General features: G+C 36.1%; 1 protein-coding gene across 2 annotated transcripts; it reads right to left on the minus strand.

The window, feature by feature from the left end:
* Positions 1 to 43,932: 43,932 nt before the first annotated feature.
* On the minus strand, positions 43,933 to 111,339 carry GABRG2 (gamma-aminobutyric acid type A receptor subunit gamma2). Of its 2 annotated transcripts, XM_065734502.1 has the most exons (10): positions 110,848 to 111,339; positions 86,888 to 87,036; positions 84,982 to 85,049; positions 83,813 to 84,033; positions 79,442 to 79,524; positions 78,604 to 78,741; positions 50,719 to 50,871; positions 48,616 to 48,821; positions 46,692 to 46,715; positions 43,933 to 45,284 (listed from the first exon to the last, which is right to left on the minus strand). In XM_065734502.1, exons 1-10 carry the CDS (start codon positions 110,886 to 110,888, stop codon positions 45,009 to 45,011), a joined length of 1,359 nt encoding a protein of 452 aa, XP_065590574.1. In that variant the 5' UTR covers positions 110,889 to 111,339; the 3' UTR covers positions 43,933 to 45,008. The 2 variants fall into 2 exon arrangements, with proteins under 2 accessions (XP_065590574.1, XP_065590575.1); XM_065734503.1 differs by lacking the exon at positions 46,692 to 46,715.
* Positions 111,340 to 144,179: the final 32,840 nt, after the last annotated feature.

The following is a 144,179-nucleotide window of genomic DNA, read 5'->3' on the forward strand; positions in this document are numbered from 1 at the left end:
ACAGCAGTTAAAATTTTAAGAAATGCTGACTTGGCAGATCACTCGTGGTTCATTTAGAAGTGACCTGGTTTTAAAAGACTTAATTTTGAAAATAACACTATCTGTTCTTTTGTCTCAAATTGCTTTGGTATCTTTCTCTTTAGAGAGAAATTATAGCTGTGTTGTATTATGATCTAGGTTTCATAGTCCTCAGGCACCAAAAAGGACAATTCCTCATTTATAAATAAACAAAAGCAGGCATACTCAAGTATGTTAAGTCTATATTATGCTGCTCTGTATTATGGCTTGATGATGAATTGAATTGAAGGAACTTAATTTGGACTGGTATTAGGCAACTTTGTGAAAAGTACGTGTTTGTTCCAAACAAAGTGTTGCATCTGTTCTCCTGATAGGAAACTTTTTGGTGATATAGAACCAAATATACTCTGGCCCTCACTTCTAGGACACTTGCTCCTTTTCCTATTGTGATGTGTTATTTATTTGCAACTTTTTTTATTTCCAAAGTCAAGACAGTAAGAATTAGGAGAGCAAATACAAGTAGTAAAATGCACCTCTAATCAATAAAGTTCTTGTATAAAAATGAAAGTACTCTGAATTGCACTGTGTAGCCTTGAGTCACACAACAGATATTGCTTGTATTTTGTCACTGAACAAATAGCATCAAGTACCTTTAAAAATAAGCAGCCTGTACTTCTGTATTAAAGTTAGAAATGTGGAGGTGAGATGAATGGGAAAACTGTGCAGTAGGAGTGAAGAAAACAAATCTACTTGATGAATTGTTTCTTGTTAGTTCACAGTTTGTTTTTTTTCCCCTTGCTAATTGGTAACTACGTGTAGGCTGATGGAGAGAAAGCGTGACCCTTCATCTTCTGAAGAAGTTTGGAGCTAAGAGATGAAAGCGTATTATGTGATGGGGGGGGGGGTGGGGGGAGGGGAAAGGAGAAGAGAGGAGAGGGATTCAAAAACCAAGCATCCAAAATCCAGCAATTTAAGCCTACAACAAAAATAAACATTTGGCCCAGATTTCCCCAGAAAACTGTGAACTCAAAGACTGTATTATGTAAAACCTGGCAGCAAAAAGGACTTCAGTAAGATATTGCTGCTTCTAGGTGCTGTATTTTTGGGTTTTGAAGACAGAATCATAGATTGTAGACATTCCTCCCTAATAATACTATTTCTAACCTAAACTTCAGTTAGAAATTGTAGGAAATCAAGTTAGAATACTCAAAAACTTATTTGTTACAAATTCTGTGTACTTGCATTCCATTATGATTTGATCCTCACTGCAACCAGTGAAACATGAGTCTGAAACTTATAAGATAAACACATGGACCTGTAGATATTGAGCTGCATGGTGTTTTTATTGAGAAATCTGTGGATTTTTTTTATTTTATGCAACAGTTTTGCAATCAGAATTGTCATTAATGAAATCTAAATTCAGTCAATGGCAAGCCTTCCAGTTGTCAGTGTCACTGCTGCTTAAAGTGAAATTGAAATTAGAAACTATTTTAATTATGGCATAAAAAACTGGTCTTGATCTATATTTTGTAAATAACACTTGAATGTCATTATTAATTTCAAATAATGACACACCCCCTTCTCCACAAAAAGTGTCAGTAGTTCTGCCACAATCTCAAAGGACTGTATTTCATGAAGTTTTCACTGCTGGGCAGCCTATCTAACCATATATTTGATTTGCTCTTCACGGTCAGTGGAGTACAGCTCTGGATCACCCACTAATCTACAGTAAAATGAATATTTCTCAGAAGTAAAATGTCTTCTTACTGATTAGGCTTGAAACCTGCTTCTCTAATGTTTAAGTGCCTAAAAATAAATGTTTAATTTCATCCCCAGTGTTTTGTCTTTGATTGAAAAGTTAAACCTAGTTATCTTATTCTTTGTAGGAAATGAAGAAGCCATTGACTGGCAAGAACTCTTAATCACATATGATTTAAAGCATCTCAGAATTCGTCATACCACTATGGCCAGGTACCATGGGAATGAGTGAGCTATTCATTGTAAGAGGTGTAAGGTGAGCATTGATTTCAGAGTGCTGAAAAGGAGATGATTGTAAGAGAACACGTGGAATGAATTTGAAAACAGAAGGTTGATCAGTATTCCTCAGTAATGCAGTTGTTCTAGAAATTCAGAAAGGTTGTTGAATGAATGCTTTGTAATTTGTTACTTAATTGGGTGAAAACATAAGCACATACCCAGCCACCTAATAATCTTTGCTAGCATTTATAAAATTATTTGGCTAGAATATAATTCAGGCCTGTTTTCTCCTTACTGTGTTTATCACCAATACTACAGTGTTGCCAGGTGCATGCCATACTGTAAGAGTAGCACTTTTGCCCAGGAGTAGCAAGGATTTGGGAATTGAACATTTTTGTGGAGTGTCGAATGATGGAGCTGGAAAACTGGAGCAAATGTTAGCTTTCAAAATCTAATAGATGATTTTCATTTAAGTGTTGACTGTCATGAAGTCTTAGAAAGCAGACAGTGAGACTGAGGCTTCATACAGTGCTTGAACTGGCATAAATAAGAATAATTCTGATATAAAATGAGCAATTAGCAGATTATGAAAAGGTGAGCGTAAATGTTACAGTCCAAGATCAAACTACTCAGGATATCTGTGTCAAATTTTGTAGATCAGTGAGGTCTCTGGATCACACTGAAAGGGTTTTGCATTGAACTGTATGACCCTGATGCTACTTTGGAAAAAAACCTAACACACTGCTACACGTTATTTTTCCCAAACTTTCTCTTTAAATTTTAAATGTTACTTGATTTTTACATAATAATCTGCTTCACTACCATAGTTGTCATTACTTCATTGACTGATGTTTCTTTCTATTTAAATTCCCTGATCTATTGTCCTGTTTCAGAAACCGTTGGACTCAAAGTAAAGGCAATCTTTTGAAAAGACCATGCTCAGGTCCCTACAGTCTAATCAGCATCTCTCTTCAATTTTAAGCCCATTCTGATGGTGATGATACTTTCTGTCACATTTCTTTTTTGAGTATTCTGTTACTTATCTGCCAAAGGATTTACATCATTTAAAGGAAAACTACAAATCTGAAAGTCCCCTTGAGAATGCTGGGGCTTCCTAATTATATTCTGTAACTGTATTCCAAAAGTAAAGGCAGTTTTACTAGATAAGTCACAGCTTTTCATTAAATAATAGTTTTAGCTATCTTATTATCCCTAATAAAACAATTTAATTATAAAATATTCATGATTATAAACCTGATGCTACAACTGAAGTCATGTTAATGCTTCTATTAATAAAACCTTCAATGGCAAGACAGTGAAGCTTGTATTTCACTAAATGTATCATGAGATATAGACACAAAGACTTATGCACAGTGAAAAATAATTTATATTAAAAAGTGCTAAGGTTTGTTGTAATATAACTTCATGCTGTAGCAACTTCAGTGAGGCATTAAGGGACACAGACAGTTGAATGCTTTTTCTACAGAATTTTATTTCCCTGGGGAAAATTTTCCCTGTATTTTGGAGGCTTAATCATGGAATTTGTTCATTCTCGTTTTTTAGAAAGTCTGTTTTCACCTCACACTGGCAAGTTCTGTGTAGTTCTGGGCCCTGAATTCTGTGGATAATTACTTCCTTTTGACAGCCTGCTTGTGTCAGCAACTGTAGATGTTAGTTTTTTATTGTTGGATTACACCAATACATGGTTTTACAATTCTGGAATATGGCAGTACTCTGGTTGTGTCCTAATATTCATTGCTCTTCAGGTCTGAGATACCACACTTGCTATGGTGATGTAGTACAGGGAATATTTCTTCTAGGTTACTTTTTCCTCACTAAAATTCTGTTTTTCTTTTGAAGTACTTCTGGAAGAGTTCTTCTATACCAAGTTGTGGTGTTAGATGTAGTAATGGCTTGATAGGCTTCAGTACCATACTTCTTGGCATATTTTTATTATATAATAAATATTTATTATTTTATCAATTTTCTTTTCTATTCTTCACTTCCTACTTTGCAGACATTTCAGACAATCCACAGATAGGTAGAATAATTCTGTACTGTCTGTGTGAATAAGTATTTCTATACTTTGCAGATAGAGCTGCAAAATGTTATATGCAAAGTCAAATTAAATATTGATGAAGCTGAAGGTTTGCTTAATGTCTGATGCTGAAACAAAGCCTGAACGTAATCGGATAGCTGGCAGTATTCAGACTCCTGAGCTTACATCAAGACCTCTGTCAAGGGTACTGGTACAGGTGTGTTGTCATTTATAATGTCAATTTAGAAGCAATGGAATTGACCTCAAGTGCCATGGATACCAAAATGCACAAACTGGTTATGTGTGAGGTGCTCTCCAGAAAAGGCACAAAGAAACAGCACTTTCACTTTTGATTCCTATGAGTGGCATCCACAACTACTTCTTCCCTTCGCTGTTGTTCCAGGTTAATATACCTATGACTTGATTTGAAAAATCAATCTGGAATGTAGAAAGACAAATGTGCTTCTGCTGGCCACTAGTCTCTCATTTGATTGGAGTATGATGTTTGTGCTCTGTCATTTGCATTCTCAGCTATGTGAATGTTAGTAAGCAACTTGAACTGCTTCTCAGTGGGATGAACATGTTAGAAGGTTCCTGACACAAAGGAATTTTACATGGTCATCACCAAACTGACTTCACATTTTCACATTAAGAATTGCAAGAGCCAACTGATGTTGTACAACAACTATGAGTTTATTCAGAAGTAACTTTTATATCCAATGATGGATAAAATATGGACATTTCAGAAGAAAAAACTAGCCCAGGCATGAAGCCATGCCTTTAAAAAAAAAAGTGTGAATCATTATTGGATGTGGTTTGACCTGGTATTGTCCATGCTTTTTCTTTCATCAGAGGAACCAAGTTATTGAACGACTACTGCTTTTCCATTTGCAGGTATTGATTAGTACACACTTATTCTGATGCTTTCCTGTTACATAACGTTGAACCTGCAATATTGAAACAACAGACTCCTAATTTTAAATGATGAGGTGCCTATTGCATTTCTATCATGGAAAATGGTTTTCTCAATGTACAGTGGTTATTGCAGTGAATCTGTGAAATCGTTACTGTGAAACATTCTAGAGGGTACTCACATTTGATGTGAGCAGTAGGAGCCTGGCTGATAACTGGCAGTTAATTAGCAAAACACCGTATGTTAGCAGCCACACAGCAGATGTGTATGTGCATGATAGAACAGGATAGAAAATTTTACAGTTGCAATTCAAGACTAATCTAAGCTGGGATCTAAAAATATCAACTTTGATTTGCTTTCAAGTAGCTTTCTGAATGCTTCAAAACGTTTTAATTTGTATTGTGCTTCATGATTGGTTAATTCTATTTACGTAACTTCCAGTATTCTCTTGTATCATGACTAATGTATGCTTTTTAATTTCCATAAATGGCAAGCTCACATGCCAAAGCCTTCTGTGTAATACAACAGTTTACCCAGATGTGGCTACCACTTACATCAACAGTGAAAGAAAACTATTACTGTTGCATATCAGTTTAAACACCACCATATTCAACTGGATATTATATTGAACAGTCACTCCTCATGGTTTTCTGAGACTGATTAAGTATCAGTAGGTAGTATTGCTATCATCCATTTTTAGAAACAATTGAATTGTGAGGATTTCCTGTGCTTTCAAATATCAGTTGAGATGATGCTAAAAGTACTACAGTATGTGTGTTTCTGGTCATATCCTGTTATCCTACTTTTCTTCCTTGTTCCTACCTTAGCTTTTCCTCTTAATTCTGTATGTTCCATCTCTCCCTGTACACGCTCAGTTTATTTCTTTGTCACTTAGGCTGAAAAATTGACTCTGAAAAATGGTAATATTTAAGACTAAGTGATTAATCTGCTATTTACACAATTTAAAAGGATATTAACCAGTCGTTGCCTTCTTGAAAACAGGAAACACACAACTAACAGGTGTTTTTTCATTATTTCAAGTTACTTTCTGGCAAGGTCATGAAACAATATCTGATTTTATTTTTTATTTATTTTTGTCTTTTCTTCAAGGTCATGCAGTGTTTGTGTCTTTTCTGTTCTCTCTCTTTTATGAAAAAACTTTTTTAGTCTGTTCCTTTTGCCAGTGGTAGGCTTACCAGCAGCATCATGGATTGCATACTACCTGGTGAAGCAATGCTGTACTTTGACTGGATGGAAAGCATTACTGAGTGTCTAACAAGTCTCTGAGCAGTACCAAGTGAGAGTTCACAATGTAATCATTAGTTCCTCAACCTGATAGAAATCAAAATATATCATTGCACCAGTGAAAAAGTGAGGATACATATGAAAGGATTAATTTTATTAATATGTACTGCTTCAGTAGCAAAGTTAGAAATGAGGGACAGGTAATGTAGAACAATCAGAGAATTAAGTATGGGAAAGATGTCTTCAGCTTTGCCACATCATGAATGCAAATACCAGTTTAAAAGGGATGTGTGATGTAGGAAGCCTATCTCACAAAGAATCTCAATAACAGAAGGTAAATATGTGAAATTTCTTGCCTTGTCATTTTCAATGGTGATTGATTCAGCAAGGAAAATATGTAGTGCCATGCAAGTTAAGTACTAGTAGAGGCCATGGAAACAGGGATAAAAGCATGGAAAACATCAGCAGACTTCCTGAGAACTTCTCTATGAGGGGTAAAATAAGTGATGAAAAGCAAATGGAACAGTCAGATCATGTAGAAGTCCAAATAAACTTCATTGTCTCATAAGCCCATATGAAGTACTGCAGCAATTAAAGACTTAATGAAAGTGTGAGCATCTTGGAAACAATCAAGATAATAAATACATGTTAGAGTTTTAAGTTGCATGAAACTGCAAAACAAAATTAGCTGCTAGTAAGATTTAATTGATATACAAGATTAAAAAAATGTTCCATAAGGTATTGTGAAAATTAGAATTAAAACCAGTGTCACTCATCCCAGTGATAAATGACAGCTTTCTAATAAAAATAAAATTTATAGTCAAGGAAAAAATAATTAGTGCATGTAAGCAATATTATAATTTCTTATTCAGGCTTATCTTTCTAAAATCTGAATACTTACTTACAAAACTTTTCTTATAGAACGCATGAACTTTTTGTTTGCATATTTAAATCATAAAAATTCTGTTGGAGACTGGGAAGGTTAAATTCAATTTTTAGCACTGTTCAAGAAGCGTTTAGATGAGGTGCTAAGGGATTTGATTTAGTATTTCAGTGGGTAGGGATAGTGATAGGAGGATGGTTGGACTAGATGATCTTGTAGGTCCTTTCCAACCTAATGAACCTATGAACCAAATGGGAAACTATTACATTGTCCAAGTGTTGGTCTGCAGGCAATGCCTCCTATTTTAAGCTGGCCCACAGTGTCAAAGGCAGAAATCTGTGGGATAGCAGCAGAGGTTAAACCTTCCCACCAATATCCATTACATTTTGTTGCTGTATGACAGATGGCAGCAGAGGGTCAGTCTGACTCAGTGCTCTCTGTCATGGGAGTGCACGTGGAGCAAATGCGTGTCACTGAATTCCTCCATGCAGAAAAACTTGCACCCAGTGTGTTAATCAATGCTTGCTGAACATTTATAGGGACCAAGCGGTGCATGTGGGACAGTGAGGTTGTAGGTGGTGTATTTCAGCTTTGACAACAGTAGGTCACCAATAGTGCAGTTTTTTATAGGCACAGCATGTAGGCTATATGCTGCTGGTGAAAATCACAGCTAATGGTGGTGAAAAATAGTGTTTTTTAGCTGAGAAAGTGCACTTCCAAATACTGTTCACATGCTCTTTGTATCTGTTATTATTTCCATGGACATAAACTAGGAGGCTATCTGAAATGTTATTTTTGGAGCAACCTACATATCTAGTAATCAGCAGATACTTTTAATAATCTGTATTGAAATTCTTGTTAAAAAAAAGTATCAGTTTGTATGCATATTGCACTCTTTCTTTAGTGCATATATGAATTAACAAGAAAAAATGAAGTCCATTTGTTCAGGTAAATATCTTAATGTTTTCATGATTTTTTTCTAAAGGAATTAAACTCTCTAACCTGGAAATAGCAGTCAAAGAGGAAGAAGGAAAAGCTTACTAGTATCTAGATTTCTGGCCTCTATTCCTCTGCATTAATAAAAGCTATAAATCACTAGAATGTCAAAGTGGAACCGTCTTAAATACCAAAGACAATATGCAGCAATTCCCCTAAGAGGCTTTTATGCATTAAATGGTACTGCAGTGATTTCTTTAGAATGAAGTCTAGCTCCATTAGACACAAGTCTTTAGTTTTTAATGAATCTGCTATTGATTAACCAGAAAGGATTGAGCCAAACATTTAAGCAATGGTCTGTATGTTTGCAGGTCTTTTTGCATGTTTCTAATAAAGGTGCAGTAAAAAAATATGTTTTGCTTAGGTGATAATAACATTTTCAAATACCTTTTTTTATGTGTTCTTTACTGATGTAAAACCTTATTGTTTTAGAAAGCTTTATCCTGCAAAGGTTAGAAATTCAAGGGTTTGGCAAATTGTAATGAGTGCCTAAGGAAAGCAGCTCACTGTTTAAGAAAGGTGAATTATAATCTTCTTTGGAAAAAAAAAAAAACCAACAAAAAAACCAACCTTCTATTCATATAGGTACATTCAAAGTTGTAAGAACAAGATTCAGGCCTTAATGACCAGCTTTAACTGACTAAACGTAGTGAATTAGACCTGCTCAATTGCTTTGACACTGGAGAGGAACTAGTATGTCTTTTCATTAGTTTTTTTTTTTCTGTTCAACTGGTCAGACATAATGGAGTATACTTGGACTGTAAACTGAGCAAAAAAACTATCACCTTGTGATACCTATTAAAAATTCTTGCTCTGGAGTCTACCATGTTGTGATAAACATGGCAGGAGCAGAATCAGTTATAAAACCTGTCAAAAATGACAGATGGAGGAGATGAATACAAATTTTTGAGGGTGAATTTACTTTAACTTAAAAACTAATTTCTGATGGATTCCCTTTTGTATCACTACATGCAGAACTTGAGTAATGGTAGTTGTGACTAAATTTTCAAACTAGAAAGAAGAACACGATCTAATGTAAGTATTTTGAATAACTTTTATGACCTCTGCTTTAAAAGTCTTTGGTCTTAAACTCTTAAGGCAAGTAATTATAGATCTATGAATTTGTAATTATTGCTTTTTTGAATAAAATTATTCTGGCTTGTATAATAAAAAAAGTAATATGAATCACAATTAATATAAAAAAAATTCCAGGAAAAATCAACTGCATGATTCATATAGCCCAGAAGATATATACAGATAAGATCTAAACTGAAACTTTAGGTGTTATCCTGATTGAAAATTAAGCTTGTCAGCTATTTAGAGGCAAGTGAGATGCCCATTAAAAGCATGATAAATTTAGCAGCACTTCAAAGGAGTAAATCACTTAGAGTGAGGGCAGCACTGAGAGTCTTTAGGAGCTGTTATCAGCTGTTCAAGGTCTTCTAAGATACTTTTCACTCTCAGTTCTGAAGCAACAAGCAGTGCATAGACACTTCTTATTATGTATACCCACACAAGAGACCTTGTGGAGAAACCAGCTAATTACAGCTGAGTGTGAGAGATCAATTTTTCCGTAAATACTTCTGTAAAAGTAAAAGAGAGAATCTTAATAAACACTGACTGATAAACCTTGCCAATGATTGGCAATTGTGGCTGGGCTATCACAAAGGGTGCTCTGTGTGATCGAAACTGCAGTCCCACCACAGCGTTAAAGCAATTCAGTTTTGAAAAGTCACTTTGTCACAAGATATAAATTACTGAAAGATAGAATTTTTTTCATGCCAGTGCTCACAGAATTGCGTGCTTAAAAATCTTAGCAGTTAATGCTGTTTGATATCAGTGACGCATTCCAGTCTTAGCATGTGATTCTCACTGCACTATTAGCATATGCCTTCTAGCTTTACCTATTTCAAGACCATGTAATAAGCAGCTCGGGCCACTGTAACTTTGTCTTTGACATTTGTCTCTTCTTTTTTTTTTTTTTTTTGCAGTGCATATTTCTTTGCATTTACAAGCAACCATACATTCTCTGTATTTGTGTTCATGTCCTCAAGGTAGCTGCCCTTTTCACAAGGCTCCAGCAGTATCTTATTACCTTGCTCTTAGTTCCCTATTATTTCTACTGCCTGAATATTTAGGGTAATTGCCCCTCTGATGCCTGTATGTCTTTACTGGAATAATGTGTGTTCCTTGTGTAGAAGTGATTAAACTATATATTTGTAAGAAGGAAAGTGTTAAGTTTTGAACTCAAACAAATCCCGCAGAGGCAAAGTCAGTCATAAAGCAGGAGGCTAAACATCACCAGTGGGAAGCCTCTATTTTTGGACACCTCTCTTCCTCCTAGGCCTACTTGCAGGAAACCTCAGAGGTCACACAGAAATGCTAAGCTAGTTTATCTGAAATGAGCTGGTAGGTTGATGTTTTTTGAGATGCCTCGTGATAAAGCTGCTGTTCAACAAATATCTTCTGAAAGTTTTGGCCCAAAATACATTTCTTAAAATGAAAAACGTGGATAAAAAAAAAAAAAGTTATTTGCAGAGCAATGCTGCAGTACTTACAGAAATTAATAGGAGACTTTCTGAAGACATGAGGAGATTTACGAAATGTTATACAAAACTGTATGGATTAAAATTCATCTGACAAACAATTTGGAATACAACTCTCCCACTCAGAATAGCTAGAGTTAAATAAGGAGATGCCCCTGGGGCAGTAGGGGCATTTGTCAGTCCCAGGTGGACTTGTGTGCAGGAGCTGATAGCAACTTCTGGACAGAATCTTATACTCTTACAAAATGGAGAGTAAATTCTACAAAGTATTGATTTTAATTTTCTCTGAAGAGTTTTTGAGAACCAGATTTTGTATGAACTCTAGTCAATTTTTGCCTTGCAGGACAATAAGAAGGATATTTTCTCCAGTTTTTTGTTTGTTTGTTTTGCTTTTTTTTTTGGGGGGGGGCAGTGTGGGGCAACGAGGAGAAGGAATAGGAATGAGCGTTGGAGGGAGAGATGGTAGGAACTTCCTGTTCAGTTGGTAAATTCAGCTTACCATTTGTAATGAAGTGAGGGAAAATACATTTCTTTTGCAGGAAGAACAGTACTTAGCTGCGAATTCTCCTTCTATTTCCAGTACAACCTTTTTACAATGATATTTTCATGCTGATTTTCCACTGATGTATAAAAATGTAGCTGAACTGTCTTCCGTGGATCTAGACTGCTTTCTGACACCTGTCTAGTAAATGGTGTGCATACCCTAATTTTATAGATATTATGTTCTTCTTTAGATAGCTTCTTAGTTTAATTTCTTTTGAAGTGGTCACTACTTCCATGTTAAACAAAAATTTTACTTCATATATATGAGGGATACTAAGGGTTTTCCAATTCCTCTTCCAAATTAAAAGCAAAACCCAAAAATTCACAAACAAAGCTACAGAAGATCTTCACTGCTAAGTTCTTTATGGAAAGCTACCAACAGTGTGAGGAGTTTTGTATTCAAGCTGGCATGCATGTTACAGAATTGTATCCCTTTCACTATACCGAGTAAACTCATCTCCCTCTCTTGAACTCTTCTCTTCTTGTTTCCCTAAGCGTTGATATAAACTTTACACTGCATTGGATGATATCTTGTCACCCTTCTTTTTTGATTTCCATTTGGTTTCCCTTTATCAAATTATATATACACACACATATACACATATATATAAATATAAAACTTCTTCTTATTTATTCTTATTTCTTCAAAATTGATTTCCGCCCCCTTAAATTTTTACCATTTATCTGTATAAATACTGGTTTACAATAAATCTATATTACTGAAATAGGTTTTTTATTATCAGTGCCCAGAGTTGCAAGTTGAATGATGCTAACATGGTTGCTTGAGATTCCAGAAGCTAAACAAAAGGAGAATGTATAACCTTGCACCAGCTGTAGAAGTCATTCATACTGCAAGATAACACAGCTGATTAAAAGTATTTAGATTAACTAGCTACCGACTGGGTAACAAATTAAATAAACTCATGCTGGACACACTTTGTTGCTTAATTTAGTACTCATAGGGCAATTCATACTTGTGTTGCAAATCACTTTAAAATAGAGAAAATTATTCCAATAAGGGAAAGCTGATTACAAACAACAGAAAAAAATACTGCCGTTACTATAAATGATTCATATGCCAGGGAATATGTTCACACAGCAGAGGATAAGGTGCTGAAGTTGCTTGCTAGGAAAGCTGAGAGGCACTGGACCAAATTTTGTTTTCACAAGGCAAAAGCTTTGTTGTGTTAGAGACCACTGCACTTGAAAAGTTAGACAAAGCTCTAGAACTGAGGGAAAACCTTGAGCTGCTGTGGTTTAAGCATAACCCATGAAAGCAATTATTACAAATGGAAGCAAATGTAAAAATAGCCCACGTTAGAAACGTGACATATACCTTCATAAGGATGTTCTTGGAATTGAAAGCCTCCACTTAAACAATATTCACATTCAGTTAACATTTTCAAGGAGGGAGAAAAAAAAAATGTAGGAACCAGGAAAGTACAAATTGAGTCGTTGCTAGCCAATGGGAAAAGTGGCTGAGCCATCCTAAAGGAGAATGAAATTGGCCATGTGTAGTGCAAATTGTATGTCACAGCTTGAAGCAGTGATTGAGCACCTGGTGGGAAGGCAGGGCCAACCAGGGGAGCTCAGGTGCATGCAATGACCTCATTTAAGGGTTGGCAGTGGAGGCAGGGGTATCTTGCTGGAGATTGCTGTGTACTTGAGGCCTTCTGAAGGTAAGTAGTTTCTTTGTTTTAATAATGTCCCTATGGCTGTTGTGTTTGAGTAAATCCTCATTTGCTGCAGTTTGGGACCTTATTGCTCTGCCATCATTGCTGTGCTTTCCATTTTCCGTCATGTTACACCATGGTTCAAGCGTCTGAAAAACTGAACTTCTATGTGAGCTCTGGTTTTAGTAGGGAAAATGGTGGCATGATGTCGAGCCTTTAGGCTGCAGTCTGAAATCTGCTGAACTTGAAAAAATTATGCCTATTTGAATGAGTGCTGATTTAGCTTTGCAGTAAATAAAGATCTATAAAAAGTAAATATGAAATGTAGCCTGTTAGCCTAGTGATATGCACGTTATCATGGCAACCTAGTTTATTAACTCACTATACCTTTTCCTCACCTATAGATCGCTTAGATCCTTAGTTAACAGATATAATGAAGTAAATAGGGCACCATGATTGACAAATGAATATTGATGAGGAAATGACTCACGGTTCTTAACAATTTATAACAAGGAGCATAGAGGAGGGTGCCTGAATTCATAAAGATGTTACACAGATCTGTGTGGCATGGAGTGCTTCCTGATGGTAATGCTGCTAGACAGAGAGGAACACCAGCACCTGCTGAGTACTGCCTACTGCTTTTTCCAGGGCTATTGGGTTTTTTTTTGGCTACAGTCTAAATTCTCCACCTTTGAAAAACTTTTGCTTAGGAAAATAAGATAAAGGAATTAAATGTGATATTTGAATTAAAAAAGAGAGAACCTTTTTTCCTCATTGTTTCAGTTGTAAGTTATGTGGGACTTTTTTTAGTGGAGGATAAGCTCTCCATGTCAAAACTTACCCTGCTTAAATGGTGACACCTGACTTCCTCTCAGATGAAAATGTTATGCCCAATGTAAGGCAGTTAATTTTCTTCTATTGATTTATCATAAAGGATGTCTATTCACCGTCAGGGAACAAGAACCAATGGGAAACTTGTGAAATAAAACTGGCAGCTATGGTTGTTTTTTTTTTTTCCTTCCTAATTATATTCTGAAGGGAAATGAAGATTGGATGCACTTGAGAAATTATATCATAGATTTTCTGATTTGTTAGAGGCACGTTAATCTAGAAGTCAAGAGTCTTTTTAAAATATATATATACTTCAGTGGGAACTTCTAAGTAGGGAGGCAAAACTGTCTTTATTTCTGGACTTATTTTAGTACATGGGAAGAAGGGGAATGTCTCAAGGCTATGACAAATTTTATAGTCGAGCTGGAAAACAAATCCAGGTTAGCACCTTAAACACATCTAAATACACTGTAATTCCATGTTCTTCTGGTAATCTCTTGTCCCAGCTTTACTTATTACCATCATCATTCAGTTACTTACATTGGAAAGCACATTAAAATGTTTTCAACTACATTTCTTATATTATTTCCCCCTATTTTTGCTTTTCCTGTTGGCAGATCTCTTGCCTCACAGATTTCTCTCTATTTTGTCTGATGTTTGGCAAGGCTGAAGTCAATGGGAATTTTTTCTTCTATTTTCTCTCTTCCATCTGAACCATCTTTCTGCATGCACCGTTCATAGCAGATGCTGAGCAACACTGGCGTGTGAGTGATCGTATCAGTTATGCTCATTTGGGGATTTTTGGTTCCTCTTAGAAATCTAAGCTCTGCTGTTTAATGCAGATGGTAGTCTGTTCAGAAGGAGCTCTGCGTCTCCTGTCTATTTGAAATTGTATATAAGACTTGTTATTAACAAATTAACAGAATTAAAATTAATGCTAATATCACTGTGTTACTGTTGTTTGCAGTAACCTGACAGACCTACTTTTTTTTTCCCTCATCTGCTTTTAAACTGATACTGCTAATGAACCTACAGTTACAAAAGTTAAACAATTTTAATTTTAAAATAGTGGAAAATGAAAGGGAAATGCCACAATTTGTTCCCAAATCAGGAAACACTATAATTTCTATATACCTTAATCCATGTCTGTGAACCACTTATTTCTGTTCTTGACTGCTAACAGTTGGGAAAACTCCTATAGGGAACAAGCTGTTCCCTACCTGGCTCTTAGTCTGACAGAAATGGAAGAAAGGCTGCCCCAACTCGGCCATCTATCAAACCTCTTATTTTATTGACCACAGTAAGATAAATGTCTAATGCACATTTAGTTTGCAAGTGAAACAGGTATTGCGTCTCTCTTTGGGCATTTTAAGCCCATTGTTTTGTTCTATGTGATGATGTTTTCTATTGCTTATGACAGTCATTAATGTTTTATGAAGTGCTGCATTTATTTGCTTAATGTTATTCCAAATCTGTTCTAAACAGCCCTGAATCAGGCATGCCTGACTGCCTGGAACACTGACAAATATCAGTGTTCATGGATGGTTAACTAGGCAGTGAACTGTTCACCACACCAGAGTGAATCATACTGCATTTTCAAAAAGGAGTTTGAACAAACGTATTTCTTTCTCATGCAATACAGAATGTAAATTAGATTTATAACTGGCAATAACAGAAATTGATTAATTGGTATGGCCAATGCACACTAAATCTTGCTAAACTTCAGCTGGAGAGAGAGCACTTATACAACGACTGACTCTTACACTGCCTGGGCATACAGGTAGTTGTGCTGTATGTATCAGACCTGCACTACTACACGTGCAGCTTATACTGGAATTGGGTAAACTGCTTCTTCACCAGTTATATAGGAACCTGTTTTACTTGTATGAAAGGATTTCTTTGCTGCTTGGTTGGTAGGTTGGTATGTTCAACTCTTTCTCCATTGCAGCCCTAATTTGAGTCTTTCTATGAGTGATGGTGATTAATAGATATTTCAGGAATACCTTTATTTCTTGAATTGAGTGAAGTACCTGAGATTAAAAATGAGTTCTGGACAGTATTGTTTAAACTGAGTTGTATGCCCTATGAGATGGATAAAGTCATGAGCTCATGTGGTTATTTTGGTGATCTTACTTCTTTAAAGATGGAATTTTAGAACAACTTACATCTGCAAATGTCAGTAAGGGAAAAACAGTAACGAGGGGTAGGGGGGAAGGAAATAACAAAACAAACTCAGATTCCTTGGTATGGCTGTTGTGTATAGAAGCTTTTGGTTCCAAAACAAATAGTAGAGATCAGGTACCTAGAGCAGTCTTGTCCATGAGTCGGTCTTCCCACAGTATCCAGAGTATGGGGCAAAAAGCAATGGCACAGTACAGAAAGTACTTTACAGAAAGTGCTAATGCAGCAAAGCCAGGGGTTTCTCAGCACTACATACCACTAATTTGCATTGTGTTATCAGCTCAGGTTCCATACCTTGCAAAACAGAAGTACATGAGTGTGAATGCTAAAAGTGTGTGGTTTGGATCCCAAATTCTCCAACTATTCAACACGTACAACTTCAAATTAGCTTGCAGCATATAATTTTTTAAAATAAGAAATTAATATTAATGTTATTTTTAGAAGCACTGTATTGACTTTGCTGTAGGCAGTAGGTGGAAGTATAATGACACCGTCTCAAGAAGGGATTGTTAGCATTCAGTTGGAGTCAATGATTGCTGTTAGCATTCAGCTGGAGTAAATTATTACTGTCAAGAGACAGCTATGCTGCAAGCTCTTCAGCTGCTCTGTTTCAGTGTGACTGCATATTGTTGAAGAGCCTTCCAAAATCTTACATTCAGTCTCCTAGAATAGTTTATCAGAGTATTAGACTTTTCATTTCACTTCCATAGGAAAAAAAAAGTATATATACAAGTGTGTGTATATATAAATATCAGGAATCAAGACAAATAGTAATTTCTACAGTAATTTCAGCAGTTTGAGAAACAGTTAGTGGTCTGGATAGTGCCTTATAATCAAGCAATTGCTTATATGTTGATTGGAGAAGTACAATGAGATGTTAAAGACGAGAGGTGGTTACTTTCTTTAATGCTTCACATTAAAGAACACACGTGCACTTGGCCGCCTACAGGTAGATTTCATAAATCCCAGATTTTATTTAATGTTTTAACAGCAGGATTTTACTGAAAATAACTGAAATAAAAATGAACCATTTAACTCTTTCACAGAAAGTATTTCTTCCAAGAGATGCCATAAATTTAGAAAAACTTCATGTCTCCAAGTTGTTCAAAGGTAATGGCACAATTGTGGTCAAATTTTAGAAAAAAATGCAAAACAAGATGATGATAAATTAAGTTGTACTAACATGAGGCCAGTGTCACTTTGTGTTGTCTAATTTACAGAGAATGATGGCTTTGAAAGATTTCAGAGAACACCAAAATATAATCACATGACCTTTTCAGCTTTAATCATTCAGGTAGAATGCACAGTCCTTCACAAACCAAATTCTCTGACCTCTCAAAATGTGCACCTTTGGGGTAGCTTCTAGCATAAGATTTAAAAATAAATAAATAAAAAAGAGTTAGACAAAGGCAGTGGCTATTGAAAGTGGCAGTGTGCTGGAGGGTTTGATGGCTTTCCACCTGACTTGGTCTGTGCAGAAGGAGCCTGACTTCTCAGCAGCATAACCTGCTGTGCAGTCAGTGCCCAGCTCCTGCCCTCAGCCTGCTGCTACTGCAGACCAGAACCATCTCCAGCGCTGCAGGGCAGCAGCAGGCACTGCTTGCATCAGTGTGGGAAACAAGGCACTGCAGCTGCAGAGAGCTCCTGATCCAGGGCTGCCAGCAGGGTTTGAATTGTGAAGTCCCCAGTACCACTTACATGTGTTTTTGTAGTGATACTGCTGCTGGCTTTTAACCGTTCTGAACCTTGTTCCCGGTTTATTCAGCTCTCTGCAGGCTGTGATCAAAAGACTTCAGCTGTGTGGAGCCCTGGGAATAAATGAAAGCGGATTTTTGAGGACATCAATGTGTCTGAAAGAGCATTTTACACTTGCAGGAGGGAAGATAGGAGAGAATAATGCAGGAAGTCTTTAAAAATACAATTACAAAATCATACATTAATTTCCTTTTTATGACAAGAATTCCTCAAATTTGATGATTTACCATTACTTTTAAGTGTGATGATTATTCTTTTGAGCTCTGCTAGAAAAATAACTCTTAATAGTTTATAAATAATAATAACAAAAAAGCATCTATCTACAGAGCTCCTTCAGCATGATTGTTCATGCTCATTTAAACCTTTTTTTCCCCAAAATACCAAATATTACCTGCTACAACTGTTGGGCATAAGTATCTATTTGTCTTATTAACTTTCTCTATTCTGTCATGAGTGTTTCTCTTGTAAAATAGCTTAAAATTCTTTCCCAGTTCAACTTTCTAAAGCCAAAAACTACACTTATAAAGCAGATGTTAATGTATCTGATTAAGTCCACGCAAGCGTTCTTACATTGGCAACCAATGTAGGTGGATCTGGCAGCGTTCCTTTCTGATGGAATGTGAAGAAATTTTTGAAGTATATACATTTGGAAGGAATTTATATGAAGTATAGGAGGCATATGTTTTTGTTATCTCGTGCCTGCTCAAACCAAGATGCAATATCTACCAGGAAAGAAAAAGCAAACATGCAAAATGTACTACCCATTGATTGACTTTATCAAGAAAGATAATTGCCAGTTACTCAGTGTAAATTTTAGGCCACCAGAGAGGAACAAAAAGCAAACCACACCTAGAGACCAGCATCTGTGTTCTCCTCAGCCAGCAGTTACGAAGAACCCTAACTTGACTGATGTTGGTGCACTCCACAGTAGGCATTGGGTCCAGTAGTTGATACGATAAATATGTCTGAAGTTTACATCATCTGAAGGAAATTAGTTATAGTGTAGAAATAACTAAGGATTATATGTGAGCAACGCTTTGCTGAAACAATGCCTTGTAAAATCAACCAGAGGTAGAAATTCCTTTGTGTTCTGAAGCAACAACATACTGCTTTCTTCATAGATGCTGAAACTATACATAAAGGCAAGGTCATACAGTGAGAACTACAATGACTGTCAGAAAGTGCATTTTGTTAGTACCTGTGTTGCCTTTGAAAAGCAGTTTACAAGTTCACACTGAAATTCATTTTTTTGGAGGGTAGTAACACAGTCCTTACTCTGCTCTGACAGAATGTGTGGTACTTTTTCCAATACTTACTTTGTTAGCATGGCAGTAATTGGTTCCTGCCTCTTAAAGCTGGCCAGCACAGCTCAGTGTTTATAAATAACTCTTATTCATTGCGGAAAAAATCCAACATCTTAAAGCACCTGCTAATCTGAGATTCATTCTACTTTGAAATTTGCTGTTTTAGTTAATATTTCAAACAATCCATTCTTGAAAACATCATAGAAATAAAGAGAAAATTTAATGTCATGAAAATTCCTTTAAGTAGATAAGTTTAAAAATTGGTGACGTTACTCATTGCACAAAGCACACTAAGATTATTTAGTACCTAATAATATATTCTTGGTTTTGGAACGAAGGATAACAGTATTTCATAGCTGTCCAAAGTTACTTATTTGCTATACCATTCCAACATATTTTAGCAAATGTCAGTGCTCTGCATTTTCTACTTTGGAAATAAAGAATCTTGGATTACGAAGCTAAATCACAGGTGACTCTTTGTAATGTGTAGATGAGCTGAAGCAGTGATGAATTTGTGTTGACTTTACCATTTCTCCACTGTCTTTGAAAAATATGTATTTTGATGTTCTGGAGAGTTGTAAGAGTGCACAGTAGATGGACGGCTGTTATTTCTAAGCTGTAACTTCTTTCCTATAGAGCAAACTTTCAGTATGTATTTGTTGCTTGCCTTTCACTCTAACCTTGACCACTGCAGCTGGCAGTGTAATTCAGGAGATTAACAATTAAGTTCATCGCTTATAGCCCTTTTTTTCAGAATTTCTCACACAACTGCAAGAAAATTGAGTTAAGACCTTCTGAGCACGTTCTTCTATGTAAGAGCCTACAGTTTGTTTTTCAAGGAAACACCCTGATAGTCTGTGACAGTTTCTCTCAAGTAAACAAATTTAAATTCAGACCTTTCACCTCTCCTATGTATTTGCTCCCAAACAAATGCAGATTTGGATGCAGATGGAGTGCCTCCTGGCTTAACTCCACAGCTGCAGCTTGTTATCACTGGAGGTCCTTTGAAAAGCCAACAACACGCTTTAAGTTTCAGTGGCTTCTTCTGGAGTGTGGCTTTTCTCTTTTGAAGATGTCCAAAAGTTGCATTTTCACTTTTGTTCCTGTGTTGTTTCTTTTGGTTTTGTTTTGTTTACAAATATTTCTCACTCAGTGATGCAGTGACTGCCAAATGAACATTCAGAAACACTGCTTCAGGTGCACCCACACTAAATCTACTTGTCAATACTGAACAAGCTAGCAAAGTACAATAAAATCATCAAAGTAAATTTTACAACATAAACTGCTGTTTTACGTTGGCAGTATGTCCACAGGATTACTTTTCAATTTAGGTAACCCTTTGAGATGTGAAATCAACTTTTTTTCCTGTCTGGAGTGCTAACATTCATTAGCTGTGTTCTTTGCTTTGTTTTGTTTTGTTCTTAAAAAGACAGCCAATGAAAAGAAAAACCCACTGCTCATTTTTTACTGAAGATGAACAGGAGTGCAACTGATTAACTCTAATTGCTGTGGACATACCTTATAAAACAAGGTGTTCCTTCAGGCTATTTGCCAAAACTTAGTGACTTCGGATTTAGTGTTTTTGTTTTGTTTTTTTTTAGTCTGCTTAAAATACTCTTATTACTACTACATCCTAAGAGATGAAATTTGAGATATTAAAAGGGATTTAGGGACGAATGAAATAAAATTACAAAATTTTCTAACAATTTTATTATGGAAGCTACTACTAGGCATAATATTGAGCATTAATAGTCATTATACTGGTAGTACAGCAGGTGCAAAGTCACTCTGTGGGACCTTTCCATCTACTTCACCCATGTAACAAGCTACTATGGATGATACAGACCAAAAATATGTTTTGAACAACAAAAAAATTATAGCACTGAATGCAGTCTTAGTACTCTTCAACTTGAACTTCATTGGGATTGGCATCTCAGCAAGTGACTGTTCCAAAAAAACAATCATTAGTCACTTGACATAAAGATCAGCCTGGGACAGATGCCAACATTACTAGTCTATAAGGAGCTGGGTTCCCAATTAAAAGATAACTAAAATTTTTACATATTTAATTTACGTTTCTGTCATGCCAGTTCTGATTTTCTGTGGAAGTGCTTGAAAAATTAATTAAAGTGAACTCTGCCTTTCAAATGGGTAGGAGTGCAGCTTGGTATGAGTTGTGACTCACCTAAGTAGTCAGATACTGAGATACAATATTACTGGCAGCAAGTACATTTGCAAATGCAAACAGTGTATAGATGAGAAAATTATGTTGATAATGCAGCAGCCAGACCTGTGTTGTCTTTCTATGAACACCATAATATGTGAGCAACACTTATCTCTGTACTCCTGGCAATTTCACAAAAGCATTTGCACTTTAAAGAATAACTGCAGTTAGGAGTATGCAGCCTTGTATGTTGAAGCTTTATAGATAATGGAGCTACACACAGGTGAGTGAGGAAAAACCCTGTGCATCAATATTTTCTAAAGAATCTGTCAGTTTTAAACAAATAGCTTCTTTGAATTCAAGGTGAAATGTAGTGGAAAGGACTTCAGTGCTTTTATAAAACATGTCCTGTTTGGTAATCATCTTGGGCGCGGGTCTACTATGGGAAGCATTCCTTTAACTCTTAGAAGAACTGCAGACACCAAGAAAATTTTTCATAGTGACTAAGTTTGATCCATTATTGAGAAAACAAGAACTCACCCCTGCAATCGATTGAAAATGTGCTGACTTGTGCTGCCCCCAAGATTTAGTGGAAAAACTTTTAAAGAAGAGAAGTTTTCCAGTTTTGTTTCCCATGTTCTTCTGTGACAAAGTATTTCCAGGCACATTTACTCTCTTCAAATGAAATGTTTGCTGTTCTTAAATGGGAATACTTTTAGTTTATTCATTTTTACTTGATTAGGAAATGTTCTTATTTAACCTGTTTGCAGCACAGAAGAGTATTGCTAAGTGAAGTTATGTTGCTCATTGTGATGGCCATGGGCACCTGCAAAGTGTAGCTCTGAACCAACTCCATTTCATCTCTACCATCGCAGAACGAGGAATTATGTATATTGAAGCTAAACTAGCTAATATAAGGATCAGCTTTTATCTTGTGTTAGAATGCTTGTGTGACCGAAGCTTTTATTTGCTCATGGGAAAGTAAAATAAATAACTTGTTGCAAATGAAACAGAACTATACTTCTTTCTGAGGTAGCTGAGGAAGGAGTGGTGCTTATTATCCAGTAGTGACAGTGATTGTGTTAGGGAGTTAAGTTTAGGTGGTGCGTGCAGTCATATAAAAAGATTTAATTAATTTTTAAAATATTTGTGGAGTATAAAATTCTAAAAATAATTTGCCCAAATAATGGGTTGGGATATAACTAGAGTAGAGTTTATGTGCCCATGTGTTAGAACACTAGCATTGTGCTGATCAAGCAGGATTCATGACTGTGGAGGTCAGCAAACTTTGCAATTGTTTCTCTGTAATTTGAAATTTGTTTTATTTGTCAAGGTTGCTCTGATTCCCAGATGGATTATAAATGGTAGCATATGGATGTTCTCACAGGCTGTAATATGCCTTACCTGTTAGGTTATTCTAATTCAACAAATAAAGGTTTAAAACTATTACAAGATCAGCATCAGCAAACATTGATTCTAGAGTTTTCTTCCTCATCAGTCCATACAAAAGTGAAGGGTCTATTCTCATTATAGAAAGCACTAAAAATAGAAGAATAAAGATGCGCTGACTTGACATTTGAATGTTTTGTAATGTTTATGAGTGGTAGGCCCATCTGCAAGCAGGTGTTTCTCAGGCAACCACAGCTCAGTCATTCCAGACAGTTTAGTTGAGAGAAAAAACATCATATTGATCATCTGGGAATAATACATACAAACGTGAACCTGTGCATCATCTTTCTTCAAAAAGGGCTTGTAGGTTGTTTCGATAGGCAACAGGCACCCAAATATTCTAACTTGTTGCACCTCTCAGATACCAGTGAGAGCCGAATCTGTCTGTATATACGTAGGTCACAAGGTATTTTATAACCCCATAAAATTCATCCAGTGTGTCCAGATATTTACTATGCATCATTACTGTGCTTTTTTTGTTTTGTTTTTTTGTTTGTTTGGTTTTTTTGTGACTTGGAGCTGAAGACCTTTGAAATATTTTGTGTTGCTTCTCTGAGTGAGTTGCTCTCTTTCAAGCTCTAACTCTGTTCTGGCATAAGTGCCCATCATTGATCAGAAATGGTGTAGGTAATACAGGCAGCTACATTGTGTGGGACTTTTCAGAGATGCTGCATGGAGAGAAGAGCTTTGGCTTTGTGTGCTACAGGAACCAGGATGGCAGTACACAGCTGCTGCAGCTGTTGGGAGCAAGGTCTGCATGAGATCCTGGGGTCTCCATCTGTACCTAATATAGATATCTGAAAAGAGACTCCAAACTTTTCAGGTGTAATAGAGCAGCCTGGAAAACATAGATCCTAATGACCTTTTTATCCATTTAGAAGATATGAGAGAGTAAGCTTGAAGACAGATACACTGTTTAGGGTTGAAAAAGATAAAAGTTAAGATTAGAAAGTAGGAAAAATTCACAGACTTTCTCATATTTCTTTTACAAGCAGGTAAAATAATGGAGATTCTGAAATACCACATCATGTCATTTTAGTAGACCTAGCAATTGTGTTGTCTTTAGCAATCCCATAGGTACAGTGCTGCAATGGTGACAATGCTTGTTATGTATTATCTAAAGAAAAACAAGCAAGAGTTTCTATTGGACTTTAAACAAAGACTTGAAATTCACAGATATTTAGGAAAAAATAACTACAACCTCTAAGACTCCAAACTGAATTATGTACCTTCACAAAGAAAACCTCAGAGAGGATGCCAGTTCACAGCAGTCCAGAAACACCCTTACATTAGTAAGTAGTCCATTAAGATGCGAATTGGGTGAATGATTAGACTCAATATGGTTGCTGTTGTCTGGTGAAATTAATCTGCTCTCTGGCTCATTTTCTGCTTTTTATATGGACTGCTTCTAAAATGGGCAAGGACAGCTCCAAGGACTTAGTCTTATCATCTTTGTTAGCAAATAATGTCTTTTAGAGTGTCCTTTTTTGAGTGTCCTTTGCCTCAAAGTTTAAAGGTGCTTTAGTATTAATTATTCAGTAGCTTTATTTGATAGCCACAGAAACTCATGAACATTTGAGAGTATTTGAAAAAAGGAAGTAAGAATGTTTCTGAGTACTGTTTCACAGTGAATGTCATGATCTGTAAAAATCTTGTCTGGCTTTCTTTTCCACTTGTATATAAAACTGAAAATGATGATTTTTCTGATTAAAATCAGAGAAATCAAAGCTATATGTCAGAAATCAGTTTCCATTAAGAATAAGCGCTGGCTCCTGTTCAATATAGGATAGTTTTCTTTACTTACACAGCTTTTTTTGCCTTGTTTTATGAAAGAAGGGTGCCACAGGGTTTGAACAATATTATATTTAAGAATCCTAATTCATGGAAAGCAAGAGAACCCTGGCGTTTGAATTTCACCCTTCTGCTCCTCAAACAAAATTTTTCTTTATATGACAGAAGAAGTTGTCTGTTCCAAATTGGTTATATGAAGAATTTGCTTTTACTCACAGTTGTCAGAGTTTCTGGTCCAGTTATAGAACATACTGATCTACAACTGTGCAGGAAACAATCATCTGTAATATGGATGAAAGCTGCAGTTCAGTAATGAATTTCAGAGAAAGGAAAATGGAAGAGTGCTTATACAAGTAGAGTTCAACCTCCAGTAACTGTTAAAGTAGCAGTAATTGTGTATTTGTGTGTACTTTGAGTAAGCTATTCTTTTTCCTAGTACTCAGCAAATACTCTTTCCAGTGTTCAGCAAATCATTGAAAGAGGAAAAATAGACAGGAATGGCAAGCAAGAACTGGCAATACTGAGGTGGTGTAAGGAAGTCAAGTAGACTACAATAATAAATAAAATACAGTAAACTGCTTTCCTAACTTTTTCCAAAATGGCACAGGAAAAATATGAGGATTTGAGCAAATGCATAGTGGCTTCTGGGCTAGATCAGCAGGATGCTAATACACATAGGCCTCGGAATATTAAAGGCCTCTTGATATCAGGTAAATGTAGAATATTATTAAGTCAATTTGATCAGAACTTTACATTAATATAAGAAGCAATAATCCATGATAACCTTTCTGTCCTAATTTTCCTTAAACAAAGTACAGTAAATGAAAACTTCTAACTCTTCTGATTAATTTACCCAAAAACATTTAAGTTCCTCCATTCCTTATCTTCTAGTTAAAGGCTCATTGAATTTTTGGGTCCTATGGACATTATTTAGGACAGATTTACTGAAGGTCCTTTAATACCAGCACTAATCTATTTAACTTCATAAACAGTCCCAGAGAACATGCATTTTGCAGAAATAATAATGTCAAGACATACTAAGAAAATTTAATTTTATGTTTGCTGGTTGTTTCATTTATGACTTTTTAAGATTTATGCTGGTGCTGCCCTGCCTGCATCTTCCAGTGTTTAGAAGCTTACTGAATTAGTGTAAGAGTAACTGTTGAGTTATAAATTAATAGGATAACGGTATCATTTACAGCTACACGATGCTGTAGTGGTGTAATTTTGTCTGCTGATAGTAGAGTCTAATTGGATTTGGAACAAAATAAAATACCATCACACTAAGAGGAAAAAACGTTGGAGGATGTGAAACAATAGATTGAAAAGACCTTTATTCTAATTGTGATATGACTTTTAACGTACGAACTATTTTATGCTATTCTGCACTGCTAAAATCAACACCTTGTTAGTTCTGCTAGGACTAGTCTCATGTCATGAGCAGGAGTTTGTAATATGATTCCCTAGCCACCCCTCCCCCATCAGTTTGATTTGGCTTCCCAAATATGTTATTCTAATAAGTAGCAACTAAAGACACACCAGATAGTATATAAACTGTTGTTAATTGCTTCTTGCTAGAATCATAGAAACATTTTTGTTTGAAGGAACCTGTAGAGGTCATCTAGTCCAGTTCCTCTGCAATGAACATGGACACCTACAGATCAGTCAGGTGCTCAGAGCCCTATCCAGCCTCACTTTGGATGTCTCCAGGGATGAGGTCACGCAGTATATCTGTGGGCAACCTGTGCCAATGCCTCACTACCCTTATTGTAAAAAAAAAAAATTCCTTATGTCTAATCTAAATCTCTCCTCTTTTAGTTTAAAACCACCTCCTTTTGTCCTGTCACAGAAGACCATGCTAAAGAGTCTGTACTCTTCCTTTTTATATCTCCTTTTAGGCACTGAAAGACCTCCGTAGCTCTCCCCGAAGCCTTCTCTTCTCTAGGCTGCACAGCCCTAGCTATCTCAGCCTGTCCTCGTGGGTGGGAGGTTCTGTCCTTTGGATTGTTTTTGTGGCCCTCTGAATGTGTTCTAAGAGATCCATCTCTCTCCTATGCTGACGATTCCCCATCTGGACGCAGTACTCCAGGTGAGGTTTCACAAGCACAGAGCAGAGGGGCAGGAGCACCTCCCTTGCCCTGCAGGGCAGGATGCAGTTGAATTTCTGGGCTATGAAGGCACACTGATGGCCTATGTCCAGTTTACCATCCACCAGTACCCCTAGGTCCTTTTCAGCAGGGCTGTGCTTAATCCTTAAATCCTTCAGCTTGTACTGATAGCATGTGTTGCCACAACCTGAATGCAACGCTTGGATCATACTAGTAGAAATTAGTAAATTCTGAAGGCAGTGACTGCACTGGCATTAGCAACTGCAAGTTTGTCTCAGGCCTGTGTGTTTCACTGCTATCCCATCTCACTGGGAAGAGGAGGAGTGAGCGAATGGCTGTGTGATGCTGAGCCACCTACCGGGTTAAACCACCACGGTACTGTGTACTCATTAAATTTAAATGTTCTAAGTCCACAGAAATGCATTTGCAATTGAAATGTAATTTGTAGCAAACATAGCACTCTTACTTAAGGCAGTATTGGTTATTTATAGGAAGCAGGTAATCAGAAACTTTAAAAAAAAAATGACATTGCATAACTTAGTTTATCAATACTTCATATATTTTGAACAAGAAATACTTGTTTCAAGCTACTTCAACTGAGATTCACAGACTCAGATTTTTTTGCTCAGGCAGGAGTTTGAACATTTCAATTGATAGTCACAGGTAATTTGAAGATTAAAAGAAGAAAAATAGCTATCTGTATACTGGAGCAAGTACACATCAGCTCTCAGGAAAATGATTAATAATTTGCAAACTAAAAATTATGAAAATACATGTTTGTTCAAGCAAGATATATTTTAAATGAAGACATTGATGATTTAAAAGGAAGCTATTCTTACTCCTGAAGGCGCTCTTTCTCCTAAATGGGTAGAGATATTTCTGAGGCAATGGGAGTGAAGATGCTTAGGTTTTCCTTCTGAAATGTCTGTTTTCAGACAGTAAGTGATTTCTAGTGTGAGCATAACTACTCTCAAAACTGGCAGCTACAGCTGTCTGTCGATATATTGTACCAGTCATGGTCATCTTGGAACTACGTGGGAAGGGTGGGCTAGCAAAAAGCTGCCTTGTATGATAATGAGGTGTAACAGCCCAGGAAATGCCTTTCTGTAGTATGTCTGGACTGAAAACAAGCCACGCACACCAAAGGAACTAATTCCTGACAAGGGGGTTGAAAAAGGTCTGGGCATACAGAGGAACAAGAGCCTAATAAACATAGAAGGAAATGAAATACTATTAGATAACATCCAAAATAATGATGCTTTGAGAATGGACGCTTCTTTCTAGAATTCGGTTACTGCTTTTCTGAATGCTTTTTCTTAGAGGGATTTTTAGAAATGTGATTTTCTGTCAACTATTCCTCATACACAGCTGCCACTTTCTCTTCTTTATTTCTGTTTTTAACAAATCTCTTTGAAAATATCTTTTGAGAATTAGACTGGCTTGTATAGTTTGTCACCTTCAAGAGAATAAAATCCTTTCATGTATGAGGAAAACGAATGAAGGATGAAGGCTTGCAGTTTGGAAGCTGGTATCTTTCTCTTATTTGCTATTTTCTTCAAAAATAGAGCTTAGAGAAATGGGCACAAAAATTGGTAAGGAGAGATTCAGGAGCAGCAAATGATGCTTTTTGAGATGTTAACTATAATGAAATTATCTGAGTTTTGGCCAAGAAATTGAATTTAATATCTTTTTTTTTTTATCATGCCACAGTTTTTTTTGTTGTTTTTTTTTTGTCTGTGAAAGCATGAAGTAGGAAGTGATGCTTGAATTGAAAGTACCTAAATGGGCAAAGTGAAATGTGGGAGATTTTTAAAGTATGCCTCCCTTCTCAAAATTAAGCATTACAAAATATATATTTCATATGCCTTGGTTTCAAATCTCAGTTTTATTTATCTGTTCTAGTTCTTGGAAAATGGATGAAAAGAGACCTCAAAAAACAAGTCAGAAAACTGACTTGCTATGTTCTTTGCAGCAGTTCTGACTGGAGAGAAGTAAACAAGTAAACTGTGACTTTACTAATCCAGTATATTTTGTTTAGCTATCATTTATATCCACTAGCTTTCTCTTCATAGCAGTATATATTCATGAACATATTTGTGCTTATGTGTAAGGGCATGGTACTTAACTAAGGCAACATAATGCAAAAATACTTTCCTCGAATTATAGACTATTTCTATGCTCTCAGTGCTTCTGTTTGTCTCCCCTCCCCAAAGCATATTCCATATTCGTGATAATTTCTCCATCAGGTCCCTTTTGTCCGTTCTGCATCAGCAATCATTTTTAATACCTGACTATTACTGGGCACTGGGCTAAAACTACTTCTGGTTGTTTTCAGTGACCTGAATTTCAAAACCTGAAGGCAGTAGAAGCTGTGATGCTAAGCAGCTATGGAAAATGAAGACAAAATTAGCTAGCATGAACATAGTCTACTTAGGCTTTCATCTGCAAAAAGAACTTTGTTTCCAAAAACACTGCAGTGACTTGCCATTCACACCAAGCTCCATTTTGTAGTGCAGGCAAGGCACCAGCAGACCTGTAAGTACTCTTCTGCTCTTTTGAGGTCACTGGCAGTCCAGTAACTTGTGATTTTTAGTTCCTCTCTAATAGATTCAGATGCAGTTAATCATGAAGGGCTGTTTTCCGTGACTACAGCCAGAATTTAAAGATTTCTAAAAGTCACTTTTCTTTATATATCTGAATTCTCTGCTCTTAAAAGATGAAGGCTGTGAGGTTTGCTTCTCACCTGTACTGCAGATGGTAGCAGTGCCAAATTCTATAGAACCATCTTACATGAACCCTGATGTGGAGGATCAGTCTTTTGGAATGAAAGGTTAATTAAAGGTCTTACGCTTCTGAATTCTTCTTCTTCTAACACAAGTGCTGATTTAGTCTCATTGATAATTCAAATAAAGCCAACTTGCCAGCAGCAACATATGCCATATATCTCCTTTATCTTTCAGAAGTCTAAGATCCAGATTCTGCAATCTGACTAAAGCTATTTTATTCACACTGTGTAGGGCAATGTAGAGCAGAGGGAGATAACTGTAGAGCCTTGGTTTGCATTAGCAAAATTTTGCCTATAGTAACAACTACAGAGAGGGTATGGTTAGATAGCGTTTTTAGGTATAATTTTTGGCTTGAAAATGGAGAAGATAAAAAGCACAGTAAATTTGAGTTCAGGTGTATTTACTTAATATTTAGGAACATAATTGTTGATTAAGTTTTCAGCAATAAGTCACTGAAAGAAATAGACAGTATACATTCTGGGTTCTGGGAGTATGGTGGCACAGCTGAGAAATCTAACTATTTCCCTTTAGAATTTTTGGGAAGATCTTGCTCTGACATAAACATAAATCAAAGGAAGTTTCTAAACTGTAAGTTTTGGTGAAAGTCATAACCTCAGTCTCAGTTTGAAGAGGAGTGCAACGCATCTGTCTCCTGCTGCATTCCCACTTACCTTCTGAGATCATATCCCTGTTATACTGGGGAGACTCAACTGTTTATGTATGAATTTTAATTCTTTACAGCAAGACACATTAGGATGTATTAATAACCTAAGTCAGTGCCTGTTTACTGTGTGACGGTTCAACTGTTACTTCATAAACAGCTGAAAAATCTCTGCAAACTGAAAATGGACTTTACAGGGATAGATATGAAGGAAAGCCAAAGAGAGAAGTATCCCCAAGCTTCTTCTCACTGAGTAGTGAAAGCCCATGAGTAACCTTGTGGTCGTGGTGCAAACAGTGTTGCTGCTGTGAGGCTGTGAATTATGAATTTTCAGTAAATCCATATCTTGAACTTCTCCACTCTAAATCAGTCCCTGATCATTTTTTTTAGTTTTTATTAATCAGTTTTATTGAAGTTTATCAGACTTTGAGTGGAATGGATTCAAGTGAGCCCATGAATATCAAGTGCCTTTCCTAAATTAATTCATGAATAAATTGTCAACAAATACTTCAAGAGAAAAAAAAAGTGTCGTACTGGTTTGAGGAAGCTAAAAATATGCATGGAAAAACAAATCAGCATTCTCACATGGAGTAGTTTCCAGATGTGAAGTCCTTAGCACAGAGAAGCTTGGACCTGTTGGAGCACTGCCAGAGGGGGGCCACAAAAATGATCTAAGGGATGGAGCACCTCTCCTGCAAGGAGAGGCTGAGAGCTGGGACTGTGCAGCCTGAGCAAGAGAAGGCTCCTGGGTGATCTGAGAGCAGCCCTTCAATACGTAAAGAGAAGGAAGGAAAGACTGCTCTTTGCCATGCAGAGCTTCTAGGGAATGGAAAATACTGTTTTAAAATGTAAGGCAGTGATATTTTATATTTAACATAACCTAGTCTACATAGGCCTCTTTCTCACTTAGCATCTGCTGGCCTTAATGATACCACCCTCTTTTTTCAGATTAGCAATTAATTCAGTTAGACATCTGACATGCCTTTAAAATCAATTTTACACTATAAAAGAAGACATTTTTCTGTTTGATTCTTGAATAACGTAAAATATCAACTGGCCATCTTAGTTTCTCTGTCATAGTAGCTGCTATCCTGAAGGAGACAACTGTCTTGGAACAGCGAAAGAATAGGGCTATGTTGTCTTCAGTACAGTTTCATAAGTTCATAGGTACATAAGGTTGGAAAGGACCTACAAGATCATATAGTCCAAACATCCTCCTATCACTATCCCTACCCAACTACTAAATCAAATCCCTTAGCACCTCATCTAAACGCTTCTTGAACAGCACTAGGAAATTTCAGAAAAAGGAAAACCTGGAGCTCATGAATATGCCTTAATAATCAGTGGAGAAAAATAATTTCTAAATATTTTCGGTTTTAATTAGGATGCTTTATCCCCAAGAACCTCTAATGTACTGGTTTTTCATAATCTCTTTTGGCTTGTGTGAATGCTGATTAAATAAAAGTTTGATACAATGCTAAGATTTATGTAATCAAAACATGAATTTAGCAAGTGGGAATAGGTTGCAAAGGTCAGACCACATAATCAGGAGCAGCATTGATCTAATGTGAGTATGATGGTCACAGTAAAAGGACTGAATAATTGAACAACCCACAGGTTGAAATACAGAGCTTGGTGAGACAAAAAGGGTAAATCTATTAAATGAATAGTTATCTCAATTATTGTTGTCTGTTTTCCATTTTCCATTTATAATATTACCATTGAATTTATTTGAAAATTTATGTAAAGAGATTTTTATTTTTTTCAGTTGACATTCTTAGATAAGGCCGTCTAGACAAAAATAAATAAATAAAAACCCAGAGTGTTTATTGAGTTTACTTAATTAACTTATTTAAGAGTTCAAAGCAAGAAATTGCACATAGAGAATTTAAGGTTCATCAAGGAAGCTAGAGAAGTAAGATAGTGCGTAGAATGTTACCTGATGAATGAATACACATTGAGGATATTCTAGTATGAGTTTGCTGCTAGAATAACTGTATGTTGAAAATTAATACAGTAGTTAACCATTTGTCAAATAATTTTTTCAATTTGCATTTACAATGGAACAGAATGCCATTTAGATGCATCATTAAATCTTTAATTTAAATATTACCTAATATCTGAAAAACAATTATAATAATAGCTTTCCTTGGGAAGTTTTCTGTTTAAATGACTTAAAAGTTTCAGACTCCTAATGGTTACTGTAAAAGGAGGCTGAAAAAGGAGAATCAGCTAAAGAGCAGGCTACTAATCATCCAAGCTGGGATGTTAGAAAAAGATTTGTGAATTTCTGTTTTCCTAACAACAGATTGCATTTCTGACTATGGTAAGAAATTTCAGATCAGTGTGGTCTCTTACCTTGATTCAAATTTGTTTTTGATAAGCTTGAGATGTCCTGAATAAACTTGAAATGATTAGAAAATGCTGTTTGGACAGTGTGAAGATCCGAGATACTACTCCATACAGAGACTTTGGAGTAAAAAAGTATGTACAATTCAAACCAATCTGTATTAGCATGTTAAATTACAACATCAAGAGAGCAAGAGTTATGAACTGATGGCATATTATTCAAAACAAATCTGGGAACAAATATATTTGTAGTGTTATTAACTGCTTACTGTTATGAACTGTTATGAACTCACACCGCTTTATTGCGTAGCTGTAGTGCACAACTGAAAAGGTTCCACTATGTGATCCAAGTTTCAATATGATTTGAAGTAGAAAACAGATCAGGAGTTTTGGCTGGTGAACTGCTTTCTGCTATTAGTGAGTGTTAATATGACTCCATTCTGAGTCATGGTCTCAGCAGCACAGGCAGTGTTGGCATATGCTGTCAGCAGGGCCTGTGTGAGCATAACTTGTAGTAGAAGTAGGAATCTGTGGGTTTTCATTCATTCTGACAAACTGCTGATATGGTCCAGCCTGTGTGAGAGCTCCTCATTGTTAGCTGAGGTGAAAGGCTCTCTGCTGCACTGCGTTTAAAATTCTCTCTCCCCTGATTTTTGGGTTCAGGCACTGAGAGTTAGTGCACTTTTGTCCATGATAAAGTTCTGTTTGCTTTTTTTTTTTCAATCCCATGCCCTTGATTAAACCTCTGTGTGACTTTAAGATACCAAGAGTAGGGAAATTAACTTACACTGCTAAATCAATATAATTATGAATAATTTTAGGGTTGTACTGTGTCCTTCTTTACTCCATGAGTAATCCCAGGGGGAAGTTACAAGAGTTGCAGTAACTGTTAAAAGCTGCTCATTTATTTGGGAGAATTTGCAGAAAATATTAATTGTTAGTCTGTAACGCATGACAAGATTTTTTCACTCTTTTTAATTAAACTGAAAACTTCCATGTTTGAAGAATATGCTGCTTCACTCGCTTGCCTGATAGCATACTTTTGCTTTTTCCAATTATTTCTACTTCTTATTCAGGAACCCTCTTCACACTTCCACTTTGCTCTCTCTAAGCAATTTGTTGTTTTTCACAGTTTGATCTTTACTGACAGTTTCTTTGCTGTGTTTTCTGTGCATAAAGAGCAAAACACACATTTCATTCACAGTGACTTTCATTCTAGATTAGGAAAACTAAAATACAAAGTGAGAACAAATGAAATCTTCATGAGAGATAGAGCAAAGAATCTGTAAGATCTGCAGTTTAAAAACCTCTAAAGCCTTTCATCTTTAATCTTCTTATAATGCTGTCACTGGCTGACAGGCAGGTGGAGAGATTTTTCATTTTCTGGCATAGAAAGGACACATTTGTGATTAAGGCATAGATTGAGTCTCAAAGGATTCTAGTTCAGTTTAGATCTTCTGGTATAAACTTTGTATGTGTGTCTGTTCAGACTTCACATCGCCTGTATCTCTTCTCTCCTCTGTAATATGGGGATGATAGCATACTTCATTCTATTTAGCTGTTGTAATTTCAAAAATGCCTTTATACTGGAGAGCTTACTCAGCTATAATCTGAAATTTAGGCCTGATCAGTGTTGCACAATAGCTCCAGTTCAGGGGAACAATTGTGCATGTGCTTATAATCTCTTTGGAATATATAGCTAAGGGCATTCTCAGTGTAGGTCTCTTCCCTAACCTGAACTGATGCTGAAGGTGGAAAACAGACTTTTTCTGAAGGAAATAAAATGTGCCAAATTTGTCTGTTAGCAATATGAAATCTGTGTAACACGAAGTAAACATTAAGCAGATTTCAGTGATGTGAAAGGGATGAGGATATGTTTATATTTCAGTGTGTAGATGTCTCTGATCTGTAAGCACAAATTGAAATACATCTTTTTGATGCTGCACAGACGGCAGTGGCTATTTCAAGGGCAATATCAGTAGCATATAAATGCAGGTCAACACTTTAAAGTACTCCCATTGGAAGCTATTATTTTTTCACTCATGATATCTTACATAAAGGCAATTTATTTTATGCCATTCACATTTAGTTGTGGATTTATATCTATCTCATCTGGCTTCTATCCTGTTAAAGTCATAATGATACCAGATTCCTTTTCAGCTAGGATTTTATCTCGTTTAATTTTAACCTGTTTTTTATATTGGAAGTATACAAATAATAAAAAGTAAGTGCTTTGGAAAACAATGCAAGAACTCTAATGGTATTCAGTCTTCTGGACTTATAGCATCAATCAAGTGCAGAGTTCTGTGCTAGTAAATGAATGAACTTGTGATCATTCTACAAATAAAGCTTTTTTTTTTTTCCAGTTGATGGAAGTAGGATGATTGGTTTTGTTCTACATTAAGCAATCTTAAATGACTGCTTGAAAGCCATGTGGTATTACCTGCTGACAGTTTTAATACCTGTAGGAAGGGAAAACTGTGTCCCCAGCTGACTTTTCCCTTCACTCGGAGTCTGTGAAATACACTCAGGAGGAAAAGAATCAACCAAATGAGTGGAAAAAAAGAATTAAGAAGAAGCTTGAACAAATGGACATTGCATTTATCACTGTCCCTAAGAGCAATACCAACAGAAATGTTCTCGATAGGAAGAATTGCATGGCAATACTATCCAATTTACCCACTTTTTACTTGCAGATCGGGGAGCCTATACAGCAGTATAGGAGGAAAGCTCTGCACAGATGTATGAAATTGCTGCAATTGCTGTGTCTCCCTGATTCTTTTGTCCTGTCCTAGAAGGCGTAGGAACTAAATCATTATACTTCTGTTCAAAAAGCTTTTAGCCATGCATTTTCAGTTCATCGTTGACTCTGAATGTGCAACTCAAACATAAAATGAGCAAACTCAAATGATAAGTAAGAACTTGCAGATCAGCTGTGGAGTGTTCATTCTTGGTTTATATTGTAGCAAAACCAATTTCTCCAAAGTTAACATATACATAGTAAATCAACGTACAATTTATAATGCTAGCCAAATGTGATTACTCCAAGAAGGATTCAGTTTTAAGCTATTGTTTCTTGAAACAGAAAATCTTACCATTTTAGATTTTAAATGGATAGTGTAATGCTGTATGCCTTTATATGTTACCCCCTGCAAAAGACACAAGTATCCCTTGAGACAAAAAAGACTGCTGCTCTCTTAAAGTGACATTCATTGTGTTGCCCTCCATAATGGGGCTAGGCAGTTTGAAAATGCAAAGCAATGCTTCCCCTTCTCCCAGAACATACCCAGGTAGCCTGATATTTCCCCAAGAATTTTTGGGTAATACTTATAAATAAGTGGTGCAAAAAAAACTGAAGGTTACTTAGAAATATGCTGTATACAAAAAGCATTTTTAATGCTATTAAGTAGAACAACATGAGTTGGTATGAGTTAGATGAGAAAAAATGAAGATTGTTGCCTTTTTATGCTTACTAATAATGAGCTTTGTATAAAGAAGTGTGGCCATCTACACATCTCTGTGAGGTTCAATAAAATTCCTGAGAAAATGCAGCAAGTCAGATCATATCCTATGTTTCTGTAGTTTTGGGGTCAATTTTGGCTAATATTGGTGACAGTACTCTCATTCATTTGTGTTCCTGTGTGGTAGACCTCACTGGCAATTTCTCCAGTACACCATATATCATATAGATGGGCATGTGGGATATTGGGCTAATTCTAAAAAATGAATGGGTTCTTTCTTAGCTAAAGAACATTTCTTTGTCTGTTCTCCAGTATAAAGGAAGTAAATTTTCTTACTGTGATATTATTATCTTGATAATTAATAATATTATATAAAAATCTTTTGTAGAGAGGATTGTTGATTGTTTCTGAACAAGATAAAACTAAATATAATTATAAAGAGGGCAAACTGCAGGTGCTAAGTTACTTTCAGATGGAAATGTATTCATTGATACTAGTGATGTAAGTGCAAGGAATCAGATTTTTAATAGTAATATATTTCAAATTACAGGGAAAAGTGGGACGTGAAGTATTTAAAGGGTGCTAAGCATTAAAAAATGTAGCTAATGACTTTCAATTTGCATTTTCCATTATTTTACTGTGTTTTTGGTCATACTTCTTTCTGCCTGCTTCCTTTTAATTTCCTTTGTAATTAAATAATTGTAGAGGTTGGAAGGGACCTTTAGAGATCACTGAGTCCGAACCCTTAGTTCTTTGCATCTTTTTCTTAACAACAATAATAATAATAAGGAGCTGAGTTCGCACTTTGTTTATTTTGAGAACATATTGTTCTCCATAACTGTCAAGCATCTTCAGAAACTCACTGTTACTCTCTCTTAAAAAAAATAAATAAATCTGTTCTGTTACAGCTCGCACAATTTTTGAGTAGCATTTTGATCAATGCTTTGCCTGCTACCTATGAGTTAAACAAAGCTATGAAATTTTATAAGATTTTTGTTACTAGCATTGACAACTGGAAGTCTTCCTTTTTGTTCTAAAACATTCATCAAACACATGTTCTAGGCAATGTCACAATGTCAACCCATTTATTGGAACTGTGACAAATTATTCAAGCAGGATAGGATTATTTAAACGTACAAATTCTCAAAGTGATTTAAAAAATAATATACTTCTCATAGAATTGGTCATAATGGTCTTACTGCATCAAGATTCCTTTTCTAATTACAAGCTGTTTAATCTCCTAAAATTTTAGGGAGAATAAAGACCAGGAATTAGACTGTCAGTGCTTTTATCTTTCTTTATCTAGAAATGTTGATAGCAGACTTGAAGGTTTTTTCCACTTTAAAATTTCCCCAAATGCCACTTTTTACTTCTGTGATATATTTTTTCCCTAAAACAGGCTTAAAGGAATTTTGGAAATTTGTATTCTTCCTTTGCACTATGTATGAAAGGAGGACTCCTCAATGAGGTCATGTCTACAGCGAGCTTACCCCTCCTGTGCCTAGCAGCCAGGCAGTGTGAGGTGGAAGATGGAAGGAGCAATAATGCAATACCTTTTATTTATTTGGCAAAATCCTCAGATTAATTTTTACAATTATCTGAGATGCACACAGGATGTGAACTTCCACCTACTTACATAATCAACACCCATGTGTCTGCATTAACTACTCATCTCTACAGCAGCATTATTGTTGTTCCTCCTTGTACAGATAGTAAAAATAAACTCCAGGGGATAAATTATATGCTCACACAGTGAGCTTGTTTCCATCTTATCCCTTAGGAAATTTTACCATAGCATATCTTATTTCAGGTTTGGGATGAATATTAAGACCTTTTTCAGAAAGGTCATTGTTGTGTTCTTTAATTCCTTGTAAAGGACAAATTCACACACAGTGAAAAAAATGGGGAGATTGAATTTCAGACATGTTGAACAGAGCTATCCACTGCATCTTTCCTGTGCGGCCTTCCTGCATTTTTGTTGACTTCCAAATAGCTCAGAATACGCAGTTACGGAGAAATTTACTTATGCTTACAGAAAGTTGCTGCAGCATGCTTGATGAGAAGCATTTCTCTGAAATCTAAATTCCTTTATAGGCAGGTGTTAAGGCTCTATAAGAGACTGGAAGAAAGTTATAACTTTTAACTAAAACAATCTATGAATCAGTCTCACAAACTGAGAGTTCTGTTCAGTTCTGCTCTCAGATATGTAGGGCTTGGGTTGTTTCCATGCAAAGAAGTGGTAGTGGATGAGGTCAGCCACAGCTGGAAGGAGGTGCTGCCCAACCTTTTCTTTAAAGTGGACATCTAAAGGACAAAAATCCCTAAGATGACATTTTGTTAATGCATAGGCTAATCTACTAGAACAAGATGACCATTCAAATAGAAAAATTTCTGATCAATTATGGCAGATTATGCAGGGCAGTTTGAAGCAAATCTGTTTGTGCATATTAGGAGTTTGCAAGGTGGTTTCTTTCATTCATTTGTACAGTAGAATTTTTTGCTAGATTTGTAATGTGAAATAATGCGTTCCACCACATACAGTTTTCTAAAAGAAACTGCCTATTACCTGTCTGTCCAAATGATGGACCTCCTCCGTGGGAGCAGGACAAACAGTTAAGCTCCATGCCACTCTCTCAACTTTCTAAAAAGTCTTACTGAGGATATCTCTATAGTAAATTTGAAAGTGAACAAATAATTCTGACAAATCAAAACAAGAGCCATACTTCATATCTTTGTGTTTTTAATATAGATCAATTTTTTTTTTTGCTATAGTATTTTTACAAAATAATCCATTGGAATAAAAGGTGGAAAACTTTTCTGTAGCTAAATGACCATTCCTTGAGCTCTTACTGCTCTTGCAGTATCATTCTGTGAGTGTTCTTATTCTATAGAGCTGTTTCTTCCCTATCACAAGTGTTTAAGCCAAACAACAAAAGTTCTGTTATCAGTTCAGACGCTGTAAATATAAGATTTAGTAAACTCTCCTCTCTCAGTTGTCAGTGTCCTCTGCCAAGGTGAGCTCACACTTACCTAGTCTGAATCTTTGATTCCCTGATGCTGAGAGTCTTCAAGAGCCAGCAGGGTATGCTCACCTGGTGCGTACTGTTCCAAAAGCACTACTGGAGTCTTTGAGGGAGCAGCAAAATTACTGCATCCTTTGAGGGCAACAAAAAAATTACTGATAAAATCACTCAGATTTTATAAGGAGGTCATGACAGCTGTGTCTTTGTGACCACTGTCTTTGTTTTCCAGAAGTATTAAAGAGCGCCAGGATGTAGAAGACATTTCCAGGCGCTTGATGCCTGCAGGAGTGCTACCATATGGGGAGGGAACAGCCCTGGGGAGACTTAGGCCACAAGTTTGAATTTAGCAATATCGTTGTCTAGCTTCTTACTAACTGCTTAGTACTGAACATATTTACTGTGTAAGTTCATTCTGAGTTTCTTTGAAAGTGCTAGTTTGCACATTACTAGAATTTTTTGGAATTGAAGTAGAACCACAGAAAGCTGGATGAAGCTGTGCATACAGTGATCTGTGAGACAGAAGAAAGACTGAGAGCTGTCAGATAAAGTGGGAAACCTACCAAATTCATTTGAGTGTTCCAAGAGGGCAAAAGAAAAAAAAAAAAGCATTTTCCTGTAAGACATCTGATTGCGGCAGCATGTTTAGGAGCGCTGATATAAATAGGACAAGAACCTCAGAAACAGAAAAAGCAGTGAAATCCATACAGTTTTGAGATTATACAATAGGAATAGCTATCTGGAATTGCTGAAATTGTCAGTTTAATCTCTTGCTTTAAGGCTGAAGGGAAATACTGAAATGAATTTTGCAAATCTGTGAATTTGCATTGTCTTTTCAATAAAAGGATGCAGATTATTTATTAGCAGAAATTGCAATTTTTCCTTTCTTTCATACAACAAAGTCTCCTGCTGCGTAAAATTCCCCTTGGCAGGTCTATCTAACTTTCAAACAGTTTGTAGCCTATGCTACTGTTTTCATAGGCATCTTAGAAACACCTATCAAGTTAATATGTTTGTATATTATCATCCCTCTTCAAGAACGAAATGAGAATGTTTTGTGTGTTGTTTATTTTTCTTTTTCTATTTTTTTTTTTTTTTGGAAAGCAACTAAATGTGAACCTTCTCAGAGTCTACTGTTAGGCTTATAGCACATGCCTGAAATTTCTAAAGAAAAATAGAAACGTCAGGAAAACTTGGAGCTCATCAGATACAGATTTCAATATGCTAGTGTCACAAACCATATGTCTGGTGGGAAGAACAATATTTCCAACGTTTTTCATTCTAGTTGAATTAAATTTGTATTAATGTTTCTCCATTTCTTTCTTTTCCCTGTTCTCATTTTGATAATGGATATGAATTTTACGTAAGTCTAAATGAGAAAACCTTATCCAGTCTTATCATACTGTGTCTTTTATTTTTCCTATGAGAGAGGCAAGCTTTTTTAATAAATATATTTTTTTCTGAACTAATTCAGCATTCTTCGATGAATTATTCAGAGACCTTTTCTGATACGTAAGCAAAGCTTTTAGCTTGTCTGTTATTCAACATCTCTTAAAGGTCATGAACTTTCTTTTTCATATTCAACAGATATATATTCCACTGTAAATCTTGAGTTTAAAAATAGGCTAATGTGTAAATAGGAATTCCAACTCTTATCATCTGTAGGATTCTTCTAAATAAGTGAGAGAAATGCATTAGTTCTAAATTTTTATAAACTGAACAGTAGATCTCTCCTGAGTTTAATAAGCTGATTTACCTGTGAAGTTTTTCATAAAATTTAATTAAATTCTCTTTACAAAGCAATTTAATTATTTTTTTAAAGACAACACTTGCATTTTAAAATGTCACTTTTTCTCCTGGGCTTTAATTAAGTTTCATCTTGATGACTCCTTTATATTTGCATTTTTTTCCCATGCTCATACTTGAGATTGGATTCTTACATGTATCCCCTCAGCTTATTTTAGAATGGGCTTTTTTTTTTTCTTCCAGCTGCTAGGAATAGGCTTCATTTTTCACTTAGTCCTTATATTGGAGATCCTTATTCATTTCTAAATAATATGAACTTTCTTCCATAGTGTCATCAAAATCTGGTTCCTCACTGATGTAGATAAAGCCTGAACCAAAACTGTGCTCTAGTTGGTACAGATATCTGCAGCCTCTGTGGTTCTGACCTTGACAGTCATTCTTCTGTGGATCATATTATTCCTTATCTCCTCTTCTTGGCTTGTTGCTTTCAATTGCCTGTTTAGTCAGTTAATGTACACACAATTCTTCCATAATTCAGTAAATTCTTTTAGTTGCTTTGCTAATTCAATTCTCAGCTGCAGGCTGGGTAAAGCACATTAGCTCAGTATTGATTTCAGCTTTTGTGTCGTTATCGTGCTTCAATTTCATTCTTCAACTACCAGCTTCTCTCATAAAGTCTGTCTGCCTTAGTCCTGCTTTTTCTTCATCAAACCAGAAAAAGTCTATGCTCATCCTTTTTCCATTCCCAGTTTGCAGCTCTTCTCTCCTGTGATCCCACAGAACCCAGCCTTAGTGTCAAAACAAATCATCTAAAACTGTTTTTCCCCGTTCTTTTATTGGTTTTATGTACAGTGATACCAGTTACTGAGATCAATGCAGTTAACAAAGCTTTCTGATTACATTGCTCACAACATTCATTTACTTGAGTACTTTATAACTGTTCTTTTTTTTTTTTCTTTATTGATCTATGCTTTTAGATTGAAGGACTTTGGAGCACGGTGGGGTGGGAAAGAGGTTTAAATATCTGGACCTTCAATACATGCAAAATATTTACTGCTGTAGATGTGCCATTGTAATTGTTGTTACACATAGTACATTTGAACAGTCCATTCACATGCAGCTCTGGGAGAACATGGTAGAAAAAAATAATTCTGCTGTGAGAATGGCAGAGGCTAAAAGTCTTCAGTACTGGCTATTTAAGTTCTGTTCTCTTTTTTGTCATTGCCAAATTTTGATGATAGGAGAACTGCCAATGTGTCACATTGTCTGTCTAAACACTATCTCTTCATATACAAATTGGAGATAATTAAATTTATAATATTTATAAAAGCTTTGAGTGTATTCTCTGTTGATATGCATATTTCATGTAATTTCTGGGATAAAAATGCCTTGTCTTGATTAGGACACCTAGGTACACTTGGAACACAAATAGTAAATAAATAGTTGCACTGTTATCACGTTCTTGACTGAACTTTTAACAAGTAGCTGAACATCCACAGACATATCCCAGAGCAGTTGTAGCAGCTTGCAGTATGATGAACTTAGTAAGTGTGTTGAGTCAGGTGAGAGTCTCTTCCCTAAATGCAGCTGGGAAGGTTAATATGTGTAAAATATATAGAAAATATTCTATATAGGTAAGTATATGCAAATATAGATACATTTTTGAGCATTTCTGAATAATAACCCTCCTCACACCCAAAGGGCTTTTTTCTCACAATTTTGTTTGCTATGATGGCAGTCTAACCACAATACAAAGGTCATTGTTTGATTCTGGGCAGCATAGCTAGTGCTGTCTCTGTTCTGAGGAACACTGCTTCTTGCTCAGTCAACGCTGCATCATGCTTTGGGGTCATTTCCTTGCTGTAATTACTGTTTCACCATGGAATGTCTTTTTGAGTCTCATGCATCTGCTTTTGGGGAAAATTACAAATCTCCTAAATAAGAGCAGTAGAACATGAGGTATTTGTTTATGGTTGAGGAAGAGTTAGTTTGCTTTCCTTTCAGTAGTAATACATGCTAAGAAAATGCAACTCAAATCCTTAGTTGCAGAGCTGGCATGCTTCTTTTTGTATGTTGTGCTTTATTCCAATGGGGATATCATGATTTTGAGCTAAAATGCTCTCCTGTTGGGGAGAGGAGACCCTGCTGCACAAGCAACCTGATCGTTCAGTCCTCATTAGCCTGTGATATGGCTGTGCCGCGGGCCTTCCATAGGCATGGTCAGCCTGATAGTTGAGCTAGGGTAATGGGTTCTGAGCATCTGAATCCTTCATTTCACTGACCTTGACAGAAAAATGATCTAAGTATGTTAACTGAAATCCACTTGGCCTGAGGGAATTAAAGGTCTGATTTAGGCTGAGACTCATAATGATCTGTATACAGACTACTTAGAAGAAGGGAAAAGATCTAGGTAAAAATTGATTTCATAAATGTTTGACACCAGCCTCTCATTAAATGAAAGGAGCTAAAAGAAAGCTGCTAAGGCACTGACCACTGCAGAAGATAATTAGTCGGCAGTCTGTCTGGCAGCAGCTGATATGCAATTCCTTGTGAAAGATGATTGGAACTCATTCAGAGAGTAGAGATATGCTGCTCAAAATAAAGAAGGAAAATTTCTCTCTTTTCATCACAATACTTCTAGCTCAGAGATTTTTTTATTTTTTTTTTGAAGAATATGGTAATCTTCAAAACTATTTTAAAGACTTAGTCTCCAACCATGAAAATGTGAGTGGGTTATTTGACTACAAAATGAGACAATGCAGAGGGTTATGAGGATTATTGTCAGTTATGTTTAGACAGCTGATGAATCAAACTTCTTAGAGCTGAGTCTAGTCCTTGAAGTGTGCTTTTAACAAACTAATCAGAAAAAACTCCGGAGCTGAGTGCAGCAGTTTTATTGGAAAAAGTCCACAGGTGTGTGCAATTCCTTTATTAAAAGATTTTCAAATACATTGGACAAGAAGCAATTGATGATCGAGTGATTCCTTTTTTATACATTTTTTATTTCCAAAACTATACAGACATTGGAAAACTTTTGTTTTCCTCCATTTTAGCTATTAGTAATTCTGTAATGATAATTAAATATCTCCCATTTCAATCTGCAAACCCACTTTTCAGGATGTGACATTTTACATCTTTGACAATAAAAAAAAAAGTCAGTCATATGTACATGTGCTTAAGGTTGCATAATTGAGCATCATACAGGTGCTGAAAATGAGTAAGTGGGTTTCAAGATTCACCCAGGAGGGCTGAAGGTTTTGAATAAACTGCGTACATATTATTTAGTAGCCAAGACGCTCTTTGTTCCCTTTTGTTTTCAAGGATATCTATTTTCTGTGTGCTAGCTATGGTGTAAGGGTTTCTCGAGTAAAGGTACTTACGGAGTGAAAAGCAGCACTGGCAGCAACTATTGCTGATCAAGGACATGAATGGGCAGAGAACTGTATGCATATACACAATACAAAAATTTCAAAATTAAGTTCTTATGTAAAAATACCTAGAATAAAACCTATTTCTTGGACTGGACTAAAGGAGGAAAAGAAAAAGAAAAAAGCTTTGTGTGGATATAATAGTTCAGCATGGGAGAAAAACAGTGGAAACACATTGATTAAATTTAGAAGCTGATGTTGCAATGTATAATTACTGGAAATTCATTTGAAATATAGCAACATTATCAATGGAATATGAAGGCTACAACTGCAGCGGACACATACAGTATACTTCGTGAGCTATTATATTGGCCATACAGATTTGTCTACATGTTATTTATTTGAATCCTTAAGGCTTCTCTAATGTCTTACATGAAAGTGCTTTCTGCTTGGATCTTCCATGCATGAGGGAAAGGGGACGTTTTTCAAGGAAAAAAAAATGATTTTTATTCACATTTCAATTACAGTAGCACAGCCAGAGACACAAAATAAAAGACAATACTTTATGGTACCTTTGTTTCATTTATTTAGGCCCCCCAAAGATGCATGCACTAGACTTCATGTACTACAAGGTATTGAAATATTTACAGCATTGTACATGTGCTCTTGAAGGGATGGCAAAGGGAATGGTCTCTTTTTATCAGGATGGGAGTAAAAGTTACTTTCCTTGCTTATTAATACATATTCAAAGTGAGAGATGACTCTTCCAAAAAGAAAAGCCCACAAAGAATAAAGCTATAACATAATTATAGCCAATGTTAACAAACTGTACAGTACTTTACCTGGGAATTCTCCTCTCTGTCACTCCTATTTTAAATGGCAGCACCAACTATTAAGCGATGTTGCCATGCTCCCCTTGCCCTGTCTGCCCTGTTTCTCCTTATTCTATCAGGTACAGCTGTATTTTACCTGTTTATGAGATTTTTGTTTTCAGATATTTTAATATGTTGAATGGACATTTAATTGACAATAACCTGATGGCAATTTTTGGATAAATGATATAATTTGTATTTACTGGGTTATGGCACTAAAGAATTCAGACCACTATAAAGCGCATAATCAATACTTCAAGTGGACTTTGGAAACCATCTCTCTAAGAAATTCAGTGAGTAAGGCTCATATCACTGATCACCTTCTGCTTTTTAAAGGTAAAGATACGATACCCAGTACACCAAATTAAACAAACAGAAGGCAGTGGGGAAGAAGATGCGGGCGTAGGAGTCCATTTTGGCAATGCGGATATGTATTCTTCCATGCCTCCATGCTCCTGTTCGACAATCCTCAAAGCAGCAAAAAAAACTAGCACAGTCCTTCCCATCGAGACACTCATACCCATATTCTTCATCCCTTTCTTGGAGGTGTGTAGCATTGTTCATTTGAATAGTAGCTGATCGAGGTCGGATGTCAATTGTAGGTGCCTAGGATGGAATGGCAGAGAAGAAAAAGATGGCAGGAGGAAGACACTCTGTTACTATCACCAGACCAACAGGGAAACGGAGACTAATGGTCAACATGTGAATGATGGTTCTGTGGGGGTACATGGGAAATTGGTAATATTACCTTGAACTTAAAAATCAGTTTAAATCGGTTGCATCATACACTAACTTTACAGGAAAGCAGCACAAATCAAGATCAAGTTGACAGCTAGGACAGTTAGCTTTAATGCCAGACTAAGTAAACAATAGAGTTTAAAGGAAGCAGAAATATAACTGATGATATTTCAAATTACATTTGTTTTATAGTTCATGTAATTGCCTGATATATGAAGGCAATTTGGGTGTTGCACATGGGTGGAACAGAAATAATCAGTTGGAAATGCAGGATTGTTTGTGATACAGAGCTGGTTTGTGCAAATATATATATATATAGAAAAAAGGGCGAAATTCAAGTCCATTTAATAAGGAGAGTCTTGCCAAGATTCTCCCAGCCTATAGTTAGTTTGAATATATGCAGTTCACCATCTACTAATGTTCAACAACTAGAAGATACATCATGTACATCATTGTATATGGAAGATGTACCTTTATTGGTGTGATTTGAACGAGTTATGCATTTAAAATGCAGTTAAGCACTGGTATGACAAGTCAGTATTTCCTGCAGATAGTTGTGGAGGTAAAATAATTACAATTTCATTCCATGAATGTGAATACTTCTCGGCTTACATTTAATTTTGTTGTTGTTGTTGTTTTAACAAAATCTCTGCATTTCTGAACAAAGATAAGATTTAGATGTATTACACAGTTAAGTATATTTGCTAATTTGCTAAGAGTGTGTTGCTCAAGTGGCAACATTAACAAGTATGTGCATCTTAAACCCTTTCAAAACTCATCCTTTTTTTGCATAAGAAACAGCATTTGAGTAATTGATGATGATAGTGAATTTTGTTCAGATGAACATCAGAACAGATATAGTTTTATAATTTGAAGTTAAGTCATAAATAGAGGGATCAGAGCTGAGTTCTAAAAGGGTGTATTGTGGTTTCTGGTGTAGGTGGTGGCATTGGATCCCATGGGCAATTGAAAAGGAGAGAAACAGAAATGTTTTGAACATAAATGCTCTTAATTCATGCGATCCAATAATGCTGGTAATTCTTGAACTTGGTGTAAGTTCAAAATCATAGTGAATCGATAACTGGGCTGCTGAATCAACTCTACCTATTATTTAGAGAAGCATAACCATTCTACTTAATTAGGAAGTTACCCAGAGTAGAATGCTTAGATGTCTAATTTAAGAAAACAAACAAACAACAGCACTCTCATATTAAGCTCTAATAGTTAAATTCAGCAGTCGCATGCAGTGAATTTCCATTCCAAAAAACTTTATACCTTGAAGGAAAACATCCGAAGAAGCTTTCATTTTGTAGACAGAAAAGAGAATCAGAGGGTTTGGGTTTAAATTAAAGAAAGAAAAGAAAGAAAGAAAGAGAAAAAAATAATGTAAATTAAAAATATGTTTCTAAAACATATTAAGTCAAAAAGAACTAAGTTTATAGAAAGTTTGGGGTAACAGCCATTTAAACAAGTATATATGGTATAAAACCCCCACATTTTTTATCTTATCTCTGACTTGTAACTACATCCAGGCCAAAGACAAAATGTATCACACTTCATTTTGATCTTTTCGTATTCTCAGGGTATTCCAGTGTTCTATGTTGAACTGCTTTGAAAGAAGTGACAATTCGGAGTTTATGAATGCAAACTTTAGAAAAAATCACCTCAACACTGAGTACTGAAGTCTCTATTTTAAGTTATCTAAACTCTGGGTTTAGTTTTGGGCAACTAAAATTTCTATTTGTCTCAGGATTGTCCCAGATAAGTAGTGTAAAGAGCAACTCAGCTATAAGCGAGGTGACTAAGTTTGAGATGGTTCATCTTTGCTCTTTTAATTGTCTGTGACACAGGTTCACTGAAGTAGCCATTTATTTCAGCCAAAGACAGACAAGTATGTGTCACCATCCAGAAGTTCCTTGTGAAGAAAACATGCCTATGATGAAATCCAAATTCACCATATCATTCTCCATCCATGTTCACCATAATGTGAAAATTCTCCCTGTGTAGTCTTAGGGATGTTTTGCTGGCTCTTTATCCACTGCACTGTATATGTGCAATTTATTTTTTTTATTATTATTTGAAGAGTGTGTTTCTCAACAAGCTTTTAAAGATGAAATTAAAAGAAACAACCAAAAAAAGTGTAATGAAAGCTAATTTAATACATTTTGTTAATTTGTTCTTTCTTGCTGTGTTATAACTAAGAGAACACCTTAAGTAGCATTTAAGCAGAGCAAATCCAAGCACTTTCACTATTTCCTAGCTGCCTGAAGTGGATTTGAAAATATTCTTAACTAAAGTAAAATGTTTGCATTCATCACGTTTTGCAGGTGCATATTTGATTGATTGATTATTATTATTTAAGATTAGCCTACTTTTGTTGTTTGTATTATTTTGCACTCATTCTTTTCACCTCGCAGATTCTAAACAACACGCTTCTCAATCAGCAGCAAAAGGCAAGAAGTCTGTCCTAGACAATATAAGGCCTTTTTCTTTTCCCTACCATGCTCCTACGTATCTACTAAGGGCATTCCTGGATTTTTTTTTTTTTTTACTGTGGTTATTATATACATTATTTATTATTGTGTAGCATGCATCCATAAGTAACATTGCAAAGTGTTGATAAATCACCTTCAAAAGGAGAGAAATAGATAATGGAGAGAGGAAATACAAGAAAAAGAAGATAAGGAAACAATGAAAAGGAAACAGATGCTTAAAGGGGAATTAGGAAGAAAGCATAGTCTGTATTTTGAACATAAAAGATTAAATGTAATCCTAATATTACAAAAAACTGAATAATGCCAATAATACATGTATAAGTTAATGACTGAGAATTTTGCTACAACTAAAACAGAGAAATAGACTTTTCTTCCATAAAGGTCACAGCAAAAGCTCTATCTATAACATAAATACCAATTTCATTGACAGTTATTTATAGAACAATTTGGCAGAAAGTGTCCTTGTTCTAATGTTCTAAGAAACTAATTTCTCTGCAATCCAGACAACTGTAATATATGAGTTTTATTATCAAGATAAATGATAATTTTATAATAATAAATTAATGATAGTCCCATTAATACAAAAGAAGAGTAGGTATGCAATAGCAAACTCTTAAATAAAAATACAGGCATAAAGAGAGGTGTAAATATTCCCTTAGAAACATAACTTAATTTTATACCATACTGGTAAAAAAGATACATACTGGATTTTTCTTCTTTTTGTCTTTATCCTTGCTTGGCTTTCTGTTGCTGACAAAGTAGTGCAAAGTTCCATATTCCACCAGTGCAGAGAAAACAAAAATAAAGCAGACTGACACAAAAAGATCCATTGCTGTCACATAAGAGACTTTTGGAAGAGATTTACGAGCAATTGTACTCAAGGTGGTCATTGTCAGGACAGTTGTAATACCTGGTAGGCAGACGGAAAACAATGGAAACGTTATAACTTCAAGTCACAAAGTAGTTTTGCCATTTCCCTCTCTGATTCTGAAGGATGCCTGCAGTTCTGACAGATAGCAAAAATATCAGCCCATCCCAAGAAGTGAAATGTGGATTCAGTGAAAGCTTCAAGGAAGAATAAGGAGCATGATTCATTTTTGTATTGTCATTCTAAGTGTTGCCCTGCTGAATGCTTTCATTAGATGGATTCTAATTCTAAGAAATGTATTTAAATTAGTTTTTTCACTTTGTAGTTTCATTTTTAGGCATCCTTTATTCTTTTTTAATTGAGAAATTTAGGTTTAGTGTTCCTCTTCTTGAAAACTTTTTGAAAAAGAGTGAGCAGTTATGGTGGAGAAAATATATTTACCTATCACTGTACTCCATTCTTCAAAGTACTCTCAGGGCCAATCTAAAACTTTCTATGCTGTCAAGATAAGTTTCATTTATTGAATTTGTATCAGTAATGATAACAGTGCCAGTAAGAAATGTATTTCCAGCCATATTATGAGATAGAGATTATGAAAACTCTTAAGGAAACGTGGAATCCAAATGAAAATTTGGGTCAAAATCTGTGTTTATTTGTATGCATGCCATGTAAATTAGGCTGTTTCCTTTCTCTTATTTTAAATGCATTCTAGTTGTAAGCAAAATATACTAGCCCCAAATACCCATACAAATTCTCTGTTGCTGCTTATTTTAAGCAATTCCTTGCCAATAAAGCTGGTAGAGAGAGTCTCTCAGGAGTCATTACAATTGTCACACTGTGAGGTCAGATTTCTCTCAGTGCCGGAGCTGTGCCTCCTCTGGTCATCAGAAGTGAATATAGTTTATAACTAGGACATGCCTCACCTTCCCTTCTCCTTTCAGAATATTATTCCCTGTCCTGTGATGTAAAGAACATTAAAAATGCATCAACACAGGTAAAATTCATCATATTTTTAATGGCAAATTTCATTCCACTGATTTTTATCTCAGAGGTATGAATGGCCAAGCTCTCAGCAGAGAGACCAGTCTGCATTGTACATCTAAGCAAAAGCAAAAATTACAGCAGGATGCCTTTATTCATTTTGTACTTTAAAGCACATTTTATGACTTTGTTTTAGAGAGTGAAAAAAAGCATTAAAACACTTAAAGCATTATGACATTGGGCTGCTGGTCCTCTATTCCTGTATTTCTTTCAATGGAAATCTGTAATGAAAATGCTGTCCCTCCCTGTAGTGTTCTGTTCTGTAGTTCTGTGCGGAAATGAAAATGCAGAAGGTAAAAACAAAAATGATCCTTACTAGCACGATTTTAATTCAGAAGTAGAAAACTGAGAGTTTTTTTTATCTCCACAGAACCTTGCTACTTCTTACAGATACAGCTGGTTTGGGCAAGCTGAACTTGGTAGCTCCCTTATTTGTGTCAGAGCTCCTGACTGTGTAGAAAGTGCTAATTCAGATTAATTGCATTTCACCTTCTAGATATGGGCAAATTCAGTTGATTTTGTGGTCTGAAGGACTCGTTTGACCTTTGTACCCTCAAGCAGAATGCTGGTACCACATTCCTCACTTTCTACCACTATGTCACACAGCCAGATTGTTTCATTCGTGGTGTTTATTACATTCTTTTTGATGTTTATTAAAAAATCCAGAAAGGTAAAATCAGAAAAGATGCAAAAGCTTTTATTGGAGATGATCTCCAGTACTTAGAATCTGGCACAGTAAAATGGATAAGAGTGAAATACAGTTGAAGTACTGTTACTCTTGGAAGTGATTACGTTATTCTAAATGAGGGAAACTTGTATGAAATTCTCTCACATTTAGAAACTGGTATCAGTTTAACATCATAATGATGAATAAAAACAGGAAGGTAAAACAGCTCACCCAGTGATGTTCTGGCTGGCACTGCATCCTTGTTAATCCAGAAGGAGACCCAGGACAACACAACAATAAGTGTACAGGGAATGTAGGTCTGAATAGTGAAATAACCCATTCTCCTGCTCAGGTTAAAGTAAACAGACATGACTACATAGTCTCCTGTAAAATAAAAAGATACTGAAGTAGAATAATGCGTTTATAAAAAAGATCATAGAATTTCTAGATGTTAGCTAGGACTTTCCTATTCCGTGTCTGAGGTATATGTGAAAGTCATGCATGTTCACTTAAGTAACTTGAATGTCAGATTTCAAGGGTAATCTCCTTTGCATAGCACAGCAGACTTCTAATTTACCACTTCATTCATCACAACTTGCAGACGCATGAATATTTCTCTTCAAGACTCAGGAACAAAGCAAAGCTTCAGATTTTGATGTATTTCCTCTAAGCTAAAAAAAAAACCCTGGATCTCATCTTCAGATTACAGCACTCCTGGGAAATCTTGATTGCTAAAGACCTGCAAAACCCCAGGCTGCAAAAGACTTCATTGCAATTCTATGAAATGCAGTCCAGAGATAAGTCCCAAACTCAAAGTGAAGAGGGTTTGCAAATCCAGAGTAAGATGCTTTCCCAGAGATATCCAAGAGCCTTTGTAGCTAATATGCATTCTGCTTAGATCAGTACTGTTCCTTAACAGAGAAAGTTCTGTTTTCAGATGTAATTAAAATTTTCATTTCCCCCACAATAATCCCTTTAAACTTAGTTACAGAAGAAACTTCAGAGATCATTTTTCAGCTGGTGCTTTTTTTTTTTGGTTTTTTTTTTCAATATGAATGTTCATATCCCAGGGATTAGCTGTTTTTTAATTTCCTTGCATTACAAGGAAACTAGAAACTTAAAAAAGCAAATTGTGTATTTGGGATTTGCGAGAAGATCTGGTTGAATATGAGCAACCGGTTTTAACAAGTAGATGTCTGATTATCCCCTTAATTCACAGATAAACTTGTCTTATACGTGTGCTATGTGCTAAACAAGACATTGACCAGGAACACTAGAACTGAAGCCAGTGCCATTCTTTATCTCTAATCTACTAAATTCCTGGAAAGTGACTATTTTATCAGCTTGGGCAACAAATTTCTTAACATTGGGTTTTTAAAACCATTTATTTTCTTTCCCTGGTACATTTCTGTAGAGAGAACTTAAAGCAGTAGTTGTGTTACTTCAAAGCGAACAGTCTGAGAAAAAAGGCTGACTTCTAGTTCAGTGTTACTGTACTGCTTTAGTGAATCAACAGATTACCAGAAGAGATGGGAAATATAAAATAAAAAATATGTAATGGCACAAAAAGTCAGAAAAGATTAGCTCAGAACTAAAATAATTTCTGGGTGTTTTCTCTCTGCTCTTGCTTCTAAGTTGCAGCTGTGGTAGACCATCCTGGATAGTAGCTGAGCAGATAAATCAGACCCTAGCTAACTACTTCTTTCATATATTTTGCCCGTCATTTTTGTACTGTACTTGGGTATGTCTATTGCTTATTTTACTGGTTTTAGCACTCTTGCCTTGTAGGATCTTTTACTCAAAAGAACAGAAAATATCACAATCTAGTACAGAAGCCAGCACTACTGCTCAGAAGTGCTACGGCCAAATCCACAGCTCGGCACCAGTGCTGAAAAACATGAACAGTAAATCCAGCTGAGCCAGACTGAGGTGTGCTGCAAAGACTTCGTGCAGTGACTCCTTCAATAGCAATGTGTGCAACCGCACCAAATGCTGTGAATAACACACAAATATGCATTTATATCAGAGAGAGGGAACAACTTCAGTCTTTCAATTTTTCAGATGATTTTCATGAATATAGTTTTACTCTTTTCTCTAGAAAACCTGATGGAGATTATTTGGTCTCCATTGAGATCTATTTAGATTTTTCTTTTAATAATAATGTTTTCTGACTAGTGAGCTATTGCACTAATATTTTTACAACATTTTATGCATTTATTTAAATTAAACATTTATTTTGATCAAAATGTAATGCTTATGAGCTTTTAAAATGTTAATTAACACGTGAAGGCCTTGGTCTGCTCCACAGCAATGAGTCATTACTTTGAAATCTGTCACCTCAGTGACACATTCTGAGGACACTCCATTTACACAGAGTGACAGCAGCAGCCCAACATGGAGTTTTTGCTAGGCAATCCAGGAGGAAGAATTTTTTATATAATTGAACACAATTCCTTCTGCTTTTTTTTTCTTTTTTCTTAATATCGTCGTTCTTAACCAATTTATAAATAGCATATTTCTGCTAACGTGTTCTAAAACATTAGAAAGTGATATAACTGTTCTAGATGTTGTTCATTTCTCACAAATGTCATTGGACTTTTCTTCATGTGAGGCCGATCTTTCCTAATGGATGTATATGTAAAAATTCCACTCCAGAACGATATTTATTGGAAACACTTTTTGTCAGGTTCTGCAAGTCCACACAACTATTTTGGCAGATCTTATTTTCACACCTTGTAGAATCTGAAACGCTTTACAGAAAGTTTTATTAAATGAGTCTATATGTTCTTTAACAGGCTTTAAGGTTTTTATAAATTAAGTGATTAAATTAAGTCAGAACTTTAATGTCCAATATAACTTTGCAGGCAGCATGGAGCTGTGAACTCTGAAGGATTATTTAAGTATATGAAAACTCTTTTAAATTGCATGTTGCTTTCTAATCTGAAAGCGTACTGGCACTGTAAATGTTGCTGTGCTGTGGAGTAAATTCCGCTCTTTCAGAGAATCTTATTAGAGAAAGGAATAATGTTAATACCATAGAGAGGAATTTATATTCCTTACCTTGGATTTATTCCTTATCTGGGATTTTGGGAAGTGGGATATACTGATGATTTTTCACCAATACATGATAGGAAAGTCTGTAATATATTGAACATCTCCTCCAGCCCTTGAGTAATATGAACAATTGTAAATAAAGCAGTAAGGAGAGCAAGAGTGCCCTAGAGATGCTTGGTGCTAAATATTGCCTATGCAAGCAACGTAACGGTGTAACAGCAGGCTTTCTAGATGTGTGATTTAAAATAAAGCAGGTAGTCTAGAAATAATCAAATACATAATGCTATAGAAGCATACACAGTAATGCAAGTCCGAAGATGTGCAATTTAAGACTTAATACCAGTTGTCATAAAATGCACAACCAAAAGGTAAAGCATATTAAGTCCTCTGAGAGACATGGACTTGGGAGTGCTTTGCTTTAATCCTACTTTTCATGAGTTAAAACCATTACCTCTTAAAATGGAATCTTGCCTCAGAACTGTTTTTGTTCATATTTGTTTTATTTCTGACTTTATTCATGGTCTTTTCTGCTTTTCAGCTGGGGCCAGCTTAAGAACTCTTTGTTATTTTCAGATTATCTCTGCGCCTGAGGTGATTTTCACTCCTGGTGTGATGTCTGCATGAAGCTGTCAAGCTAAGGCACTATTTTAGTAAAAAAATGACCAGGATTGATACTTAGCACAGTGTTATTCACTAGTTCTCACTTGGTAAATTGTTATTTTTTTCATTATTACCTCATCCTCGTTCCCTGAGCTCTGGTTCTTGTCTATCCAATGTTGCATATTGCAGCTACGGAGGTTTTCAGACTGCCAGATTGCTGTTTGGAAGACTGATACACTTATGGACTATTCTGGAAATGAATGATAATGTAACCTGGCAGCTTCTTTGTGGCACAACATAACTAAGTACTTAATATTTGGCACTCTGATTAGATGATGTTGGATTATTTAGCCTTTCACCAGAGCTATTACAGTCCTACCCATTCTATGGTATATATACATTATTATATATATCTAGAAAGTACCTAGTGTTTTTTACTTGTAAAGAAAAAACATATTTCTCTGGCAAAAATAATCTTACGTTGAAGGGCACAAGTCATCTTTAATATATTTAGACATCATTTCTCTCTCTCCCCTTCACTCTATGAATATGTATGCATCTTCTATTCCTCTGTGTCAGTATATATAGATAGCTAGATGGAGTCTACAGATATGATAATCAGTTCAACAGTTTCTTCAGCAACACGTATTTGAATTTTTAACCAGAATGCAGTCCCTTGGGGAAGTGTTCTTCAGATCATGCTTATATTCATGTATAAATACTCCTATTGCATTTTCTTCTAAGTGCATATTCCTGCTGTTTATATTCTGAAGATCAGGAGACATGAGGCAGGATTCTGACTCAAGTCATGGCTTCTTCATGCTGCTACTCTGAGTTGGAAGTTGGAGATTTCTATTGGTGGCAAATATCCTTGCTACACATAGAGAAAGTGCATGGGCCTAAATTCACATCTATAGAGTAGAAGATAATTTGAAATGGAGATCAGTACTCCATCAGTGCCAGATGACCATGACTCCTGTAAGCCCTTACAAGAGGATATTTTGTTTCAAACAGTCTGTGCCATTCTAATTTACACAGACTCAATGCAGTCATTGGGAACTTGAAGCTCTTCCTTCCATATACTTGTGTAATTCAGCAATTTGAGTACTCAGATTCTGGCTCCATTAGACGTTAGTGGAAGTGAATTCCTGATTTGAGGAACCATCTGTGCATACGTCCTGGCCTAATTCCCAAAGGTTCAATAGAAGGAATTAGTTGTGCCAGGAAGTGTAGCCAGGGAGAGATGTACATTACACTTAGCTGATTTAATCAGCACAGTGGGTGTGATCCTTCACCACATCCCGCTTGTGGAATCAGTTATACCTGTGCGAAGTGAGTGGGGAAATTATACCTATTAGTAATGCATGTTTAAGTTGAGGTACTGGGGCAACAAGACTCTAATTTGTTCTCTAAACCTATTTTGGAAGCCAGTACAAATGCTAGAGAAAAGAACAGCTTTCTAACATCACAGGAAATTGGTGTCTTAATTATAGTTCAGGTAGCAATACATACAGCTCACATTGCCTCACCCTTACTACTATAGGATCCAATTTTCTGTTGTTTTAAACCACTAGTTGAAATTATAAGAACTTTGGAAGAGCTTCAAAAATTTTATGTTGGCAACCTGATTGAGTTACCCATATGTATCATTTCAGTTCATTCCCATAGATAATTTTGGAGTGGATAAAATCCAGCATTTAATTCCCATTAAATATACAGAGTTTCTAGGAAGAAAATTCAGTGTAAAAGGTCTGGCCTTTTACATTATGCCATTTCTGTGAAAATCACAGCTAAGCTAACAGTTTGCAAAACAACCCACGTGTACATAGTCACAGGCAGTTGTTTGAGAATTTTTACCAAGACTTGATTCTGATTAGCCTCATGCTGCCCCTGCTTCCTACCAAACCACGCACCACTCTGAAGGGCACAGCAAAAACACATGGATGTTCACACAATGAGGTGTCCCTGTTGTCATATGTTCTTTGTTCCTTCAGACTGGCTAATACCTAAAATCTCCAGAAATTCTTTAAGTGATGAAAGTATGCAGAGCAAGACCTCTTCACTCCATGCCATAGTGTAGGAACAACCCTCCCCCAAGAACTGGGGTATTGTATCACAGGGACTGAGCAGGAATTTCTTTCAGTAATTTGGTTACCTTGAATATTTTCACTAGTGTATAATAGTATGAAAATCCATGAGTGTTTTAGTAATTCTTGAAAGTAGTTATGATTTTGTACTTTTCGTGCTTGAAATACAAAAATCAGTGGATAAATTATATTCCGTAGCAGATTACTAGGGATGAATCAGTATGTGGCAGAAAAAATGCTATCAAGTAGATTCATAATATCTTTTAAAAATTTGAAGAAAACAATGGTAATGTATGAGCCAAACTCATGCAGAATTATTCCTTCAGGCCATAATTTGTTCTTCAAGGACTAATCAAATGACTAGCCACTGGGATTTAACATAAGTCACTGTTTATGTAGCAACTAACAGGCACAATTTTGTTTATACAGCCAACAGCATCCACATGGTGCATACAGACCCAGACATACACCAGCTGCCCAGATCTCTGCTGTTGTTTTTTTCTTTTTCTCTCCTATTTTTAAACAGAAACCAAATAGAAGATTTATCTAGAAAATCACATAGATAGAAATATAGATAGAAATGGAAGGTTTTCTCAATTAACTGTTATAAACAAGTATGTAAATTTTTCATTATGTATGGAAAACTGCTTAACTCCTGCTTCCAGATGGATTGTGCATAGGAAAAAAGCAATAAAAAAAAAAAATCATGCCACAGGAGGGCACTGTCACTTCAGATTGGAAATGAGCAAGGATTCCAAGTCTGCCCATGGAAAACTGAATCACAAAAATTTCTGTGATTATTCTCCATTTGATTTATACAAACACTCGAATGGCATAACTGACTTCTACAGCTGTGTTAATATAGCAACACTTGTATGAATAAAACCAATTTTTGTATGAAAGAAGTATTACCAGAGGAATATCACCTTTGTGCTACACATAATGAGTGTATAAACTGCATTAATTGTTAATGAAGAACAACCATAGCAGCAGAATTTATTTTCTTTTCCTCATAAATAAGTAATAGAAACATCCTTGTTCTCTCTCTCTTACTGTTAACATGGCCAAAGGTCTCATTTTCTGTGAGTAGGAAATCACAGCTAATGCTGTTTTCTTTTACTGTTTTGTTTGTTTCTTTCTTTTCTTTTTTTTTTTTTAAGGAACAAACAGGTAAATGGTAGTTTAATGGAAAAGAGGAACTGTAGTTATAAGTTCATTGCTGTCAGTACTCAAGCTAAGCTGTCTCTGAATTAATCTCAGTAAAAAAGACAAAGGAAGGTCTCTCACCTTGTGAGGCATTTGAAAGAACACTTTTGAAGAATGTCTGAAGTATTTTTACAGAATTGAAAGACCTTAGTCACTGATCAGTTTCTGTGATGATTTACCCACACGTAAAGCAAGATGTTCTCAGACTGAAAGGGGCCCTTATCTGAGGTGTTCTGTTTTCTAGAATATATGAAAACCATCTGTTACTTTTTTAAAGCTGACAGAATTGCATCTTGCTGTGTACTAATTCAGTGCTGTAGATATCTGGACTGGAGATATACACTTAAATCCTATCGAATCCTGACAATATTCTAATTCTCTCTAGTTCTTAAAAATTCGATTTTTTAGACAGTACTGAATATAAAAATTATTAGCAAATGGGACCAAGAGATATTCTAACTGCATCCATCCTTTTTAAAGGACTGGGCTTGGTGCCATTTTTATGCAAATATTCTCCTCCCACAGGAGGCTTTGAGGATGCTCAGAGGGCTGGAGCACTTCTCTCATGAAGAGAAGCTGAGGGAGCTGGGCTCATTCAGCCTGGAGGAGAGAAGGCTTCAGGGAGACCTCACTACAGCCTTCCAGTACTTACAGAGGCCTAAAGGAGAACTTTAGTGTGGGGGTTGACTATCAGAGGCAAGCAGTACTGGCTTTAAACTATAAGAGGGTAGATTTAGATTTAGCATTAGAATAAATTCTTCGCTCAAAGGGTGGTGAGGCACTGGAACAGGCTGCTCATAGAAGCTGTGGATGCTCCATCACTGGAGGTACTCAAGTCTGGGATGGGATCCTGGACAGCCTGATCTGGTGAGGGTAACCCTGCCTATGAAAGGGGAGTTGGAACTGAATGGGCTTTAGGGTGTCTTCTATTATAATAGTAAATAATAGTCGTTACGTGGTAATCATAAATAACTCATTGGTAACCAAATTGCCTGTTAAATGACTGAGTTCTGGTATATTATGTGTTTCCACTTCTGATACGTTTGAGGGCAGCAGGGCAAACAGACAAAAAGTACTGGTGAAACACAGGGAAAGCCTTTTCTTGTTTATGTCAGAAAAGTGATGGCAGCTGAGCTCTGGTGCTCAGCAGTGACTGGGGCAGCCTTCTGTCTCCAGGGCAGGCAGGAGAGGGGACAACAGAAGACTGGACTCAGGTCTCTCCCAAACCAGGCCAGTGTCAGACTGTGGGCTACATTGCACAGTGCAGCTTTAATCTAGGATGAAATATCAGTTTAAGATTGGTATACTCATTTCGATGCTTTTGTTCCCATCTCTTTTCTTGCCTTGACAGGGACTGTGTTTGGAATTCTTGCTAGCATTTATTGTTTTGTTAGGGGTAAGAGGTCAGTGAGATGTCTTGCAATGTTACTGTGATATAAGGAAAAACATAATATTCCTTTCTAAGCACAGAATTTTCCGTGTGGATTTGTATTTAACCTATACAAATTACTCTTCTGTATAACAACTAATACCACATATTTTTGATATGTTGTTTCTTTCTTCCTGCAGATCAGAAAATCTTTAGGTTTGTCTAGTCCCACACTAATGGAATCAGTACTTAAAAAACTGGTTATTTATCAAAAGAAGAGATGATGACATTAATTCATCTTCGCATTATGCTTTTACATATATCACAGTAAAATCATTTTGGTCAAAATATTTGATCACAGAGGCACTTAAGTGAATTTTCATAAAGATACAACAGGTACTTGATCATTTTGCTGATCATAAGCTGATAATTATGAGATCTATTGCTTTCTCAGCCAGGTAAAATAAAAGACTCTGGGGAAAAGGGAGAGTCAGAAAGAGTACTGTACCCTAGATATCTGACCATGACACCTTATTATTATTTCATGCTTTCCTAGATACCCTTTCTTTGCTTCTGTACTTCACAATTTTAAATTCTTTCATTGACTCATTTTTGGACTACATAAGGACTAGACAGCTTCAGAAAATAATTAGGTCTTTTCCTTTTCAAAACTGCTCAGCATTCTCTTTCCCTCTGAGGTTTAGCAGTGAAATACAAGTATTGTGTCATAGGAAGTCATGATGTGAAATAAAATACAGTGAATGTTTAGCCTCTGGGGCAAAGAAAGAAAGAAAATCTGCAATGGCATTGTAGATATTTGCTTGCAACAGACTTGAAGCACTTGGAAGCGGTCTCATTTTCTACCTGACTGCTGGTGCTTGCTGTGTTACGTAAAGGACAAGGTGATTCATGGTCATCGCTGATCCAGCGTGGCAGCTGTACTAAATGACTTCCACCCCAATTCTAAATATCCATTTCTAAGCCATGATTATAGCTTGATTATGTAATGGGGTAAAACAACATTAAGACTTTCACAAAGCTTGTACTATAGTCCATTTATATGAGATTATCTCTGGGATTCAGATAGCTGCAAGCCTGGTTTTCAATTTACATTCCAAAAGATGAATCCTAACTACATTGAACAGCAGGGTGGAGGGCGAGAAGAGGTTTCCTCTTCTTTTTTTCCTGTTTTTAAAGAGTAACACATCTATGTCTGTGTGTGAATGTGCCTGACGTCAAACACCTTGATTTCCTGCCGGACCAGGGAGAGAGGAGCTGGAATTTGTGTTTCTCTGAAATGACAACCCCAGCTGATGAAACTCCTGTAAACTGAGATAAATCATTATAGCTATCCAGGCAAATGGAATTTCTTTATGTACAACTTGACGTTCTGATCACATCTCTGAATTTCATTTTGGTCCTTGGCCTCTCGCTCCATATGACACGCTGTTTTCTCTGTCTGACGGGATGTATTCCACTTCTCATTAGATTCTAATTATAGAAGAATATAATGACTCTAGACAGTAATTAAAATCTATTATTGTTGTTCCCACCTTCCCTTTGAATTCACAGAGGCATGCTTCACCCTAAGAACTTTTTGTTGCTGAAAAATATCACTGTGCAGGAATGGATGTAAAATTCTGTATGTTTCTAAGACTGTCCATGAATGTTACAATTTTGAAAGAAAAATGCATGATACAGAGCCTTTTTCTTTATTTCTTTACATATATATATATATATATATATATTTCTGGTTGAAGATTTAATTATGCACAACTTACTGAATTTATTTTGGGATATTTGTTTTGAAGGCTGCTAAGATACTACAGTGGCATCAACAAATGCAGGAGGGTTATTAGTGTGCAGGATTAGTGTTCAGATGTGGCAGCAGCATAATGTATTAGGTTGCAACTGCTGTGAGGGAGTCATTAACTGCCAGTGTGTAAATAATCTGCAAATTAAAGAACCTTCTGCTCCCTTTCCAACTTCCCTCTTCCCCAGGAAGTGTTAGCCCAGCTCAGCATCTCATCTCTGGTCAGTCAGAAGTAGATGAGTTTCTAAAGAACTTGTTTGATGTATTGTGGTAGAAGACAGGAATGAATAGATGAGCAAATGTGAAGCTGACAAAAATTTCAAGTAAAATGAGAAAGAAGAGAGCAACAGTCTCCAAGTAACGTAACCAGTTTGGGTGCTGTTCTGCTATAACGCTTGCTGTGCCTGGCACAGACAGGCATCCTTTTCCTTGGCTCTATTGGATGTCTGGTTGTTGTCTGAACAACTAAGTAAAGCCTGTCCACTTCAATAAATAAATAAATTACACTCCAACAGCTGATGGTTCCAGACATGTTTAAAGCAAGGACTAGATTAGTTTTGAAAATTTGACTTGTCATTATTATAAGAAAGGTTTTGAGATGCACTGAGATCACCAGCATCAGCAAATGAGAAATACAGTTTATCATATTTCATTCATTCGGATGGTATACCCACGGTATACCCATTGCACTGGCAGTATCCAATCCTGGCTGCTCTTAAACACAGAGATAACTACCTATGTACCTAAGTACCTATTAGAACAAATTGACCGAATGGTCAATCAAGGGAAACAAACATACCCCAAAGCTAGTGAGATCTTAGCTGGGCCAACCCACGAGACTTTCTCATCTCAGCTGAGAGCTTAAGAGCTCTGTTGTGTCAGTGAATGAATCTATGGGCAGAACTACTCATGTCTGAACAGGAAGGTTCACATACTATCATGCATTTTTGTACCATACTGCAGACTTCTCAAAATTTCACAAATGGTAGAAAACTTGATACGGGCCTATTCGGTGAACTCCGCAGTAGAAGCAAATAAACCCATGGAGTATTTCTGTTCTAAATAACAGACTTACAGGTACGTTAACAAACTCCCTGAAAGTAACACTGTTTAACAAGCTTTGTGCATGTTCTGGTTGCTGAATTGACTGCACAGAAGTAATGCCGTTTATTTAGCAGTGCTTCATGGGTTTGCTTTTAAATCTTAATAAATTGTCTTGCATGGCAAAGGTCATTTTGGAAGTCCTCTGAAGCCCTTTCATTCTGAGAGAAGAGGATTTTAAGGATACAGTACATTTAATCTTTTCTCTTGATGTTTCCAGTTATTTTCAGAGCCAAGAGACAGTATTACATAACCTGGGGCTGCAACAACACTTGATGTTTTCTTCTCTTTCCTCTCCAGAGGAGAGAAGACATGAGTGCATGGAGGCAAAGTTCTGCAGGGAAGCTATGGGTTTCACAGATTCATTCTGTCTTAACCCCCCAGCAAAAGAAATATTTATAAAAGAAAGTACCACTTGAACACCAGCATTTCTTCCACTGAATGCACAGGGAGATCACTAGAAAGACAGTATGATAAACAAAAAGCCCAAGGGATGCTGGGAGGAATACTTTACTGCTTGACTTTCAGCACTGTATTTATTCTAGAACCTTAATTTCATTTAGTTTTGGCATCCTTTAAATATTTTAGATTTCATCAGAAAATATTTAATTTTAAACCCCCAGGAAAACATTCTAAGTAACCTAGAAAAGACTAAAATTTGCCCAGTTATGAGATCCTGGAAGGCAAAACATCAAGAAACAAAAGTAGCACAGATCAAAAACAACTTTCTTCAGATCTAATTGTGATCAGCTACCAAATGTCATGGACTTCAGAGGGCTAAGGCAGCTCAGTAATAAGAGAAGATAACTGAGCACAAGAACCTCACGCAGGTACATAACAAAAAATAGACTGACTTCTTGAAAAGCAACACAGCCCAATAGTGTCTCAAGCAGTATGGATTATGGGTTAGGACACTGAAGCAGCAGGCAAGATATCTCAGATCTAGTACCAGCACTTTTAATGAAGAACTTTAGGGTTGTAAGACAGCTGTTTCTCTTCTCCCAGCCCATCTTTCCTCCCATGGAAGTTTTGGAACATTTGCACATTATGTGCTTGAACAACATCTGGTAGATTCTACATTGAACTTAAGTGAAAACATTTAATGGGAGTAACTGAGAAAGAGAAAAAATAATATTTTATATCATTGCATAATGTATGATTTATATTTTATGCCCCTATTTATACAGACTATATAATAACTTCTTCTTTGCTTTCATACCCCAAAGAAATTTCAACAAATTTATTAAGTGTTCTTAACTTTTAGTGTTAACAGAAAGACATCAGTATAGGTATGGTTGAGCAAACAAGCAAAATAAGTCACTTAAAATAAGAGCCAATCATTAGTATAAGAATGAGCCTGAAACTTTCTTCATTTCTCTAAACATTTTTTTCTTAGAAGAAAAAAAACCCAAAGCTTTCCAGTTTTGTCATGTTCATTACAGAGTTTCAAAAAAGAGCAGTTGTTTTGTAATATATATTTATATATAACAACATGGAACAGAACTTTGTAAAAGAATACAACTCTTCTGACACTTGCACTTGCAAAATATAGGAATGATAGGATGAGAAATGCAAGCACTTTTAAATTTCCATTATTTCCTGCTGTTGAATATTGACTTAAAAAAAATTGCATAGCAAAAGATAATTCTGTTCCTTAAAAAAAAATAAAAATAAAAATGAACAAAACACACAAACACACTCACACATACACACAAAACAAAACAAAACAAAAAACAACCATCGTTTTATTGAAAAGCGTTTCAGTATTGAAAAAGCTGCAGAATTCTGCAGGAATCCTCCACATCAGCTACCAGTTCGATTTGTTGGCATATTGAGTTTTACAGAAACCTGTTATTTACTCAAATATTTTGCTACAGAGTCAGGAAGAGAGGATGTTCATACGACTTGTTATGCTGTGCTCTAATGCTAACTTCTTGCTCAAGATTTTCTAATATGATTGTGTGGGAATTCCAGTGCATATCTTAGTATTCATCTGCATTAGCAAGAAGTAGCAGAATTGGTTTTCTTGTTAGATAAAGCAAACACCGAAAAAGTAGATTGTCAATTTCAGCTTTGTTTTTTTAGCATTCAGCACTACTGAGCTGACATGGAAGAATGATATATATGCCCTTTTGTGCCTCAACTGTGTTGCTCTGAGCACACACACTAAGTGACTATTTCCGGGTATTTCAGTGTCTCCCCTGTTTAAACATTTACTCAGACCTGGCTACCTCTTAATGGGGCCATTCTTGGAGCCTCCTCATATTATTTTTTAATTGAGCCACCTCCTCATCCCAGCAAATAGGTTCATGCTTATTCCAGTGCTTTCTGACATAGGGTAGTCCTGATACAGGACTTATCAGGTTTCCTGTTGGTCTGCATAAGTTACCTACACCAGGAAGAGCTGCTGATGAAAGAGATCTGAATGTGTATGTAAGGGGAAAGGAAGAAGAGAGAAGGTGGGGGTTTTTGGTAACTATTTGGGAAATATTGATAGCTATCAGTGTTCTCTGAACTATTATATATGGTGTGGTATGCTCTTGCTCTTGCTGTTTATATGCAGCAATGTATAGTTTGTTTGTATACCAGGGAAGTGAGCCTTATGCTCTTGCAAATGACACACGGTACCTTTCTGAACCTGCAGCCAAATGTAGTTGCTATCAGGGCTCCACTATCAGTACTACTACTTTATAGGCTAGGTAATTTTTTCTTTTCTGCTTCTATCTAGTATCATATTACTGTTTGTGAAATGAATGGTTGCTTTTTGGGGACATGGTTGCTCTTAGGATTACCCTCAGGAACTATTAACTAAAGAAACACTGGTGTCCTAGGGTGTCTGGAGCAAGGAATCTTCCCAGCTATGCATACAACATACAATGCTCCTTCAGTTTTGAGTCCCACTCCCACTGACAGTAGTAGTAGTTCCTATGTTTAGATAATCCTGGGGCCTTTTTGAAGCTTCATAGAAGTGCACTTGGCTTTTTCCTTTCATTGTAGTATGTGACTGCCTGGAAATGAAGCTGAGTTATATTTAATTCTACTTAAAACAAAACAAACAAACAAAAAAAGAGTTTGGTTGCATTTAAATTGTACAAAGAAAACTAAAAATTGATGTGGACTGTGGTTAGTTCATATGCTGAGATTGGTCATTCTGGGGACAATATATTCTATTTGGACAATGTAGACATACCTACATATTTAGGTTTGAGACTATTTCATAGAAATTTGGCTCATAGAACTTCATAGCAGAATAAATACTTTGGATTGGTTAGAAAAGTGCCTTTTGAACTACTAGAACGGGAAAGTATTGAAAGAAATCAGTTTCCTAATCTTCAGGATAAGAAACCTGAAAATTTGCTTAATTTGGCTCTGGTGGAGGTACGCATGGTCCAGAAGAGCAGTGCATCTTTCTTTATCTTGCATAGTCTATTCAAGGCATGGAAATTACAGTGTTTTCTGTCTCAGGGGATAACCTGTTGCTTTACCTTCTTTCTGAGCAATTACTATCTCACACAAGACCATTCTCTCCCACATAAGCTGTACTTGTATCTCTGTACATATGAACCTGCTGTATCAGGGAAGGTTGCTCTTACTCATGTCAATGTTTTGGGAAAGTAAACACCTGAATACTCAATTTTTCCAGTAAGGAACATGGAAGAATTTGAGATACGTTTTCTTTTGTGATCATAAGTAGATAAAACAAATTTATTGCTCTAAGAGACTACCAACCTACCTGGAGTGATTTGTTACTTCAAAGTTCACATCTAGAAATATTAAAAATAAAACATTCTGAATTGTATTATTTTTTAATTATTATTTTTTTAATTAAAAATATCACAAATGCATTTGCATTCCAATTTGTGATATTCTACTGAAAAGGCTACAGGGGATGAGTGCTTGAGAGGTAAACAGTGGCAGTCATTCCCCTGCTATCAATTTGCCTGAGGACAATGACTGCACTGTGAACAGATTCCAAATTGTTTCTGGTTTCTTGAGCATTTTGTCTCACAGAAGCCAGGTGCAAACTTTCAGCAATGTGCAAATTAATCTTGTTCTCAATCACATCTAATGTCACAGCAGAAACATACGCTGACAAAAGTAGGTGTTGCAAACTAGTCTAAAGTGTGATTGGTGAGGAAATGGAATGGAAATAACTAGCTCTAACAGAGCAGTTATTGATATGCTAAGAAAGGATATAGCAAATGTCTGGGTATATTTTTAACGTCTTGAGCTTTTTAGGAGGATGTAATTGACATTAGGTAGAAAATAAGATCTGTGGAGGAAGGAAAAAGGAACTGTCAAATCCAGAATCTCTTCAGCTATCAGAGAGCAAAAAGAAATAAAGGCAATGAGCAGAAGAAATTAGGATATGGTTAAAACAGCGAACAAATGTAGAGTTAAAAAGTAGGTATCATGCACTGATACAAGAAACAGAAAAATCATACAAGAAACTGGAAAATGGTAAACAGTGAGACAGTGTTCTCTACTACCCAGCATGAGAATCAGGTCGGCCACAGGTCTGCATGCAACAGGCCTGGTGAGAAGAATGGAGATGAAGAGAATGCTTAGTTTGTAGATCATGTCTCAGAAGAAATAGCTCTGAAAAATGAATAATTTATAACTAGTAGCACTATTTGAAGTCAAAGAGATCAAGCGTAGGATGAAAAAAAAATTCTTTAGAGAGTGCAGATACCATCTTGAAGTTACCAAGCTTTGCAGGGATAAAGGTAGAGCTCCTAGATGTGTGTAATCACACTAGTTCAAATCCTACAAGGTATTTAAATGACTTGCCCTTTTCAAGAGGATACGTTTGAGGATCTATTTATTTCTCAAATAGACATATTCAGGATATCATTCACGGCTACTACAGAACAGTTTCCCTTGGGAGTCCATTCCACATCACAGTGTGAATACCAGCATATTGTGTGTTTTCAAGCCATGAAGTACAAACTCTTAATCTTTTCCAAAATGTGAGGTTATAACATTGTGATTCCTATGGGTTATGTCTTAAAACTTTCCTCTCTTAATGTTTGAAGATGCTACATAGTGTAAAGCTTTTAAAAATGAACTGACAGTACTGGAACTAAAGCACTATGTGGGATACAGAGAAGGTTGCATTTGGAGTGCTGTAGGACCTTCACCTCTGAGTTGACGTTTGCCACGTGGGCTAGACCATACCCTACATATAGGTGTAGAAGTTGCTGGAAGCTAGGTCTCTCTATAAGGTCTCCTAGACTGTTTTCTAGAAAAATAGCTGCTGTCTGTAACTCCATAGAAAGAAAAGGCTGCAACTCAGGCTAAGCACAAGAAAATCTTAAACATGCCTCAGTTACCTAATGTTTTTTTTCGTTTATTTTTCCACGGAGAGTGCTAGCATAAGAGACTTGAGGGATGAGATGTTAGGCTATATGCAGAAACAATACAATGGTCACTTCTTTCTCAATGGGATATCTTCCTACAGAGTACTTCAGATCAGGCTTGAAGTTACTTCCCTTACTACAACAACAAAATAATAAAAATGTAAGCAGTAAGTCCTATTGCTCAGGAAAAAAATATTTACTTTGAAAGAGGTTTATGAGTCTCATGAAAGGGATATAGCTATGGAAATGCCATCTGGTTTCCTTTGGGAAATGATCACTTCCTCACTGCAAGCACAGCATTGCTCTGCCAGAGGCTTCATCAGTAGCAGTCTGACCTATGGATTCAGCTCTGCTAACTCCACGCCGTACTAGTACCTTAATTTTCCTATGTGCATACAACAGCTGGGAGAGCAATTGGAACCCAGAGAGCATTTAAAATACTTCAAAAAAAGCAGAATCAAAAGAAGTCCCTCTTTTTTTTTTTTTAAGACAATTTTTACCATGAAAATGACAGCAGTGTTGTTCTCAAATTGCACCTCAAAGGGTTCCCAGCCACATGAATCTGAAACACTTTTTTTTATTATTATTTGCAATAGTAGAGTAAGTTCAAAAGAAGATGACTGATGGCGTATTTTTGAAAATATGTTGTATGATGTAGTTTCCTTCCTGAAAAGCAAAGTGAATGTTTAGAAGTGTAAACACAAGTGTAACAAAAGTTCTCCAGGCTGCTCTGAGCATGATACAATTTGTTCTTTAGTTGTACTACCTGCTTGTGGACTAAGATTCTACTATAAAAGAAATTAAATCAAAAAGAACAAGTTTTTATCCCTCAAGTTTATATGAATTGTAGTGTTACCATATTAAAAATATTAGTCCTTACTGCCCTTTTCTGAAGGGCTACTTATTCATTTACATTTAGATTTAAGTGATTTCCTACAAGTTTTGTTCTTAGGTAGTTCCTGTGGTACTCCATTCAGATAGGAAAATTAGTAATGATCATACATTTATCTTTGATTTTAGCTAGTAGAGGTGGAATTTTAGCTAGTAGAGGAAGTCACCTCATAATCCTAATCTAGTCTGAAGGGTAGACACTCTATATGAATCACTTTAGCTTGAGTTGAATTTCCTTATCCTCAGAGGTACTTGAGCCAGATATTATTTATTTTCTATTCATTTCTTTTTCTTTGTGACTGTTAGAGAATCTTCATGCAAATGTTCAGTGACTATTTGAATACTGCTATTTCTTTGATTCCACAAGCACTATATACAAGTTGTTTATTTGAACTGAACATAAAATTATTTCCATTATTCAACCTACAAAGATTAGGCTGAAAACTCAGATTTCCAGAAAGTTCCTAGTTGTTTCCTGGTTTCACTTCAATTCCCAATATTCTCATTGTAGCATTTTTGCTCATAGACCTTGAGTCCCATCTGTGGGCTGAAATTAAAATGACTTGTGAAATTTAATTATAAATGAAACAAAGAGTGAATAGACATTTTTTTAGAGTCTCAACACTGATATTGTTTAAGCTCTTTGGAAAATGAAGAGATGCATATTACCTTTTATCCTGTTCCTGTAAGAGAAATCAAGGCTATGCTATCTCAGGACCTCCACTTTTAGAATTCTGAACACACTGATCAATTGTGATCATTAAGCCAGAAGTTGCAAGGTGTAAAAACACATGTAGAGGGATTGTAGAGGCTGTCATGTAATGCTGCAGTGCTTTCCTCGCCATCAACTGCTCCATACGTTTCTCCTCCCAAGAAAGGTTAAAGCATGAATTTGGTTCTCATCTGACTCCAGAGAAACTGAGAACACCTGTGAGGAATGCTGAAAAAGCTAAGTTGGCATTTACATGTTCATTAGACAGTAGGGAATTCTGCCACAAGATCCAGATTTGTATGAAATAAGCCTTCTGCTCACAGAACTACTCATTTTTCATTTTTAATTCTCCATATGTAAAATCTCCTATCATGCTGTGAAATGAAAATCCATTCTAAACTTTTCAGGAGGTGACCACAAGAAAGAGGGTAGGCCAGAAGGAAAGAGATAAGAAGTGGAGGTTTTTCCACCCCAGCATTACATCTGGGATGTGGCTAATCCTGATGGGTTCCAAATCTGACAAGCTCAGCAGGGATGTCTGCTTGGATAGTTTTGTAGTGAATTGGTTTGGAATGTAATGTCCGGGAGCTGTGGTAGCTATTCTGCAAGGACAAAATGATTTATTCCACTGTGTGGAACTGGTGTTAGCACATCTAATGACATGGGTTATTGTAGATCCACCAGCTGGTAGGATGCTCAGTGATAGTCTCCATCATTGACAAGGTCTGAAACAGTGCTACCATGATGGATGAGACAATGTTCTGATATGAATTTTCTTTTCCTCTCCAGGATTGGAGGGTATCACAGTGCCTTTACATTCTGGGGTATGGCTGGGATTGGATCTCCACACGTGAAATGAGCTATTTCATGAGGTGGCAGAAATATTATATTTCCATATTCCAGAATTCAGAAGGTTGATGTTTTCCTTTTTCTTCTCTGATGTATAGATACATAATTAGTTTTGCCTACTTTTAAAACATTCTCCCAACAAAGTTCTCTGCTATGTGCATGCTATCTAATTGAAGGCTATCACAGATTTCCTATACTCATGCTTGAAAGTTTTCCTGCAGCACTGCTACATCTAGTCATTCTGTTTTTAAAAATTGTTTTTAAATAATAATAAGCAATATTAAATTAATTGATTTTCTTCAAAATTGAGATTTTTCCAGAATGAAGACAAATGGTGTTTTGCATGAACCCTCATTTTATAGCTCAGACCCTTAGCTCTATTACAAACAGCAGGAGAGTGATAGTGTGCTCTAATAAGTTATCCTAATAAGTTATTTATTTAAGTTAAGAGATACAGTTCCAAGTCATGGTTGCTTTATTTCACGATTTTTGTCTCTCGATTATTTCTAGCAGCTCTGTTCCAGTTTGCTACAGTAATACACACACACACTAAAATATATTAGTGCATGAAAAGAGTGGTAGAAATCATTTGGAATTTCCATTTTATTTTATTATTTTATTTTATTAACTGTTAATAGATAACAGTAGAAAATAAGAAGTTGCTACTAGTTATTTTGTGACTATGTTTTTGTATTTTGCACAACTAGAGAAGAAATGTTAAAGTCAAATAGTTACTGCTGTCTATAATTTGAATGGGCAAGATACAGAGTTACTGTAGGTATTTGAGCTGTGCAAGAGTTGTTTTTTTGTTGGTTTTTTTTTTTTTAACCCACACATTCACAGAATGTAAGCAACGCCCTATGGCTATTGTTACTAATATAGTACAACTCTACTTCATCTTCAAACTCAGCTTTTAAAGGGAAGTAATGATGAGCTACGGTCAACAAGAACACATGATTTATAATGAAGTTGTGGGGTTTTAAAATAATTTTCTTCATATAGAACCATATACAAGAACAAAAAGCAATTTAATAATGAGCTTCATGGTCATTTCTAGTCACTAGCATCAAGGCACAGAAAGGGTGTTGTGATACTTTACGCATTAAGTCTTGAAAAATATTTTAAGATTCTTCTATGTAGGTCATGAGACAAGAAAGTATTGTTACATAAATTTTATCCTGCAGCTCTTTGGCTTTAATTATGCAGTCTTCTTGAAAATAGCAAAGAGCTCACTTAATAGACTGTATCACATTTTGAGATAAGTGCCATATTTATAGCTTCTGTAACGTACATCAAAATGAGGACAATTACGCCTTGTTTAAAAAGGCAATGTTGAAGCTTGCTATTGACAATTAAGAATTTATTTCAACAATTAAAATGAGGGAGTTAATGCTTATAAAAATCGATAATGACAAATATTTGAGAGCTACTGACATGCTCACTGTTACTGTGCTATGTTTCTCTTTGAGAATATGTTGTTAATACAAAACTGTTAAATGGTATTGCATACCATATGTATCTAAAAATATAAACAAAACCCTTATTTTCATAAGGTACTGCAGAGTGTTCCCAGTTTTTACATAGTACACACATTTTCTTTTACCACTTTAGTCTGTTTTCTTTTTGTTTCTCCTTTTCTATTTAATGTAAAAAAAAAATCTATGCTGTCTTTAAATGTAGTAGTTTTATGTTAGCTTCATTTTATTTTTCAAGTCAGATATTTGGCTGAGTTTGATTATTATTTAACTCCTAGCAAAGCATCTGACTCTGATAGTTCTGATAGTTGTGTATAAAACCTTGCACATATCTTTTCCAATCAGACTTACATTTACATCTATTCAAACACAGTGACAACCTCCCCAAACTAAACAATATTTTAGATATGTAGGTTGCTGAGATTGCAACATAATCATGTGAGACTAAGAAGCTCAAATGTGAGCTTACTAACTGAAGGGACCTAGCTGTGCAAGCACAGCCTTGGAAACAAATGTTTTTTTTATTTAGGACACGTATGTGCCCAAGGCAAATCCAAACTTATTTCAAATAAGTTATCCCTACACTGTACATGAACATTAAACTGTCATCACCTTCAAACATCCTTCCTGAATTTGTTTCTCTGAAACAAATTTTGGGCAGAAAGATAATGAGGAATTTGAGACCAAAGGAAATAATTAGAAAGAAATTATCTTAAAATCATTGGACTACAGATGTATTTATTTAACACGAAAAGGGACTAGAAGTGAAGCATCAGACTGAAAATCAAGCACCAGTGCTATGCTGACCAATTTGCAGGTTACCAGAATTACTTTGATGCTACCATTGAAAGACTGGGACACCCATTAAACCTATAATTTATTACAGCATGGCTCAAACTTTAATTATTCAAATAACATAATAAAACATTCATTTAAGTCAATAATTAAAATATGCATGTTCACTATGACAAAAACTTCTAAAAATGTTTAATATTCATTTATCCTATTGCTAAAATAATTGGAAGTACACATTTTTTTCTTTAACTGCTAAGCTATCCCACAATTCATAATAATTAGATTTAACATCAGTTGTAGAGTGGAATTACAATGATTTTCACTTGTGATATTGAAAAAGTTTCCATGAATGCTAATCAGTAGATGGAATGTGATGATTTCATTACCAAACAGAAATTAAAAAGAGACCTGATATGCTAATATTCTTTGTGTCTCAGGTTCATTAGTACTCTCGTAAACATAGTCATAGTTATATTAGAGGCATTGCGTAGATTTTTGTACTGAGTTATTTTCAGGAAATCCTTTGAGAGGATCACTCCATTAATTCACTTATTTTGTGATAAAATTAAAAAAAAAATGTAACATCACCATAATTGGCATCAAATTTTTCTGTTAAAAAAAAGTTGCTAAAGCTCCTAATTATTTTCCTATTCTTAAATGGACTATTATTTTCCTTAAATGCATTTTTCTTTATATCCACAAAATTTTGTTTCTTGAAGATCAGTCTTGTCTTTAGCATCCGTGTTTTTGTGATTACATTGCATTTAGTTTAGTTGAAATGCTTGTTTCATGCTATCCCTTATTCTCTGATTCATTCTATATTAATCCTTTATCTCCTTACCTGACCTTTCTATAGCTCAGTTTACATTGGAGCAAACCATGCTTTAGCATATGGGAAAGACAGTTTTTGTCAGAAAGATAAACGACCCTCAAGAGGCTTTGTTCAGTCGAGAGGTCAAGAGGTTTCAGGCTCCAACAACCCTTTTCTTCAGCGACAGTCTTTGCTGGCTGACTCAATTGACATTAATGAGCCATGGAAAAACAGGGAGCAAAAGACCTGAATTTCTGTCACTGGAATGTTTAGAATGCTCTAAACTCTTCTCAAAAGGTTAAAAAAAATCATCTATGAGACTTTCAACTATAATACGTTGGATCCATCTTTTGGGTGTATGTTTTGTGTTAAATTCCCTTCCAACTTGCCTATACTGCTAAGGTGCCATGGATCTTCATATTGATTTGCTGTCACGGGGATGCGTCCATAGTTATTATAGAAACAGCTATGAACCAGATGATGAAAAGAGAAGCATTTGAATGGGTCGAGAAAGCAGAAAGACAACTGTGTAGATATCGTTAGGTCTTTCAAAATGCTACCAAGCAGCTGGTGCAGTAAAAGAGTTGCCACTGAAGTTGGCTTGAATCCTTCCCATCCACTCCAGGAGCAGGCTCTCTCTCTCATCTGCTGTGGCCCAGTTTCACAGAAGGCCTTCAGCTCAGCCCTGTCTTCGTGTCTGTCTCACACATATGATATGGGGATAAATAGATATAAGGTGTTCTGATTTTCCAGTTCTGAAAATGTGCATGTGCATAGATTTTGGTTGTCTAATAGGAAGGAAGCAAAAAGCTTGCTTAAAGAATTAGCTTGTTTATGCAGTCATATGAATTAATTTATGAATACCCATTTGCCACACAATTAACCAACTTGGATGAGAAAATGCGAAGTATATAACAGTTTTGGGAGGGAAGGAGGGAATTGTATTACATCTCTACTCTGAAGGTGTGACTCTGAGAAACAGGCTATTTTCAGTACTTTACAACATCGTAACCTTAGCAAAAGTTCTAAGTTGGTATGATTTGATGAATTGCTGAGCAGATATGAATTATCTGGTACATCTGAGTAAAGTTTGTTATTTACAATCATAGTAAATAGCATGCATGGTTGAAAAGCCAAATGCAGGGACTGGTATCTTGTGCCTGGTCACTGGATCAATATCTTTAAACAGTGAGTTTGTCAGTTTTCAGACAAACATTCTCCCTGACAATGCCATATGCTATAATTAGCACATATTGGAATCTAGAGCAGTTTTAAACTACTTCTAAGCACAGTGGAAATTTGTGTATGGCCATTTTTTAATGCCAGATCTCTTTCCCATCAGAGGGAAATATCTTAGTATATTTTATGCACCTGTCATACCATATCTTGACTGTATGAAAAAATATGTGAAAGGGCTCCTGTTCTTTTGGAGTGCTGTGAGACCGTGTGCCTGCCAGCAGTTCAGTTCATTAATACTGCACTAAGATAAAATATAAAAGCCTGTAAATTTATCCTCTTCCATGAAATAATAGCCTTGACCACATTTTTTTAGATAAAACAGAAAGCAGACCCACATCTATTTATGTAGCTAAATATATGCATAATAAGATAAATATTTAATTACCAATTTTACACTGTTTATCAGTTATGAGCAATAAAAATCTCTGTTGCACTGCTCTGGTTACCTCTTCAAAACACAGAACAGAAAGAAAAATGCAATTTATAGATGTTGGCTTATGAAGTCATGGGTCCTGTGCAGCTTGTTGAATTGCTGTTTATTGCTTATTTTTACAACACTTGTGTATCTAATTAAAAGTTTAGGGCTTGGGCTGTAACTAAGGAATATACAATATCTAGTCTAAAAAAAACCCAAAACTGCTCAGTCACGGAACTGAACTGGGAATGCCAGAAGTTCCATCTCTCCTGCATACTAGCACATTCACAGACAGTTTTGCATGGTACAGTAGTCAGTAACACAACATCCATTCCAAAGCACTGAATGATCAGTAAAACTATCTTTCATGCAGTAATTTTATGAAATTTGTTGAAATTTCTTGATGCAAAGCTTTTTGAGATACAAGATAGTTCTCTCCTCCTGGTCTGAGGTAGGATCACTGCATTTACAGACTGTCTCATACTTGTTTCATAAACCCTCTGGTTTTAGTATTTCTACTACCTCCCTAAATAGTATGTGCCAGTGTTGATTATTATTATGGTTTATGAAGAGTTGTTTTACATTCCTGAAAGAGTTGTTTCATTCCTGATGCTAATTAGCTTATATATTTTTTCTAAACTTAAGTGAAGAATGAGTTCATTTTATCACCAATTATACCCGTTTCCAGACCAGCTCCATCCTTCCAAATATCCCATAGGTCATGTTTTCTAAATCCTTTACTTACTACCCTTTTTTGTGCTTCCTTTTTTTTCTTAAAATGTTTTACATAAAAGTAAATGCAACAACTATTTGGCATTGACTTTTCATATAGCAGAACTGTTAATATTTAACGTACATTTATATCCTGGGCCTTGCATCCACAAAAGAAACTTTCTTTGTAACAGTATCCCATTCTATGTCTTAACATGGTTTTTGACTATTGCAGCCCTCAGACTCTTTTTCCATTCTTTTTTCTCCTCTCTCCCTTTTTCCTTATAAATGACTGCCCTGTCATAAGATATATTTTTCCATCTTCAATAAGCTTGTGTTGCTCTATATATCCAATTCAAATGAAGAAGAGTTCTTGTTTTCACTTTAAAAACTATTTTATGTCTGGTTCTTAGACTTTTAGATTCAGTGTGGATTAAGAATACAAAACAAATGAGGTGGGAAAACAGTCCAGCAAGTGCATTGCTTTTCTTAGCAGTTCCCATTACTATTGACAGTGGATTCCTCTGGCTAAGACATAGTTTATTGCTTGGTCTGTGACTTTTGAAAAACATTAGAGTCACATTAGAATGTTCTGTGGGGAGATAAACAAGCGGACAACTCTGAATGGCTCGCTTCAGATACGATAAACAGACAGGATAGTTTGTCTTTTCCAGTTTGCCTTGTTTTTCCATCTTCGTCATATTCTGACAGGATTTTCTAACCGACAGGTAGTCCATCCAATCCTACAGAGCTTACACTCAAAACAGTTTTTATTTGCTTCTGCCCATAACTCAGCACAGACCTCAAATATTCAGCTCAGGCATGACAGAAATAGAGGTATCAGGGTTTTCAAAAACCAAGTCTCACCATCCTTTCTGATTTTCTATTTTTGCTCCAGTCATTAAGCTAGCATAGCCCTCAAGGACTAGAATGTGTTAGTCACTGGTAAACCTGAAGCCAGAACCAAAAGGTTTTCTTTTTTAAAATGGAGTAAGTAAAGTTATGGAAAATTTACCCTGCTTTCTCAAATCTCTGGATACTATCCCTAGGCTCCTCCTGATTTACATCTGTTCAATCTCTAAACTCTAACTTGTCCTTCTTGTGTTTGGATTTTACTAATTTCTGCTGTCAGCTACAATAAGTTAGGAGGAAGAGCTGTGGATAGTATAGTCTCTTAAAGCATTGAAGTGGGACTACCATCAGTTTTTACTAAACTCCATTATCCACAGTGCTGCAGTTAGTTACATAAAGGGTCATGTCTGGTTTTGGTTATGCGGGCATTCAAACTTTTAACTTGTGTACTCAGGGTGCACATAGGTTGCAAGTATATCTCAAAGCTTGGAATATTTTTCCTGTCTTTTATTTTTGTGAAATTGTTTAAAATGTGTGTATGTTAGAATAATTACAGGTAGATAATTGTTTGGGCTGAGGAATATTGAGCTCAGTGCAGCTCCCAGCATGCTAATGAGAACTTAGGTAATAACGAACATTCTCTGGGCCCTGCCAGCTATATCACAATAGCTGTGGGGGGTAGACCATATTAATGACCATCTCTATTTTAATTTTTGTAATTTTTCCCATTTTCTAATTATTTAGATTCTGTACCTGGATCAAAATCAAATCTAATTTTCTTGCCCATTTATGACTATGCTACCCAAAGGATCAGGGAAACTCAAATATGTGACAACCGCAGTAGAAGAAGCACAGACTAGTTCTCTTAAGTATTTTACTCAGCATATCTTTAAAGTAGCTCAGGGAGCTGAGTACCTTTCATGAGTATTTTTTAGTATCTGAGTGATTAGAGTGACTTTTTGCTTCTTTGAAGGGCATGCTAACTGGTAATTACTTTTTTTGTTTAAAAGGTGTGGTGTCTTGTGAAAATTACTGATGCAACATTACAGTAATACTCCAAGTTAGTACTACAGGCTTTAATGGCTATTCCCTGAAATAAATTTTAACTTTGCATGGGAAAAAATTGTGTGTGTGTGTGTTTGTGTGCTTTACTACTTAATTCCCAGGATGTGCTCACTGCACAATAGCAGATTATTAGGGAGTGCTTTTGATTGACCAGTGCAAGATGTGGATCTGAAGCTTGTAGCATATTAAAATTTTACTGCTTTCTATTTCTGACCAAATTAGAGAATGAGTCAAGCAAAGAAAGAAATAAAAAAGCAAATGGCAGAAACTTGAGTTATTGTTGAAGCAAAGCTAGTGTTTGCACCTGAGCAGGATAAGACCTCAGTGGCTTACTGCTGCTTTTTGTGCTGTGATTGCTGCAGGGGCAGGCTGAGGTGAGATGCATTGTTGATTATTGTTTGTATTTTTGCTTTGAAAGCAACTCCAACATGTCATGTCTTATGGTAGTTATTAGCAGCTATGGCTCCATACACACAAGTGCTATCTTGTCCTCTTTTGCACCTTTATTTCCCTGGGAAAATGAGAAAGGTCAAATGCTTTCCTAAATAGCTGACTAAATATTTCCCTCAGCTAAAATGGCAGAAGATGCCATAAGGCAAATGTGGCTACAGCTGGGAGGCTTCATTTCATTTTTGCCCTGCTCATAAGACTAAACATGTCACTGGTGCTTAATATCCAGTGACTCAGGAGTTTGGAGCTGAATTAATTCTCAAACTCTTTGTTTGCACTCCAGTGTAATGCACAGCAGGCTGCTCTGAGCTCTAGTGCAGCTCACTTGCCTTTTGAATATAACAGAGATGCTGACCTTTTAGAAAGAATTGTGTTATTCTTTCCAATGGATGGGGATATTTCTGAGGTCAGACTAAACACAGATGTCTGAATTTGAATTAATATATTTGCCAAAGCAATAAAATCAGGTGAAAATCAAAAGCAATCTGAAAGAAAAAATGCTTTCATTAAAGTAAGGAATAAAAGACAAGGGATATCATGATGTACATGAACATTAAAATGTGATTCTTCTTTGCATCCTTTCTCATATTCACTGATTTCCTTTCTACTGACAAATAAAACAATATTTATGTCTAGAAGAATGTACTTTCCTGCAAAGCTAGCAGGATTCAAATTGCCATTTTTATTAAAAGCAGAGTCTTTCTTTATTATTTTAAATTCCATTACTTGTTTCCAAGGAGATAAAAATATGCAGGAAAATCATCTGAGATTCCAGCTTGCAAGGCTGTTTTCTTTCCCGAGAGCTGAATATGCTCTGTTTTAATGAGCAAAATATACTTGGATCTGCTGTAGTAAAGACCCTGGGTCTTTGGATTTCATTTCTGCCCAGGTCAACTTTCTGCTTGTGAGTGTTGGGAACAGTACTATTATATATTCAAACCAGTATCAGATTATTACTTTGTGTCTCAGCTGTGCTGTTTCCTATGCTGATGTAGTCTAGGAAGTTCCTTTGCCCACCCATCCCTTACAGTAGTGGCTGTCTTCTGCCCGTGCCTGGTATTTCATAAGCTCAAGACATGAATGGATAGCAGTTGGAAACTTTTCTTCCTGTGAGTTCCTCTTTGGAAATACTAAACCCTGGATGGTTCCTTATGTTCTGGCAATTGCCAGTGTCAAGTTCCAAATAGTAAGAGATTTCCTTCTTAGTTTCCTTCAGTAAAATTGTAGAAAGAAAATATGGTAAATAGATCAGTTGTCTTACCTGATGTAGTCTTCACCACCTCAGTTGTATTTCTTAATCCGGTAAAGGAGAACTGGTAGAGCCTCCAGGACCTGGTATCTCCCACCTCCACTGAGCTGCGCTTCCATTGGTAAATGATCTCTTCCCTTGGGTAACCATCTTATTGCAATGGAAAATACAGAATGCTTTGTTTCATAGTCATTGCTAGGATTTTAATGTACTCTGGGGAGTAAAAATACTATTTTCTATTTCTGAAAGAAACTGGAGAAGCATATCGCAAGTAAATTTATATATATATATACATATATATTTTCCCCTCAAGTTATTTAGTTGTGCCTTTTACTTAATGTAACATTTTAACTATTATAAATTAAAATATCATTTGAGGTGCTTTTTTTAAGATAGAATTTTCTACTTTTTTGTACTTAATAGGATGCAGTTTTGCCCATCTGTTTGTTAAGGCCAAACCTCTTCAGCTGGACCCAGTATTCACTCTTTGTCTCAAACACAAAATTCAAACTCTTCACTCCAACTACTGATAGTAAAGCACCCATGCGCAAAGAGAAAGTATCAGGCCAATGCTGAAGGTAAAACATTTTACTTTCATGCTAAAATTTAAGCATAAATATTAATTGCAAGAATTCTAGAAGTCAGATAATTTAGGAATATTATGTAAAAGTGATATTTGTGCACATATACGATTCCTACACTTCAAAATAAATTCAAAATAAAACTGAAAACCATTGCATTATGTTTAGCAAAAACATAGCCTTAACTGACTCTTAAGTATATAAATAGAAGTTTTTCATAAGTAGTTAGCATGGGTCAGGAAAGAGCTATTTCTAAGCACATTACTTACAGCTTGAAAATTCCAGGGGGCAGGAATGGGCATCCATTGGGAAGTTGTGTAACTGTAGCTGACACTCAGCATCAATTGTCAGTCTGAGGAGGAGATCAGGTATACAGAGCATACATGAGAAACCTGTACTAAAAGCTTCATAATGGCAAGCAAAACAAGACTGTTATTAGCATGGAACCTGAGTATGAAATATGCATACATACAATGAGTATAGAAAGGAAAATTAAACTGATATGTATGTATTAATTTAGTTATTCCAAACATAGAAGACATTGTGCTTTTTAGTAATTAGTGTTTTGTTTTTAGTTAATTGTCCCTTACTACCTACATTCTGGACTGTATAGTAGAATAAGATATTAAAAGTACTGTAATTATGCATCTGAAGCAGTATTACTCATGAGTAACAAATCCCTCAGTAAATACACAGGTCTTCTCATGAGCAGTAGCTAATCTCTGTGTCACAACATAGCAAAGTGCACTAGGGAAATGTATTTTACAGAAAAAAAAATACTTTTCAAGAAGTAATTGTTAGGAGTCCAAATTCAGGCATCTGCCTCCAAGATAGCCATCTCAGCTATCTTCACCTCTAGTTGAAAGAAAGGTACTCTGGGGATACACTTAATTTGATTCCAAAATAGACATCTAAATTAAATCTGAAGAGGAATGCACCAGAAACATTTTTCTCTCTACTGAATATCAGGAAAATCTCAGTGATATCTCAAGTGGTGTAGGTGCTTAATCAGGCAGACACATGTACTTTTAGAAATCCAAAATTAAATGAGATGCATCCCCTGATTTGCCTGCTAAAAACTCCATCATTTTTCATTTAACTAGGCTACACGTAGCCCTAGCCATGCATGAGCTGCATTATACTTGGATTATAAGTAACTAAGCAGCAGAGGAGAAGGCTTTGAAAAGGAGGGAGGAGGTGAGAGAGAGGAAAAAGCAGTGATGTTTATTTGCTCCTCGAGTCTCTATGAAAACTACAGATTTCTCTTGTTAGCTGCTGTTTCCTTGGTGTCCAGATGAGCAGCTCTGTGAGCTGGACGTGCTTTCTGGTGGCTGTGTGTAGTTGCTATGCTCAGATGTCTCCCTGAATCTCATACTGTGGTGTGCAGAGGGATGCTATGGCTGCTAGTCAACAGGTTAATTACATTAAAAAGAAAATTTTCTTCATTACGAATTTAAGAACAAATCTCCTTTCTCTTGAGTCTAAAGGAAGTTGTGACCATGACACAGAAAGAGAGCTGATTCCTTGTACTAAGTACATTGTCCATTCTCTTTTCTATCATCTTCATTTCTATCATCTTCAGTTCATTTGAAGGTAATCATAGTATAGATTCAAAAACAACCAACCAACCAACCAAACAAACAAAAAAAAACAGCAATGTTTTGTTTTTTTTCAGTACTGCCTTTTCTATGACAAATATTTCTCTTCAGAAAATGAATAGATTTCATCACACTTTTTTTAATGGCTTGAGAGCAGCCCTGAGAAGGATTTGGGGTGCCAGTTGATGAAAGACTCAGCATGAATTGGCAATTTGAGCTTGCAGGCCCAGAAAGCCAACCATATCCTGGGCTACAAGAAGAAAGCATGACCAGCATGTTGAGGGACGTGATTCTGCCCCTCTGCTCTGCTTTGCTCTCGTGAGACTGCACCTGGAGTACTGCATCCAGTTCTGTGGCCCCCAACACAAAAAGGACATAGAGGTTTTGGAGCAGATCCAGAGCAGGGATAGGCTGAGAGAACTGGGGCTTTTCAGCCTGGAGAAGAGAAGGCTCTGAAGAGGCCTTCAAGTACCTGAAGGGAGCCAACAGGAAAGATAGGGAGGGGCTTTTTGTAAGGGCATGTAGCGACAGGACAAGGGAAATGGCTTTAAACTGATAGAGGGTAGATTTGGACCAGATGTTAGGAAGAAATTCTTTACTATGAGGGTGGTGAGACACTGGAACAGGTTGCATTTCTTCCTATCCCATCATTGGATATCTCTTAGAGTTTATCTCTGCCTTCTTTATATCCTCCATCATTTACACACATTGGTAAGAACTCCCTGAGCCTTTTCCAGGTTGAACATACCCAGCTACCTCAGCCTTACCCTATATGTCTCATACTTGAAACCACTTCATTTTGTAGTGCCCTTGACTGGACTCACTCCAGTGAGCTAATCTCTCATACTGAGGAGCCCAGCACTGGGCACAGCAGTCCAGGTGTATCTCACCAGAGCTGGACAGAGGACGAGGATCATCTCCATCAACTTGCTGGCAACGTTCTTCCCAATCAAGCCCAGGATGCTGTTGGTCTTTGCTGCAAGGACGCTTTGCCGGCCTGTGGTAAATGGGCTGTCCACAAGGATCCTAATTTCCTGCAAGGTGTTTTTCAGCTGTTTGGCTCCCTATCTACTCTGATGCATGACTATTCCTCTGCTGTTACAGAACTTCATACTTTCTTGTGCTAAACTCCATCAGAGTCATCTTGGCCCATCTCTCCAGTATCTCATGGATACCCTGGTGCTGGGATTTCTGAAAGTTGGTCTTAGCAGTAAAGTCTGAGGCAAAGAAGGCATTGTGTACCTTGACCTTTTCTGTGTTCTTTGAGACCAGATCCTCATTCCCATTCAGTGGTATGACCACACTTTTCCTAATCTTTCTTCTGCTTAGGATCCATACATAGAGACTCTTAGTGCTTTCCTGTCCATCACTGAATTCAATTTCAGTTGAATTTTGGCTTTCCTAACCCTGTATCTGGGTGCTTGGGCAGTGTCTCTATATTCCTCCTGCTTCCAGCTCTTGTATGTTTTCTTTTCATGTTTGAGTTTTGTCAGGAGCTTTGTGTTGATCCATGCAGACCTGCTTGCTTGATTTTTTGCTTGTCAGGATAGACTGCTCTCAGTCTTAGGAAAAGGAAATGAGAAAATCAACCACCTCTCTCAGACAGAATCCCAGATCTGCAATGATACTACCACATTTCCCTTCTGGATTAAAACAGGTTGAATCCATACCGGTGTTTGCTGTGACTCACTAGAGAAACCAGGCATACATAAGTATTTGATACAACTGTAAGTTATATCAGGTATATCTCATTCTAATGAGGGAAACTGAGAGGTTTGAAGAGAAAGGTGACAAAGTCTAAAGAGACAGTAGTGTAGCTAAGTCTAATTTAACATTTCAAAAGTTGATCTAGGATCTTCTTTGTCAGGCTTACTTTGATTTACCTTGGATTTCAATTCCAGCCATTCTCTTATCTCTTTTGGTGATGCAGTGTGTAATGAATGTAAAATAACTACAAAATAAAACTCCTGTTTGTAATTCAAATGTTTGCAACATTAAAAGGTTGTTTTAAGGAAAGCTTCAAATGATTCATTAAAATGCTAATGAACACACTTTTCTGCTATTTTTTTTTTAACTCAATGAAACAAGAGCAGAAAATCAAAATCACTTTGTAAAAATAGTCAGAAACTAAGATGGTCTGGTGGTTTTTTATTATGCCTAACATTTTTGATTCTGTACTCTCCTTTTAAATTATAAATTCTCTTGAACAAATACCATCTTTTTCTATACTTTACGTAGGTCCAACTACTATACCACATTAGAAAAATAAAAAATAAAAAACATACTTATGACTTCCACATTTAGGAAATATATTATAACTGAGTATATATTATTTAAATTACTACACATTCCATATGTAACATTGAAATGTAGGTATGCATGTAAATTAATTATTTAAAAGATTTATAAAAGTCTCAAAATAAAAATTATCAAGGCAGATGAGAAATCTGAAGACAGGTTTTTCAAATTTGGATTCATGGAAATTTTAGTCAAACAGAGCTGTGAGTTTGACCTAAACTGTAAATGTCCAATGATAAAATGATGCTACTTTTTTCATAATATATTTGAGGAATGAAATATTTTGTAAGGGTGAAGCATTGTATATCTAAAAAGAAATCAGTTCTGAGTATGAGGCCTCTGCTGCATATAATACCTCACTTAAAACATCTCTTTGATTCAAGGATAATTCAGATTCATTACTTTAACCCAAAACAATGTTAAAAGTCAATATAGACCAAACCACTGGTAAACAACAAAACACATGAGAATGAATTACTTTAACCATGCTTATATTCTTTTCAGTATAGAAATATAACTATTTTGAGAGCATGACAGTAAAATCTATAAGTAGAAATGAAACTATTTTACTGTGTCAATATCAAATAAATTGCATGCAAATAATATATTCTAAATATGTCCCCTCTTCAGGGTTGCACATATAAGGGAAAAACATTATGCAATGACATCAAGTGAACTGAATTCACAAAACCCATCTTTCAGGCTTTCCGTTGAGAAACTGAAATTAAAGTCAGGTGTAAATACCTCAGTGTGTACAACACTCTGCCGTCATTCCAGATCCTGAGCATCCTGTTAGGAGTTGTTATCCAATGAGCATCAGCCTTCTTGGAATTCCGGAAAAATGTATCAGGTATCCAGATCTTCCCAACCATGTTGCTGTTTAATCTGAGCACTTTTATAGTGCTGTTGAACTTCAGACGTCTGTCATACCACGTTTGGGCGAAAAATATATCAATTGTATATTCCTGTTGTGTTAACCAGAAATACTGATGAAAACACAGCACTCAGCATTTTACATTAGTCCTGACATACCTTCCTTAACTTCATAGAAAAAAAAAGTGAAATATAGAAGATGACGATACTCGAACTGATAAAAACATTTTTAATAATTTTTTTCAGAGGGTTTCTTACCAAAGATAATTGTTTAAAAAATATTTATGTCATTATTTTCCTATTGACAAATTGATCTACATTAAAATGGAGTTATGCATGTACTGTACATATTTTGTATCCCCATGCCTCAACTCACACCTGATTTGTTAGAGAACAATTACTTACTCCCTTGGACCTAGGACAGTTAAGATGGCAGCTGATTTGACTGTCTCTATTGGCTGTGACTGCCAGTTAAAGTCAAAGTGGTGAAGTCTCACTTACCCTGACATTCACCAGGTAGCCAGTAGCTGCAAAGGGAACTGCAGAATGCAGAAGAGTAATCTGAGATTTCTTTCTGCACATTAAAACTACAAGAATGAAGTGAGTAGGCATTGTGCTGCTAATGCTAGACCAATTTCCATTAGCTATATGAAGATATAATTAAAGTTTGCTCTTAGAATCTATGTTTTTCCCTTTTATCTCTCAGTGGACAAAGCGGTACTATCACTGCTGAATGCTTTCGCTTGTCTTTGTAGTAATCTGGAAACTCAGTCCCATAGGAACTGATCTGCCATAAAACAGTGTAGAATACAGCACACAGATGTGTGAAGATATGTTAAAATTATTATTATTCACAGTTCAGTTTGTTGTCCTGTCCAGATTCATAGTTCGTGTAGTCCTCACATCTTCAATAACGAGATTTGAAAATAATTGATGTATAACACAACATTAGAACTAATGGTAACCTTGTAATGTCAAAAATGATGGAGGCTTTGCAACAAACTGAACACTGTAGAAAAGTGTGGCAATCGTTTACCTACCATATTGATAGCATTCACTGGCCCAATGCTGTTCACATACATGTCAGTGTGAATTACTGTTGGTTTAACTGTAAGAGAAAAAAGAATCACTATTATGAGCGAAGTTCACAATCAACTGCAGAAGTCAAAAAAAAAAAAAAAGGAAAAGATTGTTTTAATAACTCTGTTGTATAGCTGTGAATGCCTCACATTTAAATGTGCAGATAGAATAAATATAATTTTACAGCAACATGTCCAGGTTGAAATAAGTTGAACAAACTTTGAGATAAATTATTATATAATATCTATCAGATATATAATTCTATCAGAACAAATTCTCTTATTTTATGATAAATACACAGTAGTAAATAAAACAAATACAGATACCTGTGTCATTACTTTAGTGAGTCATATCTGATGGAGAGTATGTGTATTTTGTGTCAAATCACAGCAACGCATCTGACAAAACACTATCAACAAAAGTAAATTTATTCCTCACACAAAATGTTGCATCACTCATTGAACATTACTATGCTGAAAGCAATGTGACTGCTGTTGCCTGCAGAGATGGCAGTAAATAAGTGACAATCTCATGAACCCCAAATAGTATTAATACTCAAAGCTCTAAAAGAGGAAATAAAACCAGTTGTTAGATTAATTTATTTTGAAATTACTCTACTTTAGCTTTATTATTTCTCACGCACCTTGACTAAAACAATTTTATTTGTTTTCCCAGATGCTTGTTATGTATACTTAATTTCTCTCAGCTGTCTAATGTCTTAGAGAGAATAAGGCAAATTCCTCTGTTAATTTAGACTACATACGTGTACAATGTATGTTGGTTTATAAGCCTATATAAACTTGTTAAAAGAGGTTTCTTTCACTAACCTGGCTGTTGTCTGTGTTCCTTTGCCTATCTCATCTGTGAATTCTCTTTTTGTTTTACCATAACCTTACTACTTCCATATCCTCTTCTACAGACATAACTGTCTGTTCAGTCTAATTCCCATTTGCTCAAGCACCCTTATCTCTCAGGTCCCTAAGTAATCAATGGGGAGGAAGGTCCCTGTAAAAGTCGTTTCGGTTCAAATGAGATTTCCCTTATGGGTCTGAGCTTGAGTCTATATACATGCACAAGTTGTGGGGGAAATCTAGGGAAATTAAGTTAATCTACTTGATTGCATTTATCTTTTGTGAAACCTTCCTGAGTCACTTCTTGCTCTGCTGTGCAATGATCCAAGGGACTGACATAGAGCTGTGTCAGTGGAGGGTCAGGTTGGATATTAGGAAAATGTTGGTTACCAGAGGGTGGTTAGGCTTCCTAGGACAGTGGTTGCTGGAGTTCAAGAAGCACTCGTGGATAGAGTTTGCATTTGGGGTTGTTCTGTGTGGAGCCAGGAGCTGGTCTTGATCCTTGTGGGACCCTTCCAGCTGAGGATATTCTGACGTTTCATGGTTCTAAACTGCATCAGCCAATTCAGACCTATTACTGTCAGAGTCTCCATGTGTCCACCACATCAAACCATGCAAGGATCAGACTGCATTATCTTTACTTGGGCCTTACTTTCCACTATATATATTTTTTTGGTTCTCTAACAACCTCTCTTAATTACACAGAGAAGAAAAAATTCTTCTTAATTCCCCAGAAGTTAAAATTCCAAACTTCCTGTGCAGGTGCACGATTGCATGTGTCCTGATTCAGCAAATCACAACAGTCTTATTAGCTGTTTCAGGAGAGATTTAGGAATCTTAAAAATGTATGCAAATTTGCAAAATCACAGCTTGTTTTCATGTCACTGATATTTTACTATCTCTTATTTTGTTTTCATACTTTAAACAGATTCTGTTCCTGTGCAGTATAATGTTGTATGAAAATGATTTCACTTCACTGCTTAATCCAATTTAGACTTAAAGAAAACCAACCTACCTCCTATATCAGGTCTTAACTTGTTGTCATATCCTTCCAGCAAGCCATTTAAAATAAGAGTGACATCACTCTCATGGACTTTGGGTGTCAAAACCCAAGTCTTATTTGAAGTGTAATCTTCGTAATCATCATCTCCCTTTTGGGTGGAACTGTTAAAGACATAAAAATGAAGAAATTGAAAGCCTTGAAAAGTAAGATTTGCGAGCAAACTCTCTGGAGACAATACATTTTTCAGATTTTAATAGTATTGTACAAAACATTGAAAAGTAGCCTGCTTTATAAATAGAGACTCACTGTAAAGATCACACGTTACAGCTGAGGTTACAGTTCACTTTAGCAAAATCTCCTTTTAATACGACTGAGCTCATACTCTGTTTGAAGTATCAGTGCTTATCACCTTTGGCATTTCTGTTTTTCCTCTCACTGACTCAGATGGGACCTATTATAAAACAAATCCAATTGTCATTTAGCTTATGCAACTCTCCACCAAAATATCACTTAGTATGTACACAGTGTTGTTGAATTGCTCTCCTTTGAGATAACAATTTGATGCAACACATTACTGACAAGAACAATAATTAGATTCATTCAGTCACACAGCTTCTCTCCACTCTGATGAACTTGAGCTTATTGTGCATTTGAAAAGTTCAGCATTTGGAAAGTTCAGCATAAATGTTTTCCAGTGTTTTTCATTTTCACTCTTGCTAACCAGAGCACAGAAAGAATAAAAATAGTCCATCTACCATGTATTTTTTTTTCTGCTACTGAGCAGTATGGCAACAGATCTAGTAAATTCAACCTGCTTAGTGCATTAAAAAAGGGAAGTTCAGTACCAGAAACACGTAGGCTAGCCTTAATGGTTGTTGTGCTATTTTGAAATCTGTGCCACCAGTTCCAAAGGAGAAGATAGAATCTAACTTAGAATATGTCATCACCAGCTATGTCAGTGCTTATCAGAACTGAATGGTGCTAGACAGTTGTAAGATTCTTTCTGGCATAATATACCAGTGCCTTCCTTCCCTGACCTTATTCTACGACACAGTTTGAACTCTGCTGGATATGGAAACCCTTAATGAATGTCTTAAGCAAGTGGAGGGAGTTTGGATATGAATGATTAAAAAAATAAGTTCCTATTTGAGACTGATTCTGTACAGTCCCTCCTTAACAGTGCAAGAGTGGGAAAGTGCAGGGAAACAGATTCTTAGGGGGTCTAGAGCTCTTGCTTGGCACATGTGAATGAAAGCAGACACAGCCAATGATGTTCATGGGAGTGATAGTGAAGGAATTTGTAGTCCCATAGTCTAAGAACTCGGTTCTTCTAACGTAGACCTTTGCTCAGCTGGGGCTTTGCGTGTTCCTCACTACAGTGCTCTCTGATGCTTCCAGCTTAGACCTACCCAGCGTGAGTGGTCTGAGGGCTTTTCCCTGTCTTGAGCCTTTGGAACTGTAAGCCAGTGGCACAAATACAGCTTCACTAGGAAAGAGGCTTTCAGTTCTTTGTCCCCAATCTGCACAGCCTATTGAGAAAGAGCCACTGCACTGCTTGGCCTCATCACATAGGACTGCTTTTTTTCCCAGGAGGTGCTGAAGGTACAGTGAACTTGGAACCAGCATGAGACTGTACACAGGACAAAAGCAAGCAGGAACACACAGCATGAATGAGAGAACCAGGCTTGCACTGCATTGAATTGAGCTTGCTAGCAAAGCTACATCAACCTGTGCTTTCATTGCCTGTACTAAATACTGCTGACTGCAGCCTCCAGGCATCACCTAACCCATCATGCATCAGCATCACATCTCTTAGAGCTTTAGCTTTCCAGATCAAACAATAGCAATCCAGCCATTCTCCTCTTGGCAATACAGTCCACAGCCTGTCTGTAGTGTTTTACTGGCAATCAAACTCTGAGCTTTAAATGGCAATTTGCTACATAGTAATCTGCTGGTAATGAAAAACAGGCCAAGATAATTAAATTGGTGAGGGAAATTTGTTTATTCAGCTGTCTGGGGTTCAAAGATCTAATTGCAATTCAAAGGAACATAATTGAAGCAGGGTTCTCCCTCCTGAAGGAAATCCCTCTAAATAGATTCATTGAAAACAGAAAGCACTATGTTATATGTTTTTAGTCTGCAGAGTAAATGAAAATAAAATTGTGATGTATAAAAACCCATACTCTTGTTGTATAACTAGTTAAATATCTCTTCTCCAAGAAGAAATCCTTTTCTAAATGGGAAAGAGAAAATCAAAGACATCCTTTCGCAATGAGAATGAGGCCCTGAATATGAAGGTGCTGCAAAAATGTTCAAAGTGAAGCAGGTAGTAATGGGTCTGGTGTATTGGACATTGTGAAATCAGAAGATGAAAAACCACATGCTTGTCTGGGACATCTCTCAAATCTTGAAGAACCTTATTGAAGAGCAGCCTGCAGGCACTCCATTTCCCTTGGTAGATTTGTAGGAATGCAACAGCTATTTGTTTGCTTATCTGGCGTTCCAAACCATTTTGGCACTCTGAATCTCAAAATGCAACAAATGTTTGATGAGATTAGTGTAGAAGAGAGGGAGGGGAATAGAGCCAATGCAACTAAGGATAAAACCACCGAATTTCATCTTTTAACTGAATTCCAAGTGGATCATAAGTCAACATGGATATCCAATTGCCTAAATGTCTGTCTCTGTAAAATTGCATACCAGACAGAACAATCCGGGGGTGCATCTATATCCAGATGAACAGAATTTTAGCTGTGCAAGTGCCATTAATAGTAATGAAAGTTATAATGGCAAAGCCCTTTTCATCTCCTTAAGACTTTCAGATCAGTCCTTCTGATTATATGGCCTAAATTTTGCAGGAGCTTTTAATATCCAGAACAAATTTGGCAAAGCCGAGATTATACTTAAGTGCACACAGAAATCTGTTTTTGTTTTTGACTACTAGAAGTTTTCGTGTTTAGCAATAGAGGTAAGCAAAGGCACATGTATTTCCCTGTTTGAAGATTACAGTATATTTTTTGAAAGTTAATGTTTTGGACATCGCAATAAAATCTCACTCATTGAGATATTCCTACTTCTCACGTTAGTGTTGTAATAAGATGTGTCCAAGACCAATCTAGGTACACTGTTCCCTATTAGAAAAAGAGACAGTTTAAGGGAATTGGAAAGTGAAACAGAGATTTCATATCATGGAGTAATTAAAGTTGGAAGGTGCTTTTGGAGTTCATCTGGTCCAATCCCTTCTCATTTTGCTACTTGAGATGGCAAGAATTTGCTATGCTTGTAATTACTTAGGTATATAACTACTGTTCAGCCTGAAGTTCAGGGGGGCTCTTTGAATATATCGAATTACTTGAAACTCATAATCACAAAGCAGATAGAGGGCAGAAATGATTAGATGTTAATAAACATTTATTACTTTAGACCAGAAAGTGCATTCCTTTGGACAACAGGAAGCTTTGTGGAGAGGGAACAGCATAAGATTGAGTCTCATTTTTCACTACTTTGTGATAAAATACGTAACGATCTATAAACTGCTAAACTACTGTACAGTTGTACATGAAACTCATGTGTCTGTGAAGTTTTTACCATAGCAGGGTTCAAAAAGTTTCGACTCATGTTTCTTAGCTTCCTCAGTTCCTCACTATACTGATCCCAAATTCTGCATTAAATTGTTAACTGATTTATAACATTTACATGGCTCCTTTGTGAGGCTGTCATTGGTGAAGTGTAACTTTAGCAAAAACTGGGATTAAACAAGCTGAAAGTTTAGATTATCAAGATCTTTGCTAGTGCACATCATCCATATGTTTTTTTCCAGTATCATCTGGACAAAGTTTAATCATTGTTCTTCATTGAGCAATTATCATCTCTTTAGACAGAGCTATGTACTATAGGTAGAAATGTGTCTTCCAACAAGGGATGAAGAACTAATAAAGAGATGCTGTATTTGATTGTCATAGACACTTTAAGACACACCTTAGCATCAAAAGTGTCATTTCTACACTGGAAATATGTTGAAATAGTAGAGGATTAGTTCAGTCACTCTGAGAGGATACTTCTGCTTTGAAATTACTGATGCTTTAGGAAACTCATTTTTTCCATCTTCCTTTCTGAACCTCATCCAGAATACAAAGCAAGCATGCTGGTCAAAGATTTCATTAATGTGCTGATATCCTATCTTCTTAACAGTACAAAGCCACAGCTGTCCACATTACAGTTCTGGAATTCATGCCTCCTTTTAATAGACTCAATATTATGACTTTTTCATTTTTGCTTTTATTTCCCTGAAGTAAGATTGAAAGCTATGTAAAAATAAAAATAAGTTTTTATTTAGCAAATAACAATATTAATGGAATTTAGCTGTCATAAATTAGTATGCTTTGGAGCCCTCTGGCCTAAATTCTTTAGTTCAAAATTCAAATTAAGAGAGGATTATCTTTTTCAGATCCAAATTTATTTAATTGCTAACTTAAAGTTGGTGTTAAAACTTTACAGTCTCTGACGTTCTGTAACATCTGTATATCAAAGACACTCTTATGTAGCTTTCAGAAGCACCATATGTAGTATTTCTTGTACAGACACCACCATTTGTCAGTAAGGATGCACTACAGATCATTTAAAATCTCACTCAACAGCAACAATTTTTCAGACTAAACTGAGAGACAGATTGGGCACATCTTTCTTCATTAGTGAGCAATTGCTCACAAAGTGTATTCCTCTGAAATAAGGTAGATATTTCCTAATCTACAGGATGGTGATTTTCACAACTTGGTGCTGCAGAATTTGAATGATGATATAAACAGTAAAAGGGAAATGATGCTGTTCTCTGAAGCAGAAACCTACCATGATAGCTCAGTCTTTCAGCACTCAGATATGAAGTCATATATTTAATTGGTTAAAATCTCTAGAATGCTGCTGACTTCAATAAAGATATTCTGATTTTTACCTGATGTTGCTCTATATTTAACTTTTCTAAATGTAGAAGATAACAGAGAAGATAACAGGTGTCTGTTATCCCCGCTGGAATCCACTAGCTATTGCATTGCCATTTGCGAGCAGAGTCACAGTGGCCACAAAGTGCCTGAAGAAAAAGATTGCAGCAGTACTGAATAGCCAACAACTAAATAGTTTAACTACAATTAAAATCTATCTGTCAAAAAAAAAATCTGACCAATTTTATCTTTTATGCCAAGTATCTATAGAAGCTACAGATCCTACAGCAAAGATTTAATAAACTACTCACACACACAGTAAATCTCCACTTACAGCACCAAGATTTTCTACCTCTCAGTGAAGGACTGAAACAAAGCTTGCTGGTTTACTTCACAGCATTGTTTAACTTCATGCATAGTCAAGCTAAATCCTGTGCTGTGCATAAAAATTCACCATAATATCTATGTTATACATTATTCATGATGATAAAATGGTCACTGGGAGGGAAGGATGTATTCCATGTTTCCCTACAGATACAAAGACGTGAGGATTCAGTGAATAGTATATTTGCAGATTATAGTGGCTGTGGAAATATGATTGTACCTATCCTCTCTTCTCTTGTATTTTAAGTAAAACTATTTCATTTAAAATAGAAAATGTTTTCACACAGCATTATACCAAATTTTCTCTCTCTGCTTACATCTCTGCTCTCCCATTTGCACGGTTTAAATCCTAAAGTCTTACCTAGGAGCAGACCTCACATAGAATCATCTAGGTTAGAAAAGTTCCTTAAAATCAACAAGTCCAACTACCCACCTAAGACCACAAGTCCACCACTAAACCGTGCCCCTAATGCACTACATCCACACAACACTGCCTCAAGTTTTATAACCTGTCACCTGAGAAAAGAGATTGGCACCTCCTCACTACAGTAGTAACTGTTTTCTGCTTTACTATTGAGTGTTCACTACAATACCCAACCATTTTCCTCAGAATTGTAGTTCATATAAGGTGAAGATTATTCTCTCCTCATGTAACTTGTCAGTTCCAACATTAGAGACAGAAACTAAGGATGATACTTTGTTTAGAGAGGAAGATGGGAAAACTAGTCAGTTGTATTCAAGTTGTGAGTAACCATAGCAATTGTGACCATGATTTAAATATTTCAAGTGAAAGCAAAATGGGTTCATGACCAGTTGTCACCAAGATTAGCAGAAACAGAGACCAGGAAAGAAGAAAAACACAGTGGGAGCTGAAATGTAGTACCCAGCCTAGGAACAGCCTTCCAGCAGAAAGTTGTGACACATTGGCTAAATAAATTGATAAAAGATTTCCATCTTCAGGACTATCAGAGTAGGGTGATAAAACGGACTGAAACTGAATTATACCCCTACTTTTGAGCAAGGAGAGAAAACATATGCCATTCCCAAGGAGAATAACAAAATGTTGAAGAACTTTTTAATAGCCTGTTAGCAGAAAAGAGACAATTATAAGAACAGTCATATATATACATTTTGAAAAGCCTGTCCTGAAAGAGCAGCATTTAGACTTGTAATTACTGGAGTTAAGTTATGGAGATAGATAAGCTTCCATAACTTAAAATGGTTTTATTTTAGCTGTTATTTTGTTAGAATATGTTTTCTTACAATTTGTTTACAGGTGATATGATCTAGTTATATCTCTTTTTACTGTGATCATGGGGACACACTGAAGTGGCAAGTGAAGGAGAGCATTAGACAGAAATGAACAGAAAATGGAAAATAGGTTCAGATATTCTGCTGCATCAAGTTTGAGTTTACCCTCTGCTTTACCTGAAACTAGGCAAATCTAATTGTAAAGGGAGTAAATTTGGAATTATGAAAGTCTCGTAAGGTATATTTTTTGTTTACCTCCATCTCTCCCCTCTCTTTTATTCTCCTCTTCCCCCCCCCCACCCCCCCCAGTTTGTTTTAAAACTACATAACTGTGTGTGTAAAATCTGAGGTGCTTGAGACGCGACTGTTGTTCCCATAGGTTTGAGTTGTAAGTGGGAGAGGTCCGGAAATGGATTTAAGAAAAGTGCCATTACTGAAATGTAATGCTTTTTTTAAAATGCATTTTTTTATCTAATTGTCATATATTACTATTTTATGTAATTTCTCTTCCCAAATAAGCTACACTTCTTTCAGAAAACACTTTTCATTATAAATTAACAGGGGGAACAGGAAGCTTAGTGCTTGTCTCTTTAAAATTAGAAAAACATGAATGCAGCCATCTATTTAAAGAACAGTATCTCAAAAAACCCAATGCTATCGCTCAATTTGATTTGAAAAGAACTATCTTTATTCTAATAAAGATTCTTGTTCTGTAAAAATTTGTGAGATGCTCATATTCATGGCTTGTCAGAATACTTGCACATTTTTTCTGTATTTTGCCAGCATGGTAATTTCACCCAGAAGGAAGTCACATCTGGAATCAGTCAGTCATGGTGTAGTCATCTCTATATCATGATCTGACAATATTTAGAAACAAACATGTGAGATGTCTGAAATTTCAGCAGTTTTTCTTATTGAATAACCCTCCTGAATTTATTTTTTTATATTTATAATTACTTTATTTTTGTCTACAGATGTTAGCTGTAAAATTCATCTTAAACTGAATATAAATCTTCATTAGATTAAAATATAACAGTTATATGCTTATTCCAATTAAACAACTAGTGTCATTCTACTTGTTTTACTAAGCCAGAGCATTAAAGCAATACTAAGCTAATATAATTCCACTGTATAGGATATCTTCTGTTTTATGCCTGATGGTACTGTGACAGATACTATTAAAAAGGCAAAGCTATAAGCAATTATATTGACATCTGAGAAAAAAAAATCTTGCCTTGCTTCCCTAGTTTTTGAATAGATTACTTAGCTAAGGTCAGAAAACAAAAACCTCAAGTATAGCCTCCCAACTTTGGAAAATTTTTTTGCTTGACATCCTGTTTGCTTTTGTAATTATGGAACGGGAAAAGAGGTTTTTCTGTGAAAAACAAACTTGTTATTTTGTGCTTCCTTTCCTTGTACGTGACCTTATTTAAGGTAACAGTAAAAAGTTTGACATGGAGATTATCACTGTATCAATGCTATGTAATACCAAATTTTGAGTAGTGCAATTTGAATATCAAGAATCAGATCTTGAATAGCTCTACACAGGGCACAGGAATAATAATAATAAAAGCCTATAGATTTCTCTTATAAGGCTGAGCTTGGATAATAATAAACGTGCTTTGTTATTTGTGTTTGGTAAGGACTAGACATGGTGGAAGACTAGGCATCTCATGATGGAATTAAAATCAGTCACTAGCCATGCCTTACTGTGAATTAAATTTCATTGCTCTTAATAGCAATATTACAGCCAAGTGCATCAGGTAACTCCAAAATATTTAGGGAGCCAAGCAACACAAAATTAAAGCAATACAGGTATATTTGTTTCTTCTGAATATATTTTCAGTTCTTGCTACTTTTGACACTTCACAAAAGTGTCATAACTGTCATTTTTTATAAGGAAATGTGTCTTGAAGTAAGGGCTGGATGAACAGAAAACAGTTGTTTGATACATAGCTCTTTAATTAACTCATCATGAAACTAACTCATTCACAAAATGAGTGTAAGCGAAGAGTGAAAATTAAATTATTATTTTCTTAAACAAAGCTTTTGATTTCACTTCATTTTTTAATGCATGGTAACCAGTAGTAACCGATGTGTTCCCACCTAGACCAACTTATACCATGCAAGACACTGTTTGCACTCACTCCCTTAAAACAGACTGTGCATGGGTGGATGTGGAGTTTAGTCCTAATCACAGGGTAAATGTGTGATACGTTAAGAATGTAAGTGTTGAGCTAATGTCTCTATGTCAGCTGAGTAGGAATACTGTCAGCAAGTGTGCCATACCTTTCCCTATGGAATGCATTTATTTTGATAAAATGGACTGTGTTGGTTTTGTTATGGAATTCCAATGGACTTCCCTTGGTGGTTGCTACTACTGTCATGGTTGTGGTCAGAATCTCAATTTTGTTGAGTGTACAAACATCCTAGCTTCTTTATGACAATTGTTAGCACCTCTGCTGTTCTATGCACTTAGGATGAATACAATTGCAATATTATAACCTTTAGGGCTCTAGAGTAGCTTCATTTTTTACGCCTCTTCCTTCTTATTGGAAATAGAATGTCCATAAATAGATCTTAATCCCATAAAGAGTGGGGAATATGATCCTATAATATGGTTAGAACTATATTTCAATCTCTTATTCTTACATATGAATAAACTATCTCATTCAGAGGAAGTGGCTGGCTGCATTTCTTCCCTACCAGTAAATGCAAAAGGAAAACTTCATTCTAATTCTTGAGAAGACACGTGGAGCCCATTCCATGGAATATGATACCCATGCTACATTTCAGTGGAGATCTGATACATTCTGTATTTATTTTTCATGTAAACTGCTAAATGAAATATATTAAACAAACAAACAAACAAAAAAAACCTTCTAAAAATGTTAAGTCCTTAATTCTGAAGCCCTTCCAATTTTAAATCACTTCTCAAAAGAAAATCATGTGCACAAACTTTCACAGATTATGCTTCAATATGTCAGAAATTGAAGTGATTAGCGTTACACCTTTCAGATTTGCAGCAGTGTGAGATGTAAACTAATTTTTGGTGAATTTGCACAAACAACAGAATCAGAAACAGAAAAAAAAAAAAAAAGGTGAATAGCCGTGCTTAAGACTGTAGCTATTATGGATAGGGAGTGGTTTTCACAGAATTGTCAAAGGAGCCAGGATTCACCAAGCATGATTTGACATGTATAGCTGCATGGACAGAATTGCATTCCATTTTTGCACAGTAAGGAATTATTATGAACCTAAGTTTCATTTCTACTTCCCCATTGCTGCTTTTATGATTTCCTGATGAAAGATTTGCTCTGATAGCCTTACTCTTATGCCCCTGACAAGGCTGCTGTCTCTGTTAGTTTTGGTTCAGAGAAGTAGAGCTCTGAAGACAAACTCTCAAGTATAAGTGAAGATTTACTGCATGTTTATTTATCTTGAAGAGAGTTTTTGAAGTGTCAAAACTAGATTCCTTTAGGAGGAAACAACTTGGAAGCCTCACTTGGTTATGCACACAAAGTTAGTCCCCAGCAAAGATACAAAGAATTCATCAGTGATTTGACTTTTGGACAAATTCAAAACCAAGTACAAAGAAAGACATTTAGTTCAGGGAATTAGAACAGCTGTTTCCCTGCTTAAGAAATGGAGCAGCTCTGAAAGCAAAACGATTTGGACACCTTTCACACCCTGACATGGAAGAAACAGAAAAAGAGTCTAATTTTATCTCAGGCATTCTTACTTCAATCAAAGATTCTTTGAAGCAGTGGTGTGAAGGAATGTGTTCTGCAGTGCTAGCAAAGTATTCAAACTCCATGAGAATCACGACTCTATTGTGTTCTAGTTTGTGGGCAAAGAAGAAGCACACCTTACAGAACAAGCCAAAAATTTGTTGTAATGCAGATCACAGCAGGTTATCCAAGAATCATCATCATGCCAGATTTGTGTAGAGAAATAAATTTTTTTTGCAGAAAAAGTTTCAATAATAATGAAAAAGTTATTCTATGTATACTGTAGGTAGTTTCTATGCGTTCTCCTGTTGTTAGTGTCACCTTTTTCCTCCTGAATTAAGTCGTGAGGTTGGTCATGTCATAATGGTGGCAGTAGGGTGTAACAGTGAGATGTCACCATCTAGCATGCTTGGCTGGAAGGAATGTGACAGTTATGTTGTTAGTTTCTTGTTTCTCACCCAAATTATCTACTTGGGATCATTTTTCTATGTTTGCTAACATGCTTTTACATCTTTTCTCTTTCTTTACTATCTGCAGCTCCACAACATATCCAGGCTTACTACATAAAGTGTAATGAGCAATGCCACAGTACAGAAAAAGATGTAAACAAACAAACAAAAAAGTGCTTTGCGTATCTATTATGTAGAAGGGGAATCATTTGCATTAAGCTTTTTATGCAAAAAACTTCTTTTATTTCTGCAAAAAAAGGCTAGTTTTAATGATGATAACTAATAGTAATAAGGTATCTCAGCAACTTTTATCAGTCTCCAATAAATAAAATGTTAGGCACGTAATATGCAAATTTTATCTACCTCTCAAATTTTTGACATTTGAGTGGGCTGGGCATAATGATCATTGCAGAGCCTGCCTTCCCATCCCTTATGTTTAAATGTGACTATTAACACAAGTCAAAACACCAGGGAAATAAGAGCCTTTTCTATTTCACACACACACACATATACAAACACATATCTCCCAAACTTTTTCCTCCAGAAATATTTTGATACATCTTTTTTTTCACTCACATCAGTAAAGTAGGATTTTATTTTATAAATTTTCACTGCACTGATTATGAGCAGGAAATTCTTTTAAAAGAAATAAAGGTTTTAAGGAGAAAGCTGCTAGGAGCATATTTTAGAGGTAGAAGATACTCAGACATAGAGGCACATGAATGCTTCATAACTCAAAAAGAGGGCAAGAATCAGAACAGTCTGTCAGAAAGTTGTCTCATTGAGTTTGAGTAATGTGTGGAACTGGCTACAAGGGTCAGAAATAGCAGTAGGTGTAACCATGACAATCTTCCAAAAACAGAGAAAACAGCAGTGGGAACAAATATTGTAAGGTACAACTATTACTGATTTATTTCTGAAATTCGTTCATGGGAGAAAACATACTAAAGGTCTCAAATGCAGACTCGGGTAAATAGACTTTCAAAACTTATTTATCAGTAGAACAATAAGAAATGCAGAACTGTATCACAGATAGTTATACAAAGTAAAGAAGGACATACAGAGGTGAAAATGATTCTTTCACTCTGAAAGATTAGGTAAGAGGATTTTTTATTTCTTGGTCTTCAGCTCTGTACCATAGCTAAAACAAGAGATCCACTAAAGATACTGCAGAGCATTTTTGTAATGTAAGCTGAAATTCCAGATGGTCAAGAGAATAGTAACTAGATCACCAGCAGGTTTCCTTGGCCCTTTTTCAGAGTTCCATGTAACCTCCACTATGACCATGACAGCTGTGAGTTTTAAAGCTGAACAGATGCAAAACCAAGCATCAAACATTACCAGGTCATCTGGAGCTAGTTCATTCCCAGCTTTCAGATCTCCATTTAGGAAATGTGAGCACCAGATACAAGTGGTGCCATTGATGGAAGGTGTAATATTTGTGAGCACTGAAGGAAGTTCCATGCTGATACCTGGGGTAGCAGCAAAACCATCATGGCACTGAAAAATAAGGTAACTGGCAAACTGCATTGTTTCATAACTCATTTTCTGTGGATACAGATAAGTTTCTACAATAAAAAATGTAGAACACTTGACTTTAGAGCTTATGTTGGTACTTTGCAAATGGCATCATCAAGATCTATTAAAAACAAGAAGTGTTTTCATGGCTTGAGCTGATGCCAGAAGGGACAATTAGGTGACAATGGAGACTGGAAAACCTGAAGAGAGGGCAAAGCCTTCAAATTAACAGAACATGAGCAGAAGCTGAAGTAGGGTGAAGATGTTTTACTAATCATAGCATATCTTCCACTTGGCTAAATTCAAATTCTGTTTTCCTTTCTATGACTCCAACAGCTTTTTTATGAACAGTCTTATGCAGAGTAACTGGCAGAGAACTGATGAAAAGAAATTCCCCTGGGAGCCAGTGGAGCAAGCCTTTTACATGCAGTTTGTTCCCCTGAATCCCTAGGTAATTTGGCAAATGTGCCTCAAGATATTTTACTAAATGAAGAACAGGTGCTGTTACAAACCTTACCATTTTCCAAGAGAAATTCTCAGTAAAATGATTGAGAAGAAAGGACATAACTGGAATGCACTGAACTGGCAACGTTGCCATTTTTGCATATCTCTGTCAGAATTTTTGTGATTATGCTCTTCACACTACTAATTGCTTAGTGATATGATTCTTGTGCAGAAAAAACACGCTGGCAAACTTGTCATTGGTAGACATTACAACTCTGTTAAAGTAATAAATTCTTCACATGTTGTCTGGAATTTTTGCAGGTAAACTAAAATGAGAAGTCCTTTTTAAAATACATACTGTTTATTCTTTATTGAGCTTCCTTTTTTTTTTCATTAAAGCCTTTTGCTACTATTTTATTGAAAAGCTCAAAGCATTGTGTGTGCAGGTAATAACTGCAGATGACACATATCTCATTCTCTAATCTGAATGCATATTGCAATGAATTTAATCACCTCTGCTGCTAATCTACTATAACGAGGAAAAGAAATATTGCTTTGTGTTCTATAAGGGAAGAACTGATTTTACAGATATAGTAGTTTTCCTTTTCCTTTTTTTCCTTCCTTAAAATCAGTTGTAATGAAAGATGCAGATTGTGTTCTGTTCTAAGCCTATCCATAAGTCTTCACATGCTCAAAAGATTCTCAGAGTTACCATGTGAGCTATAATTCTTAGTTTCTTTCCAAAGATTAATTTTACTACAAAACTTAAGTCACTCCAAAAGTAATCTCTCCGATTTATTTCCATCAAAATTGCAACAGATGCTAAGACCACGATAACATTATTTGATAGAGCAAATTCTCAGCTACAAAACATTATTTTTCAACGTAATCACCACTGTTAGCTATGAATTTTTGCTAGCAGTGAACAAGAGCCTGCGTGCCATGCTTGTAAAAATCCATACCAGTGGAGGTCATCCACTGTCCCTGTTGCCACTGCTGAAATGATCAAGAGATGTTGGATATTACTAGCAAATACGAACCTGGAACTGCTTCATTCTATTACTGAGAAGCTACCACTCTCTAGACACAGTGGTGACATGCTATACGATGAAAGGAACACTGTCCTCACCTGTGGGAATTTCAAGTACCTTAGCATTATAACTTTTTTGACACCAAGGGGTGGGGTTGAAGGTCTGTATCACCATGACCAGTGGAAGAGGAGAATGCTTTCACATTACTCATCACTGCCTCTTAAATATTGCGTTCATAGCCTGATTAGTTACACTGGACTTGGAAGTTAAGAATTTGGTCCTAAAGATTTGTGGCAATTTAATCTCATGTGTTGCATTAGAGATTTAGTAAGGTTTTAAGTCATTTTAAGCACACGCTTTAAGTCTTTAATGCAGCTTAGTAAGGTTTTTGAGCTTTTCCTATAGAAAAAAGGGAGCGAAAATGACTATATATATATATTATTAATGTAATGCTGTTTGTCTTTGCCCCAAGGAGTTTACAAATATCAATACATATTTATTCACTGTAAAGCAGTCTTTGACTATAGATAGCTATTCTGGTCCAACAAAAGAGCAGTAATATTTTTGATTGTCCTTTAAGGTCCTCAGAGCTTTTTATCAATGGCAAGCTTCCCTCTTCCAAATCCCCATCTGCCAATAAAACAAGCAATTCCTTTACTATCTTACAAAACAGTAGTGTAATGTACAAATAGATTAGAGTTCACCAGCTCCATTTGCCATAGAATCAAATTGCATCATATCAGTTATTTACAGAGAAACAAAAAGGTGTGTATTGATTCTTAAGTTCAGCTACTAAGATAGTTCTTGGGAATGTAAATATTATTACACTAACCACAAGCCTTCTCTCTTCCAAATCTTCTTACCACGTTGCTATACCTCCAACCAAAGTTGCATGCTGTAGTAATGGTTTTGTTTTGCTTCTCTCTCCTTTTTCTCTCTAATTTAAAAAAAAATAGATAAAGCCCAACTTCATACAAAAGGTTCCCCTGCATTTTGGTTTCTTATTGTGATCATAATAAATAACCCATCCTCCCAAATCCCTGTTCTGGTTTCCTATCTGAATTAACTCCAGGATTCTTGCCACTATGTTTGAAACACTGTCTAATTCTTATTCATAATTCATTTCTATATCTCCTTTGGTTCTTGCTATTCCTAACAACTGTGCAGCCTTTCTCACAGCTAAAGCCCTTGCTCTCAGAAGTAAGTCTCCCTAAGAGCTATCAGTGATTTATCTAAGAATGTCAGGCTGACTGTAATATGAATTATATCCGTTATTTGATTATATTTTTCATTCACTGGCATCTGCCTGCTTGTTTGCCTTTAGTGTGATATCTATTTGGGCAATGGTTTCTCAAATATTTTGAAAATACTGCCTGTACCACAAATAAATGTGAGGCAGTAATCTGCATATAGAAATATATTACTGATTTACTTATGTTTCTTGGTTGGTTGAGTACATTTCTGTACACAGGCACAATTTGAGTGCATAAATTTGGGTATAACGTCTCTTTAGCCTATAAAAGTAGAAATAAGAGATTTAGTTTGAGATAGTATCCTTTTGGAGAAGGATACATGAACTTTATGAACTTAATGAACCTTAAATCAGCTGTGCTCTCTTGCCTTCATCCGTATTTCCTGTACACCTGATTGAAGATTTTTAAGTGCTAATCTACAGTGAGAAGTCATTTGTGCCTTCCTTTTACAGACTGTACAGACAACGACCAAGAAGTGACCGATTTCTTTATATGACCATTAGAAGAATATTTCAGACTGTTCTGGTGACTTCCTTGGTGAGTTACGGAAGTGCAACAGCACCTAGTAGCACATTTAATTATATATTGATTAGTTTAATAAGACTTTCTAACTTTATCTCATTAACGTTAGTTGTTCTTCACTTGACTTTCCGTCATTCTCTTTCTATCTCTTTTACCGCTTTCTCTTGAAAAACAGTCTGAAGGACATTTTTTTACAGGATAAATTAAGTGAAAGTGCAGTTCAGTAGATAATCCTCAATCTGCTGCAGCAGGCAGATTTCTGTTTATATCTGAAGATATTTCACTACAGATTAACAAAAGCTTTGTATGACCAGAACATGCTATTTGTGTTATACAATACAGCACTGAATCACTATTGAAGGAAAGCATTCTCTGATTTCACCCTGTGTTTTCAAGAGAATTCTGTCAGACAGTTATTTCTGGGTATGCGTGAGAATCTTTTTGAGATGTACTTCTCATCAGTCTATAGTGCCATAACTCTTCTTCCATAAGGCATGAAGAGTTCAAAAAGCTTAATATAACTGGCTCAGAGAACAGCTGGCCTTTCATCTCAAGAGTTCATACCAACATCCAAGGTGGCATTCAGTAAGAAAATGCAATTTCATATGTGATTACCTGCATCATTTGGAGTAATGCAGGCATAAAAAGTAAATATCTACTCCTCATTCCATTCCTTCCAATACTTACTGTTATTCTTCATTTCTTTCAAATGTTTTTCTTTCTATCTATTGATATTTTATGTATGTTAATAACCTGTATACTTTGGCTTAGGTTTTGTGGAAGTGCTATTTCTTTTATGCTTTGCTATGTGAACAGATGAAAGTTCTATCTTGTAAGAGAAATATTTAGTTTGATACACAATAGCCAGATTTCACAGTTAGGCCTACGCATTGTGTTGTACACTGCTGATTATGTGTGAAAATGTCCTTCAACTCAGTCTGAAATAAATAGAACTGATTCTGTAGTGAAGAAAATATGACTTACACGTAAGTGATTTTCTTTCTTAATTGTTTGCTTAATTGAGAGTCTTGTATAAATTATTGAACTTCTATCAGCTGCCATCACTTTGCAGGCATGAGGATAAAATAATCATTACTCAGGCCATGTAGTTTGTATCTGATATGCCAATAGCAGAAGCTAAGAGTGAAAACTGGGAAGAATATAACAATTCTTCCCTGGTAAAATCTCTCTGCTGCCAGAAACGTGCAGCTGGAGATTTCCTTTAATGAAATCTTGCCACTTACTTCAGTGCTCCTTGATGGTTTTTTGTTTTGTTCTGTTTTGGTTTTGTTTTGTTGTTTTTATTCTATATAAAACTTTAGACTGCAGTTACTGATTAGAAAGAAAAACATTTTGTTAAGTTTTCACACAGCCAGTGATAATTTCTTGAGGTGCCTTGTGCACTTTACATACGAGAAAACAAGTGGTACCTCTGTCATGAACTTTCTCAGTGTTGCTTAGAACATCGTATGAAAAATCATTATGCAGCTGAAGCAGTCATTTTTATGGGAAGGTGTTTGCAAGATTTCTCCTCTGCATATGCAGTCATTGAATTACTTTTCTTTAATGATGGCTTTCAGCAGCATCTCCTTTTTCTGAGAACAGATGCATTAAATATGCACTAAATATAGTTAGATAAATAAGAGGATATCATTGTGTGCCAGACCAGTAATCAGTCTGACAAAATTCACATATTAATTTCCTGTCACAACTATACAAACAACTTGGAATCACACTAGATGTAATCTTCACTGTTATCTCAGTAGCTTTCTTCAACCTACTGCCTTACTCCTCCTCTAACTCAGTTTGTCTCAGTAAGTTGGCAGATGTTGGATCTTTTGAGAATATTTAACCAGTCTCCCTCTTTTTTTTTTTAATGAAAAAAATGGAAAAATATGTTCGTGATATAAATTTTTCACATTGAAATAGTTACATAATATGTTATACATTAATTTCTAACCACTTCATATGACAAATTTAAACGTAAACATATTTTCCTTCTTTCCAAAGATAAAATTCACTGATGTTTTCTTTATCTCTTGGATTAGTCCAAACCAAAATTTCTTCTTACTGGGAAGAATCAAAATTGCAGGCTACTGCTGGACATAACAGAATGAAAATGGGACCCAACATGAACAGCAAAGCTCCTATTGGAGCTCTTCTGAGTGAGGAGCTCACTTAAATAAAATGCCTGTAAAGATAACATGCTTTTCAAGTGTACACACCAGAGGCATTTAGACTCTCAAGGTTTGCTTTTTATTAGCACTGTGATGACCTGGGCTGTAATCCATCGTACAAAGGAAACCTTAAATGAACACAAAGTTTTAGGTCATCAGAATTCACTTAATATATTGAACCTCAAGTCTAAAATTTCAACACATTTCAAATGGACACTTTAAGCTGTTCTTTTATTATATCACTTTTACTCTTTAGCTGAAATATCTCTTCATCTTATTTTTCATGCAGTGAGTATTTTTACTAGAGGTAATTATATTCTGTAATTCATTAATGCTCAACGTGTTTTAGTCTCTTTCTATAAAATGGGCTCTTGCTTGCCTCATAATAACTACAGTTACCTGACTATGGCAATGCACTTATTTTACCCGCAGTCTGGGTTCTGTCTTGGTGCTTTCTTCAGGAATGTAGTCTTCTAATTTGTCATACAGTGGATGCAAATTGTCCTGAGTAAACAACATCCACCTTTGCACCCAGAAGCATAGTTCTATTTTCAGTATAGTTACTTGGGCATCTATTTCTATCACCAGATGTCACATCTTTTCTAAAAAGAGATAAATAAACACACATCTTTCTCTTTTACTGCCTCAAAGTCTCCCTAATCCTTATACAGAACTTCTGTTCACTGAAAGCAATCCCTGCTCTTTAATGGAGAAATTCCTTTATGGCCAGAGGGTCAGGACAAGACCTGTATGCCACTTAAGATCAATTTATGTTACCATTTGTGAGCAGAAGTGCAATGTTAAGTTTAAGCTGATCTTCTATAGGGAATAAATTTAACTGTGGAAGGCAAAAAACTCTGTATATAGCTATTGTAAATCAGTTAACTGGAATGTAGGTTGAGATCTTTTGCAAGAGCAAAAGCACTGTAAGTGTAAGAAACACTTCTTGAAGATTGTTTTAAGTTAACTTTGGGTTATTTCCCAGCTCTGAGCTCTAGATATGTAACTACTGATAACACACAGGTCCCAGCTTTTCTCTCAGCAGCAGACTGACTTCATTTGGTCAAGCATTATTGAGAGGATTAAACTAGGTCCATAAAATGAGGATGTTGCGATGCTCAGAATTAGATGTAGAATAAAGTGTTGAATTCTTAGTAGACATCACTGGGAGAGTGTGAAGTCAAACCTTACTATATTTATGATAGGGAATTCATAATACAATAAATGTCTGTTAAAAAGTACAGTACTAGATAGTCTATGATGCATCAAAACAAACAAAAATTTTCACTTCTAGCATCCCTGAGTCAATCTTTCTGTGTATGTGTGTATATACTGGAAGCCCAATTCCATATTAGAGGAGCTCTTAGCTAGCATTGTATTCTTCACTGCCATTCTCACACAATCTTCCTCTTCCTCTGTACAAGACTGAGTGGGGTTGTAGGTACAGTCATTTGTAAGGCAGCAGTTCATACTGCATTGATGATGCAGAGAACAGTGCACTCTGGTCATTTTGCTGAATGTTTTCAAAAAGCAAATGAATACTGTATTATAAAACTGGAATCCAAGAATGTGTGAAACTTTTATAGCTGAATGTAACATAGGAAAGGCTACCGAGTACTGAGGTAAGTTTAAATCAACTAATACATCTTAGTGGTGCAGGACAGTGCTGGAATAGTCTAAGCAGAAACATGAGAAGAAACTATTAAGAAATTAACCTTCCTATAAGCTTGTGTGTCAGTTGTTTCTTACATGTATCTAATGTTTTACCTAATCCTTACTCTCAATTTACAACTCAGTTCTTTGTTGGAGCAAGAAGTGGACACTACTGGAGTACAAAAGAGTTTAAGCATAGCAGGACTGACACTTGGAATGAGTTCTCTTTGACCAAATATGTTCTTCCTTTCCTTTAGTACATTTGCTCCTGACAGTCTCCTTTTTAACTTTTTGTGCAATGTTTCTTGACCTGCCAACTGAGGAAGAGACAAGAAAACAAAAGCACAGCACAGATTAACAAGATACTTTTTTTCCAGATCAGCACTGAACTACAGCAGTTTAAATGTCAGACACAAGGCCATTTGCATGGCCACTGAGAAAACGTGTAATATGAATTGTATGGGAAATAGTACATTTAAAGAGTAGATTCATTCTTAAGGCTATATTTTCTGTAGTTTGTTGTTATTTTTATTAACAAGTATTACTTCTCAGATTTTCAAAGGCTTTCTAGCATTACTTTGCATATTCATCATAATAATTTGGAATAAATTAATTTTAGCATGCAAGTTATGGCTAAGTGGTATAGTCACTAAAACAGAAGTTAGTTACAGGGTTTATTCCACATTTCCAAGTGCAAGTAGGGAAATAATGTCTACAATTTTTTATGCTCCCATCATGACATCAATAATGAGCAAGTGTGAATCTTAATTGTTCAAATCTAGTTTATAACATTGCTTTTTGTAGTTCTTTTTATTCTTTTTATTAGAAACACAGTTGTTCCTTTTCTGAAACAGTTTGAATCCTAGCATTATAACTGATTGTTGATAGCAGTCACAAATGCAGTACGGCTGTAAAAACTTGAAGACAGTCTTGTCCTCCTTGCAGCCCCCCAATTTTTCAAGTTGAGTTCAGGTCCTGTGTCCAGACAGTCTCACCTCTGCTGGAACAAACACTGTGGTATATAGGCTGGTCAGCACTAAATCTTCACTTTCACAGTAGCATGGACAAGTCATAATTTAATGGCACCTAGATTCACATATTCTGTCCTGATGCATCTTTACAAAGGACTGTTCCTTGTTAGTTGAGAAATTGGCTCTTGCTGAACTACATCATATCCCAATAACTCTTCTGGTGACTTCCATGGGACCTCTGGCTTAATACAAGCGCAATACACTGTGTGAAAGCATTGGAAGCTAGTGTATGAATGACTACATCTACCAGATTAATACCAAACCAATGTTAGCAATCTTTACAGTAATTATAAAGGACTGTTCAGCTCAGGGATATTCATGCCCCTTTTAATCATTGTTATTGTATCACTTATCACACAGCACAAGAAGCCAGCTGACACTGTTAGTGCTGTGCAAGAACAATTTTATTTATATCCATGCTAATAAATAGATACATATTCACATTCACACCAAAATATTTTGGTGTCAAAAAGATTTTTCTTACTTGTGTTGTTTTGGTTTTTTTGTGTGTGTGTTTTTTTTTTCTGATTAATCTTGACAGTTTTCAGTGTTAGGTATCTAGTTGCAGCATAGAAAAATTGCCATTCCACTACTTGGACACATAAGAGAATTAAAATAAAAGTAGTCAGTGTCCAGCATTTCACATCTAGGCCTTACTCTGTACTATTTTCATGTGATTTTTGCTGACAGTTTGTTAAATCCAATAGCTATGTAACAAATAAAACTCACATGTAAATAGTATGCAGGGTATAGCTTCAAATCTGTGTGAAGCTTTGCTGGTCAGTGAGTTCTGTTACACAAAATATGCATTAAATGCTCATTTCATATTTGATAAGTTTAATCAAATATTAGTTTGAATTAAAAACCACATTGATATGTGCAAATCTTAAAGTATTCTTGCATTTTTAAAACATTTTCCAAAGCACGTCATTTTGGTGCACAGAAATTTGGAGTTTTGTTTGGTTCATTTTCTGTAAAACTGTTTCAGTCAAGAGGTGGTGGGCCGCACAATGCGGGTACACTTGAGTGACAGAATGATGGGGAAACTATGCAGAACTGTTACAAACATCATGAAACATGGAAGGAAGCACTTCCTAAAGCTTTTGTGTGCACAATTATAGGGATGTACTGTGTGGATGTGATGGAAGTATTGATATTAAATTACTGTAAAGGTAATATACTACTGTGCTGTAATGGGACAAATAATTCTGAAATTATTCAAGTTGTGGTTTATTGTTTCCAGTGATGCTTGAATGGTTTTCTCCAATGAATTTCTCAAGAGTAAAATCTTTTTATTCTGAAATGGGAAAATCCTCTACACAGTATTACACTGTTTAACTTCCATCAGATTCTGCAAAGACTTAAGGTTTTGCATGTCCTGACTGATAGCAATACTTTTGCTCACATGTATAACATGGAACACATATTTGTGTTCAGTTTCACAGGTCTATAAGAATTCCAATGTCCAAGACAATTGACACGTACTACACTCAAGTTCCCTTCCATCTGAATTATTTGATGAGTTTTAAGAAAGAAAAAAATTCTTTCTGAATGATGGCTATAAAGAAACACTACCTAAAATCAGCTTTCATAACTCTGTCTCACTCTGTGATTTTACAAAACTAACACTGAAGTTTATTCCACAACAGGAGTAGAACAGTGTTTTGATTATTAGAATTAAAATATTTTCACACTGATCCATAGAAAATATTTTTGTAAAGCGTTTAGGGAATTTTTCCCCTTAAATTACAGTTATTTAATATTTCTTCTCTGTCTGCTATGTTTCTTTAAAATATGCTGTCAAGAAAGTATCAGAGTAAACCATCTTGCCTATCAGATAGTTATGAGCACAACCTTTCCTGAGCTGAAACTTTAATTTCTACTATGACGAGTTTCCTTTAAAGCTTTTGAAATAATCTTGGCAGAATTCCTCTAAGGCTATGTCAATCTGAAAGATGAGTGAAAAGAAGGAAGCGTGTTAAAATAACTATCAGGGATTATTTTGGTGGAAGTTTTATGGTAACATAATGAGTAATGTTTGTGTAACCTGAGTGCTCGACAATGGGAAAGAAAGAATAATCATACAGAGGAATATAAACACAGGTACAATCACCTCAGATAAAGCCTTCAGCACTGTTCAGGTGAACTGCTTTCCTGAAATTTTCTAAAAGCTCATTTTCCATTGCTGAATTCACATAGTAAACATAAGGAATTCTTACAAAATAAGAGAACCCTTAAACTTTTCTTACTTCTCCCAACAATGTATCTCTCCTAATGGGCTCACCAAGTTTTCTTTCACTGTCTGCTCAATTTTCAGCCATTTTACATTTATTTTTAGAGGTCTTCACAAAGTTCTTTTAATGTGATGGAAGTTATCATAAAAAACAGCAACTTTTAGTTTTCCTAGCCAGTAATTTTGGCCTTTTGTTTTGCTTAGAAGTAAAATCCTACCCCTGTAGCTACAAAGTTCATTTTTTCTTAAACAGAAAAAAGTAAAACAAGTAAAGCCATGTTTAATATGTCAGTGTCCAGGGAAAAAGACTGAGGTAAGAAAGAAGGTGAATTTGAATGAGGAGGCTGAATGAATACAGCATTAATAAAATCAAAGGTAGTGGGTTCTAACTTCTGTGCTGTATAAATGACAACATGGCTTATGCAGCTGTGAGAAAAAGTATTATTACCATTTGAAAGGCCAGGTACTTTGCAATGCAGTGCTACTTTCTCATCTAAACTGTTAAATGCACAGTCCACAGTTTTTTGCTAGAATGCCTGGTTCAGCGTAATGCTTGTCACTGCAGCTATTCCCACTCCCCCTCCACTTTCTTCCCATCCACATATCAACTCCTTCTCCCTCTGTTATAAATTTTTCCCTCTTTACATTCATGTGTGCACTGAACACATGCAACATGCGCAGGTGATCTTCAGACAGTACATGTGTCAGCCAGTGGGGGTAAAAGCTATTGTAAACATTCATCTAATCTGACTGGTTGTGTGATTTGCAAATACTTTATTACATCCTATTGCTTGTTCCATCAGCATTAAAAGCATCTCAGAAACTGGAAAGTGTGGGCAGCACCCCTCTGCCTGCCTCGGGAAGGCTGCAGAGATCTGCATCCCTGTCCTTGGTCCTAAATTCTCGCACTGGCTCCTTGCAGATGGAGCAAACTACAGCGATCCGGAGCCCAGAGCCCTGGCACAGCCATGATGCGGCTGCTTAGGTGGAAACAAACATGAAGGCACGGACAATCTGCCCACAAAACACAGCTCTACTGTAACTCCTTGCACTCTAGCAAACAATAATTCAGAGACAGAAGGCTTCATTAATATGGCATCAAATTCCATGAAATACCCGGCATGTACCATCACCACACACACCCGCTGCTTACCCTCCCCGTCCGTTTCAGAGCAACCACAATTGTAACAGAAATAAAGCATTCTAAGATCTCATCTTCTAGGAGACAGATGAATGCAATGCCGCTATCCAAACCTCCGGCATTCTCACTACTGCTCTGCGAATTTGCAAACAGCATCTTCACCCCCCAGCCCTCCCTCCCCCCTCCCCACCAACAAACAGAATCAGAAAGCACATCTTACCACTGGATGAGAGAGAGGAACACAAGTGCCCACACCATCATTTTGAGAGAAAATGCAGGATTCAAGAGTGCAGTGCTCCCCAGGCTTGTTGGATTTGGAGGAATCGTCTCTTTCTCTTTCCCCCCCAACCCTGTTTTTTCCCCTTTCCTCTTGGTTGCAGATGGATCCGTCCCCTTTTTTAATTTTTTTTTTTTTTTTTGTAGTGGTTCTCCCCCTCCCTACCAGGTCCCGTCAGTGGGATGATACATTGCGCCCAGCTGCGGGAATTAATATGCAGGGGGGCAGAAATTAGATCTGCACAAGCCCTTTGCAGATATAATCAAAAAACGTCAGCTCAGGCAGCAGGCAGCAGCTTCCCGATCTAGGGGAGTAATATAATTGGGAGGAAAGAACAGAAAAAACACACACACACACAGACACTCACAGAATAAGAACAATCAAGGGAAGGAGAAACACATACACATGCACATATCTACAGAACATATCACATACATGCAAAGAAAAAAGAAATCTGAAACAGTAAAGAGTAAACGAGAGGAAAAAAAAAGAAGAAATGAAAGAATAAAGCAGTGGAGCTTCTGCCTGAATGCAGATTAACTCCGAGGTCAAAGTGGAAATGATGCACTCTGCTGCAGCACAGATTAACACATGCGTGGTGTCAGCCGTGGTGCTTTTTAACCTTTGATTACACATATGCAGGCAGCCGGGATTTTCGTTTTGAAGGCGAGAAGGATTTGGCAGGCATAAAAAGGGAGGTTGGAAGAAAAAGCTTGCCCTGTGCTGCTGAGCATCCTCATTTTTCTAAACAGCTTGAAAATCGTGATTGCAAAGGGAAAAAATAAAAGGATGGATCGGGGGAGTGGAAAGGGGAGGGATGGTTGTTGCTAAGTAACTCAGGAAATAAGGAAAGCAGCATTGGTGGAGTCAGTATGAATGAGGTGATTTAGCGTGTGATAGGATTAGGGAGAAATGCAAGGTTTTCATCTCCCCTCCCCCTAATAAAATCAGGTTAGACTAACACAGGAAATACTTCCCAGGCAGAGAGGAAACACTACATGCTTATAAAAGCTGAATCTTGCCAGATTTTGGAATCCCGGCTTCCACTGCTCAAACGTGTCATTTAGCTGCTTTTAAGGCAGTAAAACAAATGGCATGTCACGATTTCCCAGAGGCAGGGCACCTCCTGCTAACACAGCCACTTGGACCATTAACAAGTTGTTGACCCTCCATTTGTTCATTATTATTATTAATTTATTTATTTATTTTTGCCTAAAAGCCCAAAGCTTCCTCAAACCTGCTCAGGAGCTGGGAGTCCGATGTGCAAATATAATGAGCAGGAAGTGGTAAGTGAAACCCTGTGCCACCTCACTTCCAAGCCCATCCCTCTAGAACTCAAGAGAAAAAAAAAAACAGAAAGCAAATGAAATGCTTCATATAGAATAAGAACATTCACATCAGTACCACATTTGATGTCTGGATCCTATAAAACCTGCCCGTACTTGGGGTGATGTAGTAACTCCAGTGTCTAAATGAAAAGTGTACTTTTTCCATCAAAAAATAGACTGTAATTGTTCTGCTGACAGCTCAAAAAATATATATATATAAATAAAATAAAATAAAATAAAATAAAATAAAATAAAATAAAATAAAATAAAATAAAATAAAATAAAATAAAATAAAATAAAATAAAATAAAATAAAATAAAACATAGATCCAGCCTTCGGCCATCAAGCTATGCATTTTTGGTTTTGTTTCCAAACACTGTATGTATATACATATATATATAGATAGATCAATGTCATCAGATGAATGAAGCACATCTTGGGACTAGATATTATCTTCTGTGATAATTCATGCTCATATCTAACACTGTCACTGTATGTTCATCAGTGTTTCTAAGCAAAATACCAAGTTATGAGCTTGATTGTAACTATTCCCAATCACTGATCTTATTCTTAATCGTCACTTCACTGATCTGTAAGATATTCACAAATAATTTTCTGACTATTCACTTCCCATCACGTACAGGGTATCTCAAAATGAGTTAGAAAGTGTTAGATTAATCCTCTCCCACTTGGAATTCATTAAGATATACAGAGATATAGCCTATCAATAGTATTATTCTGGTACGTTTGGTATTAACTGTACCTTTTATTTATATTGTTGATTGACTATCAATGCATTTTGATGGATATGTGTTATAAAGTAGATTGTTCTGCATATTGGAAGTGGCAACATTTTATGATTTATGATTATTTTCAGATGCGTTCAGTTGACTTTGGCACCAATTTAGGTAGTGGGAATTAAGGATTTGGCCTCCAGTACAGTCAGTGGGCCACACGAAGGTCAAGTCACATTTCTCACTGCTCCCAGAGAGTACGTATCAGAGCTAACATCATTTCAGTATCTGTATACTTGACCATGATTCATAAAACTTACCCACCATTAATGTTGGTTGTAAGTAATCATAAATGCAAGATCATCCTAGTTTGTAGCCCTGGCTTAGAGGATGAGAAAGGAAAACCAGGTTTTACACAATGCGTTTAAATATTATAATCTCTAGTTATGATGACAACCTTTGCAGGGAAAAACATTGTTTATTTGTAGCAGGTGTAACTGCTCCAGCAAACAAAAATCTGTACGCTTTTCTATTCAAACACGTTGTCTTTGAAGCACAGGTTTCTGCATTTTATATTGAAAAGATCAAATCATACAGCAGTCTTCCAGAACTGCATCATAATAAATATCACAAAGGACCAAATTTACATGAGGATACTGCCTAGTGTCAAATGTTTATCTGGCACTTTGTGTGATAAATCAATCCCACATATTCACTTATCGCTGAGCACAGACATGATATCTTCACAACAAATGACTTAAAGGCTTTGTATGAAAAAAAGATGTCTTACAAAACTAATTGAACACAAATGTGATTGTTCCAAAATGTACTTTCTATATCAGACCAGAATAATACAGCAGTATCCTACCATACTTTGGCAGATGTTTTGTTCATTTACATATATGTTTCCAGATCCCACTGAGTCCCAAAGTATCTTTATCATTAGGCCCAAAGAAAACCTGACTCTTTCTTACTACTGAAATTGTCTTTCTGTATATCAAATATTGTATCATATGTTACCAAAGAAGACAAAAGGATCCAATTGGAATAAAAACAAAGTACTGAACTCAAGTCAAGCCCTCTACTCATTCCCTGCAGCCAAAGCTATTCCTTCCACAGCTGATAGCATCCCTTTGGCTTGTGGAAAGAAATAATGGAAGGGGAAGGGGTAAAGTGAAAATATATACACTGCTAATGTCAAGAGATTGCCAAGTAATCCCCAGAAAAGGTTGCATTTATCTTTTCCCTATCTGGAAGTCCTTTCTGTATCAACTTGTCATTTCTTGTGACATTTAAGATGAGAAAAACAAACAAAAACTACAACAACAAAATATTCTTGAAGCTGATTTACTACTTTTCAAGTGGCATAAAACTTGGATAAGAGGTAATGCTGGCTTATAAGGGCCATGATAAGGATGTTTCTTAAAGGCAGAAAAAAAAAGGAAACATTGTCTTAGCACCTAAGCTGTCTAGTGATGACTTAGCAGACATTGTTAATTACATACCAACAAATCATTTGATCCTTAGAAATTTAACAGATGAAATGTTTAAAGTTATTTTTACCCAGAAATGAAATATCTTAATTATATTAAAAAAAATCCTTCAGAAGAACATGAATTCAGTAACAATGATAACAAGGAAGATTTGTTTAAAGGTGTATATATATTTTATAGTAGTGGCAGCAGTAACAGTGGTAGCATTCTGTTTTTCCAAAATTGTTCTAGAGTCTTCAAGCACTGGAAAATCTACGAATACTTAATTCTTGAGCAAAATACAGTCCAGCAAAAAGTGTTCCATAGATGGTGTTCTAGGCTTTGACACAGTGATCACTTTTCCTGAAGCCTAACTTCTACTATATAAACTGAAAGCAACTAGATTCTTGCAGAACAGATTCATCTCCTAGAAGAAAGGTAGCTTGTTCTTTTTTAAGTGATTATTAAGGTACATATGTTTGTGATTGTGTAAGGGTGGGTGTGTTTTCCTGATAGCTATTAGTGCTAAAGAAAATTCTGCCCTAGAGCAGAAACTGCCAGGTCTGAGCACTTACTTCCAAGTCAGGGGCCTGCTGGTGAAGATTCCAGTTAGAACACCTCAAGGTCTAGTTCTCTTTTAATCCATTTGGAGAAAATATCCATAGATACCCATAGATACTTTATGAAGGAGTGGTAAGAATACAAGATGTAAAGAAATTACACTCTTTAGTTTAGGGATGGTTATTTAATTCTTACTGATGAGGAAATCTGGTTCTTTTAAAGAGTTTCATTTAATTCATTCTAAGTGAACATAACAGCAACTGCACTGATTTATGTGTGTCAGAACTAAGTAGATAAACTTAAAACGATACCGCACCACATATACAATACAGTCATACCTATTTTAGCAAATGTAACAAATCTAATTATTAATTGTGATATAGCTGTATTAATCACTTTGTAATATCAAGTATTGCTATTACTTTTGCCTGGCAAGTACTGGATGGAGTTAGACAGATTGCATATCATTGTGTAGAAGACAGATACTCAAGATTGGCAAAATAAGACTTTATTTTTTAACTAAGAAAGTATGATTTAAGTTTTGTTACAGTGCTAATTATTGAAATAAAGATTATTCACTTGAGTTGATAGAATAAAAGAGAAATAAAATGAAAAAGACAAAAATAATAAATCTTTTGAGAAAGACATCAAGATGGGGCCAGCTTCTCAGAGGACTGAACATACTGCATTTTTTAAAAAGCAAAAATATTGTACTGTTTGGGAAATTATTTTATAGTTTTTATAACTATTTTAAAGCTTAAGAATTTAAAAGGCAGGGTGTTATCTTCTAAAACATGTATACAGTACTATTTCAGGTTTTTATATAAACTGTGCATTTTTTCTCAGAAATATTTTTATTTAAGCTATTTCATCAGGTTTCTATTCCAAGCCATCGCTTTCTGAGCATCTGACTTACAATTCTGGTAGCCTAAATGCAACCATAACAGAATCCCAAAATACTGTGTTTGTTTCTATGCTTTGATCTTGTGTTAAAACAGTACAAAAATATGTTTTTAACTCCAGCCTTGCTTACTGTACTGAGATTTACAAGTTTTTGCCAGCAAAAGCCATAACAAAGGGTATGTTTTACTATAAATATCTATTATTCTCTGATCACAAAACCCTTTCAGCAAACTGATATCCCCACATATCCCAACCACTGACCCCAAGAAAGCTTTCTTCCCTTGCTGTAATGTTCAAAGACCCAGCTCCATTACACTAACTTGTCTCTGAAAAAAAAATGGCCCTATCAAGATACTTTCTAAGGAATACAATAATGGTTCTTTTGTAAACAGAATCATTAATATCTAAGAGATATCTCAACTCCACAAGAGTTTCAGAGAAGCACTGTTTTCAGGAGCCATATATAGATATATATTCGTATATGTATTCATCTTTACCAAGGTTTCTTGCATGTAGTATTTTGAGTATGTTTGTATCGGACAAGCTTAGGTCAAAAAGCCGTGTTCAAACTACAGCTTCCTCCCCATACCATGGTTGCAGGAGAAAGGTTGTCTTTCTCCTGCAACACAATAAATCCAGGCCTGGTAATAGTATGAAGACCATGAAGCACATGGCCAGTGTTGGCTGGACTGTCCTACCACACCCACATATAGTCAAGATTTGACACATTCTGACTTCTATCACTTTGAGGCAATGAAAGATGGATTCAGTGGAATTAGGCAACATTTTCCTAGCAAGGCTGCAGTCATAGCAGCTGTGAAACATTGCATCAGCTGTGCTGGTGCAGCATGCAGGCTCTTGTTCATCGCTGGCAAAAATGCATAGCTACTGGTGGTGATTACACAGAATAGTGTTTTGTAGCTGAAAATATGCTCTGTCAAATAATGTTATTGTACTCTTTGTATCTGCTGTAGTTTTCATGGAAATAAATAGGAGGCAGTACTTTCTAAGCAACCCATGTACTTTCAGTGGGATGAGTTCCATTCAATTTCCAGTATCACTGTAATCAGTCATAATTCATCCTATTTACACACTTTTTTTTTTAACTTAGCTTTCAGTATGTGCATAGCATAAAAAAACTATATACATGTATTCTGTATCCATTAATTATATTTAGATAATTCAGAAGAAAAAAATAAATCTTATAGTAGAAATCTTGGAACGCTGGAACAATTTGCTGAAGTCAAACATGTATATAAAGGTTCTTTCAGTGTTGTTTCCAATGACTGAGAGAGAAGTGCTGTGTATAAATTGTAGCTGAAGTCTTAAATTAAAAAATAGACTGAAATTAAACAAAAGAGAACTTTACAGATAAGGTTTTAAACATAAAAGTGAAAAGGCAATATCTTTTTTCCTGTAAGGACCCATAGGAAGTCATTCCTTTAGTAGGTTAAAGGGCAGTGAAAACATTTGAAGCCACTTAAATAAAAAAGATGTATTTTTAATTATTTAGATGAGAAAAAAAAGAGGAAAACAACACATACTAAAGGTAATGAGAAATTAGCCATGTGAGATAAAAAGCAAATGGAGAAAAAATAATGGAAAACGGAGTACTGTGTACAAGATCAAAAGAAAATGAAGAAAAAATGTGATTTCCTAGGATGTTATATAAAGTCTATAGCTTCTTTTCATCTCTCCCTCTCAAGTTCACTTTTCTGACATGAAAGCCCACTGCTAAGTAATGATTTTCAGGATAATATTTCTAAAATAAACTTACTATGTTTCATGGTATTTGGTCTGGCATTACTTACAACATACTCAGAACTGTAACTGCATCAGAAATCTCTTCAGATCATTGTGTCTGCTAGAGACTTATAATACATTTATTTCCCTTCCCTGTTTGCTTACCTTTTTTTTAATAGTAAATACTAGTCATTTTTAATAGTGAATAATTTTATAGTAAATATTCTATTACACTATCATCCTTAGCACCTATATATTATACAGATTGTATAATTATAAAATAGAAATGAATTCTGAGTTATCTCTTTTTCACTGAAATGTAGGTTGCATGATTATCTCAGTTTCAGACTTGATTTGAGCTTTTTACATATATTAACAGATTTCCCCATAGTTCTGAATTTTCAAGAACACTATTGCCCCAAATATAAATATAGTCCTATAGATCTGTATCATCTATATATGTCACTCAGTAAGTCAAATGTATATTGAAGGAAACATCCCACCTATTGGCTGCCACAGTTTCTTGTTTCACATGAAATGAAGCGTCAGGAGTTCTTGACTCCATACAGTAACAGGAAGATAAAAAATTATAGTAATTCAGTATTTTACTCTCTTCAGCACTCTTAAGCTTTCAGAACTGGGACTGAAAACACAAAACATCTCTGAAGACCTGCCATATAAACATGTAACAGCATCAGGCTGAAATCTGAGGTCTGCATACACAGCATGAGAAAAGCAATAGTCAGTATTTCTTTTACATTAAATAAAAAATAATATCTTTGGGTGTTCAGTTTGTACTCTATGTGCTCTGTACACTTTCCCCTGGCAAATAAAAAGAAAAGAAAAGAAAAGAAAAAAAAAAGAAAACAGAAGAAAAAAAATTATAAACTGCCTTCAGTTTCAAAGGCTGCTAGTTAAGTTTTCCGGTTTTCTTACTGCAAAACCTTTCCTATCAGAGGGGCTGTTGTGATTAGATCTAATGGTTTAATCTATCAACACAATCCCTTTAGAACTTCAGTGGAAATGAAACTAATTTTAGAGCAGAAAGAACTGCATAATTACAAACATTTTAATAGATTTAAACATATTAAACAATATAATGTCTAGTCAGGTTAGGATAATGGTTAGCAATGGTAATTATTAGACAATTATGCTGTTACTAAAATTGATAACGTCATAATCATGATTAGGTGGTATTGCTTATTTTGAAGTCTGAAGGCCTCGCAATGTGTGTTCTATCATTCCACATGCTTGGACTAAATAAAGTACTAATTTATATATTAATAAAAACTAAAGTAAGATAAGAAAAATGGATTTAAAACAACTACTATAAGAAAGACTCATTTTTTGACAATTTCTCTATGTACTACTGTCAGATACAGAGGATCGAGTAGAAATTGAAATGGGAGAATCCCCAGTTTTTCTACTTGAAAATAAAGTACTACTGATCTCCTAGTGAACTGACACTGCAAGAAAACTTTAGGAGACTTTCAAGTACTTTTTAGTTACTGGGTTTATTTTACACACTCCCATTATTTTAGAAAGATGTCTCAGAAGCTAAAACCAAGATTTATTTTCTTAAAACTTTTGAACCATTTCTTTCAGCAAATATGGATTTAATTCTTTGTCCTTTTCCCAAAGAAAAAGCTAAAAAAACAATGGACTGTACACTTTCATATTTGTCAGACCATGTCAACACCTGTCATCTCAGAAGGAACCCAGGAATAAAAGCTAATTTGCTGCTTTTTTACCTGTATGTGTAGCAGCAGACATCAGTATCCTTATTTAAACTAGTAATTCAAAGTAAAATGGCTGGGTTTTTCAGAGATGCTTTTTAATTAAGTTTTGTATAATCTAAGAGCAACACCCTCAGCAACGGAAGCAACATGTTGTGCCTCTGAGGTAGAGCGTTTGCATAACCATCAGCAAAACAGCATTTCTTTCTTTATTAATAATTCATTGGACCCTATGAAACAGATTCTAAGATAAACACAGAGAGGTGGGGCTAAGCTCACAAATTCACATCTGAAACTGAAATTTCCTACTCCCCAGTGAGAAATCAAGAATTCAGAGATTTTGGCTTGTTTTAAAGATAATTAGCCTAATGTCTCCGACGTTAGCTTTTACAAGTGACATTTCTTTCTTTTCAGTCTTGAAATAGATAAGCTTACCCTGTGTCCCAGAGTTTGGCTTTTAAGCACCCAGGCTTGGAAACAGGCAGCTGCCCCAGCACTTCTCTGAGTATTTTTCCCCTGAAGGATGTGAAAAAGCAATACTGTGCCCCCGCACTGCCAGCTCCCACACGTCTCCACCAAAGCTTCACTGCTGGGAGGGAGAACAGAAAGTGGGCTTTTTTTTTTGCAGCAGACTGCATTGTTGAGATATCAAGGGATTTAATTAAAAGCCACAGGTTATGGTGCATTAAAAAGATGCGCTCTTTATGAGTACAATCTTCCACATGAAGGCAAATCTATTCTTATTCTCAATTAAGCAAACGTTAATATTTGAAACTGCTCCATTCCGTTAGGTTTCCTAGGTGTTCCTTTCAGACTTCTGTTGCATGGTGGAAATGGAATTTATGGACAGCTTTCCCAGTGTGGAAAAAAAAATGCTTAACACTGTTCAAAAGAGACAACAGATGGAGAGACTGCTTCTCAAAATAATCCTCCCTAGTGGACACTGAAGTCACAATCCTGCAAAAAGACAGAGGGGAAAATTTCTCTTGCAACATCTGTGAAAGGCAATCCAGGGAAAACAAATAAATTAGCCTCTTTTAAATGACAGATGACCACACATGACCCAGAGTTATTTATATATGACAACATGTTTGCTTATTTGCATCCTTTCATTTTGTTTATGGATGGTTTAACTGAATTTTCAGATATGTTTTGTCAGATCACGTTCCCAACCCTGGTTCTTTTACACTGTTCAAAGTTGGGACAGAAAATGTGCTGAAGTAGGGGAATTCTTGGCTTCAGTATTCCAAAAGTAATAACAAATTTAGGGCAGCTTTTTCTGCCACTTATTCTTCTCCTTCTCCCCAGCATAGAAAGCAAAATGCTAAAATTGAAGTTTCTCCCTCCAATATTTTCTTTTTTTTGGCTTGAAATGTCATCCATATATGCAAATATTTTTCATCATTTCTATTCTCCTCTTGGCAGTGAATCAACTATTAAACTGTAAAACTTCACAGTTTTCTAGCTCTATCTCCATTCATTTTTAGTATAATTAAGTGGTTTTTTTCTTTATTCCATTTGTTGATCTGGGCAGTGTGTCCTATATTGCTCTGTAACGTCTAGAGGCTAATTATAATACTCAATTCTGCTTTGTAACACTCATTACAGCTGCTCTCTAACATTTTGCTTCTGTGTTTATCAGTAGATTCTTCTTTTTTTTTCTTTTTTTTTTTCACAGTTCTTTTTCAAGTCTTGCTATTTCCAGAGTCTGAATATTCATTGTTTGATTGAGTCTATTAAATTGTATGGAAATAAATATGGGTTTTCCCTGTAGCAAAATGTCACAGAATGAGTTTCAGTACTGCTAAAACAAGTTAAACTGAGAGAATGCAACAAAAACAAAAAAAAGTATGCTGGAAATAGGAGTAAGAACAGATGGTTTAAGTTAGCATTTTTAGATTTGTATATTACATAAAGTGGTAGGAGGAAAACTAAAAAGGTCAATAGAAAGCTTTTCAATAGTAGAAAGATTCTGTTGATACTCCTTATCCGAGCTCATTTACAGTAATGAAGTAAATAGATTGCCTTTTAAATGGTAATTATTTTGTCTGTGTTGTGTGGAAACTGAAAATCTCATTGCAGAAACCACCAGTTTCAACATGAAAATAGTTTATCTGTTAAACTGGGATTGCAAGGATACCTATAACTGTGCTACCTGCTTTTTGTACGTTTTTAAGGCTTTCGCGTTTTATTGAAAGAAAATACTAATCAATTATTTTACATGATCAGATCTGCACTGTTCATCCACAAGTTAAATTCACAGCAATACCCATAAGAGACACTGCCACAGTGTGTCCCCAAAGGAAAGACAAATGTCTCTAGTTCCTGGCTTTAAGCTGTTTACTGCAGTTCATGCCTCATTTCTCCAATATCAAACACTTTATTTAGGAGCTCAGTTACTATCCAAAATTTTGTGCTACTGCCAAGGAACTTCTGCTTGAATTCAGGATGCACTATTTATTTTGTTGTGTGAAAAGAAAACCACAGTAGACTCACTTGTATGATCTGTGCTACGAAACATAGTGGCTGTAGAGAGAAACAGAGACAAAAGCTCTTACTTTTTACATAATGTAAAATGTAAACTGCACAAATTGTCAGATAATCGTCACTGGCATCACACTGAAACACAAAACTTTACATGTAAGATTAAACTATGTAGGTCACATACAAAATGGAAAAGCTGATATAGTGATGGTGAAAATGGTCTAGGGTAATGGTTAATAACGTGGTGGACAAATTTCAAGTGAAATATTTTAGTAGTCAAAATGAATGAGATATTTAGAAGCATAAGCTGTGCCTTTGAAAAGATACTGGAAAAAATTTGAAGCCATGGTCATGGGACAAGGTAACTTGTCTTGGGGTGATACATACTAAAAATCTTAGCTGTTTGTTTTATCCAAAAGAAAGTTAGCAAGGGAGAGTATATGACAATCTAAAAATGTTCAGAACAAGAAGGGGAAAATTCTGATAGCGGAGGCTTTTAAACTGAGCAGGTGAAAGACTCAATGATAGGAAGCTGAAGTCGTTCCACTTTTTTACTGAAAGCAAAGCATAATAAAACAATGTGGATGATTAGTAAGTCAACACTATATCTTAAGGACGGCAATGATTCCTGTTTGGTACTACGTATCTTTATCTTTTTTCAGCATGATATCTATGAACCAAAAAAAAAAAACCAACAAAGAAAACCCCTGGGATATTACTACGATCTCGCCTATTTGTTTTATATATATATATAATTTTGCTATTTATTTATTTTGCCACTATAATGTCTTATCAAAGAAGTGTTCACTTAACCCAGGATTTTAGTAACTTTCTATTAAGTAGCAGGCCATTCAGAAAATATTGGCATAAATTTTGTAGAACAATCTGACAATAGGAGGCATCCTAAAACCCAGAAAAGAATTCATTAATTTATTCTAGAGGATACAGGAATGAGCATTGATCCTTTTATTGCTCAGGTACCTATTTAAACTAACACAAAGTGACATGAGATGCTTACTTTAATTTTTGACTCAATTTGGACCTGCATGCCTGCTTGAGAGAGAAAGTTGCAATCTGAAATGTTTTTTGAAGTACTATTCTCTTCAGAGGTCTGCAGCAGTGCTGGACAATCAAGAACATCTGAGATCTCTTGCTGACAGCATCTGTGCTGCAACAAGGTTCTGGAAGCTGAATGATTGGGGTCAGATTGGGTTACTTGGCAAAACATAATTGTCTTCACTTAAAATCAAAGGTCACTTTAGGTCCTCCAATCCTCCCCTGAGTCTAGAAAAATGCACTGAAAATAGAATATATGATGAAGAAAGGGAAAAATATTTAAAAAAAATCCTTTCCAAAATATATATTTACCTACCACAAAATTGTGCACTGTAGTGAATGTACTGATCCACAGAAGAGAATGAGTCTTTAGATGGTAAAATTTAATATTGGTGTTGGATGATCTTCACTCATTTACTAGCTAAGGCACTTTTCTTGCTTATTCGTTTAGTATATTTTCTCTCTATACCTGTCTCATCTAATTTTTCTACAAGTATAAAACATATTTCACTGTCCAATTTAGTTCACCTACAATGCATCTTTCCAATTAGAAAAGACCCAAGCAGCTGTTCAGAATATAGCCATAAAGCTCTTTATGGCTGCACCTATCTCATATGGAAAATTAAGTTTTCACAGCTTTCAGAAAAGTAATGCTCACTCACATTACAAGAAGCCATTTTCCTTTACCTTTTGATGTCTGCCATTCAAGGATTGTCATTTACAATCAGCTAGTCAAAATATTATAGGAACCAAAGTAACTTCCATGAGCAGCTCTGGTGGGTCAGGTTCATCTGTGCAAAAGGAATGGATGAATAATGGATTTGTTTATGTCATCTTTGTTTTTGTTTGTTTGCTTTTATAGTTGTGTAGTATTATGCTCTTACTGAACATCTTCAAGGAAGTATTTTCCAATAGATATTGGATCCTTTAATTACATGATCTCTTATGACAGCATAGTATCGAAGAGCACTGTGAATGAGACTCATCATTAACAGATTTAGGTGCTTGAAGAAACAGACTCTTTATTTTTTTCCAGGGAAAAAAAAATCAAAAATGGATTTTATCTGGGCTGCCCAAATTGCTTTGGATGCCCCATCTCTAAAGATGCCCAAGGCCAAATTAAGTGGGAAACAAGCTCTATTACTCAATTAAGGGTTATAAAGCATGTATGTACTTTGCCAGCTGTGCGAGGGAGATAACTCTGCCCAACTTGCACACACTATTGTTTAACAGGCAGCTATTTATAGTGTATAGGTATGGATATACATAAGTGCCTAATACATATATTATAACCTATCTCAGCTTCGTATTTGTCATGATTTTATGATTTTTGGCATTGGTATTCCACATCATAACATCATGTAGTGCATTTAGAGTTAAAGAGTTAATGCTCCAGCTCTGTGGATCATCGATAGTTACGGGTATACCTGTCTCAGAAGAGAAGAACTACATTCCCCAGAGGACTTTGCGATGCTTTGTATTTTTATGTGTTTACGCTCAGAGGGAAAGATAAAAACTGTCTGTGGTCACGGGACACTTTCTTTCCTTTGGGATCTACCCAGCAGTGGGTGCTCTCTGCCGCCCGCCTTCAGCGTTAGCATAAGGCCTTCAGTTTATTGAACACTCTCTCTTGCTCATTTTATTTGATTTATTAACTTTAATTCCAATTATATTGTATTATAGTGTGTTATTTTGCTTTCCGATATCTGATTTAGTAAATTAGCTTTCCTCCTCAGATCGCTGCCGCTGTTTTGTTTCTAGGCCCATCTCCCTTTTCCCTTTCCCCCCTCCCCTTTCCTGGGGCGTGGGTCTGTGGATGCCCCGCACCAATTGTTGCAGAACCGGGCCGAACCCGCCCGTAAACCGTTGACATTATTGTAGTGAGTTCTAGAAGGGTCTCTTCAAGATTGCACTTGTGCAGTGCCTCCTGGTGGTCCTGGGCCGCGGTCTCAGGGTAAAGAAATCTTCCTCTCCCTTGTGAACTCTCCATGAACTCAAGATGTGCATAGGCGCAGTCTCACCTGGCAGAATGCTTACATTCCAGATCCTCTCTTATCGGTACACTTTTACCAGCCAGTTCCTTCCCTGTCAACATCCAGGGTCTTCAAGGCTGTCACTAACGAACAGTGCAAATCCCAGCGAGCTAAGTCTTTCCATATATGGTGTTTGTCTATAGTGAACTGAGTCCTTTTAAGTTTTTCCCCTCCTACTGAATGTCTGCCTATTGCTCATCAACACAAAAAGTGGTTGGGCTGGGGTGAATCCAAAGAAATGTGGATTTCTGGAGAAGAGCCGCCATCAATAGGAGAGCTGCTGGGACATACTGTTAGAGGTGAGGCATCTGTACTGACGTTGCAGGAAAGCTAAGTGAACTCTGGTGCAAAAGTTCTGGGTCATGGGCCCCAGTTGCTGTTGTACGTAGTTCTCTTCTGAAAGCCAGTTACCTGGAAATTCAGCAGTCCAGGGAACTGGAGCATTAACTCTTTAAGTCCCAGTACCTCACATGATGTTATGATGTGGAATAATGATAGCAGAAATCATAAAACCATGACATGGCCCCATCTTCTTGGGTAGGAGTATCATTTCTTCTCTTGATGCTGCATTCCATTTTGATCTTCTCCAATTGAGGCAGTGTCAGTGTCTCAGCACGTCCCAGTGCTCTCTCTTTGCTCTCTTGCATTCTGTAAGAATGGATTTCAGAAAATACTACTGATCATGTGGGAATTAAGAGGCCAGTTTAAAAAATCTTTTAACTTGAATTCAGCAGCGTACTGCCAACAGCTGACTTGGCCAGCCAGGGTATCATAATTTCAGGGGTTTCATTGCCAATTGCAGCAATAAGGACTTTGGGGAAAAGCCAATTCACAGCTCTCTTCTGATATAATGTACTAATTAAAACTGCCAGATGCAAAGACAGCAGCAAAATCGGGACAGCTGAAGACACTGTAATATACAACTGCATACGTTGGTCACTGCCTGCCTTTGTGTTCTTCCCAGAGTCCACCCCTAGAGGAAAAGAGAAAATTCAGTACAATGTCATGTTCTTAGTCTACTTCACATGCCCAAAAGACCTTCTTGTGCAGTGCTAGGTTCCTCCCATCTTTGGTGTCTTAGCAACAAAGGATGAGAAGGATCAATGTAAGAGGCTGCACCAGTGATGCTTCAATTTTTTCCTTCTGACTATGGGCTGGAGCTGGGTGTTGAGAGTCCAGTTTTCATCCAAGGAGAGTAGAGCTGGGGCAAAAATGTTCATGCTGTCTCAAGCATACATCTCCTGAGCATCCTCCCAGAACATCCCTGAGGCTAGAGGCCAGACTCCCCTAGCAGCAGCAGAGGGAAGATTGGCCTCAGGGTAGCACAACCTGGGTCACAGCCCTCAGGTGGTCTAATTCTAAAAATGGAGCACTCATATTGTTCCCAAGTCCCAGGGAACTGGGTACAGTGGGATGCTAAAAGTGTCTAAGCACTCCACAGAAGGCTGCAAGCATCTCTGTGGTGCACTGGTGGTGCTGATCTCCACACACCAGGGACAAGTCATCCTCTCAAGCAATTCCTGGCTTCTTCTACAGCACTTGCTCTGTAGACATTCAGGTTTAGCTGCTGAAATGAGGGCTGACCAGGGCCAGGGCCTACTGACACATAGTAATTATGGTTTGTAACACTCGGTGGCCAGGGAACAGCACTTACTTGGCAGGCTGGTTGCGTGCATTGCTTTTCTTTCTACATCTGAAACTGGCAGCATGTGATGGCTTCTTTCCTTCTGCATAAATTCTGCAAATGAGTCTTTAGAAAGAAAGCATGAGAGCTGGATTGTAAGTATCTGTTGCTCATCAGGAGGATGTTACCTTCAGAAGACAGGTCTTCTACAAATACCACATTTAAGAAAACAGTATTTGGGGCTCACCAAATGCTGCCAGCACCAGTCCCTTCTCAGTTTTCTCTAAGGCTTTAGTTGTCTTTCGGAACTTTCGGAACTCTGAGGGCACATCTGTAACCAAACATGACAATGTGAGAACCGATGAACAAATATTATCAAGCATAAAGGAGAAATGTTCCCACTATGTGCCGTGATCTCCTTCATCCTTAGTGACCTCTGATGAACTGGCCACATAATGACAGGGGATGCAAATGTGGGTCAGGAGTTCTAAAGCTACAGAGTGCCCTGGTGACCTGTTGGCTTGCAGATGTCATCCTCCAAAATATCCTTGCAGGCCCTGTGCAACACGCTACAAGGACTGATGGACAAACATATAGCCCTTGAGCCATTAGTACAGGTAAGTAACGTACACAAAGTACAAGAGATAAAATGATTGTCCATGTTTCTTGTGGGGAAGAGCACCTGGGCAGTGAGAGTCTGCACCTAAGCTGCCCCTGGCTGTTCCTCAGGGCTGCGGCAAGGACTTTACTTGTAGGGCCTGGGCTTCATCCACAGAGAACAGTGCAGCGCAACAGATGCAGCCCTGTGCTGCCCACTGATGCTGGGCTCATACCATTCACCTGCTTTTGGCCTTTGCCACGGAGCAGCCTGGCTGCCAGAGGCCTGCAGGGCCACCAGGAGGAGGAGGAGGAGTGCTCAGACCGTGATCACCCACACATGTGCCATACTGCCACCACCGCTGCTGCAGACACAGGAATAGTGCCTGTGCCCCAGCACAGACAGCAGGGCCTTGTGATGTTATGGCTCCACACAGCCTCACATTACATCATGGTGACCTCAAGGCTCCTTATAGTGGGGCCTTATGGTTCTGCACAGACTCACAGTGGGGCCATGTCACAGATTGCTTTGGGTGCCCCATCTCTAAAGATGCTCAAGGCCAGATTGTATGGGCCCTGGGCAGCCCGATCTGGAGCTGGAACTGAGCAGGCTTTAAGGTCCTCTCCAACCCAAGCCATTCTGTGATTGCATGAAATTTCCTCCCTCAGTGAGCTCTCAGTTGTTCTCCCTCTCCATACCCAGGAGCTGCTCCTGGCAGAGCTGTGTTCCCACTTGCCAGCAGCTCTCTGCATCCCATCAAGCCCATGGCCTCACTTTGTCTGCCGCCCACTGCGCTATACCACCCTGAGCAGGCAGCAGCCATGCTTGTGCCGCTGCGGTGTGGGTGGAGATGGGAGCAGGGGCAGGAGGGCGAGCATGGAGTGCTTCTCCTTCTTTTCTCTCCTGTCCTTTGAGGGGACTGTGTGACACCTAGGTTGACTTCATTCTGATGCATGAGGGTATCTGAACCTAGGCCTTCTAACAGTGCTCTATGGGTAATGTGGAATAAGGAGCTCGCTCTCCATGTGCCCTCTGTGATGATGTTAAATGTCAATTCTCTTAAGCTGTTACTAAGCTGAATATCTGTAGTGCTGTCATCCAGAAAGTCTTTTTTCTAATCCCCAGCATGAATCAGATAAAACTAGAAAAATAATGGATCACCTACCTTCTTTGGAAGTCTTTGATGTATTTCCTGGTAAATACCCATTCATTATATATCTCATTTCTGAGCATAGCTAGTTAAGAAGGAAATGAATGGAAGCAAAGATGTCCTGCTTTCAAGATTGATCCAAGAGTAACAAATGAAGAACTTAATGTACAAATAAGTAAGATATGACATTTTTTCATAGGTCCTATCTGTTCTGCTACAGACTTTGTGTTTTCATTTCCCTGACCATAAAATGCAGTTAGTATGTTCCTTTTTCCCTTCAAAATGTACTGTAATGTCTCAGAGGATAAACAGTTCTTGGTGTGTGTATGAATGACATACACCAGTTCTGGTCTCAGGTGTGAGCACTGTTAGAGCACAAATAAATTATCTAGCAAGAACTTAGATTAGGCTTCTGAATACTAGAGAAGTCAGCCATTTGCATTTTCTTCTTGTGCACAGGACCACAGTGGCTCTCTCTTTAGCTTAAAACCAATCTGGATCTTCTTAATAAACGTATGACATCATGACAGGATTTACTGTATGCAGATTTGCCACTTATAATCAAATTATAATTTCCTCTATCAGTTCAGTAGCATTATTAAGTGGTACTTATAAGTAATCTTGTTGATTAAATGAGCTGTTCTTCACAACAAGCACGTAATTTTCTGATTTCTATGAAGAATGCAAATCAAGATGTAATGACAGAAGTTCTGCACATTTTGGCAGGTGTAGTAAGATTGGATCAGAGTTTTGCTTCCTTCTTTACCCACTTCTTAAATGTTTCCATTGTTTGTAGGATATTTTCTCCAGCCTGTTTATTTGGTGGTGAAGAATTATTTTGCAACCAGAGGCAATACTGACTATCATTATGAATAATTATATTCTCTAGTAGAATAGGAACAATGAAGTTGAATATGCTGATTCAATTAGTCCTCCTGTTTTCTTTCAAAGTTTTCAGCCAAGATTGTGATATAAGGTGGTATCTCATTTTTAAAAAATCATAATGCAAATGGAAGCATTATTCTTTTCACTCAGTCATCACACCAAAATGTTATTCACATTATGTCTAAAAGCTGTTCACAGCAAGGAAAGTCTATCTTGTTACCGCTGTTCAATATTTAATCAAAAATATTAAGTAGTATTTGTTATTGTGGTACCTTCAATTAATCACTGTGTGACTGATTTTCATTGAAAGCAGAATATATTGTCTAGTAACCCATTTAATTATAATTGTATCTTGAAATGACAAGTCAGGGTATGATAAATTTTTCAAGTACATTTTTTTTGTTTTCTTTTGATGTACAAATGTTGAATTTTAGTTTCTGCAAAAAAAAAAGTGCTTTAACTGCTGCAGTAATGGACTCTATTTGTCAGGCAAGACTTAATTATATACAAAATAAAAATATGAACATTGTATCTGCAGGTAACAATATTCATATCTTCATCTCTACATATTTTATGATATTTGAGTATTATATTTCTGTATTGTAGATGTGTATGGATTTGCTGTTGTTGTTGTTAGAAAAGCTAGAATTTCTGTTTTAAAAAAAGGAAGTTGTTTCAAATTCTCAATCATATTTGAGAACTGATTCCTATCACATAAAGGCAAATAGACAAATGCTAGGAAACTCTACTAAGTTTTCAGAACTTTAAATTGTGAATGTTCATGCCTGTAGCAATAATAATTGCATCACTCATAAACTCAAGTATTATTTTATCATTTAGTATTTTTATTGAAATAATATTTTCAGGCTCATTTGAGTTACTTTCTAATCCCTCCCCTTCTTTAAAAAATGCACTACAACAGAACGTGTGGATTACTATTCTGGCGTTGTCTGCACTTGCAGGAGTTTGATTTCATTCACTGCCAGTAATATTCTTCTTTTACTTCACATAATCCTAAATTATCTAATGATCTGTCCACCTTTATTACTATGTGCATAACAGTATGTTTCTTTTCCTGTTGTTTACTCAACCCTTGATTTTTTTAATATTATGTAAACACATTCAGTGACATATTTCAACATAAGCTTTGGGAAAACTCAAAAAATGATGAAGAAATTTCCAAAGCAGTACATGTTGGCATGCTCAGCAGAGAAAATTTCTATCAACTTCATGAGTTCAGAACTATTTAGTTTCTGGCATCATCCGTTCTTTTAAAAATGAAGAAATATATGTATTCTGTTCTGCCGGCTGGGAATGTACTATTATTGTTCAGATGTCTACAGTATGTTACTTACTTGTTCATTTTGTAGTTCAAATTCAAATTATAGATTATGTTTAAAATTATCTGCTGTATTCTTGGTATCAGCTGCCAAGCACATGATATTCTGGAAAGCCAAAGCTTGAAGCATCTCATGAATTTTTTTGCTCTAAATATTATCCCTAATTTTAGCACTGTTAACATTGTCATCTTGCGACTATCCAGGGCATATACAGCGCAACCTGAACGTAATGTATGTGCAAAGGGTTTTCCCTCCTACAGTCTTCTATTTCAAATGCTTTATGAAATCAGAAGGTATATAAAAGTTATTCTAAGCTGGTAGCCCACCTACGACATGTCACTGTGGATTGCTGAAAAGTGCTGTTAAAAAATAGATGAAAGAGGGTGAAGAAGAAAGGCGTCATTATTTCATTTGTTGTGATGGAATTTGTAAACTATTCAGCTTTCTATGTCAGTTAAAAGGAAAAGAGAGAAATAATGTAGTGTGTCAACCCACAATCTCACCAAAGTAATTTCATGAGTTAGCATTTTGCCAAGTGCCAGATGGTCAATGACTTATCTAAGGGCTTAGGTAATTTATTGAAAATTACATCCCTTTTTTTTTTTTTCCTATCAAAATCTTGTTTATCAACAATTTGAGGTCTTTCTGTCTTTCTTCCTGTGCAGTCAGAAAGTAAATGAAGTGAAGAGATCTTACAGTGGTTTTGGCTACTTTGTCCAGTACTTGGGCAGGAATTAATAGGGACATTTGAACTTGTTGATGGCAAGACAGGATATATTCATTGCACAATGACTTCTCAGTTCTGAAGCATTAGGAGAATTCTACCTGAGAGTAAGGAAAAGAGTTGAGTTGGGCCCAGCTGGTACAAAATTTGATAGCATACTACTCAGCAAACATTGGCAAGACAGAAGTTCTCAGTTAATTAAGGAAATATGCTTCTGCACAAGGATAATTATCCAAACAGTGGAGCAGGTGACCATGTAAGAGATTGAGGCAACAAAGAGGCTCTGTATGGCAGCCAATCTTTCTTTTGCCACCCTTCCAGCTTCCCCTTTATTTTTTTTAATAATTCTTGTTGATGAAAGAGATTTTTTTTTTATTCCTAAGAAGCATGATACCAGCATGATTACTGCCACAGATACTAGAGGTGTGATGTGTAATAAAAGGTGGAATTTCAAAAATCTTAAATATCAGGAACTAGAAGTCCTGGGCTAGGGATAAACTTTCAAGAATCGAGCAGAGATAAGGCAGTTATTAGCAAAATTATTCAATTTCCACTGGTTCATAGCTTCCTCTAGATTTCTTTCTTAAAATATGTCCCTCTACAATAATGAATGAGGTGAAATAGTGAGGTTTTTTAACTGAGATTTTCTCTAGCTAGGAGATTTCAAAGAAAAACGATGTTTACAGTGGTGTAAAACACATCCAACCCACAGAAAGTGTAATTTTATCATATCCAATTTAACTGTTCTCTCTCTCAGCAATGCCCTTGTTGCCTAGGTGCTTGCCCAGCTGAACTGGGAGTCAGACAGCAGACTAATGCTGGCTATTTGGAGCAAGTGTCATTCCTTTGGTCACCAGGAAGTAATCAAAAGAGCTTGTAGTTGAAATCAGGCTTCTCCAGGCCTAAACTAACTACCTAATTGCTGGAACGTTCCTCTGAAGTCTGAACAGAGAAACTTAAGTGAAACAGACCTAGCATGATAGAAAGACATTGCACATTATTATTGGGAACAAATGCAGTTTCTATGAGGGCTACTCTGAATGTAATGCCTCCTGTTTTATTATGTTGGCCCATGATGTCATAGGCAGATGTTGGTGGGACAGAGTAGCCATTGAACCTTCCTGTGAACATTCTTTTACTGTTTGCTGACTTGCAACAGGTGGCATCAGAGGGGCAGACTGAAAAAATGGCATCTGACATGGAAATGTTTACGAAACAAAAGTATATAATTGAATTCCTTCACGAGGAAAAAGTGGATGTGAGCACAGTGAGGCAGTGGGTGGTGCGTTTCAGCTCTGGCAGTAGAGGGTCTGCTGGTGCAGACTTTTATGAGCACAGCATGCAGACTGTAGTTCACTGCTGGTGAAAATACATAGCTAGTGGTGGTGACTGTGTTAAAAATCAGCACTGCATAGCTGAGAATTTGCTCTATCAAGTAATGTTATTGTTGTCTTTTGATCTATTGTAGTTTCTATGGACATGTACAGGAGGCATTATTTTCGGAGCAACCTATATATTAGTAGTAACTGGGTTGTGTTATTCATGTTACAGCACATTACTTATTTCACTGATTGTCACAATGGTACTGTACCTTGCCATAGACATAGACACTCAGTGTAAGAAACCTGTTTACACTCAAAAAACTTAAGTCTTCCACTTACTGCAAGAGTTCACTGAATGAAAAGTGGAATATTTAACTTAGATTAACTCCATTTGATGTCTTCTATCATAAGAAAAAATACAAGCAAATGAAAAAATATCCCACAATCTTGGATCTAATAAAGAGAGAGAAACTGAGAAAATGTGCAGCCTCCAAAATAGTATTATGAAATAGAAGAAAGAAAAATTAAAAAAAAAAAATTCTCAAAGTGCTGTGTAAATTTACTGTTCTGTAAAATTTGTATTCTCATAGGAGTTTCAGAAGTACTCTATGCCAGTTTGGTGAATTTAGTGTGATATTTAATTTAAAGCTGTGATTGACTTCTGGAAAATCTAACAAGCATTTAGTTTCATTTATTAACATCTGAAGATGCAGTATTCATTATCAGTGGTTTTAATTAATGCTCCCCTTCAGTAATGATATACAACAGTTAGTTGACCTTGACAAGAGAACATTCCACACTATTAAATAGCAGATATCCAAAAGATTACTTTGATTTCTGCCACTGCCTGATTCATTCCTTTGGCAAAAATGTTCTTGGTAGAATAAAGTCATGCGTACAATGAGGCAGTTCTTTGAATTTTAATCCATTTTGCTTTAACTTTCAACTGAGGTTTAGCTTTCTTGGGGGGGTGAGGGGGGATTACTAGGTAGTGAAGATCACTTCCTGATGAATTGTTATTTTTTTCCAATGATTTGCTTGTGCTCTGGAATTTTCTTATCTTTTCCATATGATTCTTATAAAACATAGTCTGTAAGTTCCAAATTATAGTAATTAGATATATTTCTAAGACAACCTGTGTAAGTACTTCTCTATGATAGTCCGGATGAAATGATTCATTGAATTAAAGAAAAGATAGGGAAAAAATATTGTGTCTTCCACTTGAAGTAGAAAAAATCCAAAGATAGGAAAAGTTCTGTAAGTATGAGAAATATTCAAAGAAAGCAATTTTATGGTTAAGGATTTGATTTAACAAGTAAAATCCAATATGAAACTTCAAGGAGGAATAAATGATTATTACGGGAAAAGAACATTTTATCTTGAAAATTTAGTCTTGTTTGAAGTATACAACTTCAGTCTGTGGTCAGTTCCAGCTATGAACAACATGGAACAGATTTGTTTCGCAGTTATCATTTCTGTTCTAGTCACATAAAATGGAGAAACCTAATTCTGGACACAAATGCATTGGCCTTAATTTTCTTCTTAGAGTGTGCTCTCTTCTACATCTGGGTCCATTGAAAAGCTTTCAGTAAATACGTCGTGAATGAGGAGACGTAGCACTGACTCGGTTACGTTGAAAAAAAATAATCAGTGTTTTCACTTTCAACTTGTACATCATCCGCTGACATAAAAATGTATTAAAGATTCTATGTCAAGACACATTTGAATATTTTCTCTTAGTTATATCAGGATTTGCTTTTATTACATTTACCAGGAAGTGATTTCTTAATTTATGCAGGATTTACTCTATTTACAGTTGATATTTATTGATTTATTTAGTGGTAATACGGATACAGTAAAGAAACATCAGTGGTAGTTTTCACTTAATACCACAATGATACATCTGCAGTTTGCTCCTCATGTTCTCTCACCATTTAACTTCCTAGAATAGCTGCAGAAATTCCCAGCTATGTACCTTGAGACTACTTAATCTAACAAATTTAATAGCAGCCATATTGTTCTCTCTTAATTTCAGAGATGATAACTTAAAAGTTTTTTTAAATTTTAGTACTGGATAATCTAGTTTTTCCCCATGTGTGTTTTACCCTGAATAATTACTGCAAGCCAAAAGTGGAATCAAGGAATGCACAATGAAATCAGTAGAGTTCTTTTTTCCACCTTTAAGATTATCTTGAATTTGACCAGTTGAAACTCCTTCTAGCAAATAGATTTGATAAGAGAACAACGAAAGTTCTTGAGACAAACTATTGTTAAAAGGGAAGAGGAATTCACCAAAAGCAAAAGTAGAGAAATTAATACATTTTCAAATGTACTTCAACTACTGCTGACCTTTCAGAGACTTATGAATTAAATTAGCTAGGGTCATGAAACGTCTGTTCCTTCTTGCTGTTGAACTATTAGATCAGTATGAAATGAAGATGAGCTCTTTTTACTTCTTAGATCTTGAAAATTATCTTTCTTTATAATCGCTTGCATTTGGGAAAACATCAGTCCTTGTTTTTGTTGATTGCTTAATTAACGGTGATTCAGGTGAAGAAAGTACTTTGGAAACTCCACTTTTAAATGCCTTTGAAACTCAGCTTGTGGTCATTTTCAGTAAAACAAAACTCTTTAGAGTTCTGATTTGTAGTATGAATTGTAGATAAATAGAGGGCGCATCTTTTTAGTCTGCAATTAAGAGGTCCTGTCTACAATGGCTGTTTGTATCCTCAGTGAAACTGTTCTCAGGTGTGAGGTCTTTGATTAAAAACTTCAGTACTTACTAAAAGTCTGGTACCAGAAGAGGCAACATATCATATAGATATCTGGGTTTTGCTTCTGAGAGAAGAAGGAGGTAAGTGTTACAGATATAAGATGGGGCTTTTGAAAATTTGCTAGAAGCTAGAAAAAAAAATCATTTTGTGATGATATTTAAAAAAAAATTTGGAGACTATGATAAAAAGCATTTTGTTGATGCATTTTACTTCTGTTAGCTTTTGAGTAACTTAGGTAGTGTGCAGGTCTATTCTCTGTCTTCCTTTGTACAGTAGCTGGTACTTCTCATCTGGTCATGATTTTTTTAGAAATTGATATATTAATCTTCTCTATGGTCTCAGAAATCTGGTTTTCTGCCTATAATCAACAGACTAATTCACTGTGAGTTATTGAAGATATAAAATTCTATAATAACATACTTCTGAGAAAAGTGGTGTTAAGATGATTATTCTTTTTGCAGTAGAATGCAAAACAACTTTTTTTATTACTGTTTTGTGAAACTAATATGGTATGAGGAAGTAAGGCTTTTCTGGGTTAACGGGTAATTGCTGTCTGTTGAACAGAAGTGGTCAATCATATCACTTTTGTTTTATTTACTGGTTTGTTTGGTTTTTTTGCTAGTGTATGTGTTCAGAGGATGTGGTAGCTCCAGTATTAATTAGAATTCAACAGATATTTGATGCAGCTGAGTTCTATATTTACACGAGGTGCTGGATTGTAACCCTTCAAAATAAGTTCTATGACTACCTTCTCCCTGTTCTGACAAAAAGGTTTAAGGAAATGTATAAGTATTATGTGGGATTTAGTTAATACCTGTAACTTAGAACAATAGAACTGTGTTATTAACGTTAAACTATGGTAAAACAAATCCTTTGAATGAAAAAAAATATAATTCATCAGAATGGTAAATATTTTATTTGATTACGTTTTTTCAGAGGTAACTCCAAAGGTTGTTTTTTTGTCTTGTTCTATATCTTATGTATTTTTATGGTTAAGTCTAATGAGAAAGCTAGAACAGTTTTGCTTCATCTACAGTCAGTGAAAAATTCTCTCAAGTGTCTTTTTCCAAATATCTTTAACCTATTTCAGCTTTCTCTACTGTCCAACATTTTTCATGCCCCTCATGTGATTTCATAGGGAGGCAACTAAAATATATCTGAATGAATAGTGGAGTTATTTAGACCTCACTCTTTACTGTTGTTGAATTGAGGTAGCACCTCCGCGTCCATCACTTTATCCCTCCTTCAGCAGAGTTCCTCTCTACAGGCTGCAGTCCTGCAGAGGAAAAAGTCTGTTCCAGCATGCGCTCTCTGGGGGCTGCAGTTAGTGTCAGGAGATGCTGATCTTGTGTGAGACCTCCATAAACTGCAGGTTTTGTTAGGAGAATCTACTCTGAGCTGGGCTCCCCACAGGCTGCAGTGTGGCTGTCTGCTCCACCACTGTCTCTGTGGGCAGCTGGAGCACCCCGGCAGCTTGCAGGTTGCACTTCCATGAGGCAGCCTGAGCTGCTCCTCCCTGGGGAAACCCCTGTGATTCTTGCTGCCTAAACATGGGCTTCTGCAACCAGTACATTTGCACAATTTTCAGAGTAAATGTAAAAATTAAAATATATATACATATATATTGGAGGAAGAAAAACCCACCAGGTCTGATGTTGATGTAGGAAATGTTTGAACTGATATTTTCGTAGGGTCTGTCTCACATGGCACTAGTTCTGTTACACCAGCTACCCAGGAATTGGCTTAATGTTTGAACGTTGAGGTTGCTCAGTAGTTTGTGTTGTCACTCAATGTCAACTAAGGATGAAACTTCCATTTAAAACAGTACTCGTTTACTCTTGTTTCTGCACTAACGTGTCTGTAGCTTAACTGAAAGTAGCTGTCTCACCAAGTATTTTGAATTGCCTAATATTTTCATTGCAACAAGCTTTTGATTACGAAGTTTAAAGGAAGTAATGAGATTTCATACAATGTATGAAACAGCATTACAAGAAATGTTGAGCAGCATTACTGTAATTTGCTTTCTATAAGATTGGTTATTAATTGAGTTATGGGATTAAGACCACGGAGTTTTAGTCCCTGTTTAACCTCTTTGGTTAGCTTTAAGAAACCAGTGAACTACTTCCACTTTACTTCAGTCATCTTGAAGTGGCATGAGTGCTCATCCTACTGGAGTTTTCTGATGCCTCAGAAAAAATGGTCTTCGATTCTTTAAGTCTTAGAAGGCTGTATAGCAGCAACATTATGCTGCAGTGCTACAAAGGTTAATAAATTCAGTGTGGAGGGAATCCTGTATTGAAGCGCTTGACAAATACACTTTGCAATGTAGATTTGAAGGAGGAAACTTCAAAATAAAATCAGGGTTTCTTTTGGTATATTTGAAGAGGATTGGAACAGGAATATTCCAATTATAAACAGCCTTAGGAATATTTGATTAAATATTAGAACTTTTTATGCTTTCATTTAATTAAAATGTAATCTAAAATATTAAAAATATTCTACCTTTTTTGGAAGAACTAAAAAATACACTATATTTTTCTAACAGTAGTCATTAGGTAGAGAAGATAGCTTTATTGAAAAGAATCTGAAAAAGACAATAGAAAACTTAGTTTTACCTTTTGTTGGGTAACTTTGTGAACCTTTTAAACCATGTCTATATATAGATTTGGAAGCATAATATATTTAAAGCATATGCCCAACTTTAATTATGCCTTCAAAATGTGTATAGTCATGTCAGATTGTTTCCTTTTCAATTACTTTTTGGCAGTGGCTATGCAAGAACTGGGTGTTCATGGCCCTGTTATTTTATATCACTATCATGATACAGTGGCATAGAAGTTTTGACCTCTCAAAAAACCTTTGATTAACTAGTAGTTCTATCTAACTAGTAGTTAGATAACCTTAGATTATGTAGTAGTTAGATAAACTGATTTGCAGTAAGTGTCATCCAGTGAAACAATGGAGGATAGATATTCTTAATGTAAGAACGCATTCTAGTAGGTAAATGTGACATAGGAAAGTGTTTTGTTTACCTATTTCTCTATAATGCAAATATAATGTACTATTTATCACTGTCATCTCTTGATTTTTAATCTTACCATTCACTTTCTTAGCTTTTTTTTCATGTATGTTCTCAAACGTTTTTTGCTTTGGTTACTCCATGCCATGTAACTGTAGGTTATTTTCTGTGAACACCCTCTTCTACCTCTGGAGTGACAGCCTTACATAACTTCACTGGCTCAGTGTGAAATTGTTGCATGTTTTGCTGAGTTGCTCTCACAGCCAACTTAGCACCTCTTAGACAAAAGTACACCCACTGTTTGCTGTCTCCTTTCTCAAAGACTGCAGTTTCTCTCTCTTGGGCTTCAGGTTTTGCTTATCTTCATATTTGCACAATTTTTAGAAGTTTTTCATGTAGAATCATTTTTGTCAAATATGGATTTTAAGTTTTACCAAACCAATGACAGGGTACAGTAACTGTTGCAGAAAAAAGTTTTGAGGTAAAATGTCCTTAATTTATTTCACAAAGTGGTTAACAAGGACGTGGATTTTTTTGCCGAGTTGCTGTGACTACTGATGACCTTGTTGGATGATAATATCCCTTTGATGGTTTGTGTCTTCAAGGCATTTCAGACTCAGAACGCTTGAAAGATGAAGCATTGTTATGTAAACATATTTTGAAGTAAGTTTGGAACATCTGTAACCAGCTTCATCATTGCTCATTGAGACAGTCACTCAGTAGTGCAAATAATTCCAGTAAGTCACTAAGCTTTATTTTTCCTAAGCCTCTGTAGGTTCTCAGGGTAGTATACTTTATCATGCTCTGCCAAAAGCTTTCATTTGTCAAGAAGCAGCAGGGTAGCACTGACCTCTTCATTTTGGAGGGTACTTGCTAAATCAAAATGTTATAATTATTCTAATACTCATATGACTGAAGCTTTTACTTCCATAGTACTTGATGGTTGACAATAGCACTACATATATTATATAAATCTAATTAGAGAATAGCCCTGATTACAGAAAGAACCAGGCTGTTCTTTTAACTTGTCTCACAAGATACAGTCTCTCATTAGACTTGTCTTTGAGAAACATTTATTTAATTAATGAAAATGAAGTCTCTGAAAATATTACCCAGCATAAAATTAGCTTGGATTTTCAGAGCAGTAGTAGTGAGTCAAGGAGGCAAATAGCACCTAAGCAATCCATATTCTTCATAACTTGTCATGCAAAAAATGTTCACGTTAAGTTGAATTATGTGAATGATTTATGATGTGTAACTAAGTTTCCTTGCTGCATCACCTTTTCCTTATTCTCTTCATCTGTGGAAAATGAAGAAGAAATACACTTTAAAATACTTGTGTATTACAAAATAAAAATTTACCAGGAATGTCCATTTTTGTAGAGAGTTAAATTCTGTGTAAGCTCAAAAGCAAAAAAAAAAACCACCTTAAGCAGATCATATCTGGGAACTTCGTGTATTGAAGAGTGTTTTTGTTTTTTAGGAGTGTTTTTTTTTTCCAGTTTTCCTTATTATTAATCCTTATTTTGATGAACTTATTGTGTTTTCAAACAAGATTTAGCAAAAATAGGTCTTGGGACTATAGTACTGTAGTATATGTACTGGAATGCATCATTACTCCTTTGTGAAAAGACATGTTTTACTGGTGTCATGGTTTTATGATTTTTGATTGGTGTTCCACATCATAACATCATGTAGTGTACTGGGAGTTAAAGCTGCAGTTCTGTGGATTGTCAATATTTCTGGTCTCTTGGTCTCAGAAGAGAACAATGCACTGCAGACCCAGATTTCGTTTTTCTGTTTCCATTTTTCATTCAGCAGGAAAGATAAAACAGACGGGGTGTCACGACTGCCCTTTTTCCTCCTGGCATTATAGTAAGGACTTCAGTTTGTAAACTCTCTCTCATTTTATTTGATTTATTAGCTTCAATTCCACCCATACTGTATTATCTTCCCTTTTGCTGCTTTATCTGGTACACTACGTTTTTTCCCTTAGCTTACTGCTGCTGTTCTCTTCATCTAGACCCATTTCCCTACCTTTTTGCTTTCCTCTCCCCTTTTCTAGGGCTTGCATCCATTGATCCCTTCATCACTTGTCATAAAACCTTGGCCAAACAGTGACAACTGTTGTCACAGACAAGTATGGCCCACGACTGACTCTGCGAATTTCTTATGCTGGGAACACGACAATGATAATTACATGTATGTGGTGCCTTTTTAGAACTGGTATGTTGTGGAAAAGACTGAAAGTATGCCCTGAGATAAACAAATGTTAGAACTACTATTAAAGCAGGTTTTTGCTTTTCACTGGTCTAACAATTTTCTGACTCTTTCAGCCATATGTCTTTCATTAATATTAAAGCTTGTTGAAATGTAGTCACCCTCATTTTTAAAGGCAAATATATCCCTACTGACTAGGTAATGATCAGTTTACATATAACTAGATTAACCAGAATCCCATCTAGGCCAAACTGCAAGAGCTCCTCCTAATGGATCTAACATTGAGGGGTGTGGAGTAAAGGAGAATTTCCTACTGTGTTTATTGTTTTTTGTTGTTGTTGTTCCAGCAATACTTTGCTTTTCTCTAATCTGAATGCTGTCATTGTGTTACTGAAAGACTTTAGTATATATTTGCTTGAAAGAACTTGGGAATACTTCAGAGTAAATTACTAATTATCTTGCAAATGATTTCAGAGTGAAATTCATGCCTTGTTACATGGAGAAGTGTTCTACTATTTCTTCAAGCACATACATAAGTAGGTGCAGTTTTCCTTTGGAAAGGTTTTGATGGAAAGTGAGTGACGTGCTAAGCTGATCACAAATGCTTCCTCTCTCTGACTATCATTAACGTGCAGGAAATTAAATGCAAAGCTATTCATTTTTCATAGTCAATCTGTATGCAGTGATTATTTACTCACTAAGAAGTTGGTTGGGTTAAGTTCAATATTTAGCTTGTAATAAAGTTTTATAGATTCCAGCCCTTTTTCACCTCTTCAGTTAACTGCATCACTCTACTCGCTGGTCTGTGTGAGGATGACAGAAAAGATTCTTAATTTAAATTGACAAAATATTCTCAACAGGTGAATGTGTTTTAATTCAAGCAGTCATCAATAAATAATGGACTCACTGGGTATAGCAGCCTGTAGTGGGTTGATAGGGAGAGACTGTTTTTATTCCATTTCTTTTGTTTTCTTTAATATAGGACAAAGTCACCTTGAAACAAATTTGTGTTAATCACAGCTTGATAAAATAGACCATCATTTCAATGGATTGAGTTGTCATTAAGTGATTTCTACAGGCTGTGACTGAGGACTTTTGTTCTTTGAATGAAAGAACTATGGTTAAGTTAAAGGAACCATTTGAATCAGTGGACAAACCCTTGGAAAATGTGGTTAAGGCAAAAGCAGGTTTTTGTCACAGTGTTACTGCTGGGCACTTCAATCAGAGGTGCAAAGGAGTGTGTCCTGGGGGTTGCAATGATCTCTGTGTCTGTTTTCACATGTAGATGTGATCACAATTCTAATTGTACCTGATATCCTCTGTGCTGAAGGCTTTCTGAAGGTGTGTTTATGACTGTATAGAGATTCTCCACACCTTTTTTGAGTCTTGTGATGTAAATCATTATTCAGATAATTGCTACTTTTAATTTGGGCTGTTAGAGCTGTGCAAAGTAAAAAACAAACAAACAAAAAAAAAAAAACCACAACAAAAACCAGTTGTAACACAAGCCAAATCTCTTCTCTAACTCTTTCTATGGATACTTTTAAATCCTTGGCTAAAGTGTGTGCATATGTTTAGTTCTTGCATGTTCCAGATTGGTAGCCATGATTGAATAAAAATGGCCTGTGTTGCCAACATCAAAGTTTGAAGACAGTTGTTTAATTTCTGCTAAGGCACCATAACTCTATTTTCAGACTTCTGGAGTTTCAGAGAAATGACTGAGCTATGACACTCAATGAGGGTGTGGTAATCATTCGAATCATCTAATAGGTTTAAAAAAGTGTGTGAGTATAATTATTTTTTTAAATAAATAAAAGTGAAGCAAGGGCTAAATTCAGAGTGGGCAGATGACATCATTCAAACAGCAAATGGCTTTTTAGCGATGTAGCTCTGTAACCTAGAGAAGTAGCAATAGTATTTTTTTTATCATCTGAGTCAGAATTTCATTACATTCATGAAATATAATTTTGCTAGCATTGAGCAAGGGTTCAGTACAGCTAATGTGCATTTCTTTAATGTTTTTTTCTATCAAGTTTTAGTCCTTAAAACTTTCTGGGTCTCCTGAAGTGAAAGGCTCTATTCATGGAGTGAGTGCTGTACAATAGAATTAATCAATTTTATGTAAATTATTGAATACTGAATGGCATGTAAGTTTCTTCTCAAGTTGTTTTGGGAGAATGCTGTTTTAAAAAGAGTTAGGGTAGCTTGTCATTTTAAAAGTCATAATATCCTAGGTGTCTAGATGACAAACTTAAATTCAACAGTTACTTCTTATTCAGTGGAATTATTCTACATAAGCTGTTCAGTAAAAAAAAAAAATTTTGAAGAGCAAATTTGTATAGCTTAGATGTAAGTTAATTCATCTATTAAATTAATTTTTGTAAATGAATTATACTAATATTTGCTACAATTAACTTGTCTAACTCTAGTAGTGAAATGAGTCACTTTAATCAATTATAAAATGGAGTCGTATGAGACTTATGTTCACTTCAAGGCTAATATAGCAAGGGACCTACTAACATCAAACTTTAATCAGCACTTAATTTCCATAGACTTCTCATCCATGTTCATCCTATGACAAACGTAGTGCCTTCTATTTTTTTTTCTAATTTCTATTAGGACAGTTTCCTTTGTGTTGGTTTTTTTTTCCTCCATTTCGGCAAGGAACCTTTTCCTAGTCTGTATTTTTGCCTTGATCTTTGCTCTCCCTGTGCCACCTTCCTCTTTGTCATTCAACTCTTTTTCCTCTTCTTGATACACTTGTACAACTTGCTGCTAGACATCTGCAGTACAGATTTTGGAAAAATGTTTAATTTTTTTGCAATGTTGCTCCTGACTTTGCATTCAGAAATGAACAGTCATGAGGAAACGTGGCTATTGATTGCTATTCTAACAGTAGCTAACATTTTGTAAGTAAAATATTATCCTTTAAATATATTGATTGGAAAGGAGTTGACATGAGCAAAAATATTCAGTTTTTAAAAGCAGTGTTAAGACAAGGCATATGCTGTGTAATCACATCCTGCGTGACAGTGAACAGTGTTCAGGATCTAGATGTCCCTGTGGTTCTTTTGTAAATAGTGGCCTGAATGGGGATTACCACTGTTCAGCTTTAAATGTGGTAGAAATAAAGCTGCAACCTTTGACTCTATGGATATTCCAGGCAAAATCTTTTGCAGAATGCTTTATGCAGTATGTTTTCTACTCAACATCTATTCTTTCTCATTAAACTTAGTGAAAATTGCCTGAATAAGATGAGGTGGGCTTGCTCATAAAGGGCAATGCAATACATTACATTGTAGCCATGAGAGATCAAATCGTCTTATTCTCCAAAAAGCATGAGCTGATTAATAACATTGCAGGTTTTATATCCATAGAGACACTCTTACTTAAAATAATTGTGCCATTAACTTGACAAAAGCAGTGAACCTTTTTAAGGCTCTTAAGTCTATGTCAACATTTTTTTTTCCACAAGTCTGCAGTTTGCCACCTACTCCTGATGTGACTATATTTGCCTTAATATTTTCTTATTTTTTTGTACTACTTATGTCACCTCTGCAGATAATTAC

This window comes from Cyrtonyx montezumae, unplaced genomic scaffold (assembly GCF_038088225.1).
Source record: "Cyrtonyx montezumae isolate F1298 unplaced genomic scaffold, pur_monq_1.0 scaffold_18, whole genome shotgun sequence".
NCBI classification, from domain to species: domain Eukaryota; kingdom Metazoa; phylum Chordata; class Aves; order Galliformes; family Odontophoridae; genus Cyrtonyx; species Cyrtonyx montezumae.

Coding starts and splice junctions, on each gene's coding strand:
- GABRG2 (XM_065734502.1), bottom strand. CDS start 110,888: ATGATGGTGTGGGCACTTGTGTTCCTCTCTCTCATCCAGTG. Junction 87,037..110,847: donor TTCCTCTCTCTCATCCAGTG/GTAAGATGTGCT, acceptor TGTCTTTAACAG/TTCCACCCAAAAGGGAGATG. Junction 48,822..50,718: donor GCCAGCCAGAACATCACTGG/GTGAGCTGTTTT, acceptor TCTGCCTACCAG/GTATTACAACTGTCCTGACA.